Source organism: Myotis myotis, unplaced genomic scaffold (genome assembly GCF_014108235.1).
Source record: "Myotis myotis isolate mMyoMyo1 unplaced genomic scaffold, mMyoMyo1.p scaffold_m19_p_1, whole genome shotgun sequence".
In the NCBI taxonomy this organism is placed as follows: domain Eukaryota; kingdom Metazoa; phylum Chordata; class Mammalia; order Chiroptera; family Vespertilionidae; genus Myotis; species Myotis myotis.
This window is the reverse complement of record NW_023416313.1, coordinates 186022527-186155627: the sequence shown is the minus strand read 5'-3', so window position 1 is coordinate 186155627 and position 133101 is coordinate 186022527. Positions and strand designations below refer to the sequence as shown.

The 133101-nt window shown below is 41.8% G+C and overlaps 1 long non-coding RNA gene and 1 pseudogene across 4 annotated transcripts; both read left to right on the top strand.

Moving 5' to 3' along the window:
- The first annotated feature begins 19568 nt into the window (after positions 1 to 19568).
- LOC118655318 lies at positions 19569 to 129904 on the top strand. Of its 4 annotated transcripts, XR_004967248.1 has the most exons (5): positions 19569 to 19683; positions 72603 to 72809; positions 110889 to 110991; positions 126736 to 126865; positions 129603 to 129904. It is a non-coding gene; the product is annotated as an uncharacterized LOC118655318 (long non-coding RNA). The 4 variants fall into 4 exon arrangements; XR_004967247.1 differs by lacking the exon at positions 126736 to 126865; XR_004967250.1 differs by lacking the exons at positions 126736 to 126865; positions 129603 to 129904 and adding an exon at positions 121819 to 121907.
- LOC118655309 lies at positions 101456 to 104329 on the top strand (annotated as a pseudogene).
- Positions 129905 to 133101: the final 3197 nt, after the last annotated feature.

The window sequence follows — 133101 nt, the reverse complement described above, 5'->3', positions numbered from 1 at the left end:
CTCTGTGTGTGGAATTTGAGTGGGATGCCAGGGTTCATCGTACATGAGCAAGTACATACTGCCTTGGCTCCAAGAAGCTAATTTTTAGGCTCAGTGCCTGTTTATGATGGACAGACTCAAGGAGAGAGCAAGACCCTGGAGCTTGGATGTGAAAGCCTTAAGCATAGCCAGGGAGGCTGCCTCCTGAGAAAGCCTGGCCGGTAATTCTGGCCATGGGGTGGAGCCAAAGAGTCCAAGCTTTGCAATTCGCTCTGAACTCTACCACTAGCTGTGTGCCCCCGGGTTACTTTACTCCAGTGGTTCTCAACCTTCCTAATGCCGCGACCCTTTAATACAGTTCCTCATGTTGTGGTGACCCCCAACCATAAAATTATTTTCGTTGCTACTTCATAACTGTAATTTTGCTACTGTTATGAATCGTAATGTAAATATCTGATATGCAGGATGTATTTAGGCGACCCCTGTGAAAGGGTCCTTCGACCCCCGAAGGGGTCGCGACCCACAGGTTGAGAACCGCTGCTTTACTCAATCCCTGAGTTCCTTCCCTCACAAGTAGGATACAGTAAAACTAATTCAGGCGAGGGGGTGTCTGTGAAAGCCGAAAGTCCATTATATAATAAAGCAGGTTTTCCAAATGTATATGTTAAAACATTGACAAATTAGTTTACCTGCTTTTACTTACGTAGACACATTTGTATAATTAAAATTAAGTATGTATGAAAAGTTTAATTTCACAGAAAAGCTTCCTATATGTATCACTGTAATTTTAAAGTTATACTGAATAGGTCTAGTAAATGCGTGCACTCAGCAGTCACCGCAAGTAAACACATACCCACAGCTTAGCGCAGGTGGGAACGTCGGCCAGCAGGCATTAAAACTTCTCCAGAGCCCTAACCGGTTTGGCTCAGTGGATAGAGCATCAGCCTGCGGACTCAAGGGTCCCAGGTTCGATTCCAGTCAAGGGCATGTACTTTGGTTGCGGGCACATCCCCAGTAGGGGTTGTGCAGGAGGCAGCTGATCGATGTTTCTCATCAATGTTTCTGACTCTCTATCCCTCTCCCTTCCTCTCTCTAAAAAATCTATAAAATATATTTTTTAAAAAAAACTTCTGCAGAACCAATTACCTTACGCCATGGGGTGTGATCATGTGCTAATCATTCACTGAACATTGTTTATGAGCAGTGACTTTTGGATTTAAATATGTAGACTATAGTTGTAGATATGTAATATGTATGTGGGTGAAATTACTACAGTGTTTTTTTCCAACATATGGCCTATTTGCTAAAATTTGTTAAAAATAACAGTGAATAACAAAGAATTAATCTGTTAATTTGGTTTTTAGAAAATCTTGGTTAAAAGCATTTTAAAATTAATAGGGTGTTAATTTTCACATATGGCATATAGACGAAATTTTTATTCGTTAAATCCAAATTCTGTAAAATCAAGGTCCGCAAAATCGAGGGTTTACAAGCGTGGGATTGATGCTGACCTCATGGTGTTGTTGTGAAGTTCAGAAAGCATTTAGCAAAGAGCAATAGTAATAATATGAGTGAATATTTATAGGTCCTTATATGAGTATATGCTGGACACTCTCTAATCCATCCACATCTATTCGCTCAGTTAATAGAAAGCCTTCCACATGGTTAGTCCCCTCTCATCCCCACCTCTCGCCACCCGCTCAGCCTCTAATGGATAGTGATGGGTTTAGAGGAGCCCCACTTGAGTTGATAAAGCCAAAGGAGAAGGTCTTACAACCAAAGACACAAGAATCTAATGAAATCTGATGCTCCCTCTCCAGACAGACAGACAGACAGACAGACAGACACACACACACACACACACTCACTCACTTTACACCAATTACAGGGTGTGCAGTTTCCTGAAATCCCACTATGGTGCCAGGAGGAGGACCAGTGACTCTAGCTGAAAAGTCCTCCTCTAAGACTCTGGCCAGTGTGGTTCAGTTGGCTGGAGTGTCATCCCGTACACTAAAAGATCTCAGGTTCTATTCCTGGTCAGGGCACTTGGGTTGTGGGTTTGGTCTCCATGTGGGGCACTTGTAGGAGGCAGCCGATCAGTGTTTCTCTCTGACGTTGATGTTCCCCTCTCACATCAATGTCTCTCTCTTCCTCCTTTCCTCTCTCTAAAAAAATTATTAAACATATCCTTGGGTGAGGATTTAAAAAAAATCCTCCTTTAAAGACATGGTAAGTGGTGCTCTGTGAAGTGTACCCACTCCAGTTCTTGGCAGCCTTATTTTTCTGTTACAGCTGCCTCCACCTCCATATCCCTTCCAGGAGCAATGCACAGGGACAGAGGAGCCCAGCATTATAAATAACCTTTTCAAAATCACTCCAGAGTGTGACTGAAGGGACAGTTATGGACCTGGCATGCTATATATATGGTATGCTTCCAAGTTCATGGCTTTGAACGGGTACAATTCAGGAAACCACACATTTCCTCCTGGCCAACGTAGCTGGCCTTTACCATGGGTTTCCGGCTGCTTTCCTGCCGGCTTCGCTCTTGTTCACCCTGTCCTGTTCTCAGGCTTAAGTTTAGAATCTCCTGCCCTAAGCAATCTTATTTTACAACTTCACTGTTCAGCCAAGAAATATATCATTGTTCATTCATCAAGTATGGTTTGAGCTTTTACTTTGTGCCAGGCATGGGGTAAGGAGCGTGGGAATGTGACTCTTACATGACTATAAATTTTAGATCAGCTTTCAGAATAACAAGGCTGATTTTTTTTTCTAAGAAGGAAACTTTTAAAAAAAAAAAAATTTGGCATGCAAAATTGTAGATTAGTATTTTCCTCCTTCTTGTATTTACATTTTATTTTTTAAAATTTTAAAAAATTACAGTTGACATTCAATATTATGTTAGTTTCAGGTATACATAATAGAGGTTAAACCTTTATATAACTTATGAGGTGATTCCCCCTGGTAAATCTACTACCCATCTGCACTATATTCCCTATACTGTAGTTTACATCCCCATGACTATTGTATAACTTCCAACTTATATTTCTTAATCCCTTTTCCTTTTCCTCCAAGCCTCTCCCATTTGGCAACCATTGGTTTGTTTGTTCTCTGTACCTATGAGTTTGTTTCTGTTTTGTTGGTTTATTTATCGTTGAGATTCCACATGTAATGAAATCATATGATATTTGTCTTTCTCTGTCTGACTTACCTAATTTGGCATAATATCCTCTAGGTCCATCCATGTTATTGCACAACTTCCTTTTTTTCTTTATGGCCGAGGATTATTTCATTGTATATATTTACCACATCTTCTTTACCCATTTGTATAATGATGGACACTTAGATCGCTTCCTTATTTTGGCTGTTGTAAATAATACTGCAATGAACATAGGGATGCATGTGTCTTTTTGATTAGTGTTTTGGATTTCTTTGAACAAATACCCAGAAGTGGAATTGCTGGGTTGTATGGTTAAGAGGGAAACTTTGATTTTTAAATATATATATTTTTAATGTATTTATTTCCATCACCATTTATCCCTCCTATACCCTTAGGCACCTCCCACCACATTTTTTTAAAATCCTCACCTGAGGATATATATATATATATATTTGATTTTAGAGAGAGAGGAAGGAAGAGACAGACAGAGAGAGAGAGTGAGAGAGAGATACTGATCGGTTACCCCGTGTACACACCTAACTGGGGATCAAATTCACGGCCTTCTGGTGTACGGACAATGCTCCAACCCACTGAGTCATGTGGCCAGGGATAAGAGGGAATCTTTTAATGAAAATATGTTGGACCCAGATACATGGTAAAATTATCTTCGTTATCTGAAGATCTGTACCAGGCTGCTTAATTCTAAGACATCTGGAAAAATATATATGGCATAATGTGAACAAATTTGAATATATAATTATATTGTGATTTTGTAAATGTAAAAACCCGATTCCTGCTTTTTAGGGTCCCTCCACCTTTTGTTCAGTAAGAAACACCTTTTTGATATCTTTTGCTATCAAAGTGAGAGAGATTACATCCTACCCAGATTCTAGGGAATGGGTGTGTCCTGGCCAAACTCAGGTGACTTTTTGTTTCCAGAGCATACTCTCAGTTTTAGCTTGGCTGTGGTTTAAACTGTAAATATTAGCATGGATTTCAAAAAAAATCTATGGGTGATGACGTGGAGTAAATCAGTGGTGGAGTAATAACCCAATGATAGGTTGTGACAGTTCTCTGATGAGTGAGATTTTCTAGCAATTTGTTCCAAGGGGGGTGTCAGCAGATGTGACCAATTTGTTCCCTGTGAAGCAGGCTCTGAGATGGAGATTGTAGGACATTTCTTGAAGAGTGTTTTTTGTATTCACACCCATGTAGGGAAGGAACAGAAGCAGGATTGGGCGGAGGAAGAAGTCAGGCTGTGAGACAGTTTTAATAAAAGGCCTTAACTAATCTGAGAGGGGCCCTCACAGTTGTTCTGGGTTTGGAGTGAGGGTCTTTACACGCCAGGGGGGGACAGACCCAGGAGGTGATGGGCAGGAGAGGCTACATGGCCTTGGGTGCAGCAACTCTTTCGAAACAAGGCGATACTTGGAGGGGCTGACAGTGAAGGCCTGTGTGCCATCAGCTGGAAGACTATGATCTTCAGTCCTGGGAGGTGCTTGGCAGCATCCGCTACCAAGATGGTACCAGTGGGCATCTCAGCTGAGGCCCAGAGCAGGGGGTCCTTCAGCTTCACCTGTACTCACCTCAGGTTAAAGGAGCCTCTCCAAACACCTTTCTGGTGACCCCAGGCAAGTAAGGCCAATGCCTAGGGCACAACTATCTAATTCTATTGTTTTATTCACACAATTTTTGATCTAGCTTTTCTCAGCATAATCTTGGAGTTTTATTTCACGTCTCTGTTCACTCAGTGATTTTCTTCAGATTCTTCCCAGAGGTTCATCCTCATCCTCATCCCCAAACCTAAGTGACCCCTTCTCTTGGTGCCCTCAAATGCACTATTATTATTACTATTAATTATATTGGAGAGAGAGGCGGAGAAATTATCTGGTTCAAATGTTTATGCGATTGCCTTGAAATTAAATACAGGTAAACGTCTTCCTACTAGAGAGGAATCTGAGCTGAATGAAGGGAAATCCACAGGCATGCCACTTGTAACTAGCGGATCAAGAGTAGACAGTAAGTGTTATCCACATCGGTATACATGGTGTAGGAAGGCTGGGAAGGACTTTGATGTCGTGTCTACAGAGTGAATTAAACTAAAAGGAGGTTTGTCGGTCTGAGCAGTGAGACACTGGGATTTCTGTGTCTGATAAACCTCTTCTGTACTTTCTTTTGAACTTTGCAAAAAACATTATGTTGATAGCAACTGATGTGACTCAAATTTTACAATTATGGCTCTCTTTGGGGATTTAAAATACAAATTAATGTTACCTTACCTCATGTATTTCATTATCTCAATATTTTTCAAACTTCACTTTTCACAGCTGTAAAGACTTACAAGTCTGATTGTGATTGGCAATGCTTCTTGTTATGACAGGATGTAAATTAACTCAAGGTCTATGGCAACAAAAATACGAAGAAAAGTATGTTAAGAGTAATAAACTTGTTATGGAAGAGAGTAAAGAAGAAATGCTGATCGTTGCCTTAAGGATTGAACAGTTGAGATGTCCTGCCCTAGAAAGCACCCAGTTAGGGAGGCGTGACTATGGCCTGTTCCCATCATGCCTGCTGATTTGGCGAGGCCAGAATTCGTTATGGAATGGTTTAGCTGTGGGGCAGAGACTGGCTACCTGCCCATCAAATTTATTTCCTCCTCTTGAGCAGTTATATAAACTACATTTCCTTGCCCTCTTTGCAGTCATGTGTCAACACATAGCTCAGTTCCAGCCCCCAGCATGCTCTTTTCCATACTCACTTCCTATCTGCTAGATCAGTGTAGAGGACTTTGAGGTCCTAGGAAAGAAGGAACCAATATACAGAAGGATCCTGGGTCTCAGAATGACCATGTAGAAAGCTTGGAACACATTTTGGGTGTTATGTGAGAAACACACATGCACCACTACTGTCTAAGTTGATGGGAATTTAGAATTTATCGGTTATAGTAACTGGCCTTAACCTAATGAATATACTAAGTATGTCAGCCTACATTTCATAAGGTCATCTCCACTGCAATAGAGGCTGGGAAATATTGTCATTGAGGTGAACACATTATCACTTGGAATAAAATTGGAGTTGTGTTGGTAAGAAGGGGAGAATGGGATATGTGCTGGTCAACCAGCAAGCTCTCTTCCATAGTCTGTACTAGTTCAGATATTGCAAAATGATCGAGGAAAATGAGAGCTGAGAAAATATCATTGAATTTGGTAACTAGGAAGTCACTGATGACCTTTGAGAGCCCGGAACAGAGCAATTATCAGATTGCAGAAGATGAAGGCGTGCATGGGACATGAGTCATTGGAGCCAGGGGTTAGTTTGGCTATGAAAAGAAAAATAAAAGAAATTTAAAGCTTGCGAGACAGAAGGGCAAAACAAAAACTTTTTCAAACCAGCAAGAAATTATTCAAATTTTGAGAGGTGACAAAGGAAAACACTGGAAACAGAGAGAGTTGGAGAAGGAGAATGGTTGAGGAAGGAAGACTCGAAGATCTTGGGATGAGACATAATGATGAAGAAGAAATAAGCCATAGATAGAAAAGAAGGATCTTCCATGACAGGAGTTAAGAACCTGAAGGTGTTGTATATAGAGACAGAGCTATTTTGAGGTGAAAAGTCAGGTACATGATAGAGCTGACTCTAAATAGCCCCATTGGTGTTCACTAGAGATAGAGCTGTAAACATGAAAGAAATGCTTCCTGCATTCATATAAAGGGGAGAGATAGTCATTTGAGCAAAAAAATAAAATTAAACAAGAAGAGTGAAGTGATGAATTTATCTTGAAAGTAAGGGATGTCTGCAGCATGAGGACTTTGGAGAAAAAAGTAGTGACCAATAGGGGGAAGGCCTGAGGCTCCACCAGGAGATGCTAGGATGGTAGTAGTGGGGTGCTGGTGGTGGTGATGTGGTGATGGTGGTTTCCAAACAACAGCAAAAGGATAGCTGAAGTTTGCATGAATGCATAGTGGGTCCCTTAGCCTAGTTCTTTACTTTCTCAGCACCCATACTCTGTGGCCCCAAGCAGAAATGGAAAGAAAACACAATTTCTAGGTAGAAATGAAAGAAAATACTTGGGTCAATCCAGGAAGTATTCTGTCTATAATGCTAAATGTAGTACATATTGAAATAATGGTCCGAATAAGTGAGCATTCAATGCAATAGACTATTTAAAAGCCACCAATGTTATTATTTTTATTAAAGAGAAAGAAAAACACTAATAGGGATAAACCAAACTTTGGTATTTAGTGAACATTAAATTTTATTGTATGTGAGTTAATTTGAGCACAAATTGAACGTACTTTAAGAATTCTTAACTTATTGAGCTTGGTTTGGAAAAAGTTAATGATTTTCAATTGATTCCCATTAATTACTGTGTTAGAGATTAAATGCTCACCAGTTTCCTCTTTTTCCTGAGACACAGCTAGATGACATTTCTCAGACTCCCTTAAGTCTTTTTACTATATGGCATATAGTGATATAGGACCTCAGAACCCAATAGAACTTCAAGGCAATGGCTAATTCCATATTAATATTTTGAGTAGATGCTCTTTAAAGATCTTGCATACCATCTTTGCAAAGTTTATCAGTAGTGAATGTAGTAAAAACTCAATAGAGACTTATTTGTTAAATTTGTACTTTGGGCCATCAAAATACTAGATCTGTGGTTTAAAATGAGTGCATTATAAAAAGAAAACAACACAACACATAGTGATGATGATTCCCTGTTGTGGCTTTTCAAAGGTGTTCTCTGCAATTTGCACAAAGGGATGTATCTAGGCTAGAAGTTGCTTCTTTTCAACTTTCCTATTACTGCTGTTTTCAGAGAAAATGGGAATGAAAATGGGTAGGTCTCTTATGGAAACCTCAGTTATGGCTATGGCTTTTCAAAACTTGCAGTCTTGAAATTTCAAGAAGCTTATGAGGCAAAGTAACTGAAAAGAGCAGGGCCAGTCCATTAACAAAAACATGATAAAGGGCCTTATGATTCAGTAAGTGTACATCCTATATAATAAGAGCCTAAAATGCAAATTGTCCCCTCAACCAGGAGTTTGACCAGGGGGTGGGGCTGGCCAGCCAACCTCCCGTGGCCCCTCCCCCTGGCTGGCCCGGCCTGATCGCCCTGATCAGGATGGGCCGGCTGGACCCCATCTGTGCACAAATTCATGCACTGGGCCTCTAGTTTAATAATAATTTTGTAAAAATAAAAACCCTAAACAAAAACATGAGCTGTTTAGATGTCTAATTCAGAGCAGGTCTGAGTGGCAAGCATCAAGACAAAGGGGCCAGATAGAGAATAGATGCTATTTAACAGCGACTCAGGCAGGCTTTCTCCAAATCCCACACATCTGTTCAGTGAACATTTATTAACCTTCTTGGTTTCAAGATGGGAGCAGAGAGAGTAGAAGACCTAGAAAATAATCAGAACCTCCATGAAGGCTGGAATTCAGGCTGCCTCATCTAATGTAGTCCTTTAATCCTGACCCACAATAGACATAAACTTGTTTAACATACTTCTTTATTTACTCAAGCCACTTTATTTATAGGCATTTGGGATCAAAAACAATACAAATATTACTTAAAATAACTAGTAAGGGTTTTTTAAGAATGTGTCTTTTATTGTTGATAGCATTACAGGTATCTCCCATTTCCCCCCTTTACACTTAGTAAGTTTCGATGAAAATAAGCACAATGTGATTTGACTAAAATGCTTTTGCTATTACATAATATTTTCTGTGAATTAGTAAATTAGTGTAAATGTTATGGAACAAAAAGAGAAAGGCACTAGCCTATCCTATATTCCCCCGCTGTTTATTTTCAGCAGACATTTATAGTTTCTGCCAAACATGTGTATTTGCACATTTAGTAAAGTTCACACCAGCATTAAGTAATTTATGACTTTCTGATTAGATATTTGAAATGTGAAAGAAAGGAACCTGTGAAAAGAGTTTATCTCGTGATTTCTCGTTCTTCCTTCCTGTATGTGTCTGTGCCCTGCTGGAAGCCTTGCTCTCCGCCTGCTCCATTCGCCTGGATATTCCCGGCTGATGAATGTCACTGTGGGTGAGACAGTGTGTGCTGTGTGCTCCACACGAGGCCTTTGCTCTTCTTCCCATTCCCAGTTGAATTCAGGCCTCTTCTTCCGCCCCATTCCTGGCTGTGGCCTGTTCCTCTGGCCTCTGAAATGAAAAAGGAAAAGCTCTAAGGCCAGCCAGTATGACCCTCCAGCTGTTGTATTCAAAGCAGAGTTTAGAACATAAACTATATCATTAATCCTTTGGGGCCCAAGAGGTTAGAAATTCAGAACGCCCCCTTCACCCCTCCTCGACTTTTTTTTCTCAGAGCTACAGGCTCTAACATTGAGTTTCAGAATCCTGTTAGAACCTCAAAGCCAGGCCTTACTTTCTTTGTTTTTTGACTCTTACTGTTACATCCCTTCCCCAAGGCAAAGATAAAACCCTTTCTGTTTGTTCTGGGGGGCGACCGAAAGGTACAAGACTTCCGAAGAGTGTCTTACCCCATTAGCTATCATCACAATCCAACGTATTTTCACAACTAACACCCTTCATAATCTGGCCAAGCCTATATTTTTTTCTCCTTATTACTTGTTCCCTTCCTTCCCTCACCTGATATGCCCCTCCTGGCTGGCCTGCCCACTCACCATTTATCCTGTGGTCCAGCTATATTGAAATTTTCTTTCTTTTTTTAACAAAATTAAATTTATTTTTTATTTTTAATTGCAATTGACATATGATATTATAGTAGTTTCAGGTGTACAACATCATGATTAGACATTTCTATAACTTACGAAGTGATCACCAGCTTTTCATTTCTTGAACATGCTGTGCACTTTCACGCCTGCATCCTTTGCTCATGCGTCTCTGCCTACAATGTTCTCCCACCCGTTCACTCCCTCCACTGCTGAAAGCTTGCTTATTCTTTAAGGCTCAGTTCATACAGTACTTCCTTGGGAAGCCTTCTGGCCTATGTCCCAACCTCCTGAGTCCTTTCTATATGCCAGCATGTACTTCCTACTGTTAAAAAAAGAAAGAAAAAGTCAACTGTGGGCCTTCCCACTAGAGAGATGGAACTTTGAATCCGTAGTGCCTAGCATAGTAGGAAGCATTCTATACATAGTGAACACTTAAATAAATTAAGGAATGAGTGGGGGAAAGTGGGGAAGTCTGGAGGAGGAGCAAATTTGGATAGGGGAAAGGCAATCATGAATTTGATTTTAGATATATCAAATTGGACCATACCAGTGGGACATTCAGGTGAAGATTCCCCGTCATCTAAGTCATCCCTGACATCCTGGATTCCCAGTGCTGCTACACATGTCTTGTAATGATGTTAATCAGACCCATTCTAGGTTGGGACTATATCAGTTAGGTTGTGAAAGGAAAGAGATACTACATTTAAGTGGGGAAATTGGAGAGGGGTCAATGGACTATTTATAAAGATGTTAAGGGAAAATAAGAGGGATATGGAAGCGCCCAGAGACTAGAAATACCTTTGTTAGTCCTGAGAGGGCAAAAGGAGTTTAGGAATTGAGTAAAAAAACAAAAGTTTACATATTGAGTCCATGTCCATTCTCAGAAGCTCAGGAAATAACCAAGAGAGAGAATTTGAATTTGGTTCAACAGGAAAGGAGAAGGGAAGAGAGATAGATATTGAAAGAGATCTTGTACACAGGGGATCTTCACTAAATATGAGTGAACAACTAATTAAGAAGTGAATTTGTTAGAGTGAAACCTTATTGCTTCAAGATCTCCATGTTCAGCAAGAGTATATTGAATGTGAAAAATTTGCCCATGTGGCTTTGATAGTGTGCACTTTTCATTCAGCTAACATTTGTCATTGATTCACATTTTTTTCCACCATGTTCTCTCTTTTCCTATTTTTTTATTTTTTCATGGTTGCCCTAGTTTTCTCCCTCCTTCTCTTGCCACCCAGTCTCAATTTCTCTTCCCCAGCATCCTTTCTTGGAGTGTGTTTCTTCTTATTTTATATTCTTTCCACTTGACTTACCCATCCACCCCCAAGGTTTCATATGCTGGTAACTCTCAAATATGCATTTCCAAGCTCTAGACACCATATACAACCAACTACTTGAAATATTTACACCTCACATATCCCTTACTGAGTTAAACTCATTGACTTCTGCCACCCAGCATGAGACTGAGGTACATGGACCTCTTACTTATGCATTTGCCACTCACTCCACTTTTCCCATCTTTATTTAGAATAGAGGCAAGAGATTTTGAGAGAAAGGATGGAGAATGAATTGTAACTCTTCCCAAAACCTTGCCTCACCTTTGTTTTCCTGACCAAATCAGCTTGGTTTTGTACTTAGGTATTTTATTCAGAAAAACAAAACCTGTGTGGCTAATCAGAACCTCCCTCCTTAGGATTCAGTCAGGTGAGTTGCCACCTTTCTTTGAATGTTCCTCTGGGGGGTAATAGGAGTCTTACCCCCTCTCAAGTAGCTTATCAGAGTACTACATGCAGTAATCTCTTTCCTACAAGTTCTGAGAACAGTTTTATCTATCTCTTTATATGTCCAGTGATGTTTGGGGCTCCCAATAGGTAAGTTCTCCAGGAAGCTACCCACCTACTACGGCTCTGCCTTAACTTGAGGTCACTTTCCTGCAGAATTAGCAAGCTAAGTAAATGGTAGCTCATCATATATTTTTCCCAAGCCAGAACACCAGATATTATCATTCTTTCTTAATCACCTAATCAGATTTGCTCCTTAATTTCTAAAATTTGTGAACTTTCTTCTTTTACTCTGTATTTTTTAAAATATATTTTTATTGATTTCAGAGAGGAAGGAAGAGAGAGAGAGAGAAACATCAATGATGAGAGAGAATCATTGATTGGCTGCCTCCTGCATGCCCCCCACCAGGGATTGAGCCCGCAATCCGGGCATGCGCTCTATCCACTGAGCCAAATCGGCCAGGGCTGAACTTTCTTCTCTTAAATAATTTACCCATAGATTCTCTTGACTACTTCTGCGGAGAATGATGTCATCTGTGTACAAGAACAGTTTTGTTTCTTTCCTTTTGTCCCTCAGACCTATGGTAAAATGTTAAATGGAAATAGCGATGTCAGACATATTTGTCTCATTTCCTTCTGAAAGGAAATGTTTCTAGTGATTCATCATTAAGTATAATGTTTGCTCTAGGTCTTTGATAAATACTCTCTATTAAATTAAGGAAGTTCTGATGTATTTCTAGCCTGCTAACATTTTTTTAAAATGTCATACATGCCTGTCATCTTTTATCAAATGTTTTTCTTGAGAGGATTATACTTTTTGACCCACATAAATTGGAAAGAATTTCCTCTTCTCTATTCTCTTGGAAAAGTGTTCTATATTTTTCTTTTCTCATATTGTACTTGTCATGTTAGTAGCAAGCATTTACTTGCCTTATAACATGAGGTGAGGAACTTACCCCTATTTTTTCCTCAGAGGGATAGTTTGTAAAATATTAAGATTACATGTTTCTTAACGGTTTGCTAGAACTCACTTATAAAACTGACTAGACGTAGGGCTTATTTTATTTTATTTTTAGAGGGTAGATTTTGATTTTTAAGTCCTTTAGTAGCCATAGAACTAGTCAGGGTTTCTTCTTAAATCTGCTTTGACTAGTTTGTTTTTCTAGAAATTGTTCCTGAATCTAAGTTCCTCTCTCTCTCTCCCCCTCTTTCTCTCTCTCTCTCTCAATCTCTCTCACCATATATAATTTACTTCTTTAACTGCTTATAGTGTCAGGTCATAAAAGTAAGTGCACCTGAAACTGATACCAAATAATATTGAATGTAAACTGTAATTGAAAAATTAAATTTTAAAAAAAGACCAAAAAAAATACAAGTAAGGAACTGTCACAGTTAGGAGGAGACCAAGGAAAATAACTAAATGCAATGTGGAAGCCTGCATGGGAACCTGGAACAGAAAGAGAACATTAGTGGAAAATCAGATGAGGTTTGAATCAGGTGTACAGTTTAGTTAATAGTATTGGACCAATCAATGTTAATTTCTGTTTTGATCATTATACTATGGTTATGTAATACAGGAGAAGCCACGTGAAGGGTATATGGGAACTCTTCTATTTTGGAACTTTTCTAGAAGTGTAAACTTAGTTTATAGTAAAAGGTTTAAAAAGTGATCATTCTCATAGCTGTGTAGAGAGTAGATGAGGGGTTGGGGCAGACTGTGCACAAGAAAAGTAAGTAGAAGTTCACAGAAGGTGGTTTGGAAGAGTAAAGATGGTGGCAGTAAAGATGAAAAGTAGTTTATTAATTTTCTGTAACTCTGTCTTATTTTTTGATTCCTAATATTGCTGATTTGTACCATCTCTCTTTTTAAATTGATAAAACTTGCTAAAGTTTTATTGATTTTAGTAGTCTTTTCAGCAAACTAACTTTTTAACATCCTTTTAAGTTTTCTTTGTTTTCTATGGTGTTTATTTCTGTTCTTTACTTCCTCAATAAATTTGCTGAATTCCTACCATATATCAGGTACTATTTTAGGCACTTGAAATAAACCAGGAAACAGAACTGATCAAGATTCTGGTCATCAAACCCACCAAGTCTTAAGGCCAGATAAGCCCATCAGCAGTCCATTGTAAGAGGGAAAGGATACATCTGGGATCAAGCCCAAGTAGCACCAGAGGGCACAAGTAGGCAGTTTGAGCAGGTAATCCAGACCTCACATCACCTCCACAATTGCATCAGTGCCCTTGCCGCAGCTCACACGTAGGGCCATATGACCAGCTGAAGGAGGAGGCATAATCCCAAGCTTGGTTTACAGATGAATTGGCTTAGTATGTTGTGTAAGCTGAAAGTGAACAGTGGCTGCATTATATAGCCCCACTCAGGAGTGACCTTGAAAGACAGAGGAAAATAAAAATCTTCCCAATGGGTGGAACTGTGAGAGGTGCACCTGATCATCTACTTTGCTTTGAAGAAGTGGCCTTCAGTGAGAATGCATATAGATTCCTGGGCAGTGGCCAATGACCTGGTTGTCTGTACAGGAAACGTACTGGAAGATCAGATACAAAGAAGTCTGGTGTAGAGGTTTATGGATGGATCTATGGGAGTGAGCATTGAGTGTGATAATCTTTATGTCACATGTAATGCCCATCAGAAAGCATTCACCATAAAAGAGGCTTTCAACCACCAAATATACAAGCTATCTTGACCAGCTGACATTAGCCAGGCTTCATCATCAGCCACCCCAATATTGGCACGATGGATACATGAAAGGAGAGGCCAGGGTGATCAAGATGGAGGTTACTGGTAAGATCTACCTACAGCTGCCTTGAATGTCTGACTTGTCAGCAATAGAGACCAATGCTGAGTCCTAAATAGGGCATTATCTTTTGAGAAGACCAAACAGCCACCAAGTGACAGGTCAATGATATTAGGCTACTTTCTTCCCGGAAGGATCAGCAATTGGTTTTTATAACAGAGGCTTATTCTTGGCACGCCTTCCCTTCCCTGCCCATAGAATGAGCCTCAGACAACATCCTCCTCTGGGGGCTTATTGAACTGCAAACCATAGCCACCATCACAGTCCTTTGGTTTCCTTATGTCCTGAGCCACTCAGGCAAGAAGAGGTGTCACTATCTTGGCAGAAGGTCAAGCTGTTGTTATACCAGGAGGCCGGAGAAGTACCTGTGGGAACAGATGATCCACTTGGGGGTCTCTTGGTGCTCCCTGGCCTCTTATAACTGTAAATGGACACATGTAGCAACCCCAACCTGAGAAGTTACCTCAGAAATGGACCTTTGGGTCATACACCAGGAAAACCACCAAGACCTATTGAAGTGATGGCTGAAGGTGAAGGAAATTCAGAATAGATAATGAAGGTGGGAGATGAGTACCGGTTTCCCTGGTAGCAACTCCAACAATGCTCCGTTCTCTAAGTTTTCCTTTAAGACCAGAGGCCCTGGGGACCATGGAAGAGCTGTTCCCTGAGCCCACGTGGAGAAGTAGATCTATGTTCCGTAGGGGCTGTGGCTGCTTAGCTGAGCCCCAGGGCTCTCTAACGTTTAGAAGGAAACAGAAGAGAAAACAAGCGTCTCGCGGGCGGACCACTGAGAGGACAGAGCTGCAGAATGGAAACAAACTGCTCAAATCTCCTGCTGTGGGGAGTGTAATTAATTGACTGACAACCCTTCTAGATCCACCACCATGTTCACACAGAAACCTCGATGCCCCTGGGCTGCTCCAGGCGTGGCTGAGCACGGCGGGGGTACTAGAGCAGACCCATTACTGAAGGTCACGGAACAGCTCTAATGGGAAACTTTGGTTCCAGGAATTTCCCATCAACTTGGTCAAACTTTCAAAGAACTGTGAGGCTGTTTGAGACTCTACTTACCCAAACCTCTTTCCTTCCTCCCCTCTTTTCACAGGTGTCATCGTGGTCTCTCAGTCTACTCCTGCTTCTTTTATGCCTCACAACGTGTAAAGCTCTTACACATCCAATCCCATCTTGGCATCTCCTTCTTGGAACACTAACTAGCACTTGCAGTTTAAAGCCATAAGATGGGGTGACATTGTCAAGGCTGTGAGTGCAGATGGGAATCAGAAGCGAACTGAGCACCAGGGCTCTCTAACATTTAGATGGAAACAGAAGAGAAAGGATGAACAACAGAGACTGACGGGGGATGGAGGAGAAAAAACCAAGAGAAGGCGGCATTCTTGAAACCAAGCAAACAAAGTGTACCCAAGAAAAGGAATGCTTGACTATGTCTCCAATGCTGCCAGGTGATGTAGGATAAGGATCACAGGATTTAATAAGGTGATGGTCTTGGTGACTTTGACAAGAGCAGTTTTAGAAATGGGTGTGGATGACTCTCACATCTTTTGTTTACTAGTAAGAGAGAATAGGAGAACAGGAATTGGAGATACTTAAGTACAGGCAACTTTTTTGAGTTTTATTGCAAAGGGGAACTGAGAAATGGGGCAGGAGCTGGCAGAGCAACTGAGGTCAAAGAAAGGATTCTTAGGATGTGAGAGATAGCAGCATATTGGTATGTTGAAAGGAATGATCCAGTGAAGGTAAGAAATTGATGATGTAAGCCAGTGATGGTGAACCTATGACACGCGAACTCATTTTTTTGGTTGATTTTTCTTCGTTAAATGGTATTTAAATATATAAAATAAATATCAAAATATAAGTCTCTGTTTTACTATGGTTGCAAATATCAAAAAATTTCTATATGTCACATGGCACCAGAGTTAAGTTAGGGTTTTTCAAAATGCTGACACGCGGAGCTCAGAAGGTTCGCCATCACTGATGTAAGCAGAGAGTGAGAGTGAAGCACTGCTGGAATGATGTTGAGTAGTGAGGATGAGGTCACTGAGGGGGAAGCTCTTCAGTGAGTCTCTGCCTCAGTTCCCTGCTTCTCCCAGGCCCAAGCCTGGGGTCAAGGGTGAAATTGGACACAAGTCCCCACCCTTCCTCACAGTGTTGCACCAGCTCAGACACTCACCAATCTGATTTCAGTTCCCTCTTTTGTGTTTGGTGTCCAGAAATTTTGCTTTGCTTTTTGTGATTTCAACTATGCTTTAAACTCACTTTGTAACTTTTATCCATTTCTTGTTTCTGCGCCTGGATTTTTTTCTGGCTACCTTACTGCAAATTTAAGTCAGCTAGTGTGATTTTTATCAAGTGAAGATATGATTAGGTTACCCCCTACTTAAAATCCTTTGGTGGTTTACAGTTACTCTAGGAACAAAATCCAGGCTTCTCAGAATAACAGATAAAACCTGTTCACCTCTGCAGCCTCAGGAAACACCAATATTCACTCATCAAGTATGTCAGTTTCCCTTGTTGGTTTCTGACCTTGGTGTCATTCTGAGAGTGGCCTTCTTCATTCTAAGATTATAAAACTATTCTATATTTAATACAGTGTGTTTTATTTTACCTTTTTTACATTTCAGATTTTAAAACTTTTTTAAAAATGATGTAATTACCTTTACTTTTTCTTACATTTTTAGCCAATTGCTTCAATGCCCTTTCTTCAATTTTAAATATTACTGATTTGAAACAAAGGCTCTGGCATATGTTTATTATTGGGGGGCAGAGCAGCCTGGGTGTGCATGTTGAATGCCAATTCTGTCTCTCCTCTGCTGTCGTGAGGATTTTTGGAGACAACTTTTGTGCAGCACTGGCACCAAAGGGGCATTTCCTAGTGGCATCGTGGGGGGTATCATTATGACTTAGTAGGAGTAATAGAATCAATGGATTTGGAGAAGCTCTATTCTATCCTGTTAATCTGATTGTCTATACCTCTGCTGGGACCGTACTGCTTTAACTTCTTATGGTTTGATAGAATGTTTTAATATCAAATAGGCAAAAATCCCGTGTGGACTTTAACTTTTTATAAGTAATTTTAAACACCTTTTTTATTGAACGTATAATAATGTTTTCATTGTTCCTATTTCACAAGTCATCAATTCTGATAAAAACATTCTAATGTTTTTTAGTATTTTAGGGTTCAGTATTTAGGATTTTTGTATTCAGAAGGTAATCCTTTAAAAAAAATTTATTGATTTTAGAGAGGAAGGGAGGCAGAGAGGGAGAGGGGGGGAAAACACCAGTGGCCTCCCACATGTGCCTTGACAGGGGATCGAACCCACAGCCTGGGCATGTGCCCTGATCTGCAATTGAACCCACCACCTTTTGGTACATGGGACAACATTCCAAACAACTGCACCACGCTGTTCAGGGCCAGATTGTTATCTTAATTCAGAATTTAAAAAAATAAAGTTTACCAGCAAAGAATTTCATAGGAAAATGTTGAGTAGCTTAGGGTTATTTTTATTGGCTTAATGTACCATGAGAAAGAAATTAGCCTATTATTTTTCATTGCAATTGAGAATCAAATGAGGAAATGGGTTTAAATTGCAACATGGTTTTCAGTTGAGCAAACATAAAGACTTTTTTTTTTTTTAAAGATATAAGTCTGATTAAGGAGTGAAGCATACTTCCAAAGAAAATGTTAAATACTATTCTGCAGGGTTTTTTTTAAATGTCTGACCTGGCCAGAATGGCTCAGTTGGTTAAGCGCCGTCCTGTATACTGAAAGGTGGCTATTTGGATTCCGGTCAGGGCACATACCTGGGTTGTGGGTTCCATCCCTGGTTGGGATGTGTACAGGAGGCAAATGATCCATGCTTCTCTCTCACATCAATGTTCAATGTTTCTCTCTCTCTCTCTCTCTCTCTCTCTCTCTCTCTCTCTCCCTTCCCACCTCCCCCCCCCCCCCCCTCCTCCTGTCTCTAACCATGTCCTCAAATGAGGATTTTTAAAAAATGTCTGGACTCTTTTGCTCTACTCCCTCCTTCCTTCTCTTATCCTGCTGAGGGGAAGGGAACAAAAACCCAGTCGGTTGCTTGAGGGGCCTTCTAACTTATAATTACATGAGCTGTAACCTTTAATGCAGACTAACCTGCCTTTTTCCAGGCATGTCAGGAACCATAGTACCACCATCCCCCATCGGTCTCACTTAAGAATGTAGTTCTTCCCAGGAGTATACATATCTTAAAACACTTATTTCCTTTTTCTTAATCAGTTTTTCTTGCTTTGTCATTAGTGTTTCAAGCATTCTACTGAGTCATTTTCTATTCCCATTCTCTCTGAAAATATGGCTTTTCCCTTGTTTATTTTCTGCACATATATCATGGGGCAGGGAGCAGCAGGGAATGGCCCTTCTCTGACCACCATGATTTAGCACTCTGCGGTTTCTTCTGCAGCATAGTTTTTTAAGTTACACTCACACTAATTTTATTAATGCTCTTCCCAGCCTCATGCGCATGATGGATGCTACTTTACATTCTAGGCAATAGCAGAATACGACCAGTGAGCTGGAAACGAAGAAAATAATGGGGGACTCGGGGCATGCTGTTTCCCGCGGAGTTTCCATTTCCAATAACTGCATTGCTTTGGGTTCACCTGATTTCACCCAGTGTTATCTAGAGCTAGTATTATAGCGGATGTCATGTGAGATGTTGTGGAGTTATTCATCATTCAGCAAATAGTGATTGAGAGCCATCTGTTAGGTGTTGGGAAGAAACTAGACATAAGGTTTTCTGTCTGGCAGGATTGGCAGACATAAGTGTTACACATACTATGGGAAAAAAAAGCTGTCAATTTATTTATTCAACACACATTTCCCAACCACCTCTTGCTTTGTGCAAAGCACTGAAGTTACATGAACTGGCACGTGGAGCAGCAGGGATGCCTGTGCGAGGAGCTGAGTGCCCGCTCAAATGTAGGGGCTTCCTGACACCCTGGGTCAGCCAGCTGCCTCTCTGGTGCAAGAGCCAAAGGTCACCATGGAGGCATTATCAGAAATTTCCTTCCTGTCTTCCTACTGCCTGCAACCGTTAGAGCCACCCACTACATGGACTGCGGTTTCCAGGGTGGGCAGCGGGCGCCTCTGTGGAAGCCACCTCAGCTGGCAGGTGGAGATGTCAGCAGAAAGGCCTGCAGGTGCAGTGGAGGGAAAAGAAGCAGAGAGAGAAATCCTCCCAGCCAGGTAAGGCTTGGGACAGGCCCTGCTGAGGGATACGTGTAGGTCTCTGTAGCCATGCTCTTCCCACGTGCTCTGAAAGTGGGAGTTTTGATAGGCTTTCCAGCTTTGGTCTAAGCCCTATGCCTCTTGGAGAGCTTTGCCTTCCCTCCCCTCAACCAACCGTTCATTCACTCAGCTATCAAATCAACCGGCCCAAAACTCACATTTCTCCAGGGTGTGGCCTTTCACATAGAGCCCTTCCTCCACTTTTTCCCCTTCTGGGTGGTTTTCAACCTTGGATGCCCATTGGAATTCTTTGGGGAGTTTTAGAAAGTACTGATGCTTGGCTTCCACCTCAGAGATTCTGATTGAAACAGTCTGAAGCGCCTGGGCATGCTGATTTTTTATAGCTGCCAGGTAATCCTAATGTATTAGAATAAGCAACAAGGTGGAAACTCATTAATCTAAAAAATAAGTACGACCCACCCCGTCTAATTCACTAAAGGGAAGAGAACACTGCTAATCATCTTCATTGGTTTGCTTATGAGGTGGCAGGAGAAGATTTGACTTTGGGGGGTGGGCACACGGTGCAATATAGAGATTTTGTAACATAGAAATCCACATATGAAACCTATGTGTTCATGTTGATCAATATCACCACAATTTAATAAATAGATGAAAATGAAAAAAAGAGAATAAATCGTAAGTTTAAACTAGAATCATAAGGTCTTACATAGACATTAGGTTTAGAACTGTTGCAAATACAGACTTTCCAGTCCCAGTGTGGAGTTGTCTAATGGAAACCTAAGCCTAGAGCACAGTGCTAATTCTGTGGCGATGTCATGGACTGAATGTGTGTGTTCTGCTAACATTTGTATGTTGAAATCTTAACTCTCAATGCCATGTTATTAGGAGGTGGGGCCTTTGGGAGCTGATTAGGTCATAAGGGTAGAGTCTTCGTGAATGGAATTGGTGCCCTTATTAAAAGGACCCCACAGAGATTCCTCACCCTCTTTCTGCCTTGTGCGGATACAGTAAGAAGACAGTAACCCGGCTGGTATGGCTCAGTGGTTGAGCATCAACCCATGAACCAGGAGGTCACAGTTTGATTCCCGGTCAGGTCACATGCCTCAGTTGCGGACTCAATCCCCTGTAGCGAGCATGCAGGAGGCAGCTGATCTATGATTCTCTCTCATCATTGATGTTTCCACTTCTCCTTCTCCCTTCCTCTCTCTGATATCAATAAGAAAACATTTAAAAACAGAAAAGAAAAAGAGGACAATATGGGTGAGGGCCCTTAACAGAATCTGGCATGCTGGCACCCTGAGCTTGGACTTCCCAGACTTCAGAACAGTGAGGGGGAAAATTTGTTGTTTAAGCTACTTAGTCTGTGTATGTTATAGACTGAACTGACTAAGACAGGTTGTTACAGTTCATGAATAAAGTTGGCCTAAGAGGAGGCAAAGAGTTATAATAAGCATTGCTCATGCTGGATTTATCAGGAGAAAGCCTGCACAGGCTTTTATAAGACATTTGGCTATATGAACAAAGGATGGTTTAATACATGATTAGCTGAATAGTAACATATAGTTCTATGAAGAGTTGATTACCTTCTTCAGATAGCTGAAGGGTTGTTCATGGAATGAAAATTGGATTTATTCTTTGGAGCCAGAGGAAAGAATGAAGATCAAAAATGAAATGTTAGGCCTAGTTGATTTGGCTCAGTGGATAGAGCATCAACCTCTGGACTTAAGGGTCCTGGGTTCGATTCTGGTCAAGGGCACATGCCTGGGTTGCAAGCTTGATCCCCAATAGGGGGTATGCAGGAGGCAGCCAATCAATGATTCTCTCTCATTGATCTTTCTAGCTCTCCCTCTCCCTTTCTCTCTGAAGTCAATAGAAATATATATTTTTAAAAAGAAATGTTGCATTGTAGAATATTTCCATTCAGTCTAAGGGGGTGAGATGTTATCTTTACAAAACACTGCCCAATAGTGGAGTTAGCAACACCAAAAGGTAGCGGGATTCATTTTTTTTTTAAATTTATTTTCCAATTACAGTTGACATACAATATTATATTAGTTTTAGGTGTACAGCATAGAGATTAGACATTTATGTACCTTATGAAGTAATCAACCTGTTAAAGTCGGTACCCATCTGACACCATATATAGTTATTACAATATTATTGACTATATTCCCTATGCTATACTTTACACTTGTGACTATTTCTATAACTGGCAATTTGTACTTCTTAATCCCTTTCACAACACTCCCTTCCTTCTGGTGACTATCAATTTGTTCTGGGTATCTGTGTTTATTTCTGTTTGTTTTTTAGATTTCACATATAAGTAAAATCATATGGAATTTGCCTTTCTCTGTCTAACATTTCACTTAGCATAATACCCTTTAGTTCCATTCATGTTGTTGCAAATGGCAAGATTTCATTTTTTTTAATGGCTGAGTAATATTTTATTGTATACTAGAGGCCCGATGCACGAAATTCGTGCAAGAGTAGGCCTTTCTTCCCCCGCTGCTGGCACCAGCTTCCCTCTGGCACCCGGGACCTGGGCTTCCCTCGCAGCCCCAACTTCGTCCAGAAGGATGTCCGGTCAAATTAGCATATTACACTTTTATTATTATAGACTAGTGGCCTGGTGCACGATATTCGTGCACAGGGGAGGGTGTGTTCCTCAGCCTGGCCTGCACCCTCTACAATTTGGGACCCCTCGAAAAATGTCCTGCCAGTTTACAGAGATCGGGCCTAAATCAGCAGTCAGACATCCTTCTCGCAATCCAGGACTGCTGGCTCCTAACCGCTCACCTGCCTGCCTGCCTGCCTGATTGCCTCTAACCACTCTGCCTGCTGGCCTGCTCACCCCCAACTGCCCCCCCACCCCACTGCCGGCTTGCTTGCCCCCAAATGCCCCCTCGCCAGCCTGATCACCCCAAACTGCCCCCCCCTGAAGGCCTGCTTGCCCCTACCTTCCCTCCCCACTGGCCTGCTCATCCCAAACTGTCTCCCTGCTGGCCTGCTCACTCCAAACTGTCCCTGCCCCGCTGTCCTGATCACCTCCAACTGACCCCCACTGATGGCCTGCTTGCCCCCAACTGGCCCCTCTGCTGGTCTGCTTACTCCCAACGGCTCCGCCCCCCACCAGCCTGATCACCCACAACTGCCCTCCCCTCTTGGCCTCTAACCGCCTCTACCTCGGCCCCGCCACCATGGCTTTGTCCAGAAGAACATCTGGAAGGTCTCCCAGTCTAATTAGCATATTACTCTTTTATTGGTATAGATATATTTGTCTGTAAATATGATTATGATTGCAGATATGAGTAGGACCAGGTAAAATTTTATAGAATGGGCCTTTTATTACAGATGGTTTGCCATGTATGCATTTTTTCTAAAGAAGTAAAAATTACATTAAAAAATGTTTCAGGAAGACTTTGAGAAATTTACAGTATCTGCTTTTCTTCCAAGAAAGTTGTCACTTTTATGCCAGAGTGAGAATTATTTGTATGCTTTCTATGTCAGCATTGGGCCACTGTGACTGGGAGGCACTTAGCTTGACTTGAGAGTAATTACCTTGCTCACTGGCTGGGAGGGAGCATGTGTGGCAGAGGAGATAAATACTCAGTTCTGGATTATTCATAGATTGCTGACTTTCTGGATTGATTGTGCAAGCCCCTCCTTTTATTGATGTCCACCTTCTGTTGACAGACATCTACCCTGGGAGAGAAATGAGATGAACCTCTCTTTCTTGTCATTGTAAAAAGCATTTGAATTCCTAAGGTGTGATAAGGCCACCCAGCCATCCACAGTCAAGGTACACATTTTCATGGAGGATGTTCCCACTTTTGAATAAATTAAAACAATTTTTTTCTTTTAATTTAAACTTTCTTCTATAACTGTTTTCTTTTTGCTTAAAAGCTAGCTTTTTTTGAAACTGCTTCCAAAGCTTTTCAAACTGTATATGTCCTTGGAATGAATTTATAAATAAGAATTGAGCCCAGTGGGTATGACTCAGTGGTTTAGCATCGACCTATGAACCAGGAAGTCACAGTTTGATTCCAGGTCAGGCCACATGCCCAGGTTGTGGGCTTGATCCCCAGTACGGGGCGTGTAGGAGACAGCCGATTAATGATTCTCTCTCATCATTGATGTTTCTATCTCTCTCCCTCTCCCTTCCTCTCTGAATCAGTAAGAATATATTTTAAAGGGAGAGAGAGAGAGGGAGAGAGAGAGAAAGAGAGGAGAGTATATATGTTTGTAAATAAGAAAACATGTATTTGATGCTCTTAGAAAGTCTTATTTTCTCTCATTAAAACTTGTGCAGTATAGGGAACTCCATAGATTCTCTTAATTTGAAGAAAGTTAGAGGGAAAGGTACTAATTCAGAGTTCCTTGGGAAAATGTGTCACTTATATATTTTTTATGTTTATTTTTTTTAAATCAAAAACTGAAATATTTTCTATTCAGAAAATATATTTGGATCTAAATATCTTCTATAATTTTAACCCTAAAATATCAATTTAAATATTTTAAAAATGGTTTGGATGTTTGTTTTTTAAATAAGTTAGGTTACTGGAGTTCTACATGTTACTGGATCACCTGGGGTAATTTTCTAATTGGAAAATTAAGAATTATAGTCAGAGGGGAGGACATGAGAATTTTTAAAGAACATATTCAATTTACTTTAGAAGCCGAACCTCTCTTATCATGTGACTTGTTTTGTATGTTTGTTAAACTATATTATCACATAAGCATTGCTGCTATTGGGACAGTGACAGTTGATTCGGGTCATTTGAATGTCCACTGTCTGTTTTAATTTGTATGTTCATTTTGACTCTGTCATATGCTCAATCTTCAGTGGAAATCATGAGAACCTATTATTTTTGCCTGCTACCTACTTTACATTGGAAATATTCTTTTTTACCCAGAGGGACCTTAACTTTGATGTAAGGGATTGTTTCCATTGCCAACTTTTTTCTTCCTTGCCAAGTAAGAGTTGTGAACTCTTCAGTGATGCCTTTCCCAGGATATTTGCAGATGTGGTTGGGAAAAGTCATTTTATCCCCGACCTTTGCATGTCAGGTGCTGGGGTGCCCGGGTGCTGCCTGGCCTGCGCCCCAGCTCTCTCTCCCTCCGATTGCCATGGGGATCACGGGGCTGCAGGCCAGCTGGCAACCCCGGCCCCCAGGGGCCTGCGCCCCGGCTCTCTCTCCCTCCGATCGCCATGGGGATCACGGGGCTGCAGGCCAGCTGGCAACCCCGGCCCCCAGGGGCCTGCGCCCCGGCTCTCTCTCCCTCCGATCGCCATGGGGATCACGGGGCTGCAGGCCAGCCAGCAACCCCGGCCAGGGGGTGTCGCCTCGCCTGCTGCCTGGCTTTCCAATGGCGATCTCTGGCTGTGGGGTGGGCAAAGGCGGCCCCGCCCCCCAACTCTTGCCTGCTGCCTGGGTTTCAGATCACCATTCTTCTGTCCTTCCCCTTTCACCTCCTATCATTGTGCATATGCAAATTAACCGCCATCTTTGTTGGCAACCGCCATCTTTCTTGGCAGTTAATTTGTGTATCGCCCCGATTGGCCAATGGGAAGCATAGCGGAGGTATGGTTAATTACCCTTTTGTCTTTTATTAGATAGGATATGTACCACCTCTTCTTTATCTATTTGTCTACTGATGGACACTTAAGTTGCTTCCATAATATGGCTATTGTAAATAACGCTGCATTGAACATAGGGGTACATGTGTCTTTTTGAATTAGTATTATGGATTTCTTCAGGTAACTACCCAGAAGTGGAATTGCTGAGTCAAAAAGTAATTCAATTTTTTTTTTTTTTGAGAAAACTTCATACTGTTTTTCATAGTGGCTGCATCGGTTTGCAACCTCACCAACAGTGCATGAGGGCTCCCCTTTCTCTACATCCTCACCAACACTGGTTGTTGATTTATTGATGATAGCCATTCTGACACATGTGAGGTGATATGTCATTGTGGTTTTAATTTGCAGTTCCCTGATGATTAGTGTTGTTGAGCATATTTTCATATGTATACTGGCCATCTGTATGTTATTTTGGGGTAAAAGTCTATTGAGATCCTCTGCCCATTTTTAAATTGGATTGTTTGTTTTTTTGGTTGTATGAGTTCCTTATATATTTTGGATATTAACCCCTTATCAGATATAGCATTGGTGAATATTTTCTTACATTCAGTAGACTGTCTTTTCATTTTGTTGATTTCCTTTGCTCTGTAAAACGTTTTTAGTTTGATGTAGTCCCATCTGTTTATTTTTTGTTTTGTTTCCCTTACCCAAGGATATATATCAGAAAAAAAATATTGCTAAGAATGATGTTAGAGAGTTTACTGCCTATGTTTTGTTCAAGGAGTTTTATGATTGTAAGTCTTACAATAAATTTTAATCCATTTTGACATTATTTTTATATATGGTGTAACAAAGTGGTTTAGTTTCATCTTTTTGGTATATATTTGTCCTGTTTTCCTAATACCACTTACTGAAGAGACTGTCTTTACTCCATTGTATATTCTTGCCTCCTTTGTCATAGATTAATTTACTGTACAGGTGTGAGTTTATTTCTGGGCTCTTTAGTCTGTTTCATTGATCTACATGATGTTTTTTTAATCTAAGAACCAGGCTGTTTTAATTACTAGAGCCTTGTGGTACAGTTTGATATCAGGGAACATGATACCTCCAACTTCGTTCTTGCTTTGGCTCTTCAGGTTCCATATAAATTTTAGGGCTATTTGTTCTAGTTCTGTGAAAAATGCCATTGGTATTTTAATAGGAATTGCATTGAGTCTGTAGATGGCTTTGGGTAGTATGAACATTTTAACAATGTTAATGGTAGTGACGTTCTTGACTCAGAAAATATTAAATCAAATTAAATCCGTTAGTAGTTATTTTGCATGAGAGATGTGTATATGTGACAAATGGTAGGAAGGAAGAGTTCGTGGCATCCACAAGTCAATATGATGTGAATGCTCATGTTTAAGCACATGCATATATTTAAAACACATACTTACCAGTAATCTAAACAGAATAGAACATATATTTTTCTTCATTAAAAAAAGTATCTGAAATGAGAAAAGGGAACACAGTCAAGGTTGAGGCTTGGGTCTCACAAATGTCAAGACATGGGTGACGTTCCTTTACATCTCCATTTCTTACAGCTACTGCTCAGTGTCATTTAGGAAAGTGGCTTAGGATGGGATTGGCAATCTACCATGTGCATCCAGAGGTGGAGAGGCGAGAGTATGTCCATTACTCTGCCCTTCCCCTCTCCAGCGTCCTCCCCACCAGATTTTCTCTCAAAATTTCCATTCTGCTTAGTCTCCAAACATAAAAACCTGAGAAATATATGTTAGTGTTATGACTATTGGCCCCCCCTATTCTTAGGAAACAAGAATATAGGTGGAAGAGGTGGAATAGGTACAGTGGGTCAGGAGGTCATGAGCAGGCCTGGGGAGGGGCTTTTTCTTGTCCTCAGTCCTTATGGCCAGACAACCTGCAAGCCCACATGGAAAGATTACCAAATTTTTAATTATGGGCATAGAGATTTTTCAAAAATGTGCTACAGATTTCTTTCTTTTATGAATATAGGCAAATAATACACATTATTCTTGTGTTGTGTCAGGAATAATTCCTATGAATAATAAGCCAAATTTATGGAAAAATTCTCATATAAAGTTCAAGTTAGCTTGGAAGATAAAGTAAAAAGGGCACATCTTCAAAGTCAGAGAAGAAATATTTGTTTACAGAGGAAGAAATGCTCACCAACAAAACACCCAGAGATCTTAGGGTTTCTCTAAACATTTTATTTCAGTGAAATCTTATAAAGAATGACACTGTGTTTCCTTCAAGAAAAAAAACAAACCAATAGAATAGATTGTTTCCTATCTGGGAAGATTTTTTAACAAAAATTTCCCCATGGTTTTTAAATTGTGGCTATCACATGCTCTACTTGAATTTGGTAAATTGGGCTCCTCTCCCCGCTCAAATAGCAGAAATAAGTATTGTCTGTGTAGAGGTGTTTTTTTCTCTTCCTTTGGGAATCAGCTCTCAAGACAGGATATGGGTAAGGATAGCAAACACCTAAGAAAGTGAGCTGCAATATATTTTATTTCTCTTTACCACAATCAAAGACTAGAAGACAGTATAAGTTAAAATTGCCTTCTCTCCAAGACTGTCAATCCTGCCTCTGGAACTTCATCTGGGAAATGTTGCCCAAGTAATAAGTGGAAGAATAATCACACACACACACACACACACACACACACACACACACACACACACACACCCTAGCTCTTTCTCCCTTCTTGAAAGGAGACTTGTAGAGAGGTAGCAAAGTCCCAAATTCCCATTCTTTGAGGAGCACGGCAGCCAGAAAGAGCTGGGTGTTTTCCTTGTGGTACGTACCTTGGTTGGCCACGCTACAGAGACTGGATCGGAAAAGGACCCATTGGCATACAGGTAGGCAGGTCCACTCCTGATTAAGTGCAATAGAGCAGGCCTTCTAACTTTCATGTCTTTATGAACCACTGGGGATCTTGTTGGAATGTAGATTCTGATTCAGTAGACGTCTAGAATAAGATCCAAGATTTTGCATTTCTGATAAACTCCCAGGTCCTGCGGATGCTGTTATAGAGAATGACCTCTCCCTGACCTTATCTTCCTACACCCTGACCATCATAGGATTTTAGAACTGGAATGGATCTTGAACATTTAGTGTCCCCTGAAATATTCGTCTATGGAGTGACTGTCTGACTGAACCTGAATCAGAGGGGGAGCTTTAAAAACCCTGAATTCCTGGAAATTCTGGCTCCCAGGCATCTACATTCTCTCAAAGCTCCAGGCTAATTGCTGGAGCAAAAAGGCTTTGGTCCTTTAACAATCAACTCATTTCATAAATAAGTAAACAGGTTGTGAGTGGTTACGTGACCTGCCCAACAGGTTCTAGTTAAATGACGCTTTAGGACTGGAACTCCAAGACCCCTTTTCAGCCCACCACCCTGCTCTTTCCTCTTCGGCTGCCTGGGGCAGTTGCTTCCCCCAAGAAAGCAAAGCAATGCCTATCTTTGAATAAATGATTTTTACGTATAAAATAAAAGCAGGCCCAGTGCTGTTTAATGTGGTGCCATTCCACCCAGAACATTTCCTCTTGCTGGAAGCAAGCCCTAAGAGGTCTAAAGCATGTTGTGTCTACCCTACTCTGAGAGGAAGTTGCTTGGAGAAGTGCACTATGGAAGTGGAAATGTTTCCCATTATATGCCCCTGGGAGATAATTTCATAGTTTAAAAGGACTTTGTCCCTGGGTGTTTTTCTGATGCCCAATGAAAACACAACCCACAACCCTAAAATGGACCTGTCATCTTTTCTTAGAACTGAAGCCTTTGTGCTTATTTTCATCTCGTGTGTGTGCCAGAGCTACAGTGGGGGTAGCCTTCACCTGGTCTCTGATTTTAGATGAAGCACTGAAACTCGGCACAAGTCTGCCCCTTCTTCCTCCTTATAGAGTGGTGCCAATTCAGAAAAGGGGTTGTGGTTTGGATTTTTCCTGCAATGTGAGTAATTTCTGCTTCATCATTGTTGGTTCTTTCTTTTTTTACAAAAATATATATTTTATTGATTTTTTTACAGAGAGGAAGGGAGAGGGGATAGAGAGCCAGAAACATCGATGAGAGAGAAACATCGATCAGCTGCTTCCTGCACACCTCCCACTGGAGATGTGCCTGCAACCAACGCACATGCCCTTGGCCAGAATCGAACCCGGGACCCTTCAGTCCGCAGGCTGATGCGCTATCCATTGAGCCAAACCGGTTAGGGCTGGTTCTTTCTTTTTGGGAAGAAGAAAATAATCTCCATTTATAAAAGAAAAGTATATGCTGGTCTCATCCCACATAAACAAGTAAGGTTGAGGAAGGAGGGCTTCCTCCGCAGTATCTGCATCTCAAAGCTGGACCCTTCCTGTCCTTCAGTTTGACATCTGACCCCAGGCCCTCTCCTCCCGGGTCCTGAAGCCACACTGGGCTGCTCTGGCAGCCAGAGACGTCAGCCCTTGGATACCTCCTGAAGGTGTTTCCTAGGAAACAGGAAACGTTGTGACCCGTCTCTTTGGGTTTCTCTGGTGGAGACAAACCTGTTCGCGTGCTATGAATGCTGCCTCAGTGAAAGGATAAGCACAGGGCGGGCCTTCTTTGGAGAGCATTTCTTTCTGGAACAGTCTTTAAGCAAGTGGCCTGAGATGACTTCTTATTTAAGGACATTATAAACATCCTGGGGCAGTGGGTTTCAGCAGGAGGGCTTGTTGTATGGTGGACGGAGCCTGACTAAGAGTGAGAGGGTTGAGAGTGAGGCTCAGCTCCCCTCTGCATGGCCAGGAGTCCTAGTGAGCTTCAGGCTTCCTCCCTTAGAATCTAAAGGGATAAAGCCACCCTGCCTGTTGACGAGAGGAGATCTGTCAAAGCACTTGGCGAGTGGTGAACCCTGACACAAATATAAGACGGTACTGTTACCACCAAGAAATAATATTCCACCTGTTATGTGTAACTGTTGATCTTCTTCCCCATTAGCCTTTTATGAGCTGTGTGAAAGATGGTGTGGCGGCCATGTGGCGGGTGTGAAAATCCTCTTCCCACGTCCCCTGTCCCAGCTGCCGGCTCTGAAGGTCCGTGTCTTCCAGGAACTGCTCCCTGCCCATGACGCAGTGTGGCAGGGACTCTGAGACCTGGGAGACACGGGCTTGTGGAGGGTGATCTGGGCTGAGGACTCCTCTTTAGTCTTGCTGGAAGTTTCCTGGAAACTTCAGAGAATTTCAGACCTTCCCTTCCCTCTGTCCTCCGGAGGACTCAGAGCTCATTGTTGTCTGATGGTCCCCCTGCCGTCTCTACCTCCCCCCTCATTCCCCACTCCCCTGGTGTTCCCTGTCTTGATCTCTTAAGACAAACCCCTTGCTGTCTTAATCCCATTTTAGCACCTGCTTCTTAGAGACTTAGAGTCATGCAGACCATGGATCCAACTTCTGTGAGTGTCCACAGCGCCCAGAGCTGTCGGCAGTGACAGTCCCCCAGAGCCTGCAGCTCCCTGGCCACGTGCTTCCTGGACAAGGCAGTTCTCTGGTTCTACTCAGTCCCTGGGCTCGTGGACAGTTCTCTTACAAGTGCTGTCAGTTCCGGAATGGTAAGTGTACAGTCCCTGCTTAGCAAGTGTCCATGCTTGGCCCCAGCATTCTCTGCCCAGGTGGCCTCTGACAGGGACGGAGCCCAAGCGCCCATTCTAGGAACCGGGACCCACTCTTCACCTGCTCCCCGGCCTCTCCCTCAGGCCCACCTCTCCTCTCTTTAGTTCCTTATCCACAATATCTGTTATTTTGCCCCCCCCTCCAACAGTAGTTCTTAACGTTCCTTTATTAGACTGAACAGGTGGTGATGCAGTTAAGAACATCTCAGTGACTTAACATTTCAGTGACTTAAAATAGCAAAGGTTCATTTCTCACTAGACCCTCTTGCCTGACCTCTGCTTGCCACAATCACTTAGGGCCCTGGGCTGAGGCTGGGGAAGGCTTCCCCTCACATGTGCTACCCGAGGTCTGAGGCAGAGAGGAGCAGACTGGAGCTGATAACGGAACTGAAGTGCTGTCTCCCGGAAGCGACACTCCATTCTGCTCCCATTTCTTTGGCCAAAGCAAGTCATGTAGTCGTGCTGAACTTCATGGGGCAGAGAAATAAAGGGGAGCAGTGGAAAACTTAATGTCACAGTCACTTAGAAAAGGGGGGTCTGAAAGGACCCCTGGTTTTTCACACATAAACTCTGTTGGCTGTCCTGGAAGCCCATGAGAGCTAAATTCCCTGAAAGGGTGAGAAAAGTAATTTTAATCCCCCTAAGGCTGAGCCTAGAGATGTCTAACACAGCAAAAGAGGAAAAGTTGCGTTTTACACGCTGCTGCAGTCTGAGCTCTATAAACACCCATCTTGGTTGCGAGGACACAGCCAGCAAGGGGCTAGGGCAGTGATGGCGAACCTTTTGAGCTCGGCGTGTCAGCATTTTGAAAAACCCTAACTTAACTCTGGTGCCGTGTCACATATAGAAATTTTTTGATATTTGCAACATAGTAAAACAAAGATGTATATTTTTGATATTTATTTTATATATTTAAATGCCATTTAACAAAGAAAAATCAACCAAAAAAATGAGTTTGCATGTCACCTCTCACACGCGTGTCATAGGTTCGCCATCACTGGGCTAGGGTTTGATTAAAGGACTGTTCATGTGGCCAAAATCTCACACCACCAATATCTTGGTAGCTGTCCGCCACTTCGTGGTTCTCAGCCACAGAACAGGGCCTCTCCAGCAGTTTCCAGGGCTCCTGGGCCAGGACCAGGCATCCTCGATGCCTGCAACGGTGGTGGGGCTGCTAAGCAGGGACTGTACACCTACCGTTCTGGAACTGACAACACTCCAGCTGTTGCCGGCGGCCTGAGAAATGCCTTCTTGCTCAATCCTTTGTGAGCTACACTCTCAGAAATGGGTGGGGAGGATTCTCTTCTGGCCTCAGCTAAATGATGCTCTTTACATAGCTTATCTGTTGGGTTCATGCTTTTCTGAGGGGGTGGAGAGGTTTTTAAGTGCTTTGAATTTAAATTGCCAAGCACATTGCAGATTGAGTTCCAGTTCTATTGAGTATATTGCCATGTGCTACCTCGAGCAGGCCACTTTCATAGAAAAATTAATTCAAACGATTTGTTCATGCTGCGTGAAATATACAATCAACAAATGAATGGCAATGTCCATTTATCCAGTGGCCACACAAACTCAATTTGCAGAAAATGGAAAAGCATAAAATATATAAAGTTCAGCAGAGTTTTTCTCTTTAAGGGATAATGCAGTATAACTGAAATGAAAGGACTGAAGATAATTTAGCAAAGGAGTTAAGCAATAATGAGAAATCTTTTAGAACATATTAGTTTAAAATAGTATAGTGATGCAGTATTCTATTTACTTCGAAAGAAGACTCTAAGTCTCAGAGTTTACTTTCTCTAGGCTATCACTATAGTACAGCATCCTGGTCCCTCTAAGTCTTAAGCTGTTCATTATTTGCCATCATGAACTTCACTGTAGGCCCTGACAGCAGCCATGAGAGCTATTCAGTATTGCAGCATAACTGACTTGGGTGTAGCTCTCTGAAATGGACTGATGTCCCTTTTCTTGTCGTTGCTCCTGGAACAGTGACCACGTGTTCTATGTTGTTCCATAAAACCAGAACCCAGTTAGACTTCTGTGCAGGGCACAGAGCAGCCTTTTCTCTGGGTGCTGTTTTACATCCTTGCCACATTTTATTATGGGGTGATGGACTCTTCTTACCAGTCTTTATTCAACTTAGAATCACAGGGACAAGGCCCATGTTTGCCTAAGGAGGGACAGACAATATTGATTTCAGTCTGTCAATAGTCTGTAGGTATGAAAGCCTGGGGAAGCCTCCCTCAAGACTTATTTTTAGAAGAGCATCAGGTCACCTGATAACAGATTTTTATGGAGTTCAGAGCCCTCTTGTTTCCTCTTAGTCTGAGGACAGTGTGGCTCAGGGTATAAACAGGCACTCACCCAGATCTCTCTGAGGATCAGAGAGAGATGCCTGGCTTCAACATTGTACGAAATACCCATCTTTAACTTGGTATTGAGCAAAATAACTATAATTAATTTATAACATAGAGCCTGATGGAAAAATAAATGAAGTTTCAGGAGAAATTAACATCCTCAATGTTGGGTGTGATAATTAATCATTCAAGAGGGGACCAGAGTATGTAGAAGGCATCTTCTCAATCCAGTTTACCTCAAGGTGGGGCTTTGGTGACACTATTATTAATCATTGGACTTAATCTGCAGAAATAAGGTGTTGTCCATCAAGTGTAGAAAATATATGATAATAGTAGCTACAATTTATTGACCACCTACTAAATATAGCCATAATTTAGGTACTTTCCAGGCCTTGCCTTGTTTAGTTTACCATCCGATAGATGGTGTAATTGAGGTCATATGTGTATACTTTGGTGGGAAGAGCATGAAACAAGATTTTTTTTAAAAGTTAGCTTGTTATTACATGAGCTTGGAAGCTCAAATTCCTCTGAGATTAAATCACCAATACCCCCATCTTTGTGTTGATGTTTTCCTGTATGTCTGGAAATGAAATTATTTTCTAAGAGTCAGGATTCTTAGGCAAGTGACAGAACCCAGTGATATTCACCTGAGAGTTTTCTACTTAGAAGCATGTATCAGTGGGAATGCCTTCAGCTGTAAGTAATAAAATACCCACTAACAGTTGCTTAAACTAAAAATATTCAACTATTTCATTTAATATGAATCCTAAGGGTTAGTGATTCAAGAGTTATATTAGTGGTCCAACAGTGTCAGGCTAAGTCTCCATCTCTATAATTGTCTTATCCTTTTCTTCAAGGTCACAAGGTAGTTGAAATACAGGGTGTCCCCCAAAAATGTATACATACTTTAATAGCTGATAGCTGGAGAAAAGGACTGGCTTGTGAAAATATACTAACTTGAAAATACTTCAGGTTAGCCCTGATTAAAATTAAAATAGAAAAATAGGTCATGAGGTGTAAATATATGTAGTAAGAAACACAGAGAAAGAAGAATTTGGTTGAAACAAGTAATTCAGGTCTCACTGCCTCATGTTAATGAGATATGAATAATTAGGGGACGTGTATAGTTAATTGTACCAAGAGCACAATGGATGAAAATTTCAATCAAAGGGGCCAAGTTATCTTTACGTTTATTTTTTAGTTTCCATATGCTTCAACTCCTTAAAATATAATTATACTTCCTCTTACTTATTTGCTTGCTAAGGGCAGAGACTCCATGATATTTAACTTCTAATTACAATTGTTAAAATTTGTAATCATGATACTATGTATACTGCAGAAAATTCTGTTTGCTAGAGAGAATGTGTTTGCTCACTTAAGTTATATTTCATGGGAAATTGACTTTCTCCCTGTTTTCTTATAATTAAACTATTTATTATCACCGTATTTATCTTGTTCAGTTACTTCTGCCAATATTGAAGCCATGTAAATTCCCTAGGTATTTCCTCCTCATAGTTGTGTAAGTGAAAAATACAGTGGAGTTTATAGAATATTCATTTCTTTCTTTCTTTTATCCTCACCAGAGGATATGTTTATTGACTTTTTTAGAGAGAGAAAAGGAGAGAGGAAGAGCGAGAGGAAGGGATGGTGGAAGGGAGGGAGGGATGCAGGGAGAGAGAGAGAGAGAGAGAGAGAGAGAGAGAGAGAGAGAGAGAGAAACATCAATTGGTTGCCTCCTGCATTGCCCCGATAGGGGATTAAACCCACAACCTTTCGGCATACGGGATGAAGTCCATCCGAGCCACCCAGCCAGGCCAATATTCATTTCTAAATCACAACACTAAATCTCACCCAAGCACAGACTCAAGAGAAAAGACCTACAAACACGGACACAGGGTGATCCTCTGAAATGGAAGCAATGTTCCCTGGTCACCCTTCAGGGAAGCAGCCCCGCTCCATCGGACAAGCCCTGCTCATGCACCGGAAGCTTCCCATCACTCTCATTTTTATTTTTAAACGTCTCATTCAACATCAGTGGACATCCTTGAGACACTCATATATTTGAGGAAACCCTCCAACACTTAAGACATGTTCACATGAAAGCTTGTATGTGACTATTTGGAATAGTTTTATTAATAATAGCCCCACACTGGAAGCAAACCAAAGTCTTTCAGCTGCTGAGTGGATAAACATTCTACTCAGCGATAAAAGTAGGATAAACTACCACTCAGAAACAGAGAGGAATGATTATTGACACATGCGACCACAGGGGTGAATCTCAAATGCATTATGCTAGCAAAGGAAGCCAGATCCTGAAGGCTATCCCTATGTTTTCCCATTTACTTTACATCCTGGAAAAGGCAAAATTATCGGGACAGCAAGATCAGTGGTTGCCAGGGACTGAGCGAAGGGAGGATTTGCTATGAAGAACAACATGAGGGACTTTTGGGAGGTAACAGGAGTGTTCTGGTGTTGATTCTGGCCATGGTCACACAACTCTAGGCATTTGTCAAAACTCATAGAACTCTAACCTGAAAAAAAAAAAAATAGGTTTGACTGTATGGAAATTAAAATGTCAATTAAAAAAAAAGAAAAATCCAAAGCTAAAAATTGAGTAAAATTAAAATTTTATAAGAATGCAAGCTATAAGACAGACGCTATACATGGATATTCTTTTCTTTTTAAATTTTATTTTTAAATTATTTTAATTTTTACTATATTATTTTTATTATAAAACACAGATATATAAAACCACACAAAGTGAACACATGACTTAATGAATTATTGCAAGATGAGTCTTTTTGTAACAAGCAGGTCAAGACAGAGCTTCCCAGTCATGGAGGAGCCCCTGTGTGCCCTGTCCAATCACAAGTCCTCCCTCCCACCATTGGTCACTGCCATCTGGATTTTTATAGTTATCACTTCCTTGTTTTTCCTTATAGTTTTACCACTCATGTGCATTCCTCATCACTGTAATTTAGACTTGTTTGTTTTTGAACTTGCTATCATTTAAGTCTCATAATCTATACAGTCTCCTGTCCTGTTTTATTCCTGGCAATTTATCTGTTGAAGAACTGAGTCATTTGACATGGTTTTGCACAGTCTGGGCTTTGTTGGCTGCATGCTCACAGTGAACCCATGTCCCTCTGTCCTCTGTGTTTTCTGCAAACTGGCAGCTGGGTCTGGAGACTTGATCTGTCTCAGGTTCAAACCCCTGGACAAGGCTCTAGTCTAGGTGGTGTCGTCCTTTCATCAGGAGTCCTCTAATTGAGCATGGCAATTTGACTGTTCAAAATTCACAAAACTAAGTAAATATTTAAGTGATATACTTGTAAATCTATAGCATTTATACTTCTGAAATTTTAAGCCTTAAAATTGCCCTGAAACTTGGAACATCCATATAATGTAAAGAAAAAATAACTTCAGTGTTCATAATGATACTTCTGATTCAAATTCAGGTCTCTTGGGTTTTTACTTGATTCTTGATTTTGTTATGTCTGTATCCCCTTTTGTCTACACATAAATTCCTGGTTCTCGAGAACACAAGAGATAATAGAATTACAGCACCAATATTTGAGTTCTCTTAACCATAGCGTTATGCACATGTAATACCTAGGGACAGGGTAAAGGTAAAAACAGTCTTGTGTAATCTACTCCCTGAATTAGAGACGCAACTAATGAAATTACGATTGTGCTGGTAAATTGTTTGAAAACTGTATCTGTGAAAATAAATAACCTACCTCAAAAGTTTTTCATTCAACCTTGATTTAAAATAAAGTTAATATCAGAGGGCAAGTTGTTTTGAAACAGAAAATTGTAGGGGAGTTTTAGGAAGCCATTGATTTAAGTGCTTTTGTAAATTGAAAGCACTGGATTAACAATTTATCTTTGTTTAGCTAGATAAGGAAGATGGTGAGTGAATATTTACAATGTAATTGGCCAGAAAAGTAAGTTAAGTCTATTATTACTCTGATTCTTATAGTAAGTTTTCAGTTTCATCTAAGTCTGTTTACTAAAAGGGCAAAGAGCTTCCTTTAATATTGAAAGTTGGTGTTGATAGTTTCAAGGACTGTTGAGAGATGAATACTGGCAAACACATCTGTTAGACTGTGTGCTGTAAAAAACGGGGTTTGTTCACTTGTAGCTGTAAACTATGTTTGCCTTAGGAGGTTGACTAACTCACCAGCTGACTGTGACCTCACTGATCCGGGAGTTTGCAGATAAAATTAAACATGATTCTAGCTCTGGCCAGGTAGCTCAGTTGGTTGGAGTGTTGTACCATGTACTGAAAGGTGGCAGGTTCGATTCCTGGTCAGGGCACATACCTGGGTTGCAGGTTCATTCCCAGGTCAGGTCAGGGTGTGCATGGGAGACAGCTGATCAATCTCTCTCTCCTCTATTTTCTCTCTTCTCCTCCCCTTTCCTCTTTCCCTTCCCCTTCCCCTCCTCCTCTGTCTCCTTCTTCTCCTTCTCTTCTTCCTCCTTCCCCTCTTCCTCCTCCATCCTTCTCTCTCTCTCTTTTCTCTCTCTCTCTCTCTCTTCCCCCTCCTGTTTCTAAATATATCCTCAAATGAGGATTTTTTTTAAAAAGACTCTAATATATAAATTTTAAATAATAACAAATACCTGTCTATAAAATGCAATACATACCTATATCTATCTATATATAAACTTTCAAATATCAGTGCTACTGTTGAACATTAAATTTTATATTGGATATTTACATTTGGTTATAAAAAAGAAAAGGTAAAACTATTTTGCTAGTTAAGCTATACAGATCTATCTTGAATTGTCTGGATGTCTTTCATTTTAAATATTTTTATACTATTTTCTTTTTAAAAGTATTGAATCGATAGGTTGAAGATATTTCCTTACAGATCTACATAGCATTTACCTTACAGATTTATATAGTATTTACAACTCATTGCAAATATATGTAACTCTGAAAAACATAGTAGATAAAATTTAAAAAACATTTAACAAAAGGGGAGGTAAAGATGAGTCAATAATAAAAAGAGGACGTAGTGAAAAAGACAGAAAGCTTAGAGCAGCCAGAGTGGCTCAGTTGGTTGGGCATTGTCCTGTGCTCTGAAAGGTTGCTGGTTTGATTCCCGGTCAGGGTACATATCAGGTTGCAGGTTTGATCCTTGGCTGGGGTATGTATGTAAGGCAACTGTTCGATGTTTCTCTCTCTCTATCTCCCTTCCTCTCTAAAAAACAAATCAATAAACAGCAACAAAAAGTATGGGCAGACAAATCATGGAGAAATAAAGGAAATGGCCTGACCAGTGTTGCTCAGTGGTTGAGCGTCAGCCTATGAACTGGGAGGTCATGCATGGTTCAATTCCCAGTCCGGGCACATGTCTGGTTTTCGGGCTTGATCTTCAGTATGGGGTGTGCAGGAGGCAGCCAATCCATGATTTCAAACATCATTTGATGTTTCTGTCTTTCTCTCCCTCTCCCTTCTTCTCTGAAGTCAATAAAAATATTTTTTTAAGAAAGAGAAATACAGTGGGGCCTTGACTTACGAGTGTCCCGACTAATGAGTTTTTCGAGATACGAGCCGTCTCTCGGCCGATTTTTTGCTTTGAGTTGCGAGCTAAAATTCGGATTACGAGCCAGCTTCAGATACCCCACCGCTAGTTGGCGCAGCGAACGTCACAGTGAACGCCACAACATCAGCCCAGCATCACGTGTCTCACTCGTTCACTTTAATGATTTGACATATGAGTAATTTGAGTTACGAGTTCCGTCACGGAACGAATTAAACTCGTAAGTCAAGGCCCCACTGTAAAGGAAATGCAAATGAGAATCAAATACCTATAGTATGCCATACCTGTAGTACTGGTAAAAATTTAAAAGTCTGACCACATCAGTGAGTGAAGATAGCACTGCTGGGGTTGGAGAGGGTGTGTGAATGAGAATTATCACATAGAGCAATTTGGCAAAATTCAGTAAATTTGAGAATACATGTTCCCTATAATGCTGCCATTCTACTTCAAGGTATATACCCTAGAAACTCTTGCTCAGGTGCACAAAGAGGCACATATAGGATGCTCAGTGATACAGGATGCTCAGTGCAGCATAATTAATAATGGCAAATACCTGGCAATCACATTGATGTCAATTAGCAGGAGAATGGATAACTGGTGGTGTCTTCCTATGAAGTTTTTGGCCAGGTGATCCAAAGCTTAACCGTCTGTGTCTTTGTTTCTTGATCTAATGATGATGATCGCAATGTACCTATCTGATTAAGAAAAGATTTTTGTAAGGATAGAGTGAGTCTGTACTGTAAAATACCTAAGTCAGTGTCAAGCACAAAACAAAATCTATTAAGAGCAGCAGCAATAGTAGTAGTAACAGTAGTAGCTGTAATAGCACTAGTATATAGAAGTATAATCAATCTATCCACATGGCTAAATTATATAGAAATATGAAGGAGAAAACGAAAATTGCAGGTGAATCTATGCAGTATGTCTATGGGCAGATACATGTGTTTCATTTTAGAAACATGCATGGGGACGAACACCAAATTCTACATGGTGGTCACATTTGAAGATGGAAATGGGTTTCAAGGAAGGGTGGCAAGAGTTTCAGTAGTATCTATTTTATTTTTTAGCTAGATTTTTATTTTATTTGCCATCTATAGTTTTGCATGCCTGAAAACAACTTTTTAGAAGTGTTACTAGGGCTGGGATCCTACTTAATGTTTTCCATCTACCCATTGTTCATGCCCCCATCATACACTGGATGTCCAAAAACAGGATTAATTTAAATCCAGGAAGTCTTCATTGAAAATATCCAAGGCAAGAAAACAAACTAATTTCCAAAATATCTAATAAATGTATTCCATTTGGTCTTTTTGGCACAGAAACAAGTTTTTTGAAAAGTGATGCTGTGCTGTAACTTGTCTTCGTCATTTAGCATTGAATTTACCAATTGTTTAGACACTTACTTCCCTGGAAATTGAAAATAAATTTTCCATTAACTATTTTAAACAGTGATTAACTTCCCAACCTAACCCGCAAAATCCTATTTAACCCATGTTGCTGCTTAAATTTAAGACAATTAAAACAAATATAAGAAAAACATAGATGGGTTTTGTTTGTTTGTTTATTTGTTTGTTTGTGTTTTGCTTGGTGCTATTAAGATAACAGCAGCCTCAGTAGAGGTCTCCTTTCATTGAGAAAGGAAAATACTAAATTAGCTTGTGTTCTACATTTCCCTTTCTCTCAGAGCATTTACTAACCTCATCTGCTTGCACATAGTCTACAACTCATTTTTAATCCAAATATGCCATAATTACATTTTTCTAAATAGATTTTCCTCGGTGGTGGCCATTTTTAATTCAAAAGCCAGCATCTCCCAACTGATTTGGGGGGTTCCAAAGAGGAGTGTCAGGGAAGTCCTGCCCCAAGTCCCACTTCCTGACTGCAGCCCACTCCCTCTCAAGTCAGATGGGAGAAGGGTGGATGCCCCTACCTGGGAGACTAGAGAGGTGGTGGAGGGATCCGGCAGAAGTGGCAGAGAGCTCTGCCAGGGAGGAAAACAGGATTTCATCAAGGAAATCAGTTGAAGCCAGGACATGCCAGCCTCTAAGGGCATATAGCACCATAGACCATTGTCAAGGATAAATAGGGTTGATGGCTCCAAAGTAGAAAAAATTAAGTTGTTCAAAATCAAGGCTGCTGAGGATGTGTTTGGGTTGGAGTTTCTGTTCAGATAGGAATTGTGTGGCTGAGCTGGGTATGAGGGCTTAAAGGAGCTGTGTACACAGGCCATCTGGGAGAAATTCCCTCGTAAATAAGATCTATCTCTTCGTCCCCTTCCCATCCTTCTCCATTTCCCCTCTTTCTTTCCTATATCCTCTTTTATTTGGAGAACACTTTATATATGTTCCACCATCCATAGTAGACAAATGTTAATATTTTATCATACTGGCTTCAAATATTTCAATCAAAAACTCAAGTGCTGCCCTAACCGGTTTGCTCAGTGGATAGAGCATCGGCCTGTGGACTGAAGGGTCCCAAGTTCGATTCCGATCAAGGGCATGTACCTTGGTTGTGGATGCATCCCCAGTAGGGGGTGTGCAGGAGGCAGCTGATGGATCTTTCTCTCTCATCGATGTTTCTAACTCTCTATCCCTCTCCCTTCTTCTCTGTAAAAAATCAATAAAATATATTTAAAACAAAACAAAAGAAAAAAAAACAACAACACTCAAGTGTTACAAGTACAGTTGTCCCTCTCCTTGGTCCCAGTCATCTCCTTCCCTGTCCAAGCACATCTACTATCATGAATTTGGTGTAGATCCTTCTAGTACACACTTACATTTTTTCCTATGCAAGTATTTATCCATAAACGATACACTGTATTGTGTCTTTTTAAATGGAATAAATATGTCATGCCATGTGTATTGGGGGACAACCTGCTTTTGCCACTAAACATACTTTTTAACTCTAACCATGTTCAATATATTGATCGAATTTGTTCCTTTTAACTATTGTGTAGTATTCCATCATATAGTATACCACACTTCATTTATTCATCCCCTTCATGATATGTGTTTTCAAACTTTTCACCATTATAAGCAATGCTAATGAATATCTTAATACCCATTTATTCTTTAGCAACAAAACAGCAGTTTCTAGAAACTACAATTCTGATCTTTTTTTATACATTCTATGATAAAGGGCTAAGATACATCTACAATTAGTGTATGTACCCAGGGGTCACCAGTTTGTTGAGATGATTGCTTATCTTGTCAGAATTCTCTAGTATGTGGAATGCAGGCTTGAGAACCAAAATGCTTGGGTCCAAGTTTTGACTCAGACTCCAGTGAACTGAGGGTCATTGACTTGTCAGATAATTCTTTCCCCTTCTACTGTCAGCTAAGGGGTGCGCTCAGGTCAGTCTTTATGGGACACTGGTAGCTTTGATTCATTCTCCCAATGTTTGGGCTGCTTTGTGGTGCTCTCCTTTTATGTAAGCCATTAGGCAATGTGGCCTCAAGTCAAGGAAGCTGTGAATCTGGTTCTCTTTCTTTACCCATTACTTCCTCCTCCACCAACCCAGAGAAGACCCTTGGTTCCCTTGGATGGTAGCTTGTAACTCCAATCTGAACTCTGATTGGAGACTGACTAGCACACACCTGCCAGCACCTGGTTAGATGACACCACAGAGAGATACGGCACAAATGTTCTTGCCCCCAGCATGGAGCTGGCTGTGGCCACAACTGGGGCCTCATCCTGGCCCAAACATGTGAAAGGCGGGGAAAAGTAGATTTCCTCCCATGTGGGGACAGACCCTGGTGTAGGACTCAAGCCCAGATGGAAGAGCAGTTGAAAGAAGAGAGTCATCCCCTTATAGGTTCTAAACCCTGTGACTCCGCCTACTCAAAAACTTGGTTGAAACAGTGCCTGACAGCTGACCAAACCAGATTGAGATTCATTCTCCCTGGGCTCAAGAAAAAAGGGAGAAGAACTAGGAGAAAAGAAGAGCTTTGTGAGCTTCTCAGGCCAGGTGCACCGAGAGGTGTCACTGATCCCTTGATCCTGAATCCCAGCTTCTTTCCAAACCTGGACACCTATAACAATGGCAGTTAAATCTCTCTCCCCAAACTAGCCCAGAAAGCCACAGGACAGAGAAAATAGAATATGCCTAAAGGGACATTGTGAAAAAAAGGTAAATGATATTAGGAGTTTGGGTTTTCATTAAACTCTATTTATTTAAGAAGGTTGAGAAAGTCATTGACCAACTCTTTCATTATCCTATCTAAATGTCAGTGAATCAAATTAGCTATAACATGTTAAACATGTTTACATATATAAATCACTCATCATAAAAGCACATCAAAATAGGTAAAATCAGTTTTAAAATATAAAAAGTTATTCCTTCATATCATCCCAGGATCATGTTTTAAAGACTTGGAACAGTTCTACTAGCTAGATCTCTGAAGTCCCCTCGGATTTAGACCACAAGAATCAAAATTCTAACTATGACCTAGTAGTAATTAATAATATTATGCATAGTAAAATTAAGTTGTCATGATGTAGAGCTCTGATGACAATTACAAAAATCTTTAAGTGACTTAAAAATAATTCATCAAGAGCTTTTGTTTAGCTAACATTTACTAGCGTCAATGGTCTTCATTTTTCAGAATGTTAGAATGCTCCTTATGTTTGTTTCTGTAAATTTTTTTTTCCAATTATTTTTAAAATAGATTTTATTTTTTTGGAGCAATTTATATTCACAGCAAAATCGAGTAGAAGGCCCATACACCCTTGCCCCTGACATGCATAACTTCCCGCATTATCAACATCCTCTACCAGTGATGCATTTGTCCTGCTGTCATACTGCTTCCCAAGACTATGAATCAACAATGTTTGATCTTTTAAAGCTTTTGCCATCTAGTTGAACTATCTTTATCCTTATTAATAATCATTGAAAATCTTCATCTCACTTTCCTATATTCATGGAAGATTTCTTATACTAAATGAATATCTTTTAACTCAGGCAATTATGGCCCAGTTGACTGTTATGAGGGGGCAATTGAAGAGCAGAAACTCCAGACTAGGATTTCCCTAAAGGTAGGGAGTAGAGCAGAGAAAGGATATGGTAACCATAAGTCAGAGTTTGTGTCATTGTATCCCTCTCCAAAAAAAAAAAAAAAAAAAAAAAAAATGTTTTTTGGGGAAATATTATACATGCTAAACGATTCTTCAGGAAAAAGAGTCACAGGGTCTATTGAATTTGTGAAAAATTACATACTATTCACCTCTCTTGGAGACTTACAATGCACATTAGTATATTAAAGGCTCTGAGAAATTCCTTTTTAAAAAATATTTTTTATTGATTTTTTTACAGAGAGGAAGGGAGGGAGATATAGAGAGTTAGAAACATCGATGAGAGAGAAACATCAATCAGCTGCCTCCTGCACACCCCCTATTGGGGATGTGCCCGCAACCAAGGTACATGCCCTTGCCCGGAATCGAACCTGGGACCCTTCAGTCAGCAGGCCAACGCTCTGTCCACCGAGCCAACCAGCTAGGGCTGAGAAATTCTTTAGTAAAAGAACTTTGTTTAATTTCTTTAACCCAGCATTACCTAAATTTATTTGACCATAGGACCCACTTTTTTTCTCAAGTATTCCTATTCCATTGACATTTTGTGGAATTTATGCTCCATGAAAATCATTTGGGAAAGTATGGCTCAGCATTTCACATCAACTTCTCCAAGGTGAAGTAATGGATAGTGAAACAAAGAGAGGCGTACAGCTAGAAAAAGTCAAAGCTAATGGGAGTCTTTATTTTTAATTTAAAAAAGGGGGGGCAGGAGAAGCTTGAGTGTGTTTATAGGCTGGGGGAAGAAGCCTAAAGAGATGATGAGATTAAAGTCACAGGAAAGGGATAATCAGTGGAATCTAGGGGCGACACTAATATTTCCGCTAGCCAAAGAGATAAGAGTTATTATTGCACACATTTTGCAGATGAGAAAATGAAGGCTTTAAGGGGTTAAGTTGCCCAGGGCCACGCAGCTGCTCAGTGGCAGAGCCAGGCTTCAAGGTCAGGTGTAATTTTATAGGCTCTGCTCTCTCTACTGTGCCATGCTCTCTTCTAAGTCCTAAGTATCGTTCCAAAAATGTTTCTTCTTTTCATCTTCCCACTGGAGTAGCAGTGGATGATGAGTCAGTTTTGGGGGTATTTTGAGTTGAGGTTCCCAGGGAATAAGATTCATTTCTTCCCTCTACTCTCAGAATTCTTTCCCAAGCCTTTTCTCTGCTTCCGGTCCTTCCCTATGTGAACTCATAATCAGCATATGCACACACACATTGTATATATACATACAAGATCTATACATATTGTAAATACACATATACATTTTACTAGTTATATAAGGTCTGTATGCTGTACCTCCTTTACATACACACATATGTAAATACATATGTTATTAATAAGTGACATAATCATTTACCAAGTTCTTTCCCACCCATTGCATACCCCCTCCCTAAAGTCATAATTCTGGTCTCGTGAATTTATGGATAGCTGCAGAGGAAATAACATAGTGGTTGTAAAACAAAGACAATGGCTTTAGGTGGGGCTTCTGAACTCTAAACTGGAATGTTTGTCCTGTTATTTTGCGGCTACTTCAGATTCCATTTTTTTTTATATAGTGTTGAAGCTTTAGTAAAATGTTATTACCCTTCTAGGAGGGGTTACTTTAAAATGTACACAAAGAGCCCTAACCGGTTTGGCTCAGTGGATAGAGCGTCGGCCTGCAGACTGAAAGGTTCCAGGTTCGATCCCGGCCAAGGGCGTGTACCTTGGTTGCGGGCACATCCCCAGTAGGAGGTGTGCAGGAGGCAGCTGATCCATGTTCCTCTCTCTTTGATGTTTCTAACTATACCTCTCCCTTCTGCTCTATGAAAAATCAATAAAATATATTTTAAAAAATAAAACTTCCCGCAAATGCCCTTTTAAAAAAATTAAATTAAAAAAAATAAATAAAATGTAGACAAAGACGAACTGGTCAACATAATTGCTGTATTTAGATTTTTCCAAAGGCTTTTGACATGTTTCCAAAGCAAATACTGTATTAAAAATATAATTGTAAATTGATAGAAATATCTCCTTATGAAGAGAATATTGGCTTAAATAAGCTCCACTGGAGCATGGACATTTTTAACATACATAACTAAATATTTTAACAGCACCTGTTTCCTGTGCCGCACGCATGTTTTAAAGTGCACAGAGTGCTCAAAACTGTGTTGTTTCCAGGATGCATCTACAGCTTTCACTGAAAATGAGGATATTTCCAAAGCCTGAGGGATCTGGGGACTGACCTTTGCTCCCAAATCCCATTCTGTGCAGAGCAAAATGTGTTGTGTGGTTACAACAATTAACAGTATGTGAATCTACAAGTGACCTCAATCCATTATCACCAGATCTTAGAAAATATCCTCTTTTTGCTTTCTTTACCTGTGCTGCTTTCTCTTGCACCAGTCTCCTGTTTATTTATATTTCCCTATTTATGTGTTATATTTTTTAAAAATCTTTACAAATATTTGAAAAATTAAAAAACAAATCTATATTTCTGAACAGAAAAGAAGTTGTTAGTATTGAGAGTCCTAGCAATGGAAGCTGGGAAGGGTCCAGGCATAAGAGAGGACAGGCTGGCTTGGGAGGGAGAGGCATTACCCTTTCTGAAAAAGATTTGGGATAAAAAAATTTTAGAGTTTGGAAGTATAAGGGAGGAAAGTTGAGTCTATCATAATTGACTGCCTCAGTGTTCTTGGAGAAATAGGTGAGTAGATGGGGAATGGAGTGGAATTGGAGGCTTGTGGAATAGCCCGTGTAGACTTTGAAAAAGAGAAAATTGATAATATTAACAATCTGCTTGGTTCAGCATCACAAATCCTTAGGGAAATGCAAATTAAAACCACAAATTAATTCACAAATGGATGCCAGCACTTGCCTATCAGAATGGCTAAAATAAAATAAAAAAATGTGTACTGAAGGCTAGCAAGACTGCAGAGCAACTCTCACACATAGATATTTGGAATGCAAAATAGGGCAGCCACTTGGGAAAACAGTTTGGCAGCTTCTTTTAAAGTTAAACATATACTTACAATACAACCTAGGCATTCCACTCCTACGTATTCACCCAAGTGAAATGAAAACTATGTTCACACTAAAACCTGTAAATGAATGTTTACAGCACTTTATTCATTATGGCCCCACACTGGAAACAACCCAGATGTCTGTCACCTGGGGAATGGATAAAGAGTAATGCATCCATATAATAAAATATTATCCTATATAATAAAAGGCTAATATGCAAATCAACTGAACAGCGGAATGACCGGTCGCTATGACACGCATTGACCACCAGGGGGCAGATGCTCAAAGCAGGAGCTGCCCCCTGGTGGTCAGTGCGCTCTCATTGGAGGAGCGCCGCTCAGCCAGAAGCCGAGCTCATGGCTGGCAAGTGCAGCGGCGGTGGTGGGAGCCTCTTCCGCTTCCCTGGCAGCACTAAGGATGTCCATCTGCCAGCTTAGGCCCACTCTCTGTGGGGAGCGGGAATAAGCCATCAGTTGGACATCTCCCGAGGGCTCCCGGACTGGGAGAGGGCACAGACTGGGCTGAGGGTCCCCTCAAGTGCACAACTTTCGTGTACTGGGCCTCTAGTTCAGCAATAAAAAGGAATGTATTAGTGAGAGTCTTCTCAATAGCACGGGTAAATCTCTGTGCTAAGTGAAAGAAGCCAGAGTCAAAACGCCACATACTATATGATTCCATTTATACGACATTACAGTGAAGACAAAATTGTTGTGACATGAACAGATCAGTACTAGATAGTGATTAAAAGTTGGGGAGGACTTGACTACAAAGCAGAGGCATGGGGGAATTTTTCTTTGAGGTGATAAAACTATTCTGTATTGTGATGATATGGTAGTTGCATAATTTTATACACTTGTCAAAATTAATAGAACTGAACATCAAAAATCATAAATTTTATTGCATGTTAGTAAAGAAGAAAGATAAAGAGAAACTTCCTGGAATGTCTCTCAACTGTCACAACACAAGATTTGACCTTTCAAATTCTACTGCTCTCTCACAGCCCCATCAAATGTTGTCTTTCTTATGGCACATTCTCCAACCCCCATGAGCCATCCCCCATCACAGTTACTTGCTTCGTCTATGTCTCTCTAGCACTTTACTTATATCTATTTTTACCATCTTATTGAGCATTCTTCTCCTCTTACAAAAAAAGAAATGTGCATCACTTAAGAAAGGGAATATGCGTAGAGCTTGTATTCTGTTGGTATGCCCAGCATCTGGTTTAGAAACTTACACATGGCCCACACCTAAGTACTTGTCAAAGGAAGGAGTGAATGAGTTAGTATTTTGTCCATCTTCAAAACTTTTTATTATGGAAAATTTCAAACATATTCAGTAAAAGAGAGAAAGCAGTATAACAAATCCCATGTTATCTAACTAACTTCACACTCTCCATGTTCAACTACTTTATTTTAAGCAAATCTCAGACATCATTTCTTGCATTAACACACCAATATCTATATTAAGACAAGGGCTCTCTTTTGTTGAATATAGCCACAATGCTATTTTCCCTAAAAGTCAACATATTAAAATATATTTTTTATTTCCCTAATTTTATTATACTTAATATTGTCTAATAGCCACTTACTGTTCAAGTTTCCCAATTATCTCATGAGTGTCTTTTTACAGTTGGTTGGTTTGAATCCAGATCCAAACAACATTCCCACATTGCATTTTGTTGATGTTTCTTTAAATTTCTTTTCACCTACATCAGTTCCCCCTGTAGTCATCTGTCCTGTAGCATTACCCACATTCTGAATTTATGATTTAGGTTCATAGGTGGGCCTCTGTATTTCTTGTTGCATTAAATTAGAGACAACGATGCCTGTTGGTCTCTCTGTGATGTTAAGATTGATCTGTAGGTTTAGATATTGTCAAATTCATCCGTTAAGATGTTCTCCATCAGTTTTTCATCTAAGAACTTTAGCAGTGTGGATCCAATATTTCATTAGGGGTTAGAAATGGATGATATTTTAATTATATGGTTTCTTCTACCTGTGTTAGCTGGCATTCAGTTAACATAGGAAAGGCAGAATAAATGCTTGCTTCTATCTTTTTAGTTTTTATTTTATTTTTTTAAATTAAATCTTTATTGTTCAGATTATTATAGTTGTTCCTCTTTTCCCCCCCATAGCTCCCCTCCACCCGTTTCCCACCCCACCCTTCGCCTTCACCCCCCACACTGTCCTCATCCATAGGTGCACAATTTTTGTTCAGTCTTTTCCTGCATCCCCCACACCCCTTTCCCCCCCAAGAATAGTCAGTCCACTCCCTTTAAATGCCCCTGATTCTATTTAATCACCAGTTTATTCTGTTCATCAGATTATTTATTCACTTGATTTTTATATTTACTTGTTGATAGATGTGTATTTGTTGTTCATAGTTTGTATCTTTACCATTTTCTTCTTCTTCTTCCTCCTCTTAAAGGATACCTTTCAGCATTTCATATAATACTGGTTTGGTGGTGATGAACTCCTTTAGCTTTTTCTTACCTGTGAAGCTCTTTATCTGACCTTCAATTCTGAATGATAGCTTTGCTGGATAAAGTAATCTTGGTTGGCCAAAACCGGTTTGGCTCAGTGGATAGAGCATCGGCCTGCGGACTGAAAGGTCCCAGGTTCGATTCCGGTCAAGGGCATATCCCCAGTAGGAGATGTGCAGGAGGCAGCTGATCGATGTTTCTCTCTCATCGATGTTTCTAACTCTCTATCTCTCTCCCTTCCTCTCTGTAAAAAATCAATAAAATATATTTAAAAAAAAAAAAAAGTAATCTTGGTTGTAAGTTCTTGGTATTCATCACTTTGAATATTTCTTGCCACTCCCTTCTGGCCTGCAAAGTTTCTGTTGAGAAATCAGCTGACAGTCGTATGGATACTCCCTTGTAGGTAACTGACTTTTTTTCTCTTGCTGCTTTTAAGATTCTCACTTTGTCTTTTGCCCTTGGCATTTTAATTATGATGTGTCTTGGTGTGGTTCTCTTTGGATTCCTTTTGTTTGGGGTTCTCTGTGCTTCCTGCACTTGTAAGTCTATTTCTTTCACCAGGTAGGGGAAGTTTTCTGTCATTATTTCTTCAAATAGGTTTTCAATATCTTGCTCTCTCTCTTCTTCTGGCACCCCTATAATTCTGATGTTGGTACGCTTGAAGCTGTCCCAGAGACTCCTTATACTATCTTCACATTTTTGGATTCTTTTTTCATTTTGCTTTTCCGGTTGGGTGTTTTTTGCTTCTTTGTATTTCAAATCTTTGACTTGATTCTTGCGATCCTCTAGTCTGCTGTTGGGAGTCTGTATAATATTCCTTATTTCAGTCAGTGTATGCTTAATTTCTAGTTGGTCCTTTATCACAACCTTGAGGGTCTCATTAGATTTCTTGAGGGTCTCATTAGGTTTATCGGCGGTTTCTAGAAAATTCTTGAAAAACCTTAATAGTGTGGTTTTGAACTCTATATGCAGTAGTTTGCTTTCCTCCATGTCTGTCATTTGTGTACTGTTTCTTTGCCTCCACATTTTTTTATGCTTCGCTTTGTCGATAGAGTGGCTTTCTGTACTAGGTGTCCTATAGGGCCCAGTGGCTCAGCCTCCCCAATTACCTGAGGTGGACACTCTTGGAGCACCCCTATGTGGGCTGTGTGCACAGTCTTGTTGTAGTTAAACCTTGATTTTTGTAGGTATCACTGGGAGGGATTGACCTCCAGGCCAATTGGCTGTGAGAATCAGCTGTGTCTATGGTGGGAGAACTTCTGTGCTGGAGACACCCCTCCGGGGAAAGACTTGCTTCAATGGGGCTTTGATGCTCACTGAGTCTGCTCCCTGAGTGTGTCCTTTATGAATCCAAGGAGCTGCAATCTGGATGGTCCCTCTCTGACCACCGGGCACACTGGCTCCTGGATCTCTAGGGAGGTGCTAATCTAGCCTCTTCCTGAGGCTATCCAGCAGGAACCATCTGTGAAGCAATGCAAGTTGCCCTGGGGCCTTGGGCCAGCTGTAGTTTGTTATGTAATTATCAGATTGCAAAGGGCCAGGCCTTTCATATGCAAAAGCCTCCATGGCTTGGGCAGGGCAGGGTCCCAGAGGATCAACAGGGTGGAGCGAGCAGTTATGGCTGCTCTCAGTCCTGCCCTCAGAGGCCCTGCTTCTCAGTGTCCTGGCAATCGCTGCAAGCACCCCAGAGAGAAAGCTGCCCTCGAGTTCTGAATGATGCCAGACAGTCCAGTTTCTCCTGTATGAGTCTGGGTCCCCAGAGACTCGCCCAGAACTGGAGCTCAGAGCTTGAGACTCCCTTCTGATTGAAAAAGACAACCGTGTCCTCAGCTGTCAACCTTCTCCGCATGCGCCTCTGTACCTCCGTATTTTACTTCCACATCGCACCTCCTCTGGGTCTCGGTATGCTTTTCTTTTTCCTTCTAGTTGTAGAATTTCCACTCAGACAACCTTCCTGTGGTTCTAGATGATGTCCGTTTTGTCTTTTAGTTGTATTTTTGAAGTGGCTGTGCGAGGCAGCAATATCCGGTGTTTACCTATGTCGCCATCTTGGTTTCTCCTATCTTTTTATTTACAACTAGAGGCCTGGTACACGAAATTTGGAGTGGGGGGCTGTCCCTCAGCCTGGCCTGTGCCCTCTCACAGTCCGGGAGCCCTCGGAGGATGTCCAACTGGAGCAGGCCTAAGCCGGCAGTCAGACATCCTTAGTGCTGCTGTGGAGGTGGAGAGGTTGGAGCCATTTAGCAGCTCCCACCACTGCCACTGTGCTTGCCAGCCATGAGCCTGGCTCAGGGCTTCTGGCTGAGCGTTCCCTATGGGAACACACTGACCACCAGGGGACAGCTCCTGCGTTCAGCCCCCTGGTGGTCAGTGAGCATCATAGTGCCGTTCAGTTGATTTGCATATTAGCCTTTTATTACATAGGATTTTTTCATATTATTTAATTAGTATTCTAGCAATATCCAAAGGTGACCATTGATATTATTAAAAATATTATTATGTACTTATGGGTTCTAACATGATACATTTCATACCTGGAATTATTTTTGATGCTTAAACTGGCCCGTCTTTAACCAGTAGGAAGATTTTCAATTTGTCTCTAATATTCTTTGATTGTTTCTTTTCTGATGTGACAAGATAGTCTAGCATCATCTTATGCATTTCCTGAGTCAGAACTGGAATCTGCCAGTTATTTATCCAAGGAGCCCTGACTACTTTTAGTGGATAGTGAGAGCACTGGCTGTCTCATTTCAATGGGTTGACCATTGCTTCCAGGCCTTTTCAGTGGACAGAGATGGGAAAAATATCATGACTTATTTCCTATTTTTAAATGAGGAAAAAACATGATTTGGTCAGTTTATTGTTCTTGGATACTGATGGAGGGAGTCGATGGTTAAAGTGTTCACTGAAGTATGCATTTGGGCATTTGGAACAGAATTAGGGACCAGCAAAAATCGCAAAATAAGTGGAGTGAGATCTCATAAAGGGAAGTCTAAGTTAGTGGTACTGAATAAGCCATTGCTAAGCTGAAAATTAGAAAAATTGAAAAGATTCCTAGTACAAGGCTGCTCAGCTTACGATACTAAATAATTACTTAATATGTTTTAGAGAAACTCATGTTAATTAAGATTGTGAGACACTTCCTCCAAGTTAACATTATCTTTATGAGCTGCTGTGGATTCCTTCCCCGTTCTTCTTGTTACCAAGATCTAGGTTGGAACCATTTAACAGCTCTGTTTCCTGTCGAGTTTTCAAGCGGAAGGTGAACTTTGCCTTGGCCAGGTGTTTGGTGTCTGAGCAGAAGTAGCATGAAAAGCAGAGCCTTCTTAAATCCCTACGAAATTGTAACTTTAGGTTAAAAAAAAATCAAGCACATTTAACAAAAATAAGCACATGTACAAATCTTATTTTTGATGAGCTTTATTGTATCTCATTTTTTACAAATGAGTGAAAATTATAGTATCAAACCCAAGGTGTGCTGCATATTGGCTCAGCATCCAATCTACTGTTGCATTAGGACAGCAATTTTCAACCAGTATGCCCACACCTAAGGAGGATGGAGGAAGAATTTTTAAAATAATTAAAAAAATTTTAAATAATTAAAAATGCAACACCTATTTAGTCAGGGTCACTGACCTCTTTTCCTTTAGATGATCAAATAAAAAAATGATAACAACCAATACAACAAAAGCCATCCAGTGTGAATAAATCAAAATTTTGCCTATTTTTTGGTAAGATCGGCAAAATATGCAGTATGTTTTTTGATGTACTGCAGAATTTCCATAATTAGTTCATGCGTGTCATGAGATGACAAAGATTGAAAATTGCTGAGATGACTCGTGACAGGTTTGTCTTATTCTGACATTTCCACAGGAATTGAAACAGGATATTGAACCAACTTTAACTACTTTGAACCCACAAGATCTCAGCTAAAAAATTACCTTCCTAAATAGATTTCCACAAGGCCAGAGAACAGGGAGAGTAGCTAAGAACAAGCCTTCTTATTTGTACAGGGTGTCCCACAAAAATGTATACACATTTTAAGAGCTGGTAGCTCAATTTTGAAAGTGAAATGTATTTTTAATAAACACCATCTTTATAATTATTCAGTGTGTATACATTTTTGGGGGGACATCCTATATTTGTTGATAACTTTGCAGTTTTTCCTAACTGCATATTTTTTACCTAACCCATTTTGTAATGATATTCCCGGCTTCCTGAATAGTTAGATTTATACTGATACCTTGATTTGCTTATGGACCCTAAGACCTAAATTGGTGGTACTGAATAAATGGTTATAATTTTCATTTGGATCTCAGATTCTTCCATCCTCTTATACAAACATAGCAAAGAAATAAAAGGTCTATTTAGGTAACACGAAACACCCAACATGTTTGAATTACAGCTTTGCTGTGGACTTAACGAGTTAGGCAGGCAGCTTTACCTTTCTGGGGACCTATAAAACTTGATACTAATATTGTTTATCTTTATGTATGATTGGCCTAGAGGAGAGAACACATTACCTTTATTTGAGCTTTTCAGAAAAAAAATGTTCTAGTTAAGATACAAAGTTAAATACAGCTATATTAAATCTTCTCCCCTGTAATTTTACAACATGCCTTTTTCAACCAGACCCCTAAAAAGGGGCTAATTCGAGTGGATTTATTGTGGTTTTTTTTTTTTAATAATAGTAAACTTACCATGGTAAAGGAATATTAAAAAGCATTTAGCTTCTTGTTATTTCATTAATATTTTAAAGCTTCTTTGACTTTTTAGAAAATTAAATAATCCAAATATCATGCTATTAAAAGCAACGTTCAGGGAGTTTCCTCCTGTCCCTTAGAGGTGAATTATTGTCAGGAGCAGCTGTGCCATTCCACGGGGGTCCCCTTGTTCAAACTGGGCAAGCCTGCCGGTCTTTTCTTCTTTCTTTCATTGCTTCTGCAGCCTCCTCTATGGCTTAGTGCATTCTCATTCCCATCCTGGCCAGTGCTAGTGGGCTACAGGGAAACAAGTGGGGTGGAGGTGGGGCCATACAACTCCCCTTCCTCTTCCTGGACAAGTCCCTCACCAACAACCCCTTTCCCTGTCTCCTCATTCTCTTCAGTCTCCTGCATAAGCTTTCATGAAGCTAAGAGTCTAGTGGAGAAGGTGGGCACAAAAGAGAGCAGGGAGGGAAGGCGGGGAGGAGTGCGGGCGGGGGGGGGGGGCATGAAGGGAAAGGAGGATGGAGGAAGAATATTAAACACCAGAAACATATCAGATATAGCTGTGTCTTATATTGCTGCATGCTGGACAAGGTAATGCGAAAGAAATGGTAGACGTATTACCTTTGTTTGGATGGCTAAGGGAAGCCATTTTGAGGAGGTGACATTTACATTGAATTGCAATGATGAAAAAGGAACCAATGAGAAGAAGGTTAGTGGGAGAACATTCCTAGAATAGGGAATGATCAGGGAAAGTACCGAGGGTAGGGACAGGCTTGGTGTGTTGGAACCAGTGGGGTTGTAGCAAAGGAGGCAACTGCAGGGTGGTCAGAGGCAGGCAAGCCCGGATTATGTAGGAGTGAGGAGTGTGGGCTTAACTCTAAGCCTGAAGAAAAGGCATTGGGGAGTGATAGCATCTGATCGCTGTCCACCATCCTGATTTTTCCTTATTCCTGGTCAAAGCTGGTTCGCAACCATTGAGTCAGGGCACTGGCCTGGACAACAAATGTGGGCACATACCTGGCACTCTGCATTGACACTGAGATCGATAGAGGAAAGGCATTGATTGCTTCTTGATAAAAAAAAAAAAAACCCTTTTACCTGCCCTGCTTCAGAGTTCCCATGCAAAGAAGTTCCAAGTGGACTCAGAGAGGTGACAGAATATATTCTGCAGGTTGTTAGCAATGCTTCTGGAATAAGCAGCTCATTCTGAATAGCTCATGGGCAAAGTGGTGCCTTAATCACCTTGACAACCCCAACAACCAGGCCAGTGCCTTCACTAATTCAGTCTCCACAAGCATTTGTTTTCTGTTGGGTATTTCTTCATTTTATAGGAATTTATTGGGTACTTAATATGTGCCAGGCACCATTCTCTGCCAACAGTGCAACTTATCTTTTACACTTCACCAGGAAGTACCTGGATAAACAGGAGAGGGACACAGGCTGTCGTGTTCACTACTTATATATCACTAGAGGCCCAGTGCACGACATTCGTGCACTGAGGGGTGGGGGGTCCCTCAGCCCGACCTGCACCCTCTTTCAGTCAGACAGCCTCAGAGGGGTCCTTAGCACTGCTGTGGAGGCGGGAGAGGCTCCCGCCATCACCGCTGTGATTGCCAACAGTAAGCCCGGCTTCTGGCTGAGCAGTGTTCCCCCTGTGGGAGCACACTGACCACCACGGAGCGGCTCCTGCATTGAGCGTTTGCCCCCTGATGGTCAATGTGCGTCATAGGGACTGGACATTCCACCATTTGGTCGATTTGCATATTAGGGTTTTATTTTATAGGATAAGGGATTAGAAAAGCAGGCCCAGCAGGAAGACTCATTTATAAAGCCTGCTGAGTGCCTGGTCAGCATGGTTCGGTGGTTGAGTATTGACCTATGAACCAGGAGGTCACGGTTCAATTCCTGGTTAGGGCACATGCCCGGGTCATGAGCTCCATCCCCAGTAGGGGGCATGCAGGAGGCAGCCAATTGATGATTCTCTCTCATCATTGATGTTTCTATCTCTCTCTCCCTCTCCCTTCTTCTCTGAAATCAGTAATGTAGGGCGCGGCTATAGGGTTAAGCCTCAGACTGACCTGTTGGCACAGCCACAAACAAGTCCCAGCTTAGAGGGCACAGTCCTCTTAGCATAATTAGGCTTGACCTTATGACGCTCCCTAGATCTTATCTGGGTAGCTAATGAGCTATGGGAGGTGCAGCAAGTGCTGCCAAAACAAGTGAAACTCACAAGAACATTGTAACTATGGTGACCACTACCTTGTTTACCTCTGGCTATAAAATAAAGGCTCAGTTTGCCTCTGGATCTCTCTCTGTGGCCTCAGCCAGGCACAGGAAGATCCACCTAGACCCAGCTTATTCTCTCTGTCTGTCATTTCTTCATCCTTTCGCCGCCCTCACTTAGGCTTTTGAACCCTTGGCTGAGCTGGCTTGGCACAAGTAAAAATATATATTTTTTTAAAAGCCTGCTGAAGTGTCAGGTAAAGACATACCATTGAAGGCAACACAACAAATCTTCCCATGGTAGTAGATCCCAAAATCAGCTACTGAAGAATTTTGATCGTCTCCATTTGACAGAAGACTGCTTTCCTTTATTGTTTTGTGTACAAATAAGTCTGTTTGTATAAATAAATCTTGCATCAGATTAGAGGACCCTGGGTCACATTTATAAAAAAAAATGGACAAACACCTCTGCCCATGAAGTTTGCCTTCTAGTGATAGATGAGTATGCATGACTTTTACACATTCCTGGGTAATCAGGTGTGATGGTGGTGGTGGCATTGTGCATCTATATGTATTTTCTGAAGAGCAGTGAGGGAAGAAAACAGTGGAGATTAATGTAGAAAAATGTATGACTTTCATAGAAGGTAATAATAGCCAATTTAAAGCAGCAAAGCATGTTAGGCGTAGTGTCACCCTATGTGCTCTGACTGTAGAACAGTCTGGAGGTTCCACAAAGCCATCATTCTGGTGGCCCTGAGGACAATGTTTTTAGCATCAAGTCAAGGTCTGTCCTGAAAAGAACCTGAATTTCTTTGTATCAGCCACAGCTCTTAGTGGCCAACCAGAGCGAAGGGAAGCAGGCCAACCAGAACCTTCTCTAGCCAATTAGAGCAGGAAGAATATTTATAAAAGGATTAGTGGCCCGGTGCACAAAATTCATGCACGAGGGAGAGGGTGTTCCTCAGCCCGGCCTGAACCCTCTCAAATCTGGGACCCCTCGAAGGATATCCTACTGCTGGTTTACAGGGATTGGGCCTAAACCAGCATTCGGACATCCCTCTTGCAATCCAGGACTGCTGGCTCCTAACTGTTCACCTGCCTGCCTTCCTGCCTGATTGCCCCTAACCACTCTGCCTGCCAGCCTGCTCGCTCCCAACTGCCCCCCGCCAGCCTGATCACCCCCAACTGCCCCCCTGCTGGCCTGCTCACTCCAAACTGTCCCCGCCCTGCTGTCCTGATCACCTCCAACTAACCCCCACTGATGGCCTGCTTGCCCCCAACTGGCCCCCCTGCTGGTCTGCTTACCTCCAACGGCCCCACCCCCCACCAGCCTGATCACCCACAACTGCCCTCCCTTCTTGGCCTCTAACCACCTCTACCTCAGCCCTGCCACCATGGCTTTGTCTAGAAGAACATCCAGAAGGTCTCCTGGAAGGTCTCCCAGTCTAATTATTAGCCCAGCATATTACCCTTTTATTAGTATAGATAGAGGCCTGGTGCATGGGTGGGGGCTGGCTGGTTTGCCCTGAAGGGTGTCCCAGATCAGGGTGGGGGTTCCCTTGGGGCATGGGGCGGCCTGGGTGAGGGGCCTGTGGTGGTTTGCAGGCTGGCCACACACACATGGGGTGAGGGTCCCCGCTGGGTGGGCGTGGCCAGCCTGGGTGAGGGGCTGATGGCTGTTTGCAGGCTGGCCACACCCCTTATAGGGTGGGAGTCCTCACTGAGGTGCCTGGCCACCCTGGGTGAGGGGCTGAGGGCTGTTTGCAGGCTGGCCACACCCCCTTCAGGGTGGGGATCCCCACTGGGGTGCCTGGCCACCCTGGGTGGGGGGCTGAGGTCCATGTTCAGGCTGGCCATACCCCCTTCAGGATGGGGGCTCCCGCTAGGGTACCTGGCCAGCCTTGCTGAGGGGCTGATGGCTGTTTACAGGCTGGCCACAGCCCCTTCAGGGTGGGGGTCTCCATTAGGGTGCCTGGCCAGCCTGGGTGAGGGGCTGATGGCTGTTTGCAGGCTGGCCACACCCCCAGCGACCCAAGCTCCCAGCCCCTCCTTTTTTTCTTTTTTTTTTTCAGCGCCTCCTTGAGCGGAGGGAAGCAGGTATCTGGGATTTATTTATCTTCTATAATTGAAACTTTGTAGCCTTGAATGGAGACCAGGGTTGGCCAGGGTGGGCGGGAAGCTTGGCTTCCCCCATTGCGGGGGACAACCCAAGCCTCCTGCTTGCTCCAGCTCCATGGCCACCACCATTTTGGTTGGGTTAATTTGCATACTCACTCCTGATTGGCTGGTGGGCATGGCTTGTGGGTGTAGTGGAGTGACACCAATTTGCATGTTTCTCTTTTATTAGTGTAGATATTTGGTGGCTCACAGAATATTAGGGGAGCCAGCAAAACAGTCTTAGAGCCTATATGCCAAGAACTACACCCAAGGACCTGTAGCATTGTTCCTGCGGAGCATGCTAAACACAAGGCTTGTCGCTGAGGCAGGGCTGGAGATGACTACCAAGGCCTCTATCTGCCTCCATCTGGAAACTCCACTTCTCTCTGCTATCTTTGCCAATATTCAATTTTTTAAAGTTTTTTTTAAAGAATAGCACACATGCAAACAAATTCACAAAACAAAATAATTATTGCATAGCAAGCTTCCATATAAATACCACCCAGGTCAAGACATGGAACTTTAAAGCACCCTAGAATTTCCTCCCCCTCCAGTCTCTACCTCTCCTCAAAGGCACAGTAGCCCTTCCTGTCCTCTTCTAAGTCAACACTCTTGCATCTGATTAGAGAAACCTGGATCACATTTATATGTTGCAACCTCAAGGAAGTCTGGGAAAGTGACTTTTTTGACATTATATGAGGAGAATAGGATTTAAAAGGTGGAAATTTCCACCAGTATAGGAAAGGTTTACGCAGGTTAGATAGCTCCATAGCATGAAACACGGTTGCCACAGTCCCCAACGGGTAAATAAACATTGAACGAGATGAAATGTCTAGTTTTGTAGGTCAAAAGTGGCTATCAGCAGGTCCCTGTGGTTCAACCTAATAGAAGAGACAGCGGGCAGGAAATGGAAAGGTGGCATCTGAAGGAGATGGGACAGGAGTGCTGAGGAAAGCTAGGCAGTGCTTCACACAACATCAGTTAGGAATGGGGGGCTTTGAGCCTGCGATTTACCTGGTTTGTCACCCAGCTTCTCTCATTGCTAACTTAGAAGTTTGTTGAAGTAAGACAAATGGCTGTGTGTATACACGGGTGTTGTTCAGTAGTGAGCAAGGGAGGAGCAATGTGGGGACGTAAAGGAAGGGCAGTGACGCCTCAAGACAGGAACTTGGTAGTGGCCTGTGCAGCTGTGTGGTTTGGGCGGGGCCTGCCCCAAAGGCAGGTGGGAGGTCAGTGCTACATTTTATGTTGAGTCTAAGTGCTCATGGTTACAATGCACATCGAAATTCAAGGAACTCTTCAGAGGGCACAAAGATAGGCTATAATTAGGATCAGCTCATGATTGCTTAATAGGAGAAGACTGGTTATGAGCTAGATGTCCACTTATAGGAGATTTAGTAAATAAAATATTATTTACCCATGCTGTGGAATGCTACGTAGTACCTAACCCTGGTGTCGCAGAAGAATCTGATCAACATGGAATGAAATAACACAAACATCAGGAAGAGTCTTGAGAGTACCCAGTTATTCCTCCTTTCTCTTCCTCTAACATTTTGTATATACAGAAAAAACAACACATAAGGTAATGTGTTTTTTCAAACAATCTCAGTTTTGTCCCCATTAACCAGAAGTTTCATATCAAATTAATTTTCAGAGTTTGATTTTCCAAAATTATTCTGCCAATTGTCCACTTCACTTATTTACATCCCTCTTTCCAAAATGAATACTATGGCAGAGAATAGAAAGGAAATTTAGTGGGGAAACCCAAAATAACACCTTCAGGATGCATATATGATGTGTTAACAACAGGAAGTGGGGCTGTTGTATGTAGGTCATTTCTTTGGGGTGTTATTTTTCTTGGCACTCTTGGAGCCCCATATAATCTGCAGCTACATAAATCTCCTGATGGAAATGTAATTTGTGAGGGCTTTGTAGAAAATATGCCAGGTATACTCAGAGTTTTATAAATAACAAGATAGCAGTCTGGTGGCTAACTTTGAGCTTTTCTTAGGTATCAGCACTGCAGGAGTTTTATTTACATGATCTCATTTATTACACATTTAATAGAAGCTACTGTTGTTACCTTCATTTTACAGAAGGCGAAAGCCAAGAGAGTGAGTAACTTGCATAGATCTCACACTCAGTAAATGAAGGATGTGAGGTACAAACCAAGCAAATTTATCCCCAAAGCTTCGCATTTGAGGATGGAGTTTAGGCCATAGGGTTGTCTTGCTTATTTCCAATTCTTCCTTCACCATTTATTAATTTTGGGACTTCAGAAAAGTTACCCTCTCTCTTTCTTATATTTTCATACCTGTAAAATGGGAATAACAATAGTACTAACATTCTAAGCTCCCTATAATAGCTGAAAGAGACAATGTAAGTGATGTTCTTAGTAAAATGAATGTAGGTTGTAATTGTATTATTATTACTATCATAAACTACTAAATCATGCTACTTTAAAAATATTCATGCTCATTGCTCTAGTAATTCTACATTTTAGAATCTATTCTGAGGAAATAATCAGACGTGGATATGCAGGTAGATTTATGCATAAGGCTGTCCCTTGAATATCTATAAAAATGAGATTTTAGAAAAAATTAACTTTGCTATGAGAGAAATCCTATATAATAAAGAGGTAATATTCAAATTGACCATCATTCCAACACACAAGATGGCCACCCCCATGTGGTCAAAGATGGCTGCCCCCATGTGGACACAAGATGGCCAGCAGGGGAGGGCAGTTAGGGGGTGACCATGCCTGCAGGAAAGGACAGTTGGGGGGACCAGGCCTACAGTGGAGGGCAGTTGGGGGGGACCAGGCCGAGGACAGTTGGGGGTGACCAAGTCGGCAGGGAAGGGCAGTTAGGGGCAACCAGGCTGGCTGGGGAGGGCAGTGAGAGGCAATCAGGCCAGCAGGGAGCAATTAGGCATTGATCAGGTTGGCAGGGGAGTGGTTAGGGGGTGATCAGGCTGGCAGGCAAAAGCAGTTAGGGGCAATCAGGCAGGAAGGTAGGCGAGAGGTTTTGAGCCAGCAGTCCTGGATTGTGAGAGGGACTTCCGACTGCCCATTTAGGCCCTATCACAGTGGGATCGGGCCTAAACGGGCAGTCGGACAGCCCTCGAGGGGTCCCAGTTTGGAGAGGGTGCAGGCTGGGCTGAGGGACAGACAACCCCCCGCCCACCCTTGCATGAATTTCATGCATTGGACCTCTAGTAGTTAAATAAGTGATTATCACTGGATGTAAAATGTTTCAGAAAAATATTGAGTCACATGGGGACTTGTTTATTATATGAAATAGGTAAACAAAGGGAAATACAAATCTATAAATACCACATTATCTCAACTTAGAACCATTTGTTAACTAATGTAAGAAGCGTTTGTTGAGTGCCAATATGTGTAGGCACTGGAGATAAGCAATGAGCAAATAGTCACCTCTCCCTCTCTCTCTCCCCCCTCCCTCTCTTTCTCTTCTGGGTGCCAGCAGTCATGTGATGGTTTTTTGCCTGAAAAAAATGTGTCCTTAAATCCTCATCTGGAAATGTGGCAATAGACTGATGCCATTGGCTCTGAAAGTTTTTTTGAGTTGCTATCTGTATCTCAACCTTCTTTGCGTGCCCTCTACTTTCAGCATCTGCCCCGGATAGAAGTACAGAAGACTCTTTACAACAGAGATCCTATAAAAGATACTTTCCTGTCAAGGTGTGTCAGTGTGGAGTCCTCTTCAACATATGCCAGGATGCTGACTGCTTTCTCTGTAAGCAGCTGTGGAATTTTGGTCCTGCTGAGCTACTAAAAACATAGAAATGTTCCTGAGTTATACTCTTCTCTGTGTTATTTTACAATGTGCTGATTTTGCATTTTGTATCGGACACGTGGATACATCCCAGTGACCGCTTGGATGAGTGCTGATTATTGTTGAACTTTGCCTTTGCTTTACTTGGCTGCCAAGAGAATTTTAGGTCTCACATGACTAAAATCACAGTGAATCTGACAGAAGAAATACTAATGTAATGGAAAATTAGTGAAGTAAAGTGTCAGGCAGTTGTCATTGACAATGTGACAACCACAATGGAGGCTATGGATGATTTAGGAACCACAAGCATTCTATTCTTCTGTTTATAGCCTTTAGAATGTAATTTGGTTCCGCCATTTGGTCAGTTTGCATATTAGCCTTTTATTATATGAGATATTTTACTTTATAAAATTCTCTAATACATCTTCTCTTAATCACATTAATTGTTAATCTATTTACATGTTTAATTTTTTGAAAATTCTTAAATTTTTTTTTACATAAGATGAACACTTTCACAATCATAAATTATTGTAGCATTTTGCTTTTGTGGTAATAAATATACATAGCCTGGCCAATGTGGCTCAATTGTGCACTGAAAGGTTGCTAGTTTGATTCTGGGTCAGGCACATGCCCAGTAGGAGGCATACAGGAGGCAGCTGATCAGTGTTCTGCTCTCACACTGATATTTCTTTTTCTCTTTCTCTCTCTAAAAATAAATTTTAAAAATCTTTAAAAACATATACGTATATACTGTGGTAAACTGAGAGAATTTCAATATACAAATGTTCCTTAGCATATAAGGGGTCACATCCTGATTAGCCCATCGTAAGTGACATGTATCATAAGCTGAAAATGCATTTAATGCACCTAACCTACTAAACATCGTAGTTTAGCTTAGCCTATCTTAAACATGCCCAGAACCCTTACATTAGCCTACAGTTGGGCAAAATCAGCTCTCTACCACTGCCCAGCACCATGAGAGAGTATTGTAGTACATATTGCTAGCCTAGGAAAATATCAGATCCAAAGTATGATCTCTACTGAATGCTTTCACACTGTCATAAAGTCGAAAAATGAGAAGTTGAACCATTATAATTCAGGGACTGTCTGTATAAAGTATATAAGGAAATTTTGTTTCTCAAGTTACATCTATATATTTTAAAGTGAATATTCAGATTAACAATACGTCTTAATGACTAGCCTTATGTTATTAACATGGTTAACCTCATTTGATATGATGGTAACTTATTTGTTCTCCTGCTCATTGGTCATACACAGGCTGGGAGGACAGAAATTGTGTTGAAATAGGTATTTGGATCTTTATATTTTCAAAGGCCAGGACTAAAGCCAAAGAGTAGATTTTGATAACGAACCTGAAGATAAATTTCAACATATTGTTAACGAGATCTGAGGATTAGAAAACAGTGCATGGGAGATGGAAATGATTGTGGAGAGGCAACTGATGTCGCGACGCAGAGGAATTTCCCACCTGCATGCCTGCAGAGGATCTGTGAGGGGGACAAGGCAGGTAAGCCCCATCATTCCTGAACAGAGTCAGAACTTGGAGACACCTGTGGTATTGCAGAAGGTGGTGGTGGTGTGTGAGGCAACAAGAAGAGAGAGCTAAGTGTAGATGGGTGACCAAGGCTCTGGTCTCCACTTGCCCTGCAGTGGGAAACATACTCCTCCCCCTCCCAGCCCCCCATCTTTCTCCACCTACCTTCTCCAGGGCACTAGACATGTATTTGCTTTTTTGTGATGTGTAGAAAGGAGAACTGCAGAACTGGAAAGCCCAGGTATAGAAGAGTAGAGGAGTGAGAAACAAAACTTTAAAAAGGAGGGGGTAGGTCAAAGCTCACCTATTGAAGAGTGGAACACTCCCCCCACCTTCCCCACCCTACCCCCATCCATATACAACAGCACTCCAAGCAGCCCTCTTCTTTTTCTGGCCTTCCCTGTGCCAGGCATATACCCTTTCTCTAAAGAAACAAGTGACGGTTCATTCTCTGAAGAAGTGATGTTTAGCCACTGACATTTGTGAGTCTCCAAATGCAAAAGCCTGTTTGTCAGCCAATCACCTCACAACAAAGTTGGTCAGTTGATAAGCCCCACCCTCACACATAGAGTCGGCAGTTAGCTTTTCAGGTTTTGTTCTTGAACCAGAAGAATCAGGCAAAACTCCCAGACATGTGAGGAAAGAATTCATCAAAAACATATTGAAACAGAAAAAGAAACCCTAATGCAGAGAACAGAAGAAAACCTACTGTTTTCTCGGCCCGAACCAATATGCTCAATTAATATTTGACAAAGGAGGCAAGAACATACAATGGAGCCAAGATAGTCTCTTCAATAAATGGTGTTGGGAAAATTGGACAGATATATGCAAGAAAATGAAACTAGACCACCAACTTACACCATACACAAAAATAAACTCAAAATGGATAAAGGACTTAAATGTACGACAGGAAACCATAAAAATTCTAGAAGAATCCAAAGGCAACAAAATCTCAGACATATGCCGAAGCAATTTCTTCACTGATACAGCTCCTAGGGCACTTGAAACTAAAGAGAAAATGAACAAATGGGACTACATCAAAATAAAAAGCTTCTGCACAGCAAAAGAAACCATCAACAAAACAACGAGAAAACCCACTGTGTGGGAAAACATATTTGCCAATGTCATATCTGATAAGGGCCTAATCTCCAAAATTTATAGGGAACTCATACAACTTAACAAAAGGAAGATAAACAATCCAATCAAAAAATGGGCAAAGGACCTAAATAGACACCTTTCAAAAGAGGACATTCAGAAAGCCAAGAGACATATGAAAACATGCTCAAAGTCACTAATCATCCGAGAGATGCAAATCAAAACAACAATGAGGTACCATCTCACACCTGTCAGACTGGCTATCATCAACAAATCAACAAATGACAAGTGCTGGAGAGGATGTGGAGAAAAAGGAACACTTGTGCACTGCTGGTGGGAATGCAGACTGGTGCAGCCACTATGGAAGACAGTATGGAGTTTCCTTAAAAAACTGAAAATGGAACTCCCATTCGACCCTGTGATCCCACTTCTAGGAATATATCCCAAGAAACCAGAAACACCAATCAGAAAGGATATATGCACCCCTATGTTCATAGCAGCACAATTCACCATAGCTAAGATCTGGAAACAGCCTAAGTGCCCATCAGTAGATGAATGGATTAGAAAACTGTGGTACATCTACACGATGGAATACTATGCTGCTCTAAAAAGGAAGGAACTCTTACCATTTGCAATGTCATGGATGGAACTGGAGAGCATTATGCTAAGTGAAATAAGCCAGTCAATGAAGGAAAAATACCACATGATCTCACTCATTCATGGATAATAGAGACCATTATAAACTTTTGAACAATAATAGATACAGAGGCAGAGCTGCCTCAAACAGATTGTCAAACTGCAGCAGGAAGGCCGGGGAGGGTTGCGGGGCAGGAGGTAGGAGGGTAAGAGATCAACTAAAGGACTTGTATGCATGCATATAAGCATAACCAGTGGACATAAGACATTGGGGGATAGGGGAGGCTAGGGGACTGTCTAGGGCGGGGGGATAAAATGGACACATATGTAATACCCTTTGTAATACTTTAAGCAATAAAAAAAAAAAGAAAGAAAAAGAAAACCTACTGTTTTCTGCATGTCACTTGAATGGCCGCCTCCATCTTTCTACCCGGTTATCTGAGGACTACACACTTTCCAGTGTGTCTGAAGCATTGTAGCTCTCTCCAACCATCCCTAATGAGGTTCTATCCTGCCTTGGCATATACAAAAATTCAACTGAGGCTCCGCTAAACAAGGAATTATTTGCTTTATGGCTTTATCATGAAAAAAATACAAAGAACTGGCAGAAGTTTTGAAACTACAGTTGTTCTTTAATATAATCCAGGATTAAATTCTTAGGCACAGATTCTACCCACAGAGACCCCAGGGGTGTGGGCTGTTTATTCTTATAAATGATTATCTTACAAACTTTGGAGGTTATTGTAATTGTGTTTGCTCAGCTGTTCCCACTGCTTCCACCAGTGCACGGTGAAAGGACGCAGGCTTCTCTCTGCGTCCCATCGCTCTTTTGGTTGACCTTAGACTCTTGATTTCTAAGAGCTTATAGAGGTGTTTTTTAAAATTCTTTATTGATTAAAGTATTACATATGTGTCCTCATCCCTCCATTGCTCCCCGCAGCCCCCGCTCGTGCTCTCACCTCCTAGTGTCTGTGTCCATTGGTTATGCTTATATGCATGCATACAAGTCCTTTAGTTGATCTCTCTCCCTTCCCCCCACCCTCCCCTGCCTTCCCTCTGACGGTCTGATTGCTGCTTCTCTGTCTCTGGATCTGTTTTTGTTCATCAGTTTATGTTGTTCATTATCTTCCACAAACAAGTGAGATCATGTGATATTTATCTTTCTCTGACTGACTTACTTCGCTTAGCATAATGCTTTCCAGTTCCATCCATGCTGTTGCAAATGGTAGGAGTTCCTTCTTTTTTACAGCAGTGTAGTATTCCATTGTGTAGATGCACCACAATTTTCTAATCCACTCATCTGCTGATGGGCACTTAGGCTGTTTCCAAATCTTAGCTACTGTAAATTGTGCTGCTATGAATATAAGGGGTGCATATATCCTTTCTGATTGGTGTTTCTGGTTTCTTGGGATATATTCCTAGAAGTGGGATCACTGGGTCAAATGAGAGTTCCAGTCTGCATTCCCATCAGCAGTGCACAAGGATTCCTTTTTCTCCGCATCCTCTCTAGCACTTGTCATTTGTTGATTTAATGATAGCCATTCTGACAGGTATGAGATGGTACCTTATTGTCATTTTGATTTGCATCTCTTGGATGATTAGTGACGTTGAGCGTGTTTTCATATGTCTCTTGGCCTTCTGTATGTCCTCTTTTGAAAAGTATCTATTTAGATCCGTTGCCCATTTTTTGATTGGATTGTTTATCTTCCTTTTGTTAAGTTGTATGAGTAAGCTTATAGAGCTTTTATGCCCTCCAGCTTTATGATCTCCTCCCTTGAGGACCTGCATACACTTTTATCAGCCTTTGGCCAACAGCTTCTGGAGGTCTGTCCTGATATCTTACCATTCCTAAAGGTGATGATGTGTCCTTACCATGGGTTGAAGTGTCTTAGTGAGAACATAGCCCCACCTCTTATATCATGGATGACTGACAGGCCTATGAAGGCAGATAGCTGGTGGTTGATTCAAATCTAGACCCCAGAAATCTTCACCTTGATTTTGTTATTCTTTCTACTCCATAAAATAAAGGAGTGAAAGGGGAGTTAAGGAGACAGGAGACATACCTAATGGCAGCAAAATTGCACAGTTCTGGGTGAGAAAGGGCAGCAAATCCAGAAGGAACCTGAAGAGTCACTGGTTTTAGGGTTGGTGGGCAGATTCCTGCTGCAAGGATGACGGGTGCCACCAGGAGCCTGATAACTTGTCTGAAGATGGTCCCACGAGCCATAGCCTTTCCAGACCAATTGAGGCCACTGTCCACTTCTCATGGCCAAGCATAATGTCTGGGCAAGGAGGGCGATCCTGAAGGAGAGCTCACCTCCCTTGGGTCTATGAGCTTGGGTTTGGGCCTTCTTCTTTATCACTGTTATCATCTGCCAGGTTTCCCCAAACACAGCTCTGGCTTCAGAGACTCAGAGATCATGAAGCTAAGGAGCCAGGATTGGAATGGGACATTCCCCCAGACAGGCGGGAGAGGGAGGAGGAGCCTGCAAAGCAGATGGTGCAGCCCAGCCATAGGGCGGGAAGATTTGAACTAGCACAGTGCTGTGGGTTCCTAAGAACCTCAGAAGGTAGAATCAAACTTGTCAAATGCTGCAGAAATCAGAGGTGAGGGCTATGGAAGTTTAGAAAAGGTTGTTCCTTTTAGGAAATAGTTTGTTATGATAAAAGAATATTCTGATTGCAAGGGGAGGAGGTGTGTAAGGAGATGGGGGCATCAAGAATTTACTATTTTAAGAACCTGGTGGCCCGGCTGGCTTGGCTCAGTGTTTGAGCATTGACCTATGAACCAGGAGGTCTCTGTTCAATTCCTGGTCAGGGCACATGCCCTGGTTGTGGGCTCAATCCCCAGAATGGAGCATGCAGGAGGCAGCCGATCAATGATTCTCTCTTATCATTGATGTTTCTACCTCTCCCTTCCTCTCTGAAATCAAATACACACACACACACACACACACACACACACACACACACACACACACACATACCTGGTGTTCAAAAGAAGTAGAGAGACATTTAAGAAGGTTAACAGATAACCTTGGTGTGTGTACCAATGACAGCTCCAAATATGGTATCTGACATACATGATAGGAGGGCTGGGAAAATTTGTCTCCTCAAGGAAGGGGTTTAGAGAAAAAGCTTCAAGATTTATGTTTTTTAAAGTTTCTGCTGGTCTAATCACAAAAGATGGGACAGCAGATGCATTCTTTCAAGTAGAGGCCCTCTAGCAATATCCACACCCAAGGCTTGGCCAAAGGACCAAGCTCTGGGAGGAAGGGCTGCGCTCTTCACCCTGGGCACTGGAGGCCTGCCTGGTTCTCCCTCCCTTCCCTCCGGCTATCAGTGCATCTCTACTTTCAAGGCCCAGAGGTTTAAGAGGCACACTTCCCAGGCTGCCTCCTCTCCTCACAAGCTGCAGAGGACCTGGGAGAGAGGGGGCTCTTTGGTGGCCCTAGTTATTTCAGGTTCATCTACCCTTTAGCAGGGGATTGGAGAACCTGCCCTTTTATTTCCATAAGGGAGCAAATAAATAAAAACTTGGAATGAGATTTCTGAAGGATTACAAGTATTAACTCCTGCTGTAAATCCTCTTGGGGACAGGCAGTGACTGAATGGTCAGGGTTTGGAGCAGAAGAGGTGAGGGGAGAGCTGAGGGTTGGCTCTCAGGTCTCGGAAATGAAATGAGACTGGATTGAACTCCCCACTGGCAGTGGCTTCCGAATTCTCTGCCTTGGGAATGTACTTCAGCTTCTATTGCAACCAAGAATTGTGTTGTAAAGTGTGCCCAGCAAGGCATAGGAATGCTCCCTGTGAAAACACTCTGCTGAGATTTGATCTTTCGTTTCAGCAGGTGGAAACTGAAAGAAACTAGAAGGCTCTGCCAACAATGGATATTTCCAGATGTTTGACGTGGGCTGTCTTTAGCTGTCTATTTTGATAGGAGCCAAGAACGGTACAAGCAGAACTGAGTTCCGGGTGGAGACTCATGCTCATTTTTTTCCCCTTAGGCAAGGCACCCCACCTTATCCAGGTCTTCCAATTCCAGGACAGCCAGGGTCAATCATTGATAAGCCTGATGATGATGATGATGATGATGATGATGATGATGATGATGATTGTGCTAATAACAGGAATTTCACTGTGTCAGGCACCATATCAAGTGCTCTACAAATATTTGCTTTGCTTAATCCGTTCATTACCCAGGGAGATTGCCATTTCTCATTCCCAGAAGGGGTAGTGGTAAAAGTAGGTCACCAGCACTTTTATTCATTATATGTTGACTTGTGTTAACAGCAGCTGCTCTGCTCAGTAACTCTGCTAGATGCTGAGACTAGTGCGGAAAGGAATGCGTGCACTATGTTATAGGTAGTATGATGAGTCTTGGGGTCATGTGCAGGCGTTGTTGAGTTGAGTGCAAGCTTTCATTTGGGATACCTGGGCTACACGGCTGACTCCACTCCCTGGGGCAACTGCCTTAACTTTTCTGTGCTCCCTGTTCTGATCTGAATCAAGGAAATAAGTGTGCCTTCCTCATGGGACAGTTGGGATGATGAAGGAGATAACCAATGTGAAGCATTTAGCACAGCACTTGCATATAGTAAGCTCACCATATATTAGTTATAGCCATACTTCAAATGAACTGTGTACTTGTTAGAAAGACATTAGGGGGTTATTAATCTCCAGGATTTGAGAAGATAGGAAAATAGAACATTCTGGACATACCTGGAAAACAAAGAACCGAAACATAATTAATTCAGAATGGTTGTAGTATGCCTCTCTTGCTTTTGCCTGGACAGCACATACTCTCTCTTCCTCTGGTGAAACTGCCCAGCTTTACTGGAGATGGCTCTCCCTGTTCCATGGGGTTCTGACCTGGTTCTCCCGCATCCAGGCCAGAGGGACTCCTCTCTGTTTCCCTCCGGATTTGCCAAGCTCTGGGATGAGCAGCCAGGCTGCTGACAGTCCTCTTCCCCATGCTGTGGGGAGATCTGCCCAAGGTGTGGAGAGGAGTCAGAGCTCCGAGGAGGTCATCTGAATCTCCAGACCCAGATGTGCCTGGAACTGGATGCACACCTGGATGCCCCTGACTTGGGATTTTAATAGTTCTCTTTTTTTGCTTAACCTATTTGAATTCAGTTTCCATCTTTGTAATTGAAAGAGTATTCCAGATACAGTTATAAATGCTATTTGAACACATCTCCAAATCCTAGGTATACTCCAATTTTGTATTTTATTACTTACAGGATATTTTAGTCTGCTCACAGCTTGCAAAAGGTAATAATAATTCCACCTATGCCTGAGCTCTCTGCCAGTCTGACAACAAGGTTCAGGTTAAGTAATTTGTTCAAAGAATAAGGAGCAGAGGTGGGATTCAAACTCAAGTTTTTCTGACTAAAATCTGAGTTTTCACCCTTTCGTCACCTTGGGGGAAAATGTTTTCCATCTGAATGCATGATAAGTCAGTGAATAAATGGGTTAATTTAGCAAAGTTCACTTTAAATGTCTTTTGTGGGTCAGATTCTTGTGGAGAATGACAACTGGAAGTGGTGCTTTATATTGTCTCACTCAAGCCCAACCTGCCTATCCCATACCCCACCAGTCACACAAAAGCCTTATTTCCAAGAGAAAAGCTTGATGTCCTCTCCTAGGAAACACGAAATTAGTGCATAGTTCACAGTCACTTCTGTGCAAAGTAAACCATGAGGAGACAGGGCTGCGAGTCGCATTTGCCTTCAAGTAGCTTGCTCTCCAGTGGTAAAGATACACATACAATGAGCGACATCTCTTGCAAGCCAGTTAGACATGTGTTGCCATCAGGGTAAAAAAAAAGGGGGGGGGGGCTATAGCCACAGAGGAAGGTTCCAGCACTGGTGGGGATGGGTACATCAGGGAAGAAAGGTTTCAAGGAAAAGTGCTGAGCAAAGTGTTGAGGCACGGAAAGAATTCCTCAGAAGAAGGCAGACCCAGGTGGTCTAAGAATTCATGTAGCTGGAACCTGGAACACTACAAGGATTCATTGCTTGCCTGCTCTCTGCAGGCATTGTGCTGGGAGCCAGGAATACAACAGGGATAGAGTCTCCACCCTCACAGTGCTTATGGTTTGGTGGAGACGAAACAAGGGTATGCAGTGAAGAGCAATGAGTATATAAAACTCAAGCAAATGCAAGGTGCTGGGAGCCTATAGCAGAGGCCCTGCTTAGGGACCATGGAGCAATGGAGGCCAGTCCTGGAGACCTGTGATAAGGTGTCATTTAGGGAATGGCAGGTTGTTTGCTAGAGCATTTCTGTGTAGGCTGGAGCCAGGAGATGAAGTGAGAGGATACGGAGGGACCTAATGGAGACCAGCATTGAGATCAATAAGGAGATAAGACGAACCCCACCCTCTGGCATTGGCATTAGCTAAATGTGAAGAATTCGCCCTAGGCTCAGTGGATAGGTGTTGGCCTGTGGACTAAAGGGTCCCTGGTTCAATTCTGGTCAAGGGCACATATCCAGGTTGTGGGCTCAGTCCCCAGTAGGGAGCGTTCAGGAGGCAGTCGATCAATGATTCTCTCTCATCATTGATGTTTCTATCTCTCTTTCCCACATCTAGCAAAATGGATTAGAGGCTTGTGACAAAGAACTCCAGTTGTTTCTCTAGCTGTAGTTACTAATCCCTTCGTCCGCAGTGCATCCTCACCGAGTTCTGAGTTCCCATCTTTTTCTCCATCATCTGTGACACACAGGCCCAGCTTCCTTCCTTACCTGTGAATAACCTCGCAGGAGTGGCCTCCTGGAGATGGCAAAGCAAGTACCCACCCCAACCTCATGGCATTTCTTCCCTTTTTTCTCTGCCCATCTTCTCTGAGCCACGTGGACAGCAGTCACCCCTGACCTGGAGGTGGGCTTTAGTTCTCACCTCCCCCAGGGATGGCTTGGCAAGAGGGAAGAGAGAGCGAATTGGAGAAGGTAAACACCAAGACCTCTGCTTCTCTCTCTCTCTCTCTCTCTCTCTCTCTCTCTCTCTCTCTCTCTCTCTCTCTCCCCAGCCTGCCTCTTCTCTCATCTGCCATTTCCCCGCAGGTCTCCACTTTGGCACCAGCATGTATGATACTCGGACACCTCTTCCTAAAAAACGAAACAGCAGACCAGAATGGAGTCACTTTTGCTAAACGGCACCACCAAGTCAAAACTCAATACCTAGCCTGATTGGCGTTTCAGCCTCTTCCAGGAGTAGAATTTTAAACTAGTCTGGGACTTCCTGACCAACACAGTGGGGTCATCTGCCTGGTAAGACCCCCTGCCTTCCCCTACGAGAAGGGGCCCCTGCCTGAAACAATCCACTCTTTTAGCTTCTTAGCCCCATGCTCGTTCTGCCTATAAAAACCTTCCATTTTGTACAGCTCATAGAGCCTCCTTCCAGTTGCCAGATGAGATGCTGCCGGATTCATGAGTTGCTCAATAAAGCCATTTAGGTCTTCCAATGTACTCGGCTGAAGTTTGGGTTTTGACAACATATCCAGATATGCCTCTCCATCTTGAATGTGGAGAGGGCCGCTACTGGTGGATTTGTGTGTAGACTTTGTCTTTCTCCACGAGAGCTCGGTGAAAACAGAATGAGGCACAGAGGACAGCTTTTTAATCCCCGGTCCTCCTCCCCTTTATTACTGTACATGAAGACCCTGAGGATTCATTTTTTAAGCTTGTGTTGGGGATGAAAAGTAAGAGAAAAACTCGGGTTATAGCTTGTTCCTCAATGAAAAGGTAGCAGAAGTTTTCACAGATACAGACAGCCACGCCTTGGGGCCACTGGAAGAAAATGAGTGGCAAGAATACCCCTGAAAATTAAGTGGGCACAGTTATTTTCACCATAGACTGTATCCTCAGCCTTCATCATGATGACAATTTGCTCTCCTGGGTTTTAACCAATAAGGATCAAACACACTTGATCTTGAATGTGAATGTAGAAGTATGAGGGTAAAATAATGCTACTGCTGATTAGAAATCGTGTGCCACTATGGAATACAGTATGGAATTTTCTCAAAATATTAAAAATAGAACCACCATATGCCCCAGCAATCCCACTTCTGTGTATTTATCTGAAGAAATCCAAAGTACTAATTTGAAAAGATATTTGCATCCCTATGTTCACTGCAGTGTTTATAATAGCCAAGCTATGGAAGTATCTATAGATGATTGGATTAGAAAGAGGTGATATATATATATACAAACACACACACACAATGGAATATTATTCAGCCATAAAAAGAATGAAATCTTATTTGTGACAGCATGGGTGGATCTAAAGGGTATTATGCTAAGTGAAATAAGTCAGACAGAGAAAGACAAATACCATATGATTTTACTTATATGTGGAATCTAAAAAACAAAATAAATGAACAAACAAAACAGAAACAAACTCATAGATACAGAGGACAAACTGGTGATTGCAGATGGGAGGGTGTGGAGGCTGGGTAAGAAATGTGAAGGTATTAAGAAGTACAAAAATAGTCACAGGGATGTGAAGTACAGCATAGGAAATGTAATCAATAATATTGTGATAACTATGCATGGTGCCAGCGGTACACTAGACTTATCAGGGGATCACCGCCTAAGTTATACAAATGTCTAACCACTATGCTGTACACCTGAAACTAATATACTATGGAATGTCAACTATAATTGAAAAATAAAAACAAATTTTAAAAAAAAGAAATTCTTGCCCAGTTGGTGTGGCTCAGTGGTTGAGCATTGTTCCATGAACCAGGAGGTCACAATCCCATGCCTGGTCAGGACACTTGCCCAGGTTGAGGGCTCAATCCCCACCCAGTAGAGGATGTGCAGGAGGCAGCTAATTGATGATTCTCTCTCATCATTGATGTTTCTAGCTCTCTTTTTCTTCCTCTCCCTTCCTCTCTCTGAAGTCAATAAAAACATATTTTAAAAAATAAATTTTGAATCTATATACACCAAGTAGGAGTCGTTCATTCTCCTGTGTGAATTAAAATGGGATTAAAAGAAAAGAATGCCACTGCTCATCAATAAGGAAACCACATTCCGCCTTTGCCTCTGCATAACCAGCTGTAGATCTACGACTGACCACTAGGTGGAAGACGAGGATAAAAGTTTTCCTGAGAGGGATCTCTCAGTTGGAGTACTAGGCCTTTCTGGTTCTCTTCTTGCTGTGTTTCTACAATTTGTTTCAGGCTAATTCTCTCAGGGGACATTTTGGAGGCAATTACAGGGAACTCTTTGAGGCATGAAGGTTATCTAGGTCAATGATTCTGAAAGTGTGATTCCCAGATTCCTGGGAGTCACTAAGACCCTTTTGGGTAGCGCCCTGAGTTAAACTCTTTTCAGACTAATACCAAGACATAGTCTTTCTCTCTGAGTTGATATATCTGCACCAACAATGCAAAAGCAATTGTGTTTAAAACAGCTGACACCTTTGCATGAATCAGGATATGGAAACCAAACTATCACTGTTTCCTCACCATCACATTTTAGCAGTAGTAGTAATAATAATAATAATAATTAGCTAGTTTCATCTATGAATGTCCTTGATCAAGCAGTATAATGATTAGTTTTACTAAATCTAGACCCTTGAATTCATATTTAGTGAGACAAAGTCGGAGTACATATAAAACAGTTCTGGCCGAAACCGGTTTGGCTCAGTGGATAGAGCGTCAGCCTGCGGACTGAAAGGTCCAGGGTTCGATTCCGGTCAAGGGCATGTACCTGGGTTGTGGGCACATCCCCAGTGGAGATGTGCAGAAGGCAGCTGATCAGTGTTTCTCTCTCATCGATGTTTCTGACTCTCTGTCTCTCTCCCTTCCTCTCTGTAAGAAATCAATAAAATATATTCAAAAAAAACAAAAAACAGTTCTGCACATCAAAGTAGGTGATATTATTGAAGAAAAACACTTGTACAACCTCAACAAGACTCCCCTTTTTTGAATAACCATTTTTACTTTTTAAAGGGTCTGGAAAAATGAATTATAGTGTCTAATACTTCAGTATTTGGCAGATATGTATCCAAAAGTAAGGTGAGCTTATCCCTTTGAGGAAACCAACTAACAATATTTGTGTCAATGATAAATTTTGAGCTTTCCAGTGAAAACTAGAAATTTGGAAAATTTGAATCAATAACCATGAGCTTCACCAGTTCTCTATTATTGAAGTTTTTTATTAATTTGATAGTAACATTCATGAATTTGATATTGTGTCATGAAATGTGTCAAAAATTTGAAGATCTGCATAAACTCAGTGAATCATGAGTAAAAAACCTATTCAAAATGCAAGATAGACCAATAGATTTTAATGTAACCGAGTAAAAAAGGTTCATTGACATGGTTTTAGATTCCACATTGTTACTAATCTTTAAGATACTAATTAATATTGGAAATTTGGTGCAGTGTCAGTAGCTACATGCATATCTGAAGTCCTCTCCCTTTTCCAACTGCTTATCTGTGTGAGGTTGAATTTTCTTCACATGCTTCCACTTAAACAATATATCACAACAGACTGAATGCTGAAGCAGATATATGAGACTCTGACAGCCACTAACCACCAACTCTCCCATATTTTAAATAGACATTTGAGGAAGCCAGTGTCTTGATTTGTTCCCTTGTCCTTTCATTTCTACGGATAAACATGACTTCGCCTTTGTCTACAAACTCTTTTCTTTAGAAAACAAGATCTTGACCAAGATAATTTTACTTGGTTATCTGTGCTTTGCCACCAGCAGTCTGATTATATCACCTTGTTTTGTAAATATTTTGTAGTTTATAAACACCATATGGTCCAGTCACATACCCTAAGAAAAATGAGGTCAAGAAGGTACTTACCCACAGTCATAGAGTAATATAGCAGAAGCCTAACCAACTTGCTGGGGTCCAGCCCCAGCGGGTCCAGGGGTTCCCCAAAGGTGTGGACGGAGTCAGCGAAGAAGGAATGACAAGGAGTCAGCGTTCAGTTGATCAGCAGCCTAGCCAGGATCTCTAGCCAAGTTCTGTTCAGAATCTCCAGCAAAGTTCTGGTTAGGATCTCCAGCCAGGTTCTGTGTCCATGTTCTCTTGCTAGGTTCTCCAGCCAGGTTCTCTAGCCAGGTTCTGTAGCCATGTTCCCTCGCTAGGTTCTCCAGCCAGGTTCTGTCCAGGTTCTCCAGCCAGGTTCAGTCACTAGGTTCTAGTCAGGTTCTCTTGCCATGTTCTATCCAGGTTCTGTAGCCAGGTTCTGTCTCTAGGTTCTTCAGCCAGGTTCTCTCGCTAGGTTCTGTCTCTAGGTTCTGTGGCCAGTTTCTGTCCAGGATCTTTTGCCATGTTCTCTCGCTAGGTTCTGTCTCTAGGTTCTGAGGCCAGTTTCTGTCCAGGATCTTTGCCATGTTCTCTCCAGCAAAGTTCTTCTGTCTCTAGGTTCTGTGTAGGTTCTGTGTCTAGGTTCTGTGTCTAGGTTCTGTGTCTAGGTTCTGTGTGTAGGTTCTGAGTCTAGGTTCTATGTCTGTGTTCTGTCTAGGTTCTGTGTCTAGGTTCTGTGTCTAGGTTCTGTGTCCTGTTGTTACATTTGTATTTATACCAGTTGATTCCAATCCTATCAATCTCTATTCCAAAGGTTAGGGCATTTCTTATCTCCATTCCAGGGAGTAAAGATTATGTAGCTTAAGCATGATTGTTCGTAGTTAAAGTGATTAATTACCCACCTGGCACTTAGTTAAGGGGTTTTATTCCCTCCCTAACTTCAGGGGAAAATCCCTACCTTGGGAAACAACCTTTCTCAGAGAGGTGACCTTGGTTAAAACACATAGTGCCAAGAAGGTGAGCAAACATATTAAGAACAGTATGCCATATATGCCAGGTCCCTTGAAACAGCAAGGATGGACCGGCTCCTGGCACCAACTGGCTTTTGGATTCAAGGTTGGCTTCCCCATTACACTGCTCCTTCTGGAAAGCAGTTCTCCACTTTGGTAGTTTGTTAGAGGAGGAAGAGAAGAAATTAGAGACCAGTCAATCCTGTATTTGGTAGAGACCTAGTCTGTCTCACTTAGGCAGAGCTGACTGACAAGGGTGAGATTCTTGTGTGTGGTAGGTGACAGTCCCAACTACATGCAAACAATTCAGATTCTTTATTCAAGTGACAGAGAGCAGTGGGAAGAGGGAGTAAATCCCATTTGTTTCAGAATCAAAGGCAGTGCTCCTTCCAGTTGAGCCCCCAAGGGGGCACTTGAGGTTTTAACCTGTCTTTACAAGTGAGGTGGCCTGATACAGGTCATGGGGTACTGGGCTCCCTTTTAATTTCTGGTGTCTTCACTCTATCCATTGTTATATCTTTGTTTCAAGTATAAACAGACAAGCAAAATGACATCAAGAGAGGGAAGCTATGTATACAGTCAAAATGATGATTTCTACAGAAGCGAAGAGTAGTTTATATATTCTGTCATCAGCATCTCTTCCATTTATTCCATTTTCCTCCTTTATACAATTCCTCTCTATAGACTTGGCAACTTTAACAATATTTACATTTGTACAGCCCCTCTCCGTTTTCAAAGTATTTTCACAATTACCATGTTCATTGAACTTGAGACAGAACCTACCTCTGTGAGGAAAGTAAGCTTATGGTGCCTTTGGTAAGTTTTAAAATAATATACAATATCACCCCAGACAATAACCTGGTAGGATGGGGAGGAACTACCCAATGTGGCTCCCCACAGGACCAGCGCCACCTTCCACCTGGAGAAGAGAAAGCTCCAGAATCCAACATTCCTCAGACCAAGCAACTAGTGTTTCTGATTCAGTCAGATCAGGGTGGGGCCTGCGAATGTGCAAATTCCCAATAGTTATGATGGTCTAGGGACTCAACTTTGAGAACCACTGCTTGAACTCACACTACAGATGTCTGCAGAGTTGGTCTGCAACCTTATTGTTAGATGGGTGGCATCCATGTCCATGAAAGAACCCACCTTGTATGAATAGCTCTTTTCATTGATGAGAAAGATGAATAAGGGTTGTTATTTGACCAATATCACATTGATAAAAATTTGGTATAATTTGAAGTAGACCCAAGATCTTCTGATTCCTAATCAAAGGTAGTTCCTCAAATCATTAGCCTTGTGTAACTTTCTTCAATAGCAGTCAGAGATGACTGGCAATTATTACTAAGAGTTCAATTAATATATGTTTAGTTGGACTTTTGCTGGGCATGATCTAAGGAAATAGCAAAGGAAAAATACCATCTCCTTTTTTATTTATGACACATTATAGGAAATAGAAATTTTCTTCAGTATACCTAAGAACATCAAGGCTAGAGACATGTAAAATACTTAATTTCAGCTCTTTAGAATTGTATGTCTAACTGCTCATGGGTTTCCAAAGATAATTATTTTAACCCAATTTAATATATATTTTTTAATGTTTACTCTGAGTAAATAACTCTGCTGGGGCTGTAAATGTGAGCTGGTCATCATTTTAAAGGAATGTATAATCTGTGGGAAGAAGCCGAAGGTTCATAGTTAGCTGCAGTATTGCATCAGATGGAATGTGGTACCTACTAGAACAGAGGTCCACGGTGTACAGTGTAGGGAGACAAGGAGGGGAAATGGGCTTCACTTAGGAGAGGTAATGAAGGATTTGTGGAGGAAGTGGCATCTGAACTGGTTCTAAAAGGAGGAGGATATTGCCTGGTAAAGCAAGAGGAAGGATATTCTAGGCCAGTGGTTCTCAACCTGTGGGTCGCGACCCTTTTGGGGATCGAACGACCCTTTCACAGGGGTCACCTAAGACCATCGGAAAACATATATATAATTACATATTGTTTTTGTGATTAATCACTATGCTTTAATTATGTTCAATTTGTAACAATGAAAATACATCCTGCGTATCAGATATTTACAGTACGATTCATAACAGTAGCAAAATTACAGTTATGAAGTAGCAATGAAAATAATTTTATGGTTGGGGGTCACCACAACATGAGGAACTGTATTAAAGGGTCGCGGCATTAGGAAGGTTGATAACCACTGTTCCAGGCAGAGAAAACTGCATGGGAAAGATAGAGGTAAGCACAGGGCTTGCTTGGGGAGCAGCTACTTTTCCGTGTGGTCTGGGAAGGACACAGGAGTGCAATGTGAGATACAGCTGGAATGCCACTGGGGACAGCCCAGAACTATGGAACAGCGCTGAGCCAGGAGAGGCATGATCAGGGGTGTGCTGCAGAGAAGGTGGCTGTGGCAGATGGCAGTCCGAAGGCCAAGTGAGAAGGACAAGGAGAGTCCACTGAGGCGGACACTTCAGAAGTTGACATGAGTGAAAGAATGAGTTTTGGGTCTTTCATGGCAAACCTGGTTTTGAACCTGGTTTTACTTACCTCTTTGACCTTCTGCAAAATATGACTCTATTTGGCTTTTAGTTTTCTCGCTTGTGAAATGGAGGGTAGATGCTAGCTAATGTCTGTCTATCCCTAACATTCTGGGGTTCTGAGAATTTTATTTGCCCTCTGCTACAAATATAATTCTGGATGGTTTAGGTCAGCTTTTCATCCTTCAGCTCTGCTAAAGTAAGTGTGGTTTCCATTGGGATGGCAAAATGAAATAAGATACAATGGAAGGTCCCACTGATTTGGCCATAGTTTGGGGTAGAAGCGAAAAAATGAAATTCTTGCGTTAGAATGCATCCAAACCTGCCCTTATTAGCCTTATTTCAACGATGCCAACTTTTCAAGCATAGTTGCTTTGCAACCGAGAAAATTTTATCTTGCTGAGTTGACAAACTCATGGGACAGGAAGCATGATTTCAACTTTGAAAATGTGGTAAATTCTTATAAACACAAGAGTTTGCATCGGGGGTAGAGGTCAGACTTCATGACCATAACTGGAATTTTAGGGAACAGATGAATCATATAATCTATCACTTCAACTGGAAAGCGAATGTATCCTACGGTTAAAGGTCACATCAAAATGCTGTGTGGATCTAAGGGAGCTGGAGGAGCCCTCAGTCCAAGCCATGTATGGGGTGTGATAGTCCAGTGTAGACTCCAGCCAGAAGACCAAATGTTGCCTTTTGTTCTTTTTGAGGGGGTGGGGAGGATATGGAAAACAATGCTTTGGCCATAGAGAAGATTCAGGGGAATAAAAATGAGTCATCACCACTGCCAGGAAACACCAGGAGTTCCCTAAATGGAATGAAGTCCTCCTGTACCTTGCGGGGGAGGAGAGGGAGGGAGGGAAAACAGCAGCTGGTGGGGGACACAGCTGGAGAAGGGGACACTGCAGCCTGGCAGGCTGGCAATTGTGGGGAGGGAACAAGCCCAGAAGGATGTAGTTCATGCCTGGTTTCCTGCGGTATCCCTTAGGGAGCTTTTTTCCCTGAGCTGCCCTAGTGATTTCCGAATCAACTGCCCCAGCCTCCAGTCTCCACCCCATGCAATGTCATCTGCATAAAAATGTGGAGAATGTGACCAACTCTTCACAGGAGTCCACAGGGCTCTGTGAATTATGAGGCCGAGCATGCAGCCTGCTGCACAAAGCGCCTCCAACCAGCAGGCCCAGCGCAAAGGGCTGCCCTAGGCTGAGAGGCCCGAGGGTCAGGAGACTCCTGGAGCCAGGCCAGGCCCTGAAGCAGGGTTTGGGGGGAATTCCAGGCACATCCTGCAACTGGCTGGACCTGGGAAATGGGAGGTGAGCTGGGTTCCTCCTTGCTTTCTTGTGCTCCATGAATGAATGAATGACTTTTTTAAACATCCTGTATCTCTCCATTTATGTGGGTCTTTAGTGTTTCTCGACAAAAGCTTTTTTAAAAAGCTTTTTCATTAAGGACATTTCAAACATACAAAAAATTGGCAGAATAGTATGATGAACCTGCACCACCTAACTTCAGTATTTACAATATTTCACCAAATTTGTTTTACTTATGTCTCTTCCATCCCCCCGCCGCCCAAGAATATATTAAAGCAAATCTCAAGTATCATGTCAACTGGAAAAACTTCAGAATACGTTGCTAGCAAATGTGGACTTTTAAAAAACATAAAAATATGACTATCATATATAATAAGATTAGTAATTTTTAATATCACATAATACCCAATGTTCCACTTTCTCCAGGTGTCTAAACATGTCTTTTGTGAAGTTGATTTGAATGGAGGTCTCAGATACATGCACGTTTTTCCAACATTGCCAAGCAATTCTCAGCAGACATTGAATGGCTGCCCTAGAAATTTAACTCAGTTCTGACATTATCTCCCTGGAGATCGCATCAGACCCCACAGGGTCAGGGCTCAGTCCCACCTCCGGTGCCAATTGCAAGTCCAGGTTGTCACCTGTGCTCCTGTCTGGCTATACATTGGAGGTTCCCACAACTCCCTCCTCGGGTTCGATTACTTTGCTAGAGTGGCTGATGGAACTCAGAAAAATGTTTGGTTTTGTTTACCAGTTTATTATAAAGGATATTGTAAAGGAATACAGATGGGCAGCCAAACGAAGAGATACACTTGTGTGTCAAGGTCCAGAAGGGTCCCGAGAGCAGGAGCTTCTGTCCCTGTGGAACTGGGTGCACCACCCTCCTGGCATGTGGATGCCTTCACCCACCTGGAAGCTTACCAGTTTTTGTTGATGTTCAAGTGTTTTTATAGAACTTAATCTGCAGCCCAACTGCCCCCCTCTCCCCTTCCCTGTGCTCAGTGGGTGTGGTTGGAAGTTCCCACCCTCTGATGGTCTTCTGATGACCATCTTAAGGCTATCTAGAGGCCTCCACTCTAAGTCACTTCATTAGCATAAACTCTGGGGTGCTCAGAAGTGTCTCCTTCGGAATGATAAAAGACACAAGCATCCAGGAAATTCCAACGGTTTTAGGAACTGTGTCATTAACCATGGACAAAGACCAAATAGTACATCATTTCTTATTATACTACAGAACATAAACAGGATCTACACATTACACACTCATGCCATGTATTTGTGATGAAATTAGATCATAACTTTCTGTAGACTTTCCCACATTCTAGATTTGGCTTAATGCATCTGTGGACAAAAAAGAGGCCACATAGTAAACCTGACCAACTCAGGGGAGGACAGCTTGGTGGGCCTTACAAACCCAGAGACCAAAAGTAGCCACATAGGATGGTGTGGACATAAGGTAAGATAACATACCTTAAATTTTATTTCATTTTTTATTGATTGATTTAAGAGAGAGAGTTGCTGTTCTGCTTATTTATGCATTCATTGGTTGCTTCTTGTACGTGCCCTGATGGGGGATCAAACCCACAACCTTGGTGGGTAATATACCTTTTTTGTTGTTGTTCTTAATTCTCACCCAAGGATATTTTTTCCATTGATTTTTAGAGAGAGTGGACGGGAGGGAGGAGCGGAGAGAGAAACATCAGTATGAGAAAGACACATCAATGGGTTGCCTCGAGCAGGGCTTGGGACCGAACCTGCAACCCAGGTACATGCCCTTGACCAGGAGTAGAACCTGAAACCCTTTGAACCCTTTGGTGTGAGGGCCAATACTCTAACCACTGAGTTACACCGGCCAGAGGGATAACATACCTTTTCTATTTTCCTTCCTTTCTAATTTCCTTCCTTCCTTCCTTCTTTCCTTCCTTCCTTCCTTCCTTCCTTCCTTCCTTCCTTCCTTCCTTCCTTCCTTCCTTCCTTCCTTCCTTTTTTAAAATATATTTTTATTGATTTCAGAGAGGAAAGGTGGGGGAGAGAGAGATCAAAACACCAATGATGATAGAGAATCATTGATTGGCTGCCTCCTGCATGCCCCACACTGGGGATCAAGCACTGACCCGGAAACTAACTGTGACCTCCTGGTTCATAGGTTGATGCTCAGCCACTGAGCCATGCCGGCCGGGTGAGAGCATAGCTTTCAAATGTCAGAGTAACCTTCTTTCCCAGACCCCTCAGGGCACACCCACGCACCAGAGCACAGACCCCAGACCACAGAACCTTTTGTTGTTATCTGGTTCCCCACATACAATGTCTATATGCTGCAACGTTAATTATGAACTATTCCATAGCCACCAATGTAAAAGAAATGCGTGTCTCTCTGTTTTACTTTTATCCAATCCTAGATATTTCCCCACTTTTCTTTCTCTCACCCCCTTAATCTATCACTGATGGACTTCATGTACCTCTCCCCTTCCTCCTTTTATTCTAAGTACAAAGGAGCTGCAATACTGCCGTTCTCCACAGCATTTTCTCAATCCATCATCACTTAGGTTCAAATAAACTCATAGGATTCTCTACAGGTTTGGACAGTTCTTACATTGACACAGCCTTGATACTTTTTCAAAAATCATTAGTTTCTTTTAACTTGAAAAAGGTATTTTGTGACCACCATCTGAATATGAGGGATATTCTTTGCTACTGAAGTGTCTTCATTTTGAAGATTTTTCAGAGTAAACAGTAAAGAACTATAAACCTTTGAAAATGAAAGATTTAGTTCGTATTGATACTTCCAATTTAAGCTTATGATTATAGAATTTTAACTTAATTTATATCTCATGTCTGTATCTTGTTTCTCCTTTGCTAAACAACTTGGTTTCTATGATAATAACATAATTACTTATTAGCTTTAATTTATAATATATAGAGCGTAGGTTAACATTTCCTTCCAGTAATTCCATGGAAGCAATATGTCTCTTAGATTTCTGAGGATATTAATTATACTTCCTTTCTGCACTGAGGTTTTCTTTTATTCCCATTATTATTTGTTTTCACTGCTCAGATTTTCTTAAATATCTAGTGAGCCTTTGGCCGTTGCTTCCAAAATAAGAGATACTAAAAAAATAAAATAATTAATAAAATTTTAAAAAGAGATAGTAAAGCATAATATTACTAATATTAGTAAGGTTACTGAAATAAGGGAATATAATCAAAGAGGTGAAGTGAAAATCCCATAATCTCTCATATAAATAGGAAATATCAGTGTGAACTATTAACCTAAAAATAAAAGGCCAAAGTCAGAAGCAACGAGCATTTATTTGAGATCTAAAGAATAGCTATTTGGGAAGCACGGACTCAGGCAGAAACCCAAATAGTGTTTGAATTAGGAGGTAAAGGCACGGGGTAATGATGAGGAAGGGAAGGGGAACAATTACATGTGTAGAAAACATTTTATAGGCACCGTAAGCTAATGTAGTGATGTTAATTCTAAAGAGTGTCTTTAATTTTCAGTTGTGGTCATGTCTGCTTTGCTGTTAGCTTTGCATGTAGTTATTTGGAATACATGCTGCTTTCCACCCAGTCCAAAGATTATAGTGCTCAATTTTAACATCCCAAAGGTTTGCAGAGTAAGACATGCAAGGCAATTACTTTGGGATGGCAGCTCCAACTCCATGTTGAAGTGGCTTCATTTATATTATTTTTTACAGAACTTATATTTTCTCTTAAAATAAATTAAAAGTATATATTTCATTACTCTTGAAAAGGCCTGGACGTAATGATAATTCAGTAGTAGTAAGCACAGCAAACATTTAGATTATGGTCTCTAATTACATTCCCCACCAAGAGGAGCCAGAACTTTTGGGGGAAATGTCTGATTCCAAGACTAGGGCAAGAAATTGAAAAGTAAGCCTGGGACATTGTTTTATGTCAAAGAAGAAACAAGCAAACCTTTCAAAACAAATGGGGTCACATCAAAAGGACACAAACGACACTGTTGAGGCTCCCACTGGCCAAAGATGAGGAAATGTGGGTGTGAAAAAGAATTAGAACACATCAGATATCTGAAAATTCATGTGTTTATAATTTTTAAAATATCTCATTAGTTACGTTGGAGATTGCCTAGGCACCAGCTCATTACTTGAAAATTTATTGAAAAGAAAAATATCAAGAATTTACCCTGCGCTGGCCAGTGTGGCTCAGTTGGTTGGGTGTCATCCCATGCACTGAAGGGTTGCTGATTGGATTCTCTGTCAGGGCACATGCCTGGGTTTCGGGCTTGATCCCTGGTAGGGAGCATGCAGGAGGCAGCGGATTGATGTTTCGCGTTCACATCAATGTTTTTTCTCCCCGCCCCCCCCCCCCCCCCCGCCTCTCTCTCTCTCAAAAAAAAAAAAAAAAAAATCAACAAAAAAAATTTTTTTTAAAGAAAAGAAAAAAATGAATTTATCTTGCCTTTTTGGTATGTAAAACAATTAGGTTAAAGTCAATGAAGAAGTTTATAATGGAAGTGTTAGACTGCTATCATTGGAACTCACTGATCAATCTTGGTATTATTAGAACAACTGAACTATATAATAATGTCCTACAATATAAAAAACACAACACCACTAGGAAGTATTCTTGCTTAAAACAATTAGACCTGAATCTTATAAGTCAGTAGGTTTAGCTATCGGTTTACAGAAAATAAGAGGGGAGGGTGGAGAACATTTTAAATAAGGCCACTAAGATGCAGTAAACCAAATCCTGAATGAATTATTCTGTAAGCCAAATGAGCTAATGTCTCAAAAAAAATAAAGGCATAAAAATAGATCGGTAGATGTTTAGAGAATTAAAGCTACATAAGAAATATGATAACAAAATCCAATGTATGGACCTTATTTGGGTCCTGATTTGAACAGATTTAGTATAAAATACAACTTTGAGATAATTAGGGAAATAATTTTAATATGTGATTAGTATTCAATTATATAAAGGAATTATTTTAAGTTGTATTATTATCATAATGGCATAATTGCATTTTTAGAAGTTCATAGCAGTAAAAGATAGATGCATATTGAAGTATTTTCAGGTGAGTTAATATGATGTCTGGGATTTGCCTTAAAACACTCCATTGGGGGTGGGGGAGGGAGGAGGGAGGAAAAAAGGAAAGAGAATAGATTTTTTTAAAAAAAACTGCTGATAAATTGGGTAATAGGTATATGTGAGTTCATTATACTATTCTTTCTACTTCTAAGTTTGAAAATTTCTATCATTAAATGTCTTAAAAATAAAGAAAAATTATTGGTAAATTATTAAAATGTCAGTTATCTAAATAAGCAAAGTTTTAAAGACAAAAGAAAAATAAACTTTGGTAAACATAGAATAAGGAAACTGGATATTTCTAAAAGAAAATGTCAATGAACAAAATAATCCAGTGAACTCACCAGCTCCTGTCTAGGGCTCCATGTCTCTATATGGTCACGACCAATTTTCTACCATCCCAACCACCTCTCTTCCACATGATGTGGTAAGACACAGCATTCCACTTTTATGAGTCATTTGTTTTAGAGCTATCTTCCTCCTGTTTATATTTGTAATGGCACCTAATCGTGCCATGATGAAATTCTCCATGATGAATAGGATTTACAGGACTTCGGTTTGTTTTACGTGGTTATATATTAGATTTCTTTTTCTTGACGTCACATGAGGAGGCCCCGGAATTGCACAAGGAAGCCCTGTTTGAATCACTGTTCAGGCTGGGGCACAACTCATTTCTCCTAAGCTAGGTTGGTTCTTCTCCCCGGGAGAGTCCTGCGTTGTCATTTCATCTCTGACACCAAATTGGGGACCCATTTTTCTCCCAAACCTATTACCCACCATCTACTTACTACAGTGACTATAAGCTGACGATTTTTTTTCCGGTTTTTGAAAACTAGCCTATTTCACAACTCAGCTAACAACTAGCTTGATTCAAGAATGGAAATGTTCCCAGTACAGACTTCTCCTTCTCTTGAGAGGCAAGGGCTGGGGGGAAACAAATGAGCCTTGTGCTCTGCCCTCGAGGTCAGCAGATCAATGTGGCCTTGTGTGTGCTGTGAATGTGCAGTACATGACATCATGCATATTCAGCGGGCTTTTCCAGCCGCCAGTCTCTAATGGCCAGAATGGCTCTTTTTAAAAAGGCGCTCCTCTTTGACTTCTGAGATGGTTTTACCGTCCTGGTACTTTTACCTTTTTTTCTGTCTTCTTCTTCATCCCAACATGATTCTTCTTCCTTCTACTGTCCTCTCCTCTGATCTCCTTTTTTTTCTCCTCTTCTCTCCTTTTCTCCCCCGTGCCTGCCCTGTTCTTTCTTCCCTTCCCCTTTCCTTCCTCTTCTTTTCCCATCCTCTCACCATTCTCCGTGCATAAAATTAATAAATATGCCTGACCTCAACTATTAATTTTAGGTAGATAAGCGGAAACCTTCTCTGTTACTTTCACCAAATTCCAATCCTGCCCTCTCCAACAGATTAGTACACACTTATATTTGGGTATTCCATTATGACATCTAAAATCCTATATAATAAAAGACAAAAAGGGTAATTAACCATACCTCTGCTACACTTCCCATTGGCTAATCAGGGTGATATGCAAATTAACTGCCAACAAAGATGGCGGCCGGCAGCCACGCAGCTGAAGCGAACATGAGGCTTGCTTGCTCCAGTGGATGGAGGAAGCCAAGGTTCCCCGCCTGCCGCGGACCGGCTCTGAGCTCTGAAAGCAACTAAGTTTCAATTATAGAAGCTAAACAAACCCCAGATACCTGCTTTCAGCAGGCCGCGGCCTCAGAGCTGGGAGCGCCAGTGATGGCAACAATGTTTCAATTATAGAAGGTAAATAAAACCCAGAATAAAAGAAAAAAAGGAGAGGCTGGGAGCTTCAGTCACCCACCAGCCTGAAAATGGCCCTCAGCCCCTCACCCAGGCTGGCCAGGCACCCAAGCGGGACCCTCACCCTGATCCAGGACACCCTTCAAGGCAAACCAGCCGGCCCCCACCCATGTACCAGGCCTCTATCCTATATAGTAAAAGGGTAATATGCAAACTGACCCTAACAGCAGAAAGACTGGGAATGATTGGTCACTATGACACACACTGACCACCAGGGGGCAGACGCTCAATGCAGGAACTGCCCTCTGGTGGTCAGGGCGCTCCCACATGGGGGAGCTCTGCTCAGCCACAAGCCAGGCTGATGGCTGCCAGTACAGCGGTGGTGGTGGGAGCCTCCCCTGCCTCCTCAGCAGCGCTAAGGATGTCTGACTGCAGCTTAGGTCTGCTCCCCGCTGGCAAGTGGACATCCCCCAAGGGCTGCCAGGCTGCCAGGGGGATGTCTGATTGCCATCTTAGGCCCAATTTCCCAGGGAGCAGGCCTAAGCCAGCAAGTGGTCATCCCCCGAGGGTCCCAGATTGTGAGAGGGCACAGGCCGGGCTGAGGGACACCCCCCCCCCCCGAGTGCACAAATTTTTGTGCACTGGGCCTCTATTAAAACTTATAATCTCCCAAAGAGATTCTCCCTCCCATTTTCTTTGATTTTGTGACACTTCTAATTTCCAGACTTGGAGCCTCATAGCCATCTCTCATTCTGCCCTTTATCCCTTCCTCCCTCCATCCTTGCCCCTCCCTCCTCTCCACTTCTACATCACCAGGTGATCTGGGCCTTGTCATGCTGAGTGATAATAATAGACCCCCTTTATGCTCTTCTACTCTCTACTCATTTATATCCTCAGGTCCCTGGGACCCAATGTCTCCCACCCCCAGATGATTCTCACTCGAACACTGCTTGACTCATGTCAAACCTGGCATGACCATCTAACTAAACCCTCTCTTCAGAAACCAATGTCATCGGGCTGGCATTTTCATAATTATTTCCAAATTTATCTCCATCCAGATTCTGTATTTCAATGTTTATATCTGACCAAACCTTTCCTTGTACTTTCATTCTCATTTAGGATGCCACACTGCTTCTTCTCCATTTGTCCATGACCTATCCGTTTTCCAAGTCCATACAAAACCTTCTGCCTTCAGAAGAGATTTATGGATGAAATGACTGAATATTTGGTTTTGCTTTAAAGTAATCCCATGGACAGTGGAAAAGTGTGTGGGAGGTATAAATGAGAATGACTTGGCCGTGTGTTGATGTGTTCGGTATATAGGGGCTCATTATCCTATTCTCTCTACTTTTGTATATTTTTGAAATCTTCATTAAAAACAGTTTAGTATTAAACATGAAATATATGCTAGAAGTATAGTTATAAAGCATGGCATCCTATACCAGCAGTTGGAAGATTCCAACAGAATGGCAAGTTGGTCTTGGGAAGGGTTGGTGGGAAATAGGTGGCTGACGGCCATGTAATTTCCTATAAAATAAATACTACAAGATTTATATCTATTCTATTTATTGCTATACCCAGCATATGAAATCTTCTGAGCCCTCCATGGTATTTGTTGAATGAATTTATTGAATGGATAGATGAACTATAAATCAAGGTAGGTATGCCAACAGTTTGCAAATCCATTCTGTAAAAGAAAATGGCCATTCTTCTCTTGGGCTCCCAATCTAGCAGTGTACTACAAAACCACAGATAAAGGTATCAGGCAGTTCATCTATTCAAAAGGTTGTTGTTGTGTTCTTCTCTTTCTTCACCTGCAGATAAAGCAAAGAACAAAGAAATCTTCACTCTGAAGCTTATATGGTAGAGGAGATAACAGACAAGAGAACTCAGGTCCAGACACAGGAATGCAATGAGGCACGTAGTGGTAGTGTCCTGGGAGTGCAGAAGAGGCACTGCTGACTCTGGAGCCCCAGGAAGGCTTCTCAGGGCTGAAGCCTGAAGGATAAGTAGGAGTTGGCCTTGTAAAAAGGGAAGAAAGAACTGTTTTTAGTAAAAACAAAACAAAACAAAACAAAACAACAACAACAAAACAGCTTGGAGAAAAGAGGAAGGAATAAAAGTATTTTGCCAGGGTGGGCCATAGAACAAAGGGGATGGGGTGGGGTGGTTGTGGTGTGTCAAGAGATAAACTGGACCAAAAAAAAAAAAAAAGCAGGATTCACATTCTGTCCAGTCTTGTAGGTCATTTTAAGAATGTGAACTCCATACAAAGAGCTGAGAAAAGACATTGAAAAGTTTTGGAGCAGTCAGTGATATAATCAGATTTTACATTTTGGATAGTCCAATCTATCTAACAGTGCAGAGCACAGATAGGAGGTGGGAGGAGTAGGGCCTGAAGAAAGGAAAAAGAGTTAGATGTTGCAATCATTTTAGAAAGAGATTAGGATGTCCTCATCTGTGGATAAAGTGGGAATGCAGACATTTTAGGATGAATGAAGTCCTTCTTTGAAATAGAAAATGAGGAAATGAAGTAGGTATCTATTGGTTTGGACCTTCCTCACCTATGCAAGTTTTTCCCCCAAAAATAGCATTTATTTGGGAAATTAAAGAAATGTCTCTAGCCCTGGCTGGGTAACTTAGTTGGTTGGAGGCATTCCAATCTGCCAAGGTTGGAGGTTTGATTCCAGTCAGGGCACATATCGGAATCAGTCAATGAATGCATGGAGAAGTGGAACAACAAATTGATGTTTCTTTCTCTCTTTTCCTTTCTTATCCTCTCTCTCAAGTCAATCAATAAAAAATAACTTAAAAAAAGAAATGTCTCTAAAATGTTCCTACTATATAGGGAGTGCCCAATTTAGGAATGGATCACAAGTGAAGAAAGGGAAAGACTGGTGGCTTGAGAATGAGGAAACTGGTTCTAGTCTTTAAGTGTTGTTGAGATTGTTTCACTAACTTTGTTTCATCACATGTAAGTTCTTCCATTTCTTTTTTTTTTAAATCCTCAAATGAAGATATGTTTTTTTAAAAAAATAAATCTTTGTTGTTCAGATTATTACAGTTGTTCCTCTTTTTTCCCCCCATAGCTCCCCTCACCCAGTTCCCATCCCAACCTCTGCCCTTACGCCCCCCCCCTTTCCTCATCCATACGTGTACGATTTTTGTCCAATCTCTTCCCGCACCCTACACAACCCCTTCCCCCTGAGAATTGTCAGTCCACTCCCTTTCTATGCTCCTGATTCTATTATATTCACCAGTTTACTCTGTTCATCAGATTTTTTATTCACTTGATTTTTAGATTCACTTGTTGATAGATATGTATTTGTTGTTCATAATTTTTATCTTTACCTTTTTCTTCTTCTTCCTCCTCTTAAAGAATACTTTTCAGCATTTCATATAATACTTGTTTGGTGGTGATGAATTCCTTTAGCTTTTTCTTATCAGTGAAGCTCTTTATCTGACCTTCAATTCTGAATGATAGCTTTGCTGGAAAAAGTAATCTTGGTTGTAGGTTCTTGCTATTCATCACTTTGGATATTTCTTGCCACTCCCTTCTGGCCTGCATAGTTTCTGTTGAGAAATCAGCTGACAATCATATGGGTACTCCCTTGTAGGTAACTGACTTTTTTTCTCTTGCTGCTTTTAAGATTCTCACTTTGTCTTTTGCCCTTGGCATTTTAATTATGATGTGTCTTGGTGTGGTTCTCTTTGGATTCCTTTTGTTTGGGGTTTTCTGTGCTCCCTGGACTTGTAAGTCTATTTCTTTCACCAGGTAGGGGAAGTTTTCTGTCATTATTTCTTCAAATAGGTTTTCAAATATCTTGCTCTCTCTCTTCTTCTGGCACCCCTATAATTCAGATGTTGGTACGCTTGAAGTTGTCCCAGAGGCTCCTTATACTATCTTCACATTTTTGGATTCTTTTTTCTTTTTGCTTTTCCGGTTGGGTGATTTTTGCTTCTTTGTATTTCAAATCTTTGACTTGATTCTTGGGATCCTCTTGTCTGCTGTTGGATCTCTGTATATTATTCTTTATTTCAGTCAGTGTATGCTTAATTTCTAGTTGGTCCTTTTTCATATCCTCAAGGGTCTCACTAAATTTATCGGCAGTTTCTAGAAAATTCTTGAAAAACCTTAAAAGTGTGGTTTTTGAACTCTAAATCCAGTAGTTTGCTTTCCTCCATTTCTGTCATTTGTGACCTGTTTCTTTGTCTCCACATTTTGGCTGTTTCCCTGTGTTGATAGAGTGGCTTTCTGTGCTAGGTGTCCTATAGGGCCCAGTGGCTCAACCTCCCCAATTACCTGAGGTGGACACTCTTGGTGCACCCCTTTGTGGGTTGTGTGCACAGTCTTGTTGTAGTTAAGCCTTGATTGTTGTTGGTATCACTGGGAGGAATTGACCTCCAGGCCAATTGTCTGTGAGAATCAGCTGTGTCTACAGTGGGAGAACTTCTGTGCTGAAGATATCCTTATGGAGTAAGACTTGCTTCAGTGGGGCTTTGGTGCTCACTGAGTCTGCCTCCTGAGTGTGTCCCTGATGGATCTGAGAAGTTGTAATCTGGATGGTCCCAATCTGACCACTGGGTACACAGGCTCTTGGATCTCTAAGGAGGTGCTAATTTAGCCTCTTCCTGAGGCTACCCAGCAGGAGCTATGGAGAGATCTGCATATTCCTCTTCCTTGTTTGGGTTTTGGAGGTGCCCAGATGAGGCCTAGCTGTGAAGCAATGCAAGGTGCTGTGGGGCCTTGGGCCTTCTTTTGGATGTTCTGGGTCTCTCTGACCCAGCTGCAGTTTGTTAGGTAATTTTAGATCTCAAAGGGCCAACCCATTCATATGCAAAAGCCTCTGCTAGCAGCTTGGGTGGGGCGGGGTCTCAGGGAATCAACAGGGCGGAGCAAACAGCTACAGCTGCTCCTCAGCCCTGTCCTAAGAGGCCCCTGGGTCTCAGTGTCCCGGTAATCGCAGCAAACACCTCTGAGAGAAAGCCGCCCTGAAGTTCCGCCTGATGCCAGACAGTCCAGTTTCTCCCCGTATGAGTCTGGGTCCCCAGAGACTCGCCCAGCACTGAAGTTCAGAGCAGTTGGGAGCTTGAGACTCCCTCCGGATTGAAAAAGATACCGGCGTCCTCTGTTGCCAGCCCTTTCCACGTGTGCCTCTGTACCTCTGCACTTTACTTCCGCACCTCCTCTGAGTCTCAGTGTGCTTTTCTCTTTGCTTCTAGTTGTAGAATTTCCACTCAGCCAGCCTTCCTGTGGTTCTGGGTGATGTCTGCTTTGTCTTTTAGTTGTAGTTTTGAAGTGGTTGTGAGAGGCAGCAATTTCAGGTGTTTACCTATGCCACCATCTTGGTTTCTCTCAAGATATGTCTTTATTGATTTGAGAGAGAGAGGAAAGGAGAGAGAGAGAAACGTTGATCAGTTGCCCCCTATATACATCCCAATTGGGATCAAACCCACAACCTAGATATGTGCCCTGATTGGGAATCAAACTCCCAACCTTCTGGCATACGTACAGGATGATGCTCCAACCAACTGGGCCACCCGACCAGGGCTCTTTCATTTCTTTTGTTCATTTGTGGAGGTTGATTTTTTAAATACTTCATGTTTCTTGGGTGTGAGCTTATCTTTGTGGACTCGCTGTTAGATTCTCTGTCACATCTGCCTGCATGGTTGGCCTGGGAAAGAGGCAAAAGTTGCTTTTGTGACTCATGGTCTTCCCTGCTTTCAGTAAGAGGAAGCACAGGCTGTGTCACCTGGTAATGCACCTTGCTGGTTGGTCTGTTAGATGTTGATACTCACCACTCCCTTCTAAGGTCATGAGCCACCTGCTGCCCTGTCTCTGATCTGATGGAGCCTGGAGGCAAACACCCTATCACTGCTGCCTGACTGCTGTTGCTATGGTATCTATATCCTGTTTGTTTCCTGGACCCTTTTCTGCTGCAGGTTTATAGAGCCTCCAAGTGCACATCCCCTAGTCTGCTCCCATCTTTCTCAGAGGTCTCAGTTAAATCTGGACTACAGATATTCAACCCAACCTCCTCAACTTTTATTCTTTAAGTTATTTATGAGGAAGCTCTTAATTTCATTTTTAAACACAACTACTTCTAGGAATTTGTAGGAAATCGCAGCTTGTTCTTGGTCCACCATCCTCCTATATAATAAAAGGCTAATATGCAAATCAACCAAACAGTGAAACAGTCAGTTGCTATGATGCACACTGACCACCAGGGGGAAGATGCTCAATGCATCTGATGATCAGTGCGCTCCCACAGGGGGAGTGCTACTCAGCCAGAAGCTGAGCTCACCACTGGAGAGCACAGCGGAGGTGGCGGGAGCCTCTCCCGCCTCCACAGCAGCATTAAGGACCCCTCAGGGGATGTCTGCCGAGGGGTCCCGGACTACAAGAGGGCACCGGCCAGGTTGAGGGACTACCCTCCCACCCCCTTCCCCGTATATGAATGTCATGCACCAGGCCTCTAGTTTTGAAATGAAAGTCTTAGTTCTGGCTAAACCATCCACATATTATCTCAGAAGCCAACCCTGTGGTGGTCACTGGGATTAGTGTTTACCCATTTATCTTCGCTGAAAGTGAAATAAGTAGAGGATGTGATCGTCTGGTTGGAGAGCAGGGACAATTTATTTCCTTCAAGCTGATTTCTTCTTAATACCTGAGTGGAAAGTTAAAAATTTGTACCAAAAGAATACTCTTTGGTTGTTGGGAAATGGGTTACTCAATGTCAGAAAGACACTCAATGTCAGATAAAAGATTTCTGCTTGCTTTTTGGAGTTTGGAATTATGTAATCCGCAAATGAGTGAATTTCAAGTCCCTGGTTCTGGCAGAGCTGCCTCCTCTGGGCTGAGAAGCACCTTCGTTCCAGGCAGCTGGAGAATTTATGGACCCCTGAGTCCAATCCAGCTGAGCCGAGGAGCCAGCAGGTACTCAGCCTGATTCTGGCTATAGCTGGAAGAAGGAAATCCAGGAGGGGGTAGGCCAGCCAAGGGGCTGAGTCATCAGTGCAGAGAGTATTTGAAGGGCTCTGGAATTCTCCTTAGATCTCAGTGGTGAAATGAAATTAGGCTTTGATCCTCTGCACAGGGCAGACCCTGTTGAAAGAGATTCCAATCAGAGGCTTACTCTGTTTCTGGAAAAAGAATTGCAAAGTCCAGAAAAATAAAAAAGAAACCTTTCAAAGTTCTCTCTCTCTTTAGTGTAAGTATATAAGTTTTTTCAGATACAGCATACATAGCATTTAATAACTTAGTTAAGAAATCATTGCTTTATTTCATTTCATGAATCTGTATTAAATGTATGTGGCCTACACAGAGGTGGTGGGGAGGTGATGGTGGGAGGTGGGGATGGGTGACGGGACAGAGGGATTAACCACGGTGCTTAGACTTCAGAACTCTCCCTTGCAGAGTCCAGGACCCTGACAATGTGTTCTCCTGAGTATAGTAAACAAGAGGAAGCAAGAGTAAACCAGTGTCTCTTTCTACCCTGACTTCTCTCTATCACTGGCTGTTCCCATCATATGGCACTCAAGGGAATTTTGAGATCTGGCTAAAGGGATGCTAAATTAAAGATACATTGAGTCTGAGTTCAGCATGATATATTTATATAGTTTGCAGATACTTCTGGTACAGTTACTCTAGCTGTTTGAATATAGGAATGGCTTTCAAGAATGCTCTTTTAAAAAAATTGATATATAACTCATATACCATAGAATTGACCCTCTTAAAGCATACAATTCAGTAATTTTAGTATTTTTACAAGGTTGTGTGACTATCACAACTATCTAATTCTAGAATATTTTCGTCATTCCCCAAAAGCAATCCCATTAGTAGTCACCTCATTCTCCCCATCCCCTCCACACACACATATCAGCCAGCTCCTAATCTTGTAATCCTTTCCTAATCTATTTTCTGTCTCTATGAATTTGCTTATTCTGGGTATTTTAAATAAATAGAATCATAGAATATATGTGCCTTTTGTGTTGGATTTTTTCACTTAGTATAATGTTTTCAAGGTTCACCCATGTTGTAGCATGAATTGGTATTTGATTACCTTTTATGGCTGAAACATTCCATTTTGTTCTCCATTCATCATTTGATGGGCATTTGGGTTGTTACCTGGAATGTGCTTCCTAACCAATGTGCTAACTCATCCAACATGAAGGTCTAAGGCCAGTGGTAGTGTCATACTATGAACATGAGCCAGGGTGCCTGGTGCCAGAAGTGTGAGGGTTGTGGGGAGAAAAAGGTTTGAAGTACCTAGAGTCAGAAGTTACCATGCCAAAGGAATGACTATTTTTTCTATAGAGAATGATAGTATGAAATTGTTGTCAAATACACTACCAAAATATTTGCAGCCAAAAAAAAATGTAGAAAAACATATTATAGAAGTGTGTCAGGTAGTTAGTTAATTAAAATATCTTGTTTTTCTGGATGTGGGATATTCTTGGTAATTATCAATTTTTTTCAAAATGTGGGATTTGTGATTTATTTTCTCATTTTAAATACTTTTAAATCTAATTTTATATTTGTAATGTTGCATTTCTTTTCTTAAATGAAGCCCCCCAAATCATTCATACACATGTATAAGCTAGAAGCCCCTCAAAACCAGGATCTACCCTGCCCTAGAGCATCACTTTCAACCCACTTTCTGTCATATACTTAGTATTTGTGTGAAGGATTTCCTCCAGGAAATTATACAGCAAGCTGCTGCTTTTGCTGTTTTCCACCCTTTTCTTTTTCAGCTCTGGAGTGCTTTCAGGAGAAATTAGCTCATGCAATACCTTCATTAAATACACAACACCGTTAAGAGTTGCTGTGGTTTAATCTTGTTCAACAAATATTCCCTTCCTCGATCCTCTCCCCTTTGAGGCAGAGTCTACTTCCCTCTCTTTCAGGCAGTGGGCTTGGCCATGTGACTCACTTTGGCCAATGGGATGTAAACAAAAAAGTCCTCATGATTGTTGAGCACCAGCTTCAGGATCTTTGCAGGTTACCCCATTAGATCAGGCTCTAGAAGTTCCTGGTCCTTCAGCATGGGTCCTGGAAGAAGATAAGATGTGCAGGAGAGACCCATAGTCACCTGAAGGGCAGTCACTGCTGACCCTCAGACCAGGAGTGAGAAATCAACATTGGTTATTCTGAGCCACTGAGGTGGGGGGTGGTCTGAAACAACAGAATTGCAGCAGGAGCTCATTCAGCTGCACACTCCCAGTCTGAATAGAAGATCTGATATAATTTATCTCCCAGGAGGCAGATGAGCTTAGGCTCAAAGCTCAAACTTCCAAGATCTCCGACAGTCCAACACATCACCTTTCCAGTTCCACTTCAGCGTGCTTCCACCTTTCAAGGAAATCCATTTCTGGGTTAAGGTCATGTCTCCTTTTGCCTTCCTCCCTTCAGCTATAATTTTAAGTACAAATTATGTCGCTGTTTCCACTCTCTATAATAGCATTTTTGTCACTTTAATTCGACTTCCAGATGCAGTTCATTACACTTCCCCAACCCTTCAATTTGGCAACGCAATTAAAAGTCTAAAAACATCTGAGGGCTCTTTGATCAAACAGTTACACTTTCAGAAATTTAGCCAAAAGAATAACCAGACAAATATATAAAAATGTACAAAGGTGCAGAACACCAGAAACAAAAGTCAACCTTAGGGGATTAGTTAAATAAGGTATATCAATATAATGGAATACTCACACTGCAGTTATTAAGTGATTCAGTAAAAATGTGTTTATTGACATAGAAGGGGAGAGGGTTGCCAAGCAGAGTTACAGTATAAACTCATTTTGTGAACAACAAAAAATATATGTCTGGAAGGATAAATGCTAGTTATTTATAGTGGTTATATGTGGTTGTTAGAATTATGGCTGATTTTTTATTTCATTTTGCTTATTTCTTCTTTTGCTAATTGTATTTCCTCATACTCTGCAAAGAACATGTTTTACTTTTGAAGTAAAAATTAAACAAATAGGTTATTTTGACCCTCACAACTGTTTTTAAATGAATCAGGAGGACCTCTTTTATTTTTCTCTCTATTTAATTTTTAAATCTATTTCAAATCAATAAATACTCAGGACTTGGGGTAAATGAAAGGGTTTAACACAAAGAAGAGGACAAGGATGGTGATGGAGGTGGTTCTGTGCACCAAGGCAAGAGCGAGGGGCCAGGCCTGCGTGTATAGAGAGAGGGGCCAGGTCTGCATGTATAGAGAGAGGGGCCAGGCCTGCGTGTATAGAGAGAGGGGCCAGGTCTGCATGTATAGAGAGAGGGGCCAGGCCTGCGTGTATAGAGAGACGGGCCAGGCCTGCGTATATAGAGAGTGAAGGGCCAGGCCTACGTGTATAGAGAGAGGGGCCAGGCCTGCGTGTATAGAGAGTGAAGGGCCAGGCCTGCGTGTATAGAGAAAGGGCGGGCAGTGCAAGGTCCCCACTGATGCAGGTGTGCAGGTGACGATGGACTTGCTCCTCTCTCTTCTACAAGTTAAGCAGTTTCTGATGAGTTTGGGATTTGCATTTCCTGAGCGAGTGCAAATGACCTCAAGATGGAAGCGATGAGTGCTCCCCATCCCCGGGGGTCCATAGCTTCTCTTACTATTGAGTCCTGGTTGAAGAGGAAGGGATAGATCCAATGGAGAGACTTTTCAATTTATTATATTTCGTCCATGTGAGTCAGGAGTGAGCCACCTTTTGTTGCTTGAGGATCAATTTAGGAAAGCTAGAGTTCCTGAGAGGCTGCGTGACATGTAGAAGGTCACACGGAAAGCTAGTGGTGAAGTCAGTGTTTGACTCTCAGCCCAATATGTGGTCTACCCGTGTCATTTCAGTAATTTCTGAGACTTGTGAGGGTGGCAGTGGTGACAAAGTTAACGTAGAGTTAGGGAAAAAAACCATCCTCAGCCTAAGCATCTGTGTGAGTCATCTGGAATCCCTCCTGGATAGTTGGTCCCTAGGAAAAATGTGTGGAACGCTTCATGAATTTGCGTGTCATCCTTGTACGGGCGCCATGGTGATCTGTGACCTGTTCCAACTTTAGTACCTGTATTGCCAAAGCGAGCACAAACAGATGGTTTATTGCTGACCGTGGCATGAGCTCACTACCTTTTTTAGGGAGGAGGTGAGTCCAAATTCAGTGTTCCTATCTGGAATGAGCAATGTGAAGAAATAAAATCAATAAAATTAAAATGATACAATGTAGGAAGAGAGAATTAACAGTAAAATATTGTGAGATAAAATTGTTAATCAGGCCCTCACCGGTTTGGCTCAGTGGATAAAGCATCGGCCTGCAGACTCAAGGGTCCCCGGTTCGATTCCAGTCAAGGGCATGTACCTTGGTTGCGGGCACATCCCCAGTGGGGAGTTTGCAGGACGCAGCTGATCGATGTTTCTCTCTCATCGATGTTTCTAACTCTCTATCCCTCTCCCTTCCTCTCTGTAAAAAAATCAATAAAATATATATATTTTTAAAAAACTGTTAATCAGGTGAGCCAAGAAGATCATAGCTGGCTGGTGTAGATCAGTGGTTGAGTGCTGACCCAGGAACCAAGAGGCCACTGGTTCAATTCCTGGTCAGGGCACATGTCCAGGTCACAGGATTGATCCACTGTGGGGGGTCGTGCAGGAGGCAGCCGATAGCTGATGTTTCTCTCTGATCTATGTTTCTATCTCTCTATCTCTCTCCCTTCCTTTCTCTCTCTCTCTCTCTCTCTCTCTCTCTCTCTCAAAAAAAAAGGAAAAAATCAATAAAAGCATATTTAAAAAAGAAAGACCAGAGGAAGACTGTTGAAGGAGGCTAACATGGCAGTGGAGAACAGCACTGCCCTTCTGCGTAGCAAGAACTTCTTGTGTTGGCCGAAACCATTTTGGCTCAGTGGATAGAGCGTTGGCCTGCGGACTGAAAGGTCCCAGGTTCGATTCCGGTCAAGGGCATGTACCTGGGTTGCAGGCATATCCCCAGTAGGAGATGTGCAGGAGGCAGCTGATCGATGTTTCTCTCTCATCGATGTTTCTAACTCTCTCTCTCTCTCCCTTCCTCTCTGTAAAAAATCAACAAAATATATCAAAAAAAAAAAAGAACTTCTTGTGGGACTGAGCAGCCCCACTGGAAAGCCCCAGGCCCTTTGGCTTGACCTTCACGGAGCAGAGGAGGTAAGCTAGTGGTGGGCTGGGTGAGCCGATCGTGTGCATCTCTTCTTGACTGCATTCCATATGGGCTATGGGGCAAGTATTTACACCATAAAAATCAGCAAACCCTATGACTCAGGGCTCTTATTCTCAGAAAATTGGTTGTTACCAGCACATCATTGAGACAAACCATATCCTCTTTCAGGGGAAGATCTAGGGACTGTCAAGAAGTCCTGGCAGAAGTTCAAAAATATACAAACCCTTTCGTAAACCACTTCACTCCCCCCTGCCCACCACAGTGCCCAGGGCTCTCAGAAAACCCACCTCCCACACACTGGCTGGTTGCGCCCAAGCAGGAAGCCCCCAGGGTCAACCAGGCCTGGAAACAGGGTACGTTCTCGTGGAGAAGCAAAGAATGAATGAAAATATGACTCCTGCCATGCACGGGGCATGGACCTCTAAGCACAAAGTGAAACTTGAACTATCCCTTTGAACTTAGAAGGAAAATATAAAGGAAATTAAAAAGACCTTTAATGGCACTTGAACTTGTAGAAGAGCAAATCTAACTTTCGTTATGCTTTTTCTCTAACATCTGCACTGTCTTAAGTAGAATTGCAGATGGTCTTTTGTTACCTTTTTTTTTAAAAAAAATTTATATTTGGAGAAACAGCTCAGCTTTCAAAGTAGAATTATTAAAATAATTCTGAGTAAGATGTAAAATCCTCCACTTGTCCCAAGCCATCAATTCTTTCCGCATTATCATAAATTCTCAAGCTTAGCTATTTCCCTCTCCTCCCCTCCTTGGCCGCACTCTTACAATAATGTGGTTCAAGGGAAGAGATTCCTTCTGATTGGGTTTCTATGGGACAAAAAGGCAAGGAGTTGGGGAAAGAGAGAGTGGCTAGACAGCTCCATCAAAATGATATCCTAGTATAGTGTCTACTTTACATGGCTGGCTTTTAAATCCTCACCTGAGGATATTTTTTTCATTGCTTTTTAGAGAGAGTGGAAGGGAGGGAGAAGGAGAGAGAGAGAGAAACAGTAATTGGTTGCCTTTCACATGAGCTCCAATAGAGGCTGGGGTTTGAACCCACCATCCAGGTATGTGCCCTTGGCTGGAAATCGAACTCGACACCCTTTAACTATTGAGCCACACTGGCCAGGGTACGGCTGGCATTTTTATGTCAATGTCCTAAAGTCTTGTACCCATGTATGATCTGTTGGTGCTCTCTGTAACATCCCTTTGAGAACAATGAAAAGCTTAATTAGCTTCTTTTCCGAGGAAACACCAAATGGCGGACGACGCCGGTGGGCCCTGGGGGCCCCAGAATAGGAGGTCGCGGCGGCTTCCGTGGAGGATTTGGCAGCGGCATCAGAGGCCGGGGTCGCGGCCACGGTCGGGGCCGGGACCGAGGTCGCGGAGCTCGTGGAGGCAAGGCCGAGGACAAGGAGTGGATCCCTGTCACCAAGCTGGGCCGCCTGGTCAAGGACATGAAAATCAAGTCCCTAGAGGAAATCTACCTATTCTCCTTGCCCATCAAGGAATCGGAGATCATTGACTTTTTCTTGGGGACATCCCTCAAGGACGAAGTCTTGAAGATCATGCCTGTGCAAAAGCAGACACGTGCTGGCCAGAGGACCCGGTTCAAGGCATTTGTCGCCATTGGGGACTACAATGGACATGTCGGTCTGGGTGTGAAGTGCTCAAAGGAAGTAGCCACTGCCATCCATGGAGCCATCATCCTGGCCAAGCTCTCCATTGTGCCTGTGAGGCGAGGCTACTGGGGAAACAAGATTGGCAAGCCCCACACCGTACCTTGCAAGGTGACTGGCCGCTGTGGCTCTGTACTGGTGCGCCTCATCCCTGCTCTCAGGGGTACGGCATTGTCTCGGCCCCTGTGCCTAAGAAGTTGCTGATGATGGCTGGTATTGACGACTGCTACACTTCAGCCAGGGGCTGCACTGGCACCCTGGGCAACTTCGCCAAGGCCACCTTTGATGCCATCTCTAAGACCTACAGCTATCTCACCCCAGATCTCTGGAAAGAGACCATGTTCGCCAAGTCTCCCTATCAGGAATTCACTGACCATCTTGTCAAGACCCACACCAGAGTTTCTGTGCAGAGGACCCAGGCTCCAGCTGTGGCCACCACATAATTTTATACAAGAAAAATAAAATGAGAGAAACCAAGATGGCGGCATAGGTTAACGCCGGAGATTGCTGCCTCGAACAACCACTTCAGAGATATAACTAAAGGACAGAACAGGCATCATCCAGAACCACAGGAACGCTGGCTGAGTGGAAATTCTACAACTAGGAGGAAAGAGAATATCATACCCAGGCGCAGAGGAGGCGCAGTGCTGAAGTGAAATACTCAGGTGTGGAGTGCGCGTGTGGAGCGGGCTGGCGGCGGAGGGCGCGGTTGTTGTTTTCAATCGGGAGGGAGTTTCAGACTCTGAGCTCCACATCCGGGCGAGTCTCTGGGGACCCAGACTCAAACGGGAGAAGCGGGACTGTCTGGCTTCGGTCGGAACTCGAAGGCAGCTTTCTCTCCGAGGTTTGCAGCAGTTGCCGGGACTCTGAGAGGCAGAGCCCCTAGGGACGGAACTGAGAGCAGCCATAACTGCTCGCTCCGGCCCGCCCTGTAGATCCCCGGGGACCTGCCCCGCCCAAGCCCGGCGCAGAACCATTTGCCGGATAGCCTCAGGCAAAGGCTAGATTAGCACCACCCTAGAGATCCAGCCCAGAAGCTCTCCCACTGCAGACACAGCTGACTCTCATAGCCAGTTAGCCTGGAGGTCAAATCACCCCTGGTATTACCGACAACAATCAAGGCTTAACTACAAGACTGCGCACAAAGACCACTAGGGGGTGCACCAAGAAAAGATAAAAAAATGCGGAGACAAAGAAACAGGACGCAAATGTCAGAAATGGTAGATATAGAGCTCAAAACCACACTTTTAAGGTCTCTCAAGAACTGTCTAGAAGCTGCCGATAAACTTAGTAAGGCCCTTGAAAAGACTGGTGAGACTGCCGATAAATGTAGTGAGATCCTCAAGAAATCTAATGAGACCCTCGATGTTGTGATAAAGAACCAACTAGAAATTAAGCATACACTGACTGAAATAAAGAATATTATACAGACACCCAACAGCAGACCAGAGGAGCGCAAGAATCAAGTCAAAGATTCAAAACGCTAAGAAGCAAAAAACACCCAACTGGAAAAGCAAAATGAAAAAAGAATCCGAAAATACGAAGATAGTGTAAGGAGCCTCTGGGACAGCTTCAAGCGTACCAACATCAGAATTATAGGGGTGCCAGAAGATGAGAGAGAGCAAGATATTGAAAACCTATTTGAAGAAATAATGACAGAAAACTTCCCCCACCTGGTGAAAGAAATGGACTTACAGGTCCAGGAAGCACAGAGAACCCCAAACAAAAGGAATCCAAAGAGGACCACACCAAGACACATCATAATTAAAATGCCAAGAGCAAAAGACAAAGAGAGAATCTTAAAAGCAGCAAGAGAAAGAAACCCAGTTACCTACAAGGGAATACCCATACGACTGTCAGCTGATTTCTCAACAGAAACTTTGCAGGCCAGAAGGGAGTGGCAAGAAATATTCAAAGTGATGAATACCAAGAACCTACAACCAAGATTACTTTATCCAGCAAAGCTATCATTCAGAATTGAAGGGCAGATAAAGAGCTTCACAGATAAGGAAAAGCTAAAGGAGTTCATCACCACCAAACCAGGATTATATGAAATGCTGAAAGGTATCCTTTAAGAAGAGGAAGAAGAAGGAAAAGGTAAAGATACAAATTATGAACAACAAATATGCATCTATCAACAAGTGAATCTAAGAATCAAGTGAATAAATAATCTGGTGATCATAATAGAATCAGGGACATAGAAAGGGAATGGACTGACTATTCTTGGGGGGGAAAGGGGTGTGGGGGATGCGGAAAGAGACTGGACAAAAATCGTGCACCTATGGAAGAGGACAGTGGGTGGGGAGTGAGGGCGGAGGGTGGGGCGGGAACTGGGAGGAGGGGAGTTATGGGGGGAAAAAAGAGGAACAAATGTAATAATCTGAACAATAAAGATTTAATTAAAAAAAATAAATAAATAAATAAAAAGAAAAATAAAATGAATTAAGCCTGCTTAAAAAAAAGAAAAGAAAAGAAAAGCTTAATTAAATGGCTATAATATGTAGAGAGAAATAAGAAAAAGAAACTCCAGATTCTGGGATTTTTTTTTTATATAAACTCTGTATTTTGTTGAAAATAATACTTTAATGTTTTCATTATAAAAGCACCCGTGGATATTAAAGAAAATTTAATGGAAGCATAGAAAATACTAGGAATCACCAGAGTGCTATCATCCAGCCATGATGGCTGTTTCCATTTTGGTTGGGTTGTCTCAAACGTGTACTTATGTGTGTGTGTGTGTGTGTGTGTGTGTGTGTGTGTGTGTGTGTGTTCACATACAGAGCAGAAAGTGCAAACGGGCAGCCTTTGGGCCAAAAAAAGTCTGGCATGTTGCATGTTTTATTTGGCCCACACAATATATTTATAATTTTAATTAGACTTTAACATGCAAGAATGAAATCCAGACTGAGGCGTTTTCTTGAAAAATTGAACCTGCATCCCCAAATGGCAGGGCCTGAAGAGAGGCTGTCACCTCAGAAGGGTGTGTGCTGACCGTTTGAAAACGGTTCCAACACAGTTTCTTTTATTTGTTTATGCTGCCTGTTTGGCTCCTGGGGGTATTTTAAGTTTGATGCCCTTGATGTAGCGTTTTGGGTGTGTTTTTGGAAATCACTGCGCTCGTTCTGTAGACACAACTTTATGCTCAGCTCTTTTCTTTTAAGCCACGTATCATTAACGCTTCCATACGCGTTCTCCGGTGTACAGACAGCCGTACATAGAAAGTGCATAAACGTATAAAGAGCAAAGTGTTATTTGGAATATTTCCTTCTAATTTTCTAATGCAAATATCCTTGTTTTTAGAGTGGGCGTCATACTGTGTGTACAGTTCGCCCTCCAGCCTTTTCACTGACTCTCGTCTTATAAATACCTTCGCTGCTCACCCGCTATATGCAGCCTCGTTGGCTTAGTCTCGCCTCCCATCCGCCACCCCCTGCCCCCAGGTTGGATATTGCTTTCTCTGTCATAATGAATATCTTTGTACTGAGAGCTTTTCTCTATATTGGAGACTCTTCTGCTGGGACACATTCCTAGAAATGGGCTATGAAGTTAAAGGATACAAGCAGTTTTAAAGCTCTTGATGTGTATTGTCAAATTGTATCCCAACAGGGCTAGCCAAGGTTCTGATTTACACACACACACCTGCAGTATGTGAGCATGTTTCCTGACACCTTTCATAGCATTAAATGGAACACTCATTACTGATTTGACACAGAAACATAGTGCTTCTGGTTTTAATTTGTGTTTTTCTCCTCCTCAAGAACCCACGTTTACCTTTTGATAAGAACAGAACACCAAGGAAAGAGAATCCCTAATTCAAAAGGACAGCCACAGCCATGAAGGTGGCGGCAACTGTTAGAGGCAGAACCCCAGGAATCCCCAGCTGTGCACGAGGAGCCAGGAGCAGAGGCAGGAGGAGGACGGGATGAGGCCGAGGAGTGGAGGCCACGGGAGTCAGCCCTGGGAAAACCAGGAGGGTTCAGGCCACTGTCTATGGTCCAGACCTCATAGCTAAAACCCAACTAGCTAAACCCACAGAATACTAATTTTTTTGTCTTCTAGTGTGTAATGTTTTCAGGTCCAAAGTCCTGATGAGGCCAGTAGTCTTGGGGACCACTTTTCTGTCATGGGTAATTTTTCCATTTCTTTATCCTTCTCCCAAATTCATCCTGCTAGTTTAAAATCCCTCTTGAAAAAGGATTTGTCCAGAACCCACTGCCCTGAATCCAAATCATTTATTTAACTCACAGGAACATGTAACCAAACTAGAAACCAGGTACAACCTCCAACCTGGAAGAAAATGACCCAAGACAGGAAGGAGAGGTCAATGGGCCAATCAGACTTCAGAGCCAAGGGCAACACAGGGATTGGCCGGCGCTCACCGCCTGGAGCTATTTATTATTAGCATGGAATCAAAAATCTTTTCATATTTTTTTCTGTGAACATTTCATAAAGCCAAAGTTTAGAGGGAAATATGAAAATCTGGAACCTCATATGAATAAATAAATTTACTTTTCCACAGCAATCTGTAATCAAACTTGAAGGGATCAGTTGTTTCCAGATTTAATTTGAAATTTATTTCATTAAAGGTGTTTTTATTAGTCGCCACCTCTGGGCCTTAGGATTTTATTCTAGTGACATTATTGCCTGGGAAACTGAGAGGAAGGAGCATAAATTATAGTTGTCCCTAGCTCACAATCCTATATAATAAAACCCTAATATGCAAATCGATCTAATGGTGAACGACCGGACACTATGATGCACACTGACCACGAGGGGGTAGATGCTCAATGAAGGAGCTGCCCCCTGGTGGTCAGTGTGCTCCCTCAGGAAGCCGGGCTCATGGCTGGTGAGCACAGCCATGGTGGCGGGACTCTCCTGCCTCCATGGCAGCACTAAGGATCCCTCGGGGGATGTCCGCCTGCTGTCTTAGGCCCACTTCCTCGCTAAGCCAGGAGGTGGACATCCCCCAAGGGGTCCCGGACTGCGAGAGGGCACAGGCCAGGCTAAGGGACCCTCCCTACCCCCAGTGCATGAATGTGCACTGGGCTTCTAGTATCAGGCTGCGTGGGGCAACCAGGCCGACAGGGAGGCTGTGAGGGGTGACCAGGCTGGCATGGGGAGGGGAGCAGTTGGGGGTGACCAGGCCAAAAAGGGGGGCAGTAAGAGGTGACCAGGCCGGCAGGAGGGGGGGCAGTTAGGGGTGACATGGCTGGCATGGGGGGAAGTTGGGGGTGATTAGTCAGGCAGGGGGGTCAGTGAGGGGTAACCAGGCTGGCAGAGGGGGGCAGTTAGAAGCGACCAGGTCGGCAGGGAGGGGGCAGTTAGGGGCAATCAGGCCGGCATGCGGAGGCAATGAGGGGCGATCAGGCTGGTGGGGGGGGGGGTTAGTTAGGGGCGACCAGGCAGGCAGGCAGGTGAGCGATTAGGAGCCAGCGGTCCAGGATTGTGAGAGGGATGTCCGACTGTCCAATTGGTTTAGGTCCAATCCTCAGGATCAGGTCTAAACCAGCAGTCAGACATCCCCCGAGAGGTCCTGGATTGGAGGGGGTGCAGGCTGGGCTGAGGGGACCTCCGCCCGTGCATAAATTTCATGCACCGGGCCTATAGTGTTAATATAAGTATTGGTCTTGTGGATGAAAGGGGCCACATGCTAACCTGACAAGCTCAGGGAAGGCCTGGTCTTGCAAACTCAGAGACCTAAAGTAACCACAAAGGATGGTCTTAAACTTTAACTAAAAGCAGTTATGGTGGGTAGTTACATCCTAGACCGGTATCTTCACTGACAAGGTCAACCTTTACTTTAACTGAGCCTATCTGCCTTTTTGCATCTATAATAACATATCCTTGAAATGTCTGGGTAACTTGTAACTTCCCTTTTTCTGGACCCCTTGGGGCACAACCTAATGTGCCTGGGCGCCAGGACAGATACCACAAATTCCTTCATGACCATGTTAATTGTTCCTGCACCCACCTAAGTATGTGTCTATCATTTTACTTTTTATCTAATCCCAGGGGTCCCCCTTCCCCTCCTCACTTTGCTTTCTTCTGCCTCTCTAATCTATCACCAATGGATTTCATCTAACCCACCTACGTCCCTTCCTTTGATTGCAATGTATAAAAATAGGTGTAACCTGACATTCTTGGGAGCATTATCTCAATCTGTTGAGGTTCTGCTTCCAGGCAGTTATCAACAGGTTGGCTCAAATAAACTCACAAAAATTCTTTACGGTTTGAATGTGTTTTTTTATGTTAACAGCCTCTACATGGGGGCTAGCAAACCTACGTGAGATCATACAGTATGTCTTTATCTCACTTAGCATAATGTCCTCAAGGTCCATCAATGTTGTCACAAATGGAAGAATTTCCTTCTTTTTATGGCTGAATTATATTTCATTTGTGTGTGTGTGTGTGTGTGTGTGTGTGTGTGTGTATACACACCACATTTCATTTATCTATTTATTTATGGACACTTAGGTGGCTTCCATGTCTTGGCTATTGTAAGTAATGCTTCAATGAACATAGGGGTTCAGTTATCTCTTTGAGATCGTTATTTCAATTCTTTAGGACAAATACTCAGAAGTGGAAGTATGAAAATATTCTTATTTTTATTTTTTTGAGGAAACTCCATACTGTTTTTCACAGTGGCTCCACCAATTCACATTCCTACCAACAGTTGTACAGGGTTCCCTTTTCTCCACATTCTTGATAACACTTGTGATCTCTTATCTTTTTGGTGATAGTCATTCTAACAGGTGTGAGATGATAGCTCATTGTGGTTTTGATTTTAACTTCCCTGAAGATTACTGATGTTGAGCACCTTTTCACTTACCTGTTGGCTATTTGTATGTCTTTGGAAAAAATGTCTATTCAATTCCTGTGCCACTCTTTAATCAGATTTTGATTTATTTTTATTTTTATTTTTGCTATTGAGTTGTATGAGTTCTTTATATATTTTGGATATCAACCCATTACCAGATATATAGCTAGCTCACTGTATGTTAATATAAGTACTGCTGTCTACATTGGGGCTAACAAAACTTGCTAAATCTAGCCTGTGTTTGTATAGTCTATGAGCTAAAAATGGCTTTTAGGTGTTTAAGTGGTCAGAAAATATATTAAAACGGAAATAATATTTTGCAAAATGTAAAATGATATGAAATTCAAATTTTTGTGTCCACAAATTAACCTGTTTTGGAACATGGCCATGCCGGTTTGCGTATGTATTGTCCACGTCTGTGGTGTGTTTTTGTTGTTGTTTTTTTTTGCCATAACAGCAGAATTGAGTAGTTGCGACAGAGACCGTAGGGCTTGCAAAACCTAAAATATTTACTCTCGAGCCATTTACAGAAAAAGTTTGCTGACTCCTGCTCTAGCGCATTTACAGATATAGCCTTACCCAGTTTTACACCCTCACCCAGGGTTTCTCTCAGTAGTGGGAGAGAAGAGAGATGTCCCACAGGACTTGAAATCAAGTATTGCACTTCTGTTGGCCAAATGTGTAGATGCCACTCAATCAGGCAGGACGAGGAGGGAATTGTTCATCTAGTGTCAGAAAAAGAATGAAAGATGAACAGGATAAATGATAAAGTTGAAGCGGACATTTAGCATCTAAAATGAAATGCTACAAGTCCAAAATGAGGAAAGCCCGAGGGAAAGTATGGCATTGACATTCCAAATAATGTTGTCATATTGTAGTGGGAAGTAAGTCACTTTCTCAAGAGAAGCAAACATGGACAAGCTTTTGCAGGAGAATTGGTCAAATCAGCTGTTGTGTTTACACTGGGGAAGATAAAAGGAGCCGCTTAATGCTGTAGAGCCAGGAGTGGATGTGAAACCGAAGGCTTGGTCTTCGATGCCTGGCCTTGCCACTCACTAGCTGTGTACTACAACCTAGCTAAGCTTCTTTATTTAAGTAATAGAAATACTATCTCCTTTGAAAATTCTTGAGGGAATTAAATAAGGTAATGTTAAAAGAGTTTGGTAAATCTAAAACAGACAGATGTGGGACAATGTTAGTGTGAGAAAGCCAGGCTGTAACAATGACTATTCTCAAGGACTGAAGAATTATCCCAGGGTTTGCACACTGTACAAAGGGTTGCAGCCAAGTAGGCCAGTGAGGGCTTGCCAAACCGCTCTGGTCTGGCTCGGGCTGAATCCAGGAAGAGGAGCATCTTTTTTTCATAAAGCATCTTTTGCTGCCAGACTTGCACCCATTCGGAGGAGGTATCTTTTTAAAAAAAAAACAAACAAACATATATTTTATTGATTTTTAGAGAGAGAGGAAGGGAGAGAAACACTGATGTGGACCAGGAATTGAACCAGCGACCTTTTGGTGTATAGAACGACACTCAACCAACTGAGCCGCACTGGCCAGGGCCAGAGGAGGTATCTTTCCACATTCCTTCTCACAAAGGTGCTGATTAGGTTACATATTTACATGCGAATATACAGCAGTGTTGTGTATTTCAACTGTAGTCAAGAGGTGATGGAAGATAGTTGTTATCTATCTTCCTCAGAGGAGATAGAATATCTTAAGCAAAGAAGAGCTCAGCCAGGCAAAGAGACGCTTTCTGTTGATCTGAGAGAGCTCCAATATTAGCCCACTTGAGGCAAGAACAGAGTATCCAGCTTTGCAAAATCTAACAAAATAGAAAACCCAAGTGTCTGCCTTCTGAATGTCTCCCTGGTTCTCTGATTCTCATGTTTATCTGGGACTGGAAAACAGAGACTGCCAAGTGGCTTCCCCATCTTCACTCACCAGATAATAAAATGGTTTCTTTTTCTTAATTAGATTTGCATTTATCAAACATCAAACTGTGCTGCACGGTGGTAATAAGTAAGAAGAAAACATGCAGGGAATATTTGAAACATTTTCGGAGTCTTTACAAATGTCATATATCCTGTGCATACATCTTATTTCTATTTTCCCTGACATTTATTGATTACTTCAACTTTTTAACCTCGTTTGTAAGAACTGCTTTCCATATGATGATGCTTCCTCTCCATTTGCAGGAAGCTGAGCCAATCATTGAGCAATACATGTCCACAGCAACACAGGCGTCAACAGCAAATACACTGCCTGCTCTGAGCCCGGAATTGAAATAAAAGCGAACAGGTAAGCTGTTGGCCTGAGCCAGATGTAACTTTTAACGATCCCAGCATGCTGATCTCCCACTTTTGGAAATTCTCAGAAATTGTAGTTAAACAATGGCTTCCCTCTCAGAAATACTTTATGCAGAGGACTCTTTGCCTGGAACATATTTTTTTTTTTTTTTTTGCAAAACAATGACTTTGTCACCTGTACAACTGCACCATAGAGAACTTTTCAGTGATGGCAAATGTCCCACAAGATAAATACCATTTAAAATGCATTCAATGACTGAAGGGGTGCTCAAGAACTTTTGCTACAAAGTACTTTACATTATATATGCCTTTCTATATTATTTAGTCTTTCAGAATAACTCTGTGAGACACAGACAAATATGGCCCTTATCTAACAGATGAGGAAATACAGTTTGAAAGAAGTTAAATATTGGAATTGGGTTCACACAAGAAGTTAGTAGCTAAATCAGTTTCAACCCATAACTCTTGGTCAGGTTCTTTTTGGCTACTCTCACTGAATAACAGGAGAAAAAAAGAAATGTATTTTTGGCTATTCTGAATGACAAATAAGCAGATACCACCACCAGTTCACATTAGATGTTCAGATATATATATTTGATTTCAGAGAGGAGAGGGAGAGAGGGAGAAACATCAATGATGAGAAAATCATTGATTGGCTGCCTCCTGCACGCCCCCTACTGGGGATTGAACTCATGACCTGGGCATGTGACCAGGCTGCAATCAAACTGTGACCTCCTGGTTCATAGGTCGATGCTCAACCACTAAGCCACACCAGCCGAGCTATACTAACTTCTTGAGCAACTCAAATTTTTGTTTTATTTTATATTGGAGCCATTTACATTGGGGCAGTTTATCAGTGATAAATTATACATCATATATTATAGTTCAGAAATCCTTATGGAAGCCAATGAAATTTACTATATTGGACAACTCTTGGTCAGTTACTCTACAAAGCTCTCAATAAAATGTGAGCAAATAAAATGATGGCTCAAAAAATTAAAAATGGAACTCCAGTAATCCCACTTCTAGGAATATATCCCAAGAACAGAAAGAACATATGCACCCCTATCTTCATAGCAGCACAATTTACAATAGCTAAGATTTAGAAACAGCCTAAGTGCCCATCAGCAGATGAGTGGATTAAAAAACAGTGGTACATCTACACAATGGAATGCTATGCTTCTGTAAAAAAGAAAGAAATCTTACCATTCCCAATAGCATGGATGGACCTGGAGAGCATTATGCTAAGCGAAATAAGCCAGTCAGAGAAGGATAAGTATCACATAATCTCACTCATTTGAACTACATAAACTGATGAACAAAAATAGATCCAGAGACATAGAAATGTTGCATAGACCATCAAACCTCAGAGAGAAGGCAAGGGAGGGTAGAGGAGGGTGGGGGGTAAGAGATCAACCGAAGGACTTGTATTCATGCATATAAGCATAACCAATGGACACAGACAGTAGGGGGGTGAGGGCATGTGCTGGGGCGGGGGTGGGTGGGAGCGTCTGGGGAAAGGTCAATGGGGGGAAAAAAGAAGACATATGTAATACTTTCAGCAATAAAGAATTTAAATTTTAAAAAAGGATGGTTTTGAATACTAGGAAAGACTAGATTACTGCGTTCAAGATCAGATCACATTTTGGTATGGTAAGGACAAGAAGACTTTCTTTTTCAAGAAGAATAGATTCAAGGATACTCATTGAGGTGCTGTTTAATGAGGTGCTGTTTAATAGGTCCTAATAACAGCCTGATCTTCATTGGTCTAACTCTGGAGGAAAAATTCCCGGGGAGAGTTAAAAAAGTCATGCAATGATTCCTGCATACCTTTATGAGAAAACAATTGGACAATTTGCATCATTAGTCACATGTCTCCTGATTTTCTGATAACCTTGGGTCCCTTTGAGGATGTAAAAAATATCAGTAACAGCAGCTAATTGGTTGGGGCCTAGAATCCCATTTAAGCATATAGATGTGCCACAGTTTAAAAATATGTATTTTAATGAGTGTTGAAGGTGTATATCAAATTTAATATTTAGAAAGTTTGGTGATCACTGATATTTGAGAAAAGCAAACTTAAGTCAGAGAATTTTACAGAAGAGTAAATAGTTGAGAAGAGAGGAAAAGAGATTAGCACAAAAGGAAAGAAATAAAGAAGAAAGAGACAAACAATAAATCTTAAGTCCAATGACAAGACTTTTGACCCTGTCATTGGTGTTCAATCCAAAGGTATTGAAAGGAAACTGTCTACATTTGATGTCATCTTTTCTATTCATCGGGGGTTGGGGAGAAGCCGATGACTTCCAGAAGTTGTTGGCTTCCTGAGGCCTTTTGGAGCTCCTTTAGTCAGGTATCCAGTGGTCTAGGTCGTGGGATCCAGATGGAGGATCCTAAGTGTGTTTACCAGCAAGAATGTGTCTATGACGTATGTCTTGGAATTTAATAAATTTTTTTGTAGTTAAGAGTACTTAAAAGTACTTAAAACTTTCCATATAGTTTTAAGACTGACTTTCATCGGAGCTTGAATATATTTGGTCTTCTAAATCTGTGTCATGTGGTGCTGAATTCAGTCATGTACCTTTGGGAATTTTAGCTCACATCTGTTGGACCTATGACCACATGTCAACCTGATCATATCTGACAAGACCAGGATGTTCCAAGTGGCATCTGTCAGAGGAACAGTCAAGATGAGACTCGAGGGGCTTTATGTAACCATTTTATACAGTGAGAATTTATGAGGGCTTGGACAGGTCCCATTAAAATTGAAAACCAGGATAGGTTTGGTTATAAAATACCATTAGCTCATTTTATGCTCTTAGAGTTTCGGAAATAATATGTCAGTGACACATTTCTTTAAATATTTCTTTACATATTTTAAGTGTAAAGTGAAATTTTCTAAAAAATAATCTGTTTTTTCCTGGGTTATGATAACTTTAGATTAAGCAAGCTTTGATCACCTGTTGAGTCTCTCAGGTAAAATTTTCCCACCCATAGTTTGTAAAGTCTGAACCAAATTTGACCCTGCCACTACCACTAGGTTACTTCTTTAGTGCATATGTATAACGATGTGGCTCGGAAACATCCAAGGATGTGAAAATTTTTTGAAATAATATATTTTCTTTCTAGTGGAGTAAATTGTTATATTTGAGTAAGCCCATTTTATTCAGAAATCAGATCGAACAACTGTCTTAATGATAATAACACTTGTAAGGGTTATTTGTTTTGTATAATAGTTGGCTGATATATATATATCAGTCATATATATATATTTAGAATGGGCTTCAGTCTTAATTACTGAGATTTTCTTTAGATGTTGGATTATTCCAATAAGTAGACATTAATTTCCTTTTTAAAAATTTGATTGGGATGTCCAAAGATGTTAGAAAAACCCTGTTTTAAAAATAGAGTAATATGTCAAAATCATGAAAGACCAAAAATATTTCTATGCATCAGGTGTTGCTGTAAGATGATTTAGAGTGAAGCAGGTCTGCAGCCAAGAAAATTAGGAAAACTTTGCAATGTTTTTATAGGCATGCGGTGAGAATGGAAAGGAAGAAACAGATCTGCAGTTGCAAATGAAGTGAGAACTGGCAGGATTACCTGAGAGAGAAGGCACAGGAGAAGCCAAAGATGATGTCTAGATCCTGGGTCACTGGGATTGAGAAGGAAACCCCAGACAGAAATGAGTTGATAGTACGGTGGAGCTGAAGGGGGGTGGGGAGGAGGATGCAAGCAAGGAAAAAAAGGCAAGTGTAACCTTGTGAAAGAGGAGAAGGAAAGATATGTGCGCTTTCATTCATTCATTTATTAATTACCTCATTCCACAAGGATCTGAAACCATTTATAAAATTACATAGAATATAAGTAGATGAGGGAATTGGTGGATGAGAACAAATAAGCACAGGAAATATCAAATCCAGATGTGATGTTAGCACATAGGTTTGTGTACGATAGACACTACACTGCACGTTGCTAGGGTGATGGCGTAAATTTGGCTCCAAACCTCTTAACGACCTGTGCAGGCACAGGAGCCTACCAGCAGAGGATTCCCTGCATCCATGAAAACGAATCTGCAGTTTAGTAGGAGCATAGCTTTCCATGATGCCAACGCTTGAATATTTTCCTGTTGTGCACAGAAAAAGGACACAATGATGCAACAGATGATGTAGTCTCCTGTCAGATCCCTTCCGGGATTTGAATGGAGCAAAAGAATTGACATATGATGCTGCCAGCCGTCCCCTCCTCCCTGCTCCTTAGAGAGTGCTTTGATTTTGTGCACCCAGCTTCTTCTCCCCCTTCACCATTTAAAAGCAGTTTGGCTTTTGCAGACTTTCCCTCCTGGATTTTGTTGCTGACTAATTGAGGAGAAAAGGAGAGGAATGGGAAGCCAAGATATGTGTGAACTGAGGTTGGGAGAGAGCCCTTTACAGAGTTTTTGGAGGAGAGGCTGGCTCAGAGGAGCCACGAGGCATGAAAGAAGCACAAGGAGAACAAGATGGTTTTGAGAAACATTGCTGCTGGTTATGTATCTCCCTCATAATGTTTGAAAAATATTAACCAGGGACTGCTTTATTTTGAAGTCTTATTTGGTTGCTGGAGTTGTTTTTCTGTGGGTGCTGGCCCCATTCAGGGACCGTTTCATTATGGATACATGAGGGAGCTGCAGGGTGGGATGCGGGCCTGTGTTGCTGCACTCTTGCTGTGTGCTGGACTAAATCATTGCTGCATGCATCAGCCGGGAGCACAGTTTCCTCTTTGATGCTTAGACCCAGAGCCCAGGTGACCTTGAAACACTGGGACAGGGGCCAAACTTAAGATCCACTTGGAGTTGCAAACCAAGAGAGAGTGTACTAGCGGGTGTATGTTCACTGCATAGAGTTGTTTCATCAGAAACAAAACAAAACAAGAAGTCTCAAGAAATGACCAAGTTGAAATTGGTTTCTATGTCAATATATTTCAATATCTACTTTCTTTTTAAAAAATTGATTTTATAGAGAGGAAAGGAGAGGGAGAGAAACATAGATAGGTTGTCTCCCGCACCCACCCCAATCGGGGATCAAACCCACAACCTTTTGGTGTATGGAACGGCACTCCAACCAACTGAGCCACACTGGCCAGGGAAAATACCTACTTTCCTAAGCAAATGCCAAGAAGAGGCATACAGTAGATCCACGCTCTGCGTGATTGAGACTGAGATTATTCAGTGGTACATTTGACAATAAGACATTTCCTTGTGAGGGCCGCAAAAACTGAGCGTCCCTAGCCTCTCCTTCCTATCCCACCACCCCTCTTCTAGGAAGATTCTGGGTTTGGCTGATTAGTTTTTCCCCTCCCCTGTTTTTTAAACTGGGTCCTGCTTTTTGGTAAACCAGACCTTCTGAGGTTCATGATGAAGAACTGGTAGAAAAGGGGGTGGGATGGTGAAGGACAATGGGTAGGATAAGTCAGGAATTTTCTTAGGGATTTAGCAGCTGAGAGGCTCTGTAAAAACTATAGGGTATGATGATGGAACACAGGTGGCATTTTTTCTGGAAGCTTTATTTGTTACTTCTCACAACTTTATCAATGTATAACATACTTCAACATGCATAAACCTCACATATTTAAAGTGTACTATTTAATAAGTTTTGGTATACGTGGACACCCATGAAATTATCACTACAATCAAGATAATAAATTTATAGATGAGAGTTTTAAAAACATTGCCTTTGCTATGTTTAAAAAACACAAGTTAAGAACTTGTATGATTTTGAAATTACTTTTTGGTTGCTGGACTATTTTTTTTATTAGAACTCCACTCAGATTTTGGGCCATTGCTTCAGTAGGGTTCTGTATAATACAGAATTTAGGTGGCTATTTCTTTAACATTCTTCAATTAAAAATATAACTAAAAATGTAATGCTGTGGCTGATGAGTGACTTGGGAGAGGGGAGGAGGCATAGCAGTACAGCCATGGCTGCTGGACAGCCTGCTTGAGCCAAGAGCAAAGTGTCTCATCTCTAGTAGAGTGATGAATTATGTGTTTGTTGGCAAGCTCCATCCTTATAACTGAGCTTTGGATAAATCTTGGACCACAAAGTTGAAAGTTGTAATATTTAGCAAAACTTTTGAGTAGAGATTTCTGGGTTCCTAATTAAAACAAGATCCAAATGCATTAGCAATCAATAGAGCTGAGGATAAAATGATGATCCTCTTACTGACATTAAGGAGCCCGATCAGGACAGTTGTCTGGACAGATACCTTCTCACCGCTGATGGCAGGACCAAATTATCCTCAGGAAACAATTCTGGGTCTATTCTAATTTATAGGTGCCTCTGGGACTCCGAAGTTCTGTGGCACAAAAGCTATTAAAGAAGATAATAAGTTTCCCACAAAACTCATAGAAAAGTCTAAATAAAATTCCTATGGAAGTTCTGGTTTTAAACAGTATACCTTTCTGGTTTGCTCTCCAATATAAATTAGTTGTAAATTGTATCCCCAGGTAAACCTATTTGATTTGCTCTAATCAGGAAACTTTCAACTGCAAGTCACAGAGACCCTGACTCAGCTGGCCCAAACAATAAAGGATTTATTATCTCATATAAAAAATGCACAGGTTGGGCATCTCCAGAATTGGTTAGTGTAGTGGCTAAAAGACATCATCAGGAACCCAGGGTTTTTCTAGCTTTCCATTTTGTCTCATGAGGATATCAGCCTCACCTCCAGGCTGCTCTTCTCCTGTCACAAGATGGCTGCAGAAGCGTCAAACATCCTATTCTAACTCAACAACATCTGGTGGCAAAAAGTCATTCCTCATTGTTCACCTTTTTAAGATCAGGTATAATGTTTCCCAAAGCCCCTCAGCGGGATCCCCTTCATACTGCACTGGCCAGAATGGTAGCATGCATCCACACCAAAACGAATTGCTAGCACGCTGAATGGGACCACCCTGAGAGACATAGACAAATCATGGCCTAACACTGAGCCACTGGGGGAGAGGTGGCTCCTGATGCAAAACCAGGTTCTGCTAAGAAGGAAGAAGGGGAGCAACCACATCTGTCATGCAGAGTTAGGTACAGAATCTGATTAGATATTGGAAACATATGCCAAAGTTGATTATTTTCATTAAGATTTATTCTTAAGCCATTGTTTCAGGCAAAACTTTATTAGCAAGCCTAATAGTCTATAAAGCCCAGTTCTAGTATGTTGTAATAAAACCATATCCTTTGTGTAGAGATAATGTTTTTCAATTGTTCATTGCAGCCATTTAGTCATTAAAATTCAAGCACAAAAGAAGTAGGCATAGAACATCTCTCTTTGCAGTGCTGCAAATGGTTACCTGCTCAATTAGAAGGTGAGTCTTACCAGCCCTGACCCTCAGGAGCTATTAAAAGCTTCCTATGAGTATGATTACCTTGAGGGTCTGTATTCAAGTTCATGACTATAGAACACACGTCAAAGAAAGGTCATTAAAAACAGCAAATAACTCTTGTAATTCCTGTCTTTATAAGGAAACAAAGAGCAGGATACATGTCAATAGTAGTTGTATCAGACATGATCTTTAATGAATCTATTTATTCTTAATATGCTGTGATTCAGAAGTTCTATAGGCTTTCAGAGAAGTATGGGGCTGGGCTGGAGGGGGAGGAACTGTGAAGAGAATTGGGCGAGTGGGAAAAGCCTTGCTGGGTCTCTGGGTCTCAGTGGTGAATGTTGGATGAGGGCACAAACAGGGTTCTTAGTTGCAATTAGGACCCAGCTGAGGTCGTACAAACCCAGCCAAGCCCAGCGGCCTGAGGTTGCCAGTGGAAAAGTCAAAGGCTGGAGAGACCCAAAGTCAATAACCCTGGGAGACCTATGAAGCCAAACTTTGGGGCCCAGCCTCTGCAAGGGGAGAAGTGAATCCAGAAGGAGGTTGGTGTTTGTGGGAAATGGAAGGGGAGGAGTATCGCTGCGTAGGAATTTGGCTCAAGGTTACCCTGGAGAAATAGAATTCCCAAAGTCAATTCAGAGAAGAAGACTTGAAGTTTAAGGTCTAGGAGGTGAAAAGTTGCAGTCATTGTGTGGATGGGGAAAATTGCACTTGGAAAGAAGCAAAAAACAAACAAAAAACTGAGCTCTAGACACATAGCCAGTTAACGAGCTGTGCAACCTCAGAAAAAGGATTTCAGCTCTTGGAGTCCTGTCAGTGGAACAAAGTGCAATTCAGTGGCCCTGCTTGTCTTTCAGGTTCCACGGTGGTGGGGCAGTGGTAGCACAGCTCATGGCGATTGTGCCAGGGAAATTCTGTATAAGAACAGAAGCCACAAACCACAGAAAGTCTTGATTTTACCCTGCTGTGGGTGCAAAAATGCATCACATGCTCCTGACAGTCCCTCCAGAAAAGGAGGAGGTAGATGGCAGCAATAAAGAGGAAGTGATAGAACTGCCCCAGAACATTGGAGGACCTGCAAGGAGCCATTTTCCCCACATTCTTCCTTCACCAGTTTGTGGGGTGTGGCTTCTGGGGCTCCACCAGTGCCCTTAAGTCATGTCTGCGCTCTCCCTTTCCTACCCCACCCCTGCAGGCCCTGGCAACAGAGTGAAAAATGACTGGCCCTTCACCCAACTGCCCAACTGGACTGCCTTAAGCCCCTGCACTTGGCCTCTGCCAAGGGCATCACTAGGAAGGTGACCAGCTACTCCCTTAATGATGAGGAAACTGAGGGTGTGGCTTGGGAGGGGACAGGGAATCCAGCCCTGTGGTTGTCTGGGCCATTCCTGCAATATGTCTAGAGGGACCTCAGGTCCAAGCCCTTACCCACATGCCTCCAAACCACAGATTTTTATATTTTGAATATTTCTCTCTCTGTGCTCTGTGCATTTGGATATTTTGAAGCCTTTTACATGCCAAGTTTTTGAGCTACTTTTTTTTTTTAACAAAGAGGATGAAAGCCTGAGATAGTTGAAGGAGGAAGATACTCTTGTTGGCATTGATTCAAATTCTTTTCTCTGGGGGAGGCCTGCTGTGGAGGCAGGATGGGGTAGTTCATAAAGGTTGTAGCATGTTCTGGTTTGGAGCCCAACATTGTTGAAAAATGCTCAGAGGAGACTCAGAGCACTTAGGTTTTTGGCTTGAAAGCTGTCTTTGTTTAGATGTTCATATTTGTTTAAATATTTTCGTCAAACAGAAACAATAAAGGAACTTACATAGAAATTTTTTTCCACGGAGCAATTTTTTTCCTAACCCAATCTGACAAGTTCACTCTAAAATTACGTTCATGTTTAATATATGAGTATCATGCAAACTACGTGAAATATAATACGGTCCAGCTGAGTTTTAAAATACTCCCGACGTTTTACAATAATAGTAACAACCACTTTCAGCTACTATTTGAGGCGAGGTCCCAGGTCCTACTGTAAGTGTTTCCTATACCTGATCTCCCGGAATCTTTTTGACAGTCTTTAAATGTTGTACTCTTGTCCCCATCTTAAAGGCAGGGAACCAGACACTCATGGCTCAAGGAGCTTGCCCAGGACACACTAGTAACTGTCAGAGTTCGGGTTTGTATCCAGACCCCGATTTGTTTGACTTCGAAGCCTGATCTCTCAGTGGTGTGTTGGTGACTGTTCAACAACCAGCTCTCTGGCGGGGGAAGGAAGGCCCCTTTCTAGTGTTTGCCAATTTCCTGCCGTATACATTTTCCCACCCTGGCTGGTTTCAAGCTACCGACTTGACTTCACTGAACACAGAGTCGAGAAAAAAATACACAAAAGACACTCTTGCTGGTATCAGCTGCCTCCAGCACATACATCATGTTGTCATGAAATACATTTTAGGGCCTGGGGCAAACTTGTGTCACCCACCATTTAGTAGCAAGATCCACAGTCTTCATACTCTTTGTATTCACGTACACTTATTCTTCTTGTAGGGCTCCTTCCTGGAACACTGCTACTGAGCACTTGACCCGGCCAGGCACTGCCATAAAGGCTCTGCATGCGTTTTCCCAGTAGATTTTTCCCTACAGCCATTTTGAGGAGACTGTTGTTTTCCTTATTTCACAAAATGAGGAAAGAGAGGCTCAGAGAGCTGAAGTCATTTGGTGAAGGTCACACAGCTCACAAGTGAGTGAGGTGAGGCTGCTAGACCAAGACTAGCCCTGGGTCTGGGAGTCCTGTAGATGGTGAACTTTTCAGGAGGAACTGGGAAATAAGAGGCCGGAGAGAAGTAAAGTCAGCCAAGTAAGCTTGGACATAGATGACATTGTATCTATATAATGCCAAAAAAAGGACCAGTCACTTGTATCTGGATGATAACAAACATCAGAATGATTAGCTGTATTTTTAATTTTTTAAATATGGATAATCAGGGAAAAGCAATTGTGGTACAGGGAAAAAAATGTGGAGGAATGGGAGGGTCTGGATTGAATCCACCCTCAGGCAATGGCTCTTGGCCGTGTCCCTTGACCCTTGACCCTTGACCCTTCCTAGCTTTGACTCTAAACTGGTTGCATAGGCACCAACTGAGACCATTTCAGTGAATGATGTTTAGGACCTAAATGTTTGTGTAATGTTGCATTTTGGGGTTGAACAGGCACAGCTGAATAAAAAGAACGTCTTTTTGTTCACAGTCTTTGAGCTTTCAAGAAAAATTTTAAAAGTTATGAATTAGCTCAGTTACTATGTCATTTGGGGTTGGATGATAAAAAAAAGACACAGAATTTTTTCATCTTTAGTTTCATGGAACTAAAAAGTTGTAAGTTCATGGATGAATGTTTGGAACCAATCTTCTCCAGGAGGACTTGGTCCCGTCCTTTTACTCAGCTTCTTAGACTTTCTGGTTCTTGCTGATTTTCAGGTTGGAACAGGAAACCACCTCAATCCAGATGGACTGAACTGTTGCTCTGGTTCCTTCTTAGGGCTGCCTCTCTAAACCTGCTCTGCATGGAAATGGTAGGTGTACCTAGCCACAGGTTTATGAAGATTGTCTCATACATACAAATCACAAGCAGTATTAAGTTAAGACCTGATGTTTAAGGAATTAAATCCTCTACATTCTCCTTTGACCAGAAGGAATGTTGAGAAAGAAAAGTACGGCTGTTTCCCCATGGATGTGATAAAGTCTGAGACTTGCAAAAGAGCTTAAGTAGTACAACTTGTGTAAGAAGAATTCTTTGGGTGCAGTTAGTATAAACAAAGGGTCCTTGGCACGAACAGAAACTAAGCAGCTGCGAGAGATTTGCTCAGAAACCAAAAGATTAAATACTCCTAGGAGAGGCAGAGAGGAAATACCCACTAAGTTCTCTGATATTTCTTTTTCTCTTTCCTACTTCTCTATAGCCTTCTAGGATAAAACATGCCTATCTGTGGCTTAAAAAGTCCAAATTTTTTTTTTCCTTGAAAATGACCATTTTGTCAGCATTTTCTCTTTATCTCCTTAAATTTAAGCAAGCATACGGTTTTAAAGTTAAGTCACAAGAAATAAATTATTTACATTCTCTTGCCAGCGTGATCTATTCTCTATGAGACCATCAATGAAAGGACACTGATAGTAACTTAAGCCCCATGAGAATAGTATGAGTTAGTGGGAGTCATTGATGCAGAAAAGAATTGCCTTGAAATGAAACAACTAAAAGAACATACCAGATTCAGTTTGTTTATGACGGAAAAACCCTGGGGAGCAATAATGCAGGGTAATACATTTCTTTGTAGTCTTGCTATTCCTTGTCATACAGCAGCTACCCATAGGCCAAGTTTCTTAAGACATAAACATGAAATTGACTGGACCCTGCTTCATATTTCCACATCATTTTTCTAAAAGAGCCCTTATTGCTGCTGCAACACAATCAGATCAAAGCTGGGAAATGTGCAACATGTAATTTCATCAGAGAGTTTGTACAACTTTAAAATTTTACTCAAATACTAGAAATACAATGGCTATTATGTTGAAACATATGGAATTGTCAAAAAGTGACTTTTTACCTAAAAAACAAATTTCTGTTTCATTAAAAAATATAACACAGTAGATCATTGAATAATAAGGCACACGATTGAATACCACGACACGGACGGCTAGCCAAGTTTATTGTTAAGTGATAAAAGCAAGTTTTCAAATCGTGTGTATAAAATGCCACCATTTTTGCAGCTCTGCCAAAAAAATAGGTATACTTTTGATCCATTCCCACTGACGGCTATTGTTGTGTTGACTATTCTCATTTTTTAATTTGACAATCTAAGAGAAAGGAGGTCAGTGCCCCTGACTAAATAGTCAGGTATTGCATGTTTCAAACATTCTTGCGGCACACGGGTTGACAGTCACTGTGCTGAGTGATAGAAGTCTGACGCATAGCTGTCTGGTTCAGTTTATGTGACATTCTGGAAAAGGCACAACTCCAGGGTTGGAAAACAGATCAATGGTATCCAGGGATTAGGGGTGGGTGAGGAAAGTGAAGGCAATGTTTTAGGGTGAGGGAACTGTTCTGTGTCTTGATTATGGTGGTGGTTATACAACTCTAAGCATTTGTCAAAACTTACAGAACTATACACCAAAAATGTGAATTTTATTCTATGTTAATTTTAAAATAACTTTAAAAATAGCATTGGAAAAAGATCTAATCTTTTATTAAAATAAAATCTCTTCATAAATCTTGATGCATCCTGTAATTTTCTGGGTAGAATTAAGAAAAAGAAACTGCTTTGAAATTGACAAAGGTGGTTACCAAGTGTAAATTAACCATGATATTCTTCCTACTTGAGGGAAGATTGGGAGTTCAGGGCTGAGCTCACAAACTCTATATAAATGCCAACTGTCTGAAGTGTAGACCAACACTCGGTGACTTGTGAGGACAAACAGACTGTGGGTGATGTCCATTGAGCTTTAACACCACACAGCTCCCCCTTCACACCTGAATGTTGCTTTTTCTTACCTACCAATTAATCAGATGCAAGAGATTGTTTGACCATGGGTGTCTTAAATTCTGATGCTCCTCCTCCTTTTATTGAAATCATGAGCAAAGAAGGCCCTTGAGGGCCAGAGAAGCAAGCTTTTCTCCCCTGACTGCTTTGTGGACCCTAACTGCATTTATCTGCTTGGGCTCCAAAATGTAAACGGTAACGCTCAGATGGGCAGCATGAGAATAATCTCTTTAGCAGTTAGCATGGTATTTGGCCAGTAGAAGCAGTGTTTCCAATTATCTTTTTTTTTTTTAAGTTTGCTTATTTAATGGAGGAGCAATCTTAAAAAAGAGGAAAAAGGAAGAGGAGAAGGAGAAGGAAGAGGAAGAGGAGGAGGAGGAGGAAGAGGGGGAGAAGGAAGAGGGTGAGGAGGATGAAGAGGGGGAGGAGGAGGCCACAAAATCTGGGTCCCAAGGCCAGAAGACTGAGCTCTTCTTGGTCATGTCCACTTTCCAGCTTGGCTTAGCAATGAGGCCCAACCCTATTCACATGGGTTACTAATGAGTCAGGCTAACCAACTTGGGTTTGTAAATAGAAGAGGCTGAAACAGATTGTTCTGTATAAATAAGTCTATAAAGTGGTACCCTGAGTAACGGCTATGATGCACCAGCTGTCCGTCATGAAGTGAGCACTTCACAATAATAGCGTGCCCAGGAGTCTAAGCTGGAGGAAGTTCCTCCAATGGCCTGTTTGTCGTTTTCTTTCCCTGTTTGTAATAGAATACCTCCTCCCAACTCACACCCCCGTGGGAAAATAACACCGGGCAGCCTGCTTGATGCTTATTTGATTCTGTCTGTTATTGTGACTGTGCTGCCAGATGCTTCAAGTGGGGGCTCAAAGGTCTTTTTAACCCAAACAATCAGGTTAGTGCTGCCACATCTAAGTCCAGGGAGTGAGGGTCTGTTAAGCCCTTCTGATATGCTTTGTCTTTGAAGAGATCATACTGCAGCCAGGGAGCTCAGGAAAGAGCATCACGAGTGCTTTGACCTGATCTGAGAGAGGGGCTTCCTCTCGTCATCTGTTTATCCCTGGCAGGACGTGCGACAGAAAGGCCTGGGACTTTGGTCCAATGGTCCCTAGCCGGGGGACTTGGAGACTTGATTCTGGTGCTGTGACGCTTGAACGTGTGACTGACTCTTCCTGAGTCAGGATTTGTCACATTAAAGCCAGGGAATAGATTACAGGGTTTCTCAGGCCCCTTCCAGTTCTGAAAGGCCAAGAGCCTATAAAACAAGGGGGAAATGTATGAAGCCCAACTAGATTAAATCAAGTGATGGAGCTCAAGTACACAGAATGCTCGGGGCTCTTTTTTATTTTAATCTTTGTTGTGGAAAGTATGACATATGTCCCCCTTTTCCCCCATTGACCCCTTATAGCCCGCCTCTGCCACCCAACCCCAGGCCTTCACCACCTTAATGTCTGTGTCCATGGGCTATGCATATATGCATGCAAAGTCATTGGGTGGATCGCTTCCCACCCACCCACCCACCCACCCATCCAGCCTTCCCTCTGAGATTTGACAGTCTGTTCCCTGCTTCTATGTCTCTAGATCTATTTTGTTCATCAGTTTATTTTGTTCACTAGATTCTACATATGAGTGAGATCATGTGATACTTGTCTTTCTCTGACTGGCTTATTTCACTTAGCAAAATACTCTCTAAACCAGGGGATTGGATTGCAGGATTTCTCAGGCGTCTTCCAGTTCTGAAAGGCCACGCGTCTATAAAATAAAGGGAGGAAATGTATGACCGCCAACTAGATTAAATCAGCAATGGAGCTCAAGTATACAGAATGCTCAGGGTCTTCCTGAATCATTAAGCTCACCTGTTTATCAGTACACTACTCATTCAACATACAGAATAAAAATGAAAGAAGTGGCAGGGAACATGTGACACTATTAAAGGAGGACCATTTAGATGGGGCTGTTTATAAAGTTTTAGGGCATATCGCATAATGATGTTCAATACTCAAGCTTTTGAGTCAGCCTGCCACGTTCGAATTTCAGCCTCACTATTTGGTGCCTGTGTATCCTTAGCTGAATTTCTTTCTCTGGGCTTCAGTTCATCAGATGTAAAAAGAGATAACAATATTATTCACCTCAAAGAGTTGCTGTGAGTATTTAATGAAATAATGCATGCTGTCTGGATCATGAAACATTTGATAAATATTATATATTACCACTCCTGCTGTGGCTGCTGCTACTCCTCCATGTAGAATAAAGTGAATGATATGCTCCAGAACTACGAAGAACAATGCATGGTGCTGGGGAGAAGGGACAGCTGTTGGTGGAGCGACTAAGGCACCAGACTTGACATCAAAAGTCGAGGGTTTTAGTTCAGGATAACACTGAAATAAAGAATGTTCCCACAAACAAATTCCACAGTGCAAATTACATTAGGCACATACTGCCTCTTAGTAGCTGGGTGACTTTGGACATGTCACCCAACCTCTCTGAGCTTTGGTCTCCCCATGTGGATGTGAAGGCTTATCTCCCAGAGATACTGGAATGAGCTGTGCGAGATAATGCATGTGAAGTCATGCATTGTAAGCCACAAACCCCTCTGCAAATGTAAGGATCGTTATGAACTAGATATTCATTCTTCTGATGCCCTGAAATACTTGGCACTTTTCACGATGACTCAGGTTTATCTTCAGGAACATCTAGTACTGACAAATAAAACATAGCTGTCTGTGGCGCTTTACCAATTTAACCTGCTTTCACGTACATCACCTCTTCCATCCCCACAACCTAAAAGGTACATAGGCTATTTGTCCCCATCCTGATCCTGTCCTTAGTTCTAATCAGTGTCTTTCTTCACAGCTGCCATGGTCTGGCTTCTTATCCCACTTCTCTTTACTCATGGAGTTATTATTGGAACCAGACGTAAGAATAGCAAACACCTTGAATGCTAGGTCAAGGAAGAATTTGAGCAAGAAAGGAGCATGTTCAGGTATTTTTAAAATCTTACTTAGCATCAGCTGAACTCAGATGGGCTGGAACATATGGCCTGAAGTCAGAATAGATTAGCGTGTTATTTAATAACAAGGAAAGGTGGTAAGGGCCTACACTTGAGTGATGGCAGGGAGGATGGGAAGGAGCCAAAAGACTAAAGAGACTAGGAGATAAGGAAATAAATCTTTTGAACTTTTTAATTTGTTCAATAAATGTTTATTGAACATTTGCCATGTGTCAGGTATTGCACCAGGGGCTGGGAACACTTACCAGTCAGACAAATTCTTGATCTTTGTGTATTTATGGTCGATGGCATTTGTCCAGCAATTGAATATCAATGAGATGGGAAAGTGGGAAGTCAAATAGAGGTGACTGGGGTTTCCAGCTCCAGTGTCTGGGGAAACGGTGTAATTGAATAGCAATGGGAGGGAGGAGGATGCCTGGGTAGGTGTGAAAAGTGACACATTCTGTGTCTGGCACAATGAACTTGGAGAATTGACATCTAATTAAAATGCTTTCCTAAAATGAAATAAGCTCTGGATTTAACTCTTGGGCTCTGGGGCTGACACTACATGATCTCTGTGGAGCTGTACAGTCTCTCAGTGTCTAATTAATGACACACTCAGGTTGGGCTGGAGACACTTACTTTTTCCTGGCCCCAAATTTTAGGAGCCATTTTTCTTGTATCTTTATATGAGAAAACACATTAAAATAGATATTATTGAATAGAGTTATATGGAAAGATACTGAATTGTATACCAAGTTGACTTATCTCATAAAGACCTTCTATAAAAGTTAAAAGTATAAATTAAATTTTAATTTAGTCAAGGTATTTTTTGGAGGCAGTAAGATAAAATAATCCACGTACATTTATTTCTGATGATTTAACTTAATATAGGGATGGAATGTAGAGAATGTGTCCTCTAGGCTGTGTTTTATTTTTATTTTTATTTTTATTTTTTTAAAATATATTTTATTGATTTTTTTACAGAGAGGAAGGGAGAGAGATAGAGAGTTAGAAACATCGATGAGAGAGAAACATCGATCAGCTGCCTCCTGCACATCTCCCACTGGGATATGCCCGCAACCCAGGTACATGCCCTTGACCGGAATCGAACCTGGGACCTTCCAGTCCGCAGGCCGATGCTCTATCCACTGAGCCAAGCCGGTTTCGGCTAGGCTGTGCTTTAAACATCAGCTATATCTAAGAAACTATTGCTGAGGGCTGGATTTTGATTAATTCCTGATTAAATTCTCTGCCTGGTACCTCACACGGCAGTATGCAGCGTGGCTCATCGAAGAAAGCTCCGAAGGCCATAGATGCACATTAACACAGTTGACATGCGATTGGGAAATTTAGAAGCCTTCCTTTATTCTTTCCCAGGCTAGAAATCATTCTACTTTCTCATAGAAGTGGCCACAGAGGTCAGGCCATTTTTTGTCCCCCAAAATATATTGAATCTCCTCAGACTTTTAAAGGGTTTGTTTAAACCTTACTGCTCTGTACCATAAGCTCTAGAAGAGATCATTTTATCTTGAAAAAAATATTGAGATTAGGTTCAAACAATCAATCGCTTATAAATAGGTCAATGTGACCAGCATAAGCTATTTTTAAGGTGCCTATAGAGCAGTGGGTTTTAATCATGGCTATATTTTGAATCATCTTGAGAACTTTAAAATATACTGATACCTGAGTCTGGTGCCACGGGTTCTGTTTTGAGAGTTTCAAATTTTCTCAGGTGATTTGATGGGCAGCTCTTATTGAGAACCACAGCTGTAGAGCATCTGCTTTGGAGTAAGACCACATCCCAGTGGTCCTTGCCACCATAAGTTAGCTGAAAAATTAAAGTCCAAATAAGCTGACTTATTAGAGATACTCATTTATTGTGATCCTATGCTAACTTGGTCCTTTCACTGGCTACCCTTGCGTTCCACCTGTCATAAGGCTCAACCAGAGATGGAGCTGTTTCTGAGGTCTGCTCCAGTTTTTTGCTGATAAAACTATGCCATCAGTGTGAAGGAGGGGGCTCCTTTTCCTCTTTATATTTGCCGTGGAAATACACCTTAGCCAGCCCTAGCTGGTTTGGCTCAGTGGATAGAGTGTTGGTCTGTGGACTGAAGGATCCCGGGTTAGATTCTGGTCAAGGGCACATGTCCAGGTTGTAGGCTCGATCCCTAGTAGTGGGCGTGCAGGAGACAGCCAATCAATGATTCTCTGTCATCATTGATGTTTCTCTCTCTTTCTCCCTCTCCCTTCCTCTCAGAAATCAATAAATATTAGAAAGGAAGGAAGGAAGGAAGGAAGGAAGGAAGGAAGGAAGGAAGGAAGGAAGGAAGGACAAAAGAAAGAAAGAAAGAAAGAAAGAAAGAAAGAAAGAAAGAAAGAAAGAAAGAAAGAAAGAGAGAAAGAGAGAAAGAAAAAATGCACCCTAGCCAATTCATGGAGTGTCTTTATCAGGTTACATGTCCCTGCTAAGATAAAAAAGGGGAGGGGAGGGGCAGCATGGGACATAGTCCCATAGCCTACTTTACATCATTTAGAATTTGAGAGCTTGTTCTTACCCATGCTTATCTTGGTAGCAGTTTTACAATATGAAGAAACATGGGTAGTGTCTGATATGGTCATACTGCTGCTTAGTGATCTATCAATATATTAATGGAATCAAAGACTGAGGAGATTTTGTAGCCTTCACATTTCTGTCTTTTCTTCATTTGTTTGTTTGTTGTTATTTCAGATGTTCATGTTTGGAGGATTTCTGGCCCATTTTGGTACTCACAGTTATTCCGGATGGCTTATGAACCAGGTTCCAGTCAACAGATGCATGAAACACAACTCTATTTATATTTGATGTGGCCCTTGGGACCATCAGCTCCTAACTCAGCTACTAATAACTCTTGTAGCCAGAGCATGTCAGTTAAATTCTCAGAATCTCATCTTCCTTATCTTGTAATCTCATTTTCCTTATCTTGTAGTGTTGTTGTAAGGATTACAAATAATATATTACAGTGTCTACTGCATAATAAATTATAGCTATTATCTCCAAATCTAGATTGCAAACTCCTTAATGGTCATGTTTTCTCTACCAAGTTTAGATATTTATAATTCTCAAGCATGCATGAGTTGGTGCTCAAAAAATATAACACAATTCCAACTTTACAAATGATAGGGAGTATTAGAACTAATTATCTTCATCAGGCTTGCAGAATTAGAGGTATAGTCTACAATCATGTTACTGAACAATGTGACTGGTCCATGAGAGAATCAGATACACAGTCTTACGAGGTTAAAGCTTGGGTCCTGGAGTCAGATTGCCTGAATTCTTGATCAAGTTGCTTTATCCCTTTCAGCTCAGTTTCTTTATCAACAACCTGGACATGCTCAATAGATTAATGAAATAATACACATACAGTTCTTACCTAGAAGCTGGTACATTATAAAGGTTTAATTAAGGCTTGCTATTATTATTGTTGGCTTTATTAGCATTGTTCTGATTCATGCACTAACTTCCAGAGGAAGTGACAGTCGCCAGCAGGTTACTTGCAACAGAAACAAGGTGACTCAATGTGGTAAGAAGCACAGGATGTCTAGGAAAGAAGTACAGAGGGAGCCAAAGACAACAGCCTCTGGAAACACAGCCACAGCCACTACCCAATGGAGATAGCACATACTGAGGTCACTCTTGGGAAGGCATTCAATTCAATAGAAATTGAGCAGCCTTTATTTATTCAGCATCGTGTTAGATAGCTGCAGGAGTCTTAAAGGAAGTGAAAAGTAGAACCTTTGAGGAGCTTGGAGTCCGTGTGGGGAGAGAAGTCTTTGTGAAGAAGATGGAGACTGATGTTAGATAATTCAGTACTGACTTGGCGCTTCAGCCTGTGCTTGCTGTAGCAGTTAGAAGAGGAGCGAGCAATACAGACCTGTCTACACTATTCTTTCTAGAGGAAAATAATGCCGTTAGTAATAACTCCTCCAAATATGATGAGCAGGGAAGGTATCTTATCTACCGACATAAAAGCCATACCGTTTCATTTCTGTTTTCCAGAAACAATCCAGAATATAACAAATATGTGAAGAATCAGGAAGTGGATTATTCAGGAAAAACTACAGGAGTTAGGAAAGATTTCATTATAACACTTTCCCCAATCCAAATCCACAACGGTTCATTAAACAGCCCAGAAGACTGTCCCAGGTACTGTGCTAGACCCATGAGATTTAGAAAGGAAAAGATATGGTCCTGCCCTCAAGGGTTGGCTCACATTCTCATGGTCATGGGCAGCCTAAGTTTCACCCTAAAGGTGAGGGAGAGCGACCAAAATAACATGGGATGGTTGGATTTGTGCTTTAGATACATGTAGAGAAAGGACTTAGCAAAGTCTCAATTAGAATTGAGTACTGTTGCATAGAACAGGGCTGAAGCCAATAGGGGGTTTTCTCACATAAGCAGAAGTCTGGAGGTGAGCAGTTATTCACTGGCTCAGGCACTCATCTCCTTTTTCTTTTTGCTTTGCCATGCTTTGGTCCTCACAGTTGTCACCTCCTGGTCAGGAGGTGCCTGTCTGTACTTAAACTATTACATCCACATTTAAGGCAGCAAGGATGGCGAAAAATGAAACTATTCTCTTTAATCCCCAAAGTAAAAGGCCTCCCAGAGACCACCAGCCTTTTGGCAGAGCACTGGTGGTTAGGTAAGGACTATGCTAGATGGTTACCTATAGCTGCAAGAGATGCTGAGAAAGCAATCATCTTCTTACTTCTAGAGTAGATTTCTGTCAGGGAGAAGGAGGTAATAAAGAAGGAGTGGATATTGTTTCCATTAATTGAAATTCTTAGTGCATGTAGTTCTCCTGGATGTGGGTGTGAGGTGTCATCCCAAGGAGATATTCAGGGAGTTGGAAATAAATTAAAAACTCAAGTGAAGGCTTAGGGCTTGGGATATATTTGGAGGTCATTAGAATGTAGGTGGGGTGTAGGAGGATGCCCTACATTCTCACAATTTCTGAGGAGTGAATGGCTTTTCATCCTCCTAACATAATTTCACTTTAGCCCAAGTTTGTGGAGACGGGCTAATTTTTCTACATGCTCACACACCCACCCTGGAATTTAAAGGATAATAAAGTTATGCAAAGAATCACTGTGTGCAACAAAAAGCAGAAACTTTTCTGCCAAACCTACCTCCAGTACAAACATGTATACACCCCAGTCAGTGCTATACATAGAACTGGCTCTTTAATACCCACATCTATTTGCCACACTGTGGAGTAAATGTGTTTTCATTCTCTTGATTAAAATAACAAGCACTATCATCATACTGGAAGGCTTGGTATTTGTTACAGAAATACAACCACACAAAAAATACAACTGTGGAGACTCTTGCTGAGGTCTACTGGCAAGGTATCTGGTACTATCTGGCTTGGGATAAAAATCCTGCAACTAAAATAATCTTACCTCTCAAGCAATCCTCGGATCCACTGTGAAGACTATTGAAGTCCTCTCTTACCTTCGGCCTGAAAGGGGCCTCTGCCTTTTTAGCCAGGCAGGCTGGTCACGGAAATTCTACTCTGGAACTGTGGATACAAGAGAAGCATTTCTTCAGTATTTACTCTGACCGGTGAAATAGCTATGACAAATTTTTTCTTTCCCCAGAGACACAAGGTGACATTTTAAAGGAGAAACCACTCTTTTGATGCCATAGAGTGTTTTAAAAATATTAGAATAAGGGCTCAAAGGAATGTCTGCTTAAGCACAGCGGTCCAAAGCCTCACATTTCAAGGAGAATTCAGCCACTTAATGCCGACAGGGATCCATTCCAGCCTCTTCCCTGTTGGATCTACTTTGTACTCGGCATCAGATTCAAAACTAGTAACATCTTCTTGGTTCAAGGGCCCCCTTTTTCCTGCTTAGCTAAATCCATGCTATATTGTAACATTGCTCCCTGCCCCAGTCATGAGCTCCTTAAGGTTAGGGGTCACATCTTGTATTCGGTTATTTCTTGCAGAGTTATGTCTGTCATGGTGAACCTGCAGGAAATAGTTGTTAAATGAATGAATGAAAGAATGGAGAGCAATGGTAGGTAAGCTGCTAGGCAGCCTGGGAAAGAGGATTACAAAACTCAGGTCAGGTTAGCAGGAAAGGTGGGGTAGGGGAAAGAATGTTTTATTGAGCCAGCAGACAGAAATCCTAGCCCCAGGTTGGCTGGTTTGCCTTTACTCATTCAACAAACATTTCTTTAAGCT